The sequence below is a fragment of the Paroedura picta genome, chromosome 3 (assembly GCF_049243985.1).
Source record: "Paroedura picta isolate Pp20150507F chromosome 3, Ppicta_v3.0, whole genome shotgun sequence".
NCBI classification, from domain to species: domain Eukaryota; kingdom Metazoa; phylum Chordata; class Lepidosauria; order Squamata; family Gekkonidae; genus Paroedura; species Paroedura picta.
Genome location: NC_135371.1, coordinates 105,506,401 through 105,640,941, shown reverse-complemented (window position 1 = coordinate 105,640,941; position 134,541 = coordinate 105,506,401). Strand labels below are relative to the sequence as shown.

The following is a 134,541-nucleotide window of genomic DNA, read 5'->3' as shown; positions in this document are numbered from 1 at the left end:
TAGTAAATTTATAGAAATTGTTATAATACATAACCATTAGATGGCAGTATTATACCAGACTGTAAATCTAAGGCCATGTGGGCCACCCTCTTAGATACCATATATGGTCTACTTACAGGCCAATTGGTGAAGACCTGTTTTTCCTGTTCTTTCAAGTAAGCATGACTCAACCGACAAAGCTTCTAAACTGCTCCAATCTTACCTCTTACAAAAGTGTCCATAAAAGAAAAGTAGACATGCTTTAATGTGTTTCTCAGCTATAATGCATTTGCATACCACAATCTGCTGAAGAGCAAATGACAGAAATATTTTCTATCTGCAAAGAACTGAAGGATATCTCAGCTGTTCCTGAAAACTCGATTTAGGGGAGCTTTCAGTACTGTGTGTATGTATTTTGCAGAACTGTTGGTGCCAGCGTTACACTGAGGGCTCAAGCAGAAAAGGCTGAAAGGATACCATCATTTTCAAGGATAGCTTAGTGAGAGTTCTTGGCAAAGAGCAATTCTGAATCACCTGAGGCAAAAGAACAGGGCAGGGTGGAGACTGGTGAAGGAGAAATAAAGAGGGTATTATGGTATGCAGATATTAACGCTGCATAATTCTGCACATGCAATTTAGAGAGGCCAGATGTAGGATATAACAGGAATAAATCAAAAGAGTACCGGATCTACCAAAGAATGCCACAAAACTCTGCCTTCATTCTGACCCAATTTATCAATAAGGAAAGACTTCAAGGATCTCAAAGTAGCAGGCAATTTGAGGTACCAAATAAAGCAAGGTAGTTCTTAAGGTAAAATAAAACATTCTTTTATCTAAGCCTCTTTGATTCAGCTAGATACAAATGAAAATGCCATAATATAACTTGGAGGGGGGGGGGGAATGTACATGCTTGCATTTTCCAAATGAATAAAATATATTATTGCAACTGTGTTTGCAAAGGCAGAGGATTGCATGAGTTAGCTTCAAGCAACTTAGAAACCAATAGAGATCACAAACCCGCTCATGAAATATGTTTGTGATGCATTTTGGACAATTTGTGATTAATGAAGTCAAGCATGAACTTTATAAGAACTTTCAAGCTGTTACTGAAAGTTCCTGATGGTTGGTAATCAGAGTCATTCTTATCTCTTCTAGCTATTCTCTGGAATTCAGCATTCAATTGGGTGTATCTTTTTCTTTTTCCCTTGCCTTTCACTTCCCTTTTCTCCTCAGCTATTTGTAAAGCTTCCTCAGACAGCCATTTTGCTTTCTTGCATTTATTTTTCTTTGGGATGGTTTTAGTTGCTACCTCTTGTACAATGTTGCGAACCTCCATCCATAGTTCTTCAGGCACTCTGTCTATCTATTTCCTTAAATCAACTTGTCACCTCTACTGTATATTCGTCAGGGATATAATTTAGTTCATACCTGAGTGGCCTAGTGCTTTTCCCTACTTTCTTCAATTTAAGCCAGGATTTTGCAACAAGAAGCTGAAGATCTGAACCACAATCGGCTCCTGGTCTTGTTTTTACTGACTGTATAGAACTTCTCCATCTTTAGCTGCAGAGCACATAGTAAATCTAATTTCTGTGTTGACCGTCTGGTGATGTCCATGTGTAGAGTCGTCTCTTGGGTTGTTGGAAAAGAGTGTTTGCTATGACCATTGTATTCTATTGACAAAATTCTACCAGCCTGTGCCCTGCTTCATTTTGTACTCCAAGGCCAAACTTGCCTGTTATCCCGGTTATCTTTTGGCTTCCTACTTTAGCATTCCAATTCCCCATCATTTTTTGGTGTTGCTTCTAGAAGGTGTTGTAGGGCTTCATAGAACTGGTCAACTTCATCCTGTTCAGCAGCAATGGTTGGGGGCATAGACCTGGATTACTGTGATGTTGAATGATTTGTCTTGGATTCAAACTTAGATCATTCTGTCATTTTGGGAATGGTATCCCAATATGTAGAGATTCGGCCTGAGGGCGTTGGCAAACCACGCTCTCTGAGGCTGCACCTCTGCATCTAACCTAGACCAATCAGGATACTACAGCACAGCAATTGCCTCATATGTTAAAAGGATTACTTGAAGCCTATCAGTTTGCTCCACGCTACCTCACAGGATTACTTGAAGCCTATCAGTTTGCTCCACGCTACCTTGCGGGATTATTTGAAATGATTTACGTGTATGTATAAATAAAGGATTCCCCTCTGTTCGAGAGGTCTTTCGCAGGAAATCCTTCTCCGTGTCATTCTTCCTCATTGCTTCCCGACAAGTGGTGAGCCCGACGTGATTCCAGACCCTGTGCTCACTGCGACCAGAAAAAGAGTCTTCGTGCACGATCAGCTACGGCTCCCTGGTGAGTATGGGGGAATCATTGTCTAAGGAACAGGTAAAGCATGCTGACAAATTGCAACAGGCAGTGAGACAGTGCACAGGAGAGGCGATTTCGGTGAAGGACCTCCGGGAACTGATACAAGAAGTATCTTGCCAGTGCCCGTGGTACCCTTTAGCGGGGACCAGAAGACTAGGAGACTGGGAAAAAATAGGGAGGGAGTTAAAGGCAGAGCCCCATGCTCTCATGCTGATCTTATTGACATGGCAGAAAGTACACAAAGCGCTGGAAGTCATGAACCCAGAAGCTGGAAATCTGCTATTGAAAGATATTGCACCTTCAGCCCTTCCCTATCCCACTCTCTTACCAGTGGCCGTTACACCGACCGCTCCCAAACCTGTCGCCTCGCAGCCATTAAGGACTGGGGGCTACTCCCAGATCGTTAACGCGATTCGAGCTGCCCGTCAGGCCGGTCAGCTCGATCTCTCTGAGGACTGGGAGGGAGGAACCACGCGTGGGGAACCACGTGGGGAAGGGGAAAAGAGGCAGATCCCGTTAACGTGGGAAGCCATTCCCTATTCAATTCTGCATGAGTTGAACAAGGCTATAAAGGAAAATGGTTTACAATCCTCTTATTTTCAAGGAATGATAGAGGGGATCACTAATGTTAGGCAGAAAGTCTCTGAATTCTTTCTTGATTTCATCAAGCACCTTACAGAGGCACAGATTAATAATCAGGAAGCCCAAGCTGAATTGCTCAAGAAATTAGCTAAAGAAAACTGTATTTCAGAAAATAGATGCATTATTCAGGGTTTGGGCCGTGATCCAGATATTGCAAGCATGATAAAATCTCGCTGGGATTTTGGCATAGGTGACTACCAAGCTTCTTTTGACTCAGGGTAAAGCCCTCAGGAATATTGTTCATTCTCCAGATGCTTGCAACAATCTTTATCAGAGATCACTAATTCTTAGTAACTGACCTTATTAAAATTTCTGTTCCTCTTACAAAGTATGCATTTTCTCTAATTTTTCAGCTTTCTTCTCTTCTACAACATGCTTTGGAAAGATTTTGTGGAACAGGCTTTTTTCCATCTCTCTACAGATTTATATGGTCTTGTTCTTATAAGCAAGCATTTTTAGAAGCGATATGCATTAAACCACAATCTGCATTAGTATTTTAGGGTACTTGCTCGAGCACCCTCACCATCTGAGGTTAGATGGGTGGCAGCCTGAGAAAGGATCTTTTCAGTTGTGACACTAAAATGATGGTATTCCATTCACAAAGAGATTTGCTTGTTTTTCTCAATCACTGCACATGCCAGTGGATTAGAACTGAACTGTTGTATTTGGCTTTGCATTAATGACCTCTTTTCTTATTTCTGTGTTTTACTCAGTTGTTTTCAATTGGCTTATATAATGTATCAAATAATGTTTTCATAGTTTTGATGATTAGCCACCTAAAGAAATTTTAAAATTTAAAATTTGGCTGTAATTGATAGAGCCTCCAGCTGCAGTAGCAAGAGTGCTGTTTAGCGATTTGGAATCAGGCTCTTTTTCCAGTTCCTACGCTAGGAGCTTAGTTAGAAACTTATCTTGCTTTCTTACCTATCACCCACTAATCTACACAACTAAAAGGTTTTCCATAGCACAGGAACGATCCTTTGTTTACAGCCCAGGAAGAACTTTAGCTTTTGTTTCCTGACCCCCCCCCCCTGCTTCAAGGAAGAAGGGGGGGAGTGGAGTTCTGTCTTAAAATTTTTGGTCAGCAGTTAGGAAGTATGCTCACTGAAACGCTGCTATGCCTCAATAGAGCTTTATCAGTCAGAGCTGTCTAGCTGCGTAATATTTATAGGTCAGGGAAATGCCTGGCTACGATGGAGGTAGAAATTTTTATATAAGACAAAATCCTTTTGTCTTTATTTTATGTTTTGCTACCTTTTGGGTAAAAACAAGGCACAGAACCTCTTTGGGGAATGTGTCCACAGTTTTTTATTACATTATCAATTTTTTAATGTGTAATTAGCAGTTAGAATATTTTCTTTTGGTCAAATTTTTTGGGTTGTCTATTTAAAGGAGGACCTACATTTTGTTTTTGACTCAGGCTACCTGATTTATATCAGACAGGCCTAATCTTTCACAGGTCAATTGTTTGTTTGGTCAGGGGAATGTGTGGAGATTAGCTCTCTCTTGGAGCTCTAGCCATTCCAGCCCTCAACAGATGAGATGACTCACGGAGTCCTTTCTGTTCTTTGAATTTGATTGGTCACATGTTTGAGTGCTTTGAAAGCTCTAAGCCTCCAGGTTTCCTTCCAAATGAGTATTTGCTCTATCTTGTTTCTAACGTTTTCAGTTGTCATTTTCTTTGAAAAGGGTTATTACTGATGTCCCAAGAGACGGTGTTTACCGATGGATCTCCCTCACCAGGAGTCTTAACCTGGCAACAACCAGATGGTATATGGTACAGTAAGTTTACAGGTCCGCAGATAATCAGCCACCGGTTGGAACTGGCAGCAGCAGTGTTGGCCCTGGACTTTCTGAGTCTCAACCATTTGAATTAGTTTGAATTCTGATGGTTTGTATCTCTGTAATCTTTTATCTGTAATTGAATATTCATATTTGTCTCCAGTATGTGATGAACAACTATTAAGTGTGTTTTTAGCTGTACAAAAATCACTGCGACAGTGAACAGCTCTAATGTGTGTAGCTCATGTGAGAAGCCATCAGCCTTTTCCTGGTTTTCTCACTAAAGGAAATGCTTGAGCTGATTCTCTTGTTTCATTTGTTGTTCAGTTTCCAATTGAGAGTCATGCCTTGCATCATCAAAATGCAAAGGCATTAGCCAAGGAATTCCACCTTCCTTTGGCAGAAGTATAAGCTAATGTCCACTATGCGCTAATCAGGCGTCTCACCCCTCCATTGGTGTGAACCCCCGTGGATTTGGAGCTAACCAAATTTGGCAGATGGATGTCACTCTTTTTCCACCCTTTTCCCCTTGGAAGCATCTCCATGTAGTCATTGATACCTACTCTGGGTACATCTTTGCTACCATGCAAAAAGGAGAAAAAGAAAAACACTTCCATGCACATTTACTCCGAGCATTTTCAGTCATGGGTGTTCTAGGCACCCTAAAAACAGAGAATGCGCCTTCATATTGCTCCACAGCTTTTGCTCAATTTTGTGTGCAATGGAACATCAAACATGTCTTTGGAATTCCCTATAACTCCACGGGTCAAGCTATTGTAGAGCGTGCCAATGGGACCCTGAAACGCATGCTCGACAAACTAAAACAAAAAGGGGGAATTGGGATTTCCCTTTTAGACAAGGAATCCCTGCTTTCAAGTACTTTGTTTACTCTAAATCATCTTAATCTTATTTCTTTTAATTCTCAATTTTTAGCTAGGACTCAGCGTCATTTCCAGACCGACGTCCCTCTTCCTCGGCCCCAGGATCAATACCGTCGTTTACCAGACCCGAGGTGGTACGGGCCAGTCCCATTGATTACCTGGGGCTGGGGCTACGCAGCAGTTGCCCTTCCCTCTGGGTGGGTTCCTGCTTGTTGTGTCCGCCCTGCACTTAATGGTTGGCATCAGGGGTTAAGCAACCCAATTCCTCAGTTCAACCTGCAGCTGCAGGAGATGGAGCCCGTGGTCAAGAGAAAACGGGGAGGGAAGACATCCAAACCCCCCAGTGACTTGGGGGGCAATAAAGGGCCTGTCTGATCAAGCCGAGCAGCAACTCAAGGACCAAGGACTTCCAGAAACTCTGGAAAACTTTCTTGCTGCTGTTATAACAGCCTTACATTTTAATTCTGTTGTTATTTGGTTATGTTGTATGTGCGGGTTTTTACCAAGTGGGGTTGCCACTCCGCATTATATGTCTGCGCCTAATCACTGGGTCCACCATGCTGCTTATATGTTTCAATTTCATGGGAAAAATGTGTCTTTAATCTATGAATCCCGTCTGTCGGTAGCTTCTATGTCATTTATCTCCACTCCCTTTAATTCACCTGAGATGGTGCTGGCTGAATTACAAAATGTAGACAAATCAAAGTTATTTGCAGGGAACTTTTCACAAGTTAAGCGCTTTCAACAATTTCGATATCAGCGCACAATGCCAGGTCTCTGTTTTTGTTGTCATGCAAAAAATTCGGCATTTCATAATCGGACACCCAAAAATCACAGTGATAAAATATGGGTAATGTGTTGCCAATCCCATGAAACTTTTCAGCGCCGAAACATGTATCGGGCTTATCATTGCCTTAAAACAAAAAAGGGGGAGATGTAGAGATTCGGCCTGAGGGCGTTGGCAAACCACGCTCTCTGAGGCTGCACCTCTGCATCTAACCTAGACCAATCAGGATACTACAGCACAGCAATTGCCTCATATGTTAAAAGGATTACTTGAAGCCTATCAGTTTGCTCCACGCTACCTCACAGGATTACTTGAAGCCTATCAGTTTGCTCCACGCTACCTTGCGGGATTATTTGAAATGATTTACGTGTATGTATAAATAAAGGATTCCCCTCTGTTCGAGAGGTCTTTCGCAGGAAATCCTTCTCCGTGTCATTCTTCCTCATTGCTTCCCGACACCAATACTGCTTTTCCTACTCTTTTATTGATTATGAAGGCTACTCCATTTCTTTCTGAGAGATTCTTGCCCACAGTAGTATACCTGATGGTCATCTGAATTAAATTCACCCATTCCTGTCCATTTGAGTTCACTGATTCCTAAAATGTCGATGTTTAGTCTTGTCATCTCTTGTTTGACCACGTCCAGCTTGCCTTGATTCATGGATCTGACATTCCAGGTTCCTATGGAATAAAAGTCTTTATAGCATCGGACTGTCTTTTCACCTCCAGTTCCATTCACAACTGAGCGTCCTTTCGGCTTTGGCCCAGTCGCTTCATTCATTCTGGTGCTACTCGTACTAGCCGTCTGCTCATCCCCAGTAGCATACTGGATATGCTACTGGAGATGAGCAGACGGCTAGTACGAGTAGCACCAGTATAGCATATCCCCAGTAGTATATTGGATACCTTCCGACCTGAGGGGCTCATCTTCTGGCGACATATCATTTTGCCATAGAGTTTTCATGACAAAGATACTGGAGTGGTTTGCCATTTCCTTCTCCAGTGGATCACCTTTTGTCAGAGTTCTCAGCTATGACCCGTCCCGTCTTGGGTTGCCCTGCACGGTATTGCTCATAGCTTCACTGAGCTACGCAACCCCCTTTGCCACAACAAGGCAGCAATCCTTGAAGGAGCAGTACTGCTTAAGTATTTATTTTATAAGCTTCCTCTTAAGCTTTGTAAGAATTGGGATTAAACTAGAATTATAGACAAGCCTTTCCTTGTTGATCTCTTCCATCTGTTCCCCCTTCCTTTTTCCTCCCAAAATGTGCATCAACAGTGTGTGTGTGTGTGCACATGTGTTTGTGAAACATTCCCAAGGGTACTGTCTGTGCTTTTCCCCTCTTCGTTTCCCATTCTGCAAATTTTATCAAATTTGAATGCCTGACTTAGTGCTGCCTTTGTTTTATAATAATTTTAGAAGGCGGCTGCTATTACTTTCTGTACTATCCAGAACAGTCTGCGTACATGTGTAAAGTACTTCCATATACTGGGCAGGGAGGTAATGCCAGTACAGAAAGTTCCGTGTCCCTTTGGGGAAGATTTTTTTTTTTAGGAAGAACAGGAACTACAATAGAACAATCTCAGGAAAAGGTAGAAAAAAGTCCATGGTCATACTGAAGACTCCACGTAGTCTTTTGGATCCCTGGTCTTTCTTGAGAAGTCAGGAGTGGCTTATCATAAGCTCCCATCCTATCCAGGCACTAATGATGTCCTTGCCTGCTTAGCTTCAACAGTACTACAGTGATCCCAGGAGTGGTTTAAGGATTTGCAGGGCCCATAGCCTGCAAATGGATAAACTAGCCCTGAGTGATCCCACGCTATTTATACAAAAGAACACCACAGGCATTGCAGGAATACAACTTGTGTATTAGAACTTGCTTACATGCAAGTACTTCGGCACTATCATGTTGAAATTGAAGCATAAGGGGGAAATTCTGAGAAGAAGGCATTTGGTAGAGAAAAACCCTCCCTGCAGATTGTATCCACTGCCCCTGCTCACCATAAGGACTTGAGAGGTGCTCTCACTAAAATTGTAGGAGCTAGTAATAAAATAGCACATGAAACATTGAGATAGCCAGCATCAATGGCTTTTCTTAAAATGTGTCTGTCTCTGTTTGAACCAGCAACTGCTGGGTGGGAGATATATTTTTAAACTTATACCCATAATAATTCAGAATTCTTTCAGTGATGCACAGATAATATAGCAACAGAAGCATAAAAAGGTAAAGGTAAAGGTAAAGGTATTCCCTGTGCAAGCACCGAGTCACAGGGCGTTTTCATGGCAGACTCAATATGGGGTGGTTTGCCAGTGCCTTCCCCAGTCATTACCGTTTACCCCCCAGCAAACTGGGTACTCATTTTACCGACCTCAGACGGATGGAAGGCTGAGTCAACCTTGAGCCGGCTGCTGGGATTGAACTCCTAGCCTCATGGGCAGAACTTTCAGACTGCATGTCTGCTGCCTTACCACTCTGCGCCACAAGAGGCTCTACAGAACAGAAGCATATACCCATAAATTTTGGAATGTTACTGGAAAGCAGTGCTGATTAGGCTACGTTCATTTGCCAGTATGCTGAGCTCATTCATTCTGAATGAAATGGGAACCATGGGGTCTGCTATTTTAGACTTGATTCTCATCAGTAGGGAAGAACTGGTAAATGAGGTGGAAGTAGTGGGCTCACTTGGTAGTAGTGACCATGTGCTTTTGGAATTTTCAATTGTGGAAAAGAAAAAACATTACATAGTCGAACATCTAGACTGGACTTCAGGAAAATAGATTTTAACAAACTTAAAGGTATGTTGGGTAGAGTCCTATGGTCAGAAAGACTTAAACAGGAGGGAGTCCAAAAGGGCTGGGAGTTTCTTAAAAGTGAAATACTGAAGGCTCAATCACAAACAATTCCCTTGAGAAGGAAAGATGGAAGGAGCCAAAGGAAGCCAAGTTGGCTCCATAAGCAGTTGTCAAATGATTTGAGGAATAAAAAAGAGTCATTTAGGAAATGGAAGGAAGGCCTTATTACCAAGGATGAGTATAAAAAAATAACCAATGATTGTAGGTAGAGTGTTAAAAAAACTAAAGCTCAATATGAGCTTAGGCTAGCAAGAAGTGCTAAACATAGCAAAAAAGTAAACTTTATTTCTATTTCAAGTAAGAAAAAGAGTAGGGACTCTGTAGAACCACTGTGAGGAAGACAAGAAAGTGAAGTTATAACAGATGATGATGATGGAGGGCTGAGCTGCTTAACTCCTGTTTCTCTAAATAAAACAGTAAGCCCTTCTGGGGCGGGATGAGGAAGGGTCCGGATTGGACCCTTCCTCAGGACAGACAATCAGGCTTTGCGCCTGCCAATTGGTCCCTCTGATTCCCAGCCCCAGCAACTGCGAGCCGCACGCAGCGCGGCTCGCAGTTGCCCCCGGCCTGATGTGGCGAGAGGCGCGAAGCGCCTGACGCGGTGAGAGGCGTGAAGCGCCTCTTGCCGCGTCAGGCCGCTGCCCGAGGGAGCCCATAAGGACAATCTTGGCAAAGATTTTAATGTTGGACCTCTTTTGACAGGATGAAATAGCTGGGGGAGGGAGAAGAGCAACTCTAGCATTGGTCTGAGGGCCATTGTGGGGTAACAGCTAAAGAACTTCAGCCTCTAACCTGGAGAGCTAGGTTTGATTCCCCACATGCAGGCGGCTGGGTGACCTTGGGACAGTCCCAGTTCTCTCAGAGCTCTCTCAGCCACACCTCCCTCACAGGGTGTCTGTTATGGGGAGGGAAAGGGAAGGTGACTGTAAACTGCTTTGAGACACGTGAGGCCTCCTGGGTGACTCTGGGCCATTTCCAGTTCTGTCAGAGCTCTCTCTCTCTCTCAGAGCTGTTTACCCAAAGCAGGGTACAAACACACACTCAGCAAACATTCCAAACCACAACTTCTTCACACCCATCTCTCTACTTCCGTGCCCTCATTTGCCACCATACCACCATAACCCCCCACAAGCCCCTCCCACAACACACACATTCAACCCCATGCCCTTACAGCCAAGTTTTAGCACCCATTGTATTCTTCAATACAACAGGCTTTGCCCCTAGTCTCATATATTTGGTATGTTTCTTAGGGCTCCACCAGATGTGAATTTGACCTATCTGGATTAAAGCCTTTGCTTTAAATTTTTTTCTTGCGTATTCATTCAAAGTATTGTTTACACTATTGTTTACTGTGTATTATACTAGCCACATCTTGCTTCACTCAGCAGATGTTTCCTGCATTTTTATGCTTGTGTCACAAGGGAAAGAAAAGAGGAAGGAAAAGCAGACAGAGTGAAGGGCAGGTGCTTGGCTTAATCAGAAGGAGCATTCAAATGAGAGGAAAAAGAGGAAGTGACAAGGAACTGTAAGTAGTTGCTTAGAAAAAGAAGCTAGATCATTATGCTATTTGATTGGGATATTTAGTGAACTAATGAAATAAACATGTTTACCATCCACTAAATGACAGATGCCTTACTATGAAATGTGCCAATAAAATGCTACCTTACAGCTCAATCCACAAGCCAGCATTTGACCCATTTATTTTAATAGTGTGTGTTGTAAATGAGAGGCAAATGAACAAGATAAGCTGTGACTGTTATGGTGATGGAAGAGTACACTGGTGTCTGTGTGATGAACGTAAAGTAGGATAGGGTATGCAAGTCCCCAGATGGGACCTGGAGATCCTCCAGTTTTACAGCTCATCTCCAGGCGACAAACATCAGTTCCCCTGCAGAAATAGACACTTTGAAGGGTGGATTCTACAACATTATAGTATACTGAAGTCCCCCCTGAACCAAATCCCACCCAGGTCCATTCCCAGGTCCATTCCAAAGACTCTAGGTATTTTCCAAACCAGAGCTGGCTGCCCTACGGTAGAAAAGGTGTTCTCTGCACAGAGAGCACTATTTACAACTGAAAGAGAAATTGTACTAGCTGCTTGAAGTTGTTGACACCTCTTTACTGGACAGCCCATGTTCTGGTGGACTAGGGCCCCAGGACCTGACACGCAGATTGGGTATAGTTCCCCTGAGTCCACATAGGGAGGAATCTGAAAAAGGGAGCTATCCCTTTGGGGCTTGTATTGTGTGTGTGTGTGTGTGTTGGCAATGATGGATAATGAAGGGAATGATGCTAAAGATATTTGCAGGTGTGACGAGGGAGGGATCCATGCAACCAGTAAAGACCCATATATGCCATGGATTGTAGGTACCTAGTTAGTAGCTTTTCCTTTGCTAGATGTTCACAGAGCTTGTCTTTTAGCTACCCTGAATTTGTGCCTTGTAAAACAATTTTGTCTAACACTTCCTTGCCCACCCACCTTGCCAATCAGTAGGCTGAAGTAATACATGCAATACACCTCTGTAGTCTTGGCTCAGGGTGACACTACAAAGGGGGAGCTGATTTTTACCCAGGGTGGAGAAAAGGAAACATAGCCCAAGCTCCTTGACTGGGTTGTGAATTGGCTGGGGAAGTTGGGGGGGGGGGGATGTATCCACACACTGGCAGGGCAGGTGAGTAGCTGTGTCCATCTGGAGCAGCAGAACAAAGTTTGAGTCCTGTGGCACCTTTAAGATCAACCAAATTTTATTCTGAGTATAATCTTTCATGTACACACACACTTCATCAGATACAGTGAAACAAAATTTCTTCAACAGTTACATATAGAGAGGGCAGTAATTTAACACACAGTTCAGTGAAGATGTTTAACAGATTCCAGGACCAAACAGAAATAACAAGCTGCATTTATAGTTACCATTTGTTTGAGTTAAATTCAAGGTGGTGGTGGTGGGGACCATTGTGAAGAAAAAATATGTCAAGATTGGAGGTTAACAAGCCAATTTATTCTTAATTGTGGAATGCTGAGAACGATCAACTGACCTTTATATTATAAATTTATTTATTGCATATTAGTCCAGGAAATTCTGTTTCACTGTATCCGAAGAAGTATGCATGCTCATGAAAGTGTATACCTTGAATAAAACTTCATTAGTCTTAAAGGACTCCTGCTTTTTTCCGCTGACAGGGCAGAAAAACAGTCCTGCCACAGGGTGGCACCATCCTGCCACAACATGTATAAGTTTTAAAGGGAATTTTAGCTCAAATCCAGACAGTTCATATGAATAAATTATTGGTTAAAACATCAACAGATAAATAGAAAGTGATATAGCAATCTATTTATTCTATACCTCTCTACAAGTTTAACTCAGAAACAGGTGTCAGATCTCTTTTTCGGTATGTTCTTGATAAGGGCTGCATCAACACAGGGATGATCCCACATTGTTGACTCCTTGCCCCTGTGACTACAGACACATTTGCAGTGGCAACATAATGCCAACTCTAAAAAATTGTCAAAATAGGGAAAGTATGTAAATAAAGCAGCATACATAAAATACAATAACATGTCACCTCAGCATTCTTTGGAGAAAGGCTGGCTTCTATAAGGATACTCATTGGACACTGGAAGTTCTCATATGGACCAGGGTATGCTTTAGAAACATAAGAGGCCTCAAAGAATTTTATTTGGCCTTCTGGTCCATCAAATCAATTAAGGTCCTTGGTGTCCTACATAGTTAACATATTATATCACTGTATATAAAGAAGTCAATTGTATATTTAACATAGCTGTTCTTGTATTTTATGTATGCTGCTTTATTTATCCCTGACCACTGATAAAGGCAGGGATGTCGAAACATGTCTGGCCAATGGCGGCATTAGCATGAATGTATATTTGGATTTTAATGAAGCCATATTTCAGGTCTTGGGCTTTTAATAAATATTAATATTTTATTTTACAGCATGTTTTATCCTACAGAGGCTTGAACATACTTTCCCTATTTTGACCCTTTTGGGGGGTGGGTTACTGACCTGAGTCAGGATATTTTCTCTTTTTTGTTGTGGCAACATAATGATCATTTCCACATGGAAGAATAAAACATGAGTGGCTTCCTGCCTGCAAATGCAGGATGGTAAATTTTTTGTTTGCAGCTCTCATCACAGGCAGACTCCTTCCGTGTTTCCCCGTAACGAGGCTGCAAGGGAAAACAAGCTGAACTTCTCACTCCACTCCTTGGATTACCAGTCACAGCAAGCCACCAATCACAACACAGCAGTTATCTCGTGGACTGAAACATTCTCTCCCCCCCCAGCTCCCCAATTCTTTTTAAAGGCACTTCTGTATTGCTATGTGGTAATGCCATAACAGAGATGCATTTTAAATAAAAATCAACACTGCTGTGTTGCTATGGAGAAATACTGGAATGACACAGGATTCCTATTCTTTGGGACTTTATTTCTGTATGGGTGGATTTCTGAGACACTGAACATGATCCCTGGAGCCCAAAAAGATATTTTGTGCTATGGTTGGCCTAAAAACAAGGCACTCAGACTCCTGTATGTCCAATCACACCCCCCCCCCTCTTTCCCCAGCTCATTTCCCACTTCCAGAAAACAGAAACGGGGCTGTTTTTGCGTGTCTGATCAGAAAAAGACCATGGACACTTTAAAGATCATTTTATTTTACCTTTGACAATATAGGTTTGCGGTCACACTGCAACGCAGACCGTGCCATTAAAAAACAAAAATTACTCTGAGCAGGAAATGGAGAGGGGAGGGTGGGTGTGAGGGCAGGGCAAAGTTGCCAATACTATTGTGCATTTCCCCTTCCATACGGTCTTATCCCTGGATGCTCACCAATGAGACGTGCAATTTAGGGATGTAAATCCCAAAATCATGAGTTAAAAATGGCCTAAATTCGACTCAGCTACCAGATAGTCTCAGGATGCAGGCAACATCATGTGCAGGGGGCTGTAAAACCCGCCAACATTTGAAGGCTGTCCAGGAACAGATTCCTTGTGCAGAAATGGTCAATGTCTACGGTGAGAGGCTCTCCAGTTTTTATTTCCCATTTCCTCATGCCTGCTACCTCCCCTTGCCCCACTTCAGGAAAACATTTTTGCAGGTTTTTAAAAAATTGGGTAACAGGTTCATAGCTAAGTTTGAGTCCAGCGACACCTTTTAAGATCAACAAAGTTTCATTCAAGGCATAAGCTTTTGGATACGAATAAAATTTTGAAAGCTTTAATAAAATATTGTTGGCCAAGGTAACACTGGGCCCAAACTTTGTTATGCAGTTTCAGACTTACATGGCTACCCACATTTTTTTTTAAGTCAGCTCAAAGCCAACTGATGGGGAGGCAGGTTGATGGAACTGAGTAAAAATGGGAGGCAAAATGATACTACACTGTACTGGTATTTGCACCCTTTTATCCACATGCAGGCTAACCCACTCTGACTCTGATATTTCTAGAAATACTGGAGAAAAGTCAGGGAAACCACAAATGGTAACAATGGGAGAATAGGGAGATAATGTTGTATGGATGCACCAAAAACTATTCCTAAATGTTGAGAAAATTGTGTGGAAGCAGCGAAGGAAGGATTTCAAATATTGTGCTGGAAAGAAAGAAAGAAAGAAAGAAAGAAAGAAAGAAAGAAAGAAAGAAAGAAAGAAAGAAAGAAAGAAAGAAAGAAAGAAAGAAAGAAAGAAAGAAAGAAAGAAAGAAAGAAAGAAAGAAAGAAAGCAAGCTATAAATATAGGCTGAAGGAAAGAAAGCTAGAAAGAGAGATAGGTAGAAGAAGAGAAAGATAGACATAAAGAGAAGGAGAGAAAGATAGAGAAAAGGAGAGCGAAACAGAAGGAGACAGGGAGATCAAGAAACAGAGAGATGAAAGAAGAGGATAGAGGCGGCAGAGGGATGTGTTCGCCCCTACTCCCTGCCCCCCCAAGAGTACTGTCGCCTCCACGCGCCCCCTCCAGTGCCGCGCCAAGGGCCCCATGGAGCCGTTGGCAGGGCTGGAGGCAGTGAGAAGAGGTGGTTCCTCCCTCCATCCCCCTCGAGGAATGGTGGCTCTGGCCACTGCCTCCAGCGCCTTGCTATGCCACTGGGGTTTGACTGCTGGGGGAAGGGAGGCTGGGAAGGGATGCGGCAAGCCCCACTGGAGGCAGGAGACAGTCCCTGCACACCGTTTCCATTGTGACTGCTGCAGAGCGGCCGCTGCCCCCACTTTGGCAGCGCAGGTCTCTGCAGATGGCAAGGGCCACCGCAGATGGCAGGGAGTCCTGGGAGGTAGCCACTGGGTGAGCCGGTGGCACCGTCACTATCGGGCTGCTGCCTTGGCAGTGCAGGCCACTGTGGAGGGGAGCAGACCTGACTAAAGATATAAATTTAAATTCCCCCAACTGGAGTAACCGCTTTGAGGCTCTGGAGTAACGATAGGGTCACTAGTAACCCTGGTTGAGAATGATTGATATAAGGGGACTTTCATACTTAGTTTGTAGTCTGCATGCATGCTCAATGAACAATGTGCATGCTCAGTTACTAATAGAGCATGCATCTTGCCCTTTTTGTGTTCTTGCGGTCCACAAGCTGCATAAATACAAAGATCCCTAACAATCACAGTGTGTAGGTCTCCTAACTGGGCAGGATTGTGCAGGCCCTGGAACTGCAGGGTCCACTGCTACTAGGATAAACTGCTTATTCTCTTGGCACTTAACAGGATATAGCTCACTTTTCCCCTCCCCTAAGAATTAATGACTGACATAAACCAGTTTATTCTTCTTCAATCAGCTGTTCCTAAATTTGTCAGGCTTCTGAAAGGCAGGAGGACTAAGGATAAAATATATCCAGGAGCCTGGGAAGCCATGGAGGGAAACAGGTAAAGTGTCACTAGCAGCTCACCTGTTCTAATCAAGTATCTTCTGAATGTGGAGAATATAGCACAGCAAACCTTGGGGGGCTGTAGTGTCCATAAGCATCCTGGAAGGAAGTATTTGTATTTCAGACGGAGGAGTTTGCTCCCAGTGGAGTTTGCTTGTTTTAGTACTGCACCATAAAGGTTGTTTAAATCTGGAATCTAAGGCCATTTTCATGCATGACACGCTAAAGCACTCTGAGTTTTTAACTGTCGGTTGTTAATGCAGGATAGACTAATCAAGTTTTACATTGCCACCATTAAGCAAAAAGTAAATTTTAAGTCACAAGCGGCAATATACATTTCAGTTTAACTAACCTTAAAACCAAAGGTCTAGCAATGAATTCATCTTGCTGTGAACACAAAGCAAGTAGGCAGTTTAGGTTCTAACACTACAACTTTCATTGGCGTGTGCCCCATTAAATATTCAATAGTAATTTTATAAAACTCATATCCTGCCTTTTCTATCTACTGATGCCGCATAAAGTTGCCAATTACTAAATTAGGCACTAGACCACTAAGGTCAGTGTTGATCCAAGTGTGTAGCCGTGTTGGCCTGAAGTAGCACAACAAAATCAGAGTCCAATAGCACCTTTAAGACCAAGAATTCAGGGTGTGAGCTTTTGAGTGCACGCATTCTTACTCAGACAGTGTTGTCTACACAGAGAGGCAGCTCTCCAAGCTGACTTCTTTCACTTCCGGATGTCACACCTGGGGATCGCCTGCAAATATTGTTCATCTCCAAAGAGGTCAGTTCCCTTTGAGAAAATGGCTGCTTTGAAAAGTAGACTCCATAGCATTATATGCCACTGAGGTTTCTCCCCGCCCCAAATACTAGCTACTCCCAGCTCCACCTCTGAAGTCTCCAGGTATTTCCCAACCTATAGCTGGCAACCCTACTTGATCCTTAACTGGAGATGCCAGGGATTGGAATCTAAAACCTTCTGTATGTCCATCAAAGGCTCTTCCATTGACCCACAACCCCTTCCCCTGCATTACTATCAGACTGCAATCACCCCTCAGCTTCCCGCACTTTACAACTTGCGCATGATTTCAGCCTCAGGAGCAGCTTGAGCAACTGCGCCAAGTTGCTCAAACCGCTCTTGGGAGGATGGGGGCGGAAACCATTTTGGATTACTTCAAGAACTTCGAACCCATGCCAGAAATTATCTACAGTAAGACTTTGGGGGGGGGGGGAGGGGAATGGGACTTTCTTCCAAGTCCGCTCGCCTGGGCTTTATTAGTTTCTTAAAATTGGCAAACTTCGAAATGAAAAACTGCAACTTTCTTATTTTTGTCCCCGTCACGCTGCTTCGTTGGGGGTTTTGGCTTCGCGCATGTCTGTCTCTCTCCTCGGTCCCCGTGCAAACGTTGCGTTGCGTTTGCACAACGAAGAACAAACCACGCAAGAGTTCTCCGTGCCGAAGGGCGGGACTAGCGCTCGAAGTGTTCCCAGAACAAACGCCTCAGCAAAAAAAAAAAGAGAGAAGAAAAAGGTCGCGGCTTCTTTTTGCGCACGCGCGTGTTTTGAACCGGCCTCGCCCAGCCAGGGCGTAAAGATCACGCGCACTTCCTGCTTGTCCTCTTTTCCTCCCTCCGGGAAAGCACATGCGCAGTGAGGCGCTCTCCTTCTCCCAGCGCCTCTGGTTTCCCAGAATCCTGTGCGCGGTGAAGAAGCGTCGGTCGCGGGCTGGAGGCATTTTGTGTCCTCGATATCAGCAGCGAAAGAGAGCGAGAGATAGACAAGATGGCGGCGGCGGCCGAGTGAAGCGCTAGCTCGCGGTGGCGGCTAGACCCGCTCGGACTGCTCGTTCCCGGCCCGGCGCAGAGGGCTAAACCTCCCCCCAGACTTCAAGAGGCGCGCTGGCAGCCGGGAAGGCGCCTAGGACGTCCGCTGTAGAGAAGGGCCTGGGGCGAGCGGAGCTGCGGGGGACGGAGTCCTTCCCCTTCTGTCCTTCCTCCCTCCCTCCCTTCCCTCCTTCCTCCCCTCTCCCCCCCTCTGATTCCTGATCGTGGCAAAGCAGGAGCTCCCCGAGGGGGGAAACTCGGTCGGAGTGTGAATACCCCCCTCCCCCCGCTCCCTTCCATCCCTCGCTAGCCATGGCGAGCAGCAGTGGCTCCAAGGCCGAGTTCATCGTCGGGGGCAAATACAAGCTAGTGCGGAAGATCGGCTCGGGCTCCTTCGGGGACATATACCTGGCCATCAATATCACCAACGGGGAGGTAAGGGCTGGCCGGCGCCCGGGCCCTTCTCCTTCCGCTTGACCAGCCTCGCGGCTTCAGGGCGGAGATCTGGACAGAAACCGAGGGGGTCTCCTTGGGCTCCCACGTCTCTGCTTCTGAAAACAGCTCCTCTTTCAAAGGCACCGCTATTGCGGCCTCGGCCACAGACTCGCCCCAATTTCGTCGGAGTTTGGGAAACGATCACTGTGCCCGCGTTTTGCCACTTATTCTCTCTTCCTGTCTAGTTTAGGTATCTTGGTTTTAGGACTCCAAGGTGGTTGTGGTTGTTGGTTGTGGTGTGTATAGTAAGAAATTCACGGAAGATAGATAATCACCAGTACTTCTCCGAGGTGGACTCCTGCTACTAAAAGCTCAGGATATTTTTTTCCCTTGCTCGTGACTTTGCAGTGATGAGACTGCAGGACTTGATTAAGTCTTTGGAAAATATGAATGCTTTGTAATTTTAAAAATCTTGTGTCTTGCGAAGTTAGAAAACATTGTAGCTGAACAAAGTTGTAAGTTCTAAATAAGACTTCTGGTTACTGAGGGTCAGGAGAGAAAAGTCTATAGTCCTCATGGTTTTTTTGGGGGGGATCCCTTATCGGGCTCTTTTTCTCTCTTAATGTTTTAAAGGAGAAGGAAAGCTTCTAAGCATTCTTTGACAGAATATGTTCACATTAATAGACTTTTTTCTCCCCAGTGGATATTTATGTGGAGGTTACCACTGTGTGGCAAGTTGACAGTCTGCCATTTCAGAGGATTTTCTCTTGTAGAAGTTTTGCCTGTAATATTTCCTGGAGCAGAGATGGGGTCCTCTTAGTCAAGCAGATCTCTCACCCGTGTCTCCTCTGCACTGCAGGAAGTGGCTGTGAAGTTGGAGTCACAGAAGGCCAGGCATCCCCAGCTGCTATATGAAAGCAAACTGTACAAGATTCTGCAAGGGGGAGTTGGCATCCCTCACATACGGTAAGAATTATAGCTCATAGGAAGCAGAATCCTTCTCTCGCTTTCCAGAGGGTTGATGTGTGTGTGTGGGTGCGTGCAGTACAGGAAGTATGGTGTATGTTACCTTGGAAGTCTTAAGAGTTATAATAAGCCGCTTCTAAAAAACGAGCATGAAAGATCCTTCTCCAGCTGATTGTTCCCCCTACCCACCACAACTCGACTCTTAATTCTTGTTTATATTGCAGTCATTGAATCTGAGTTGCTGGCTACTAAGAAGCGAGGACTGAGATGTGCCAATGGAAATGGCTGCTCTCTTTTGTGTTTTTGTTCCAACATGTCTGTCTCCTCTCCTTAGAAAATGGCGGATGTTAGTACTTAAACCTTGATCATAATCCGGTGGAAAGTGTAATATATTTATCTGCTATTTCACTATCCATTTCCAGAATAAATATTACATTAGAAAGATTTGGGCTTCTGAGAACTGGGGAGAGGGCTTGGATGAAGCCTCTTTCTGTAACTAACAATACATGCGTCACTGGATACTTGGTAATAGTACACTGCCATGTAACAGTTTATTTGCTGTTTGCTTATTGGGAACAATGATTTTCTAGAATTCTTAGTATGGGGGTATAATTGAGAAATGGGTGATCTGTTTTTTGTGTGGGGTTAATGAGTGGGCTGGAGGTTGAGACTTAGAATTAACCTGTGTTCTTAGGATGAATATAATAGGCAGTTTGCTTAAACTTTGTGCGTTGTCTTGCTTCAGGGATTCTCTCAAGAATATCTTACTACTGCTCAATTTTACATGCAGTGCTACAAAGTATTTTGACCAAATCTTCATGGGTTTGGTTTCTGCTTTTTACTAATGCTAAATAATAGTTGGAGATATATGGATAGGAGCTTTGATGGGCTTTGATAGCAAGCCATTCTAAACTTCTCCATATATTTAGGAGTGTAGCATCTTGTAGTATTTTCCAAGACCAAGGATAACAAACTTATTTAAGATACTTCATTTGGTTATTCTGTTTAAATTCTATGCTAAACAGTTAAGCAGCGTTCATGCCTTAGTAGTGAGTAACATCTGCTGTTCAAATGTCATAAAACATGTATACTTCAAGGTTGCATGGTGTCTAAAATACCTTACAAAATCAATATAAGGCTATATGAAGCATCATGCTTTGCTGCCCTCCCTCTCCCAGTTTTAATTACATTGTGCAGCTGTAGGGATAAAATGGCATTAATTACAAAACAAATTTTCTGTTGTTGGGTTTTCATCCATTTTCAGATTAATAATATCAGACATGCTGTTCAGACCTGTGCTCTGTCTGATGCAGAGTGGAAGGCATCTTTGTTTCTAAAGATCTTTTAAAGACTCCTGTTTTCAAACAAGTTTGTTATTTGGCAAAGTGGTGATCTGTATATGGCATTTATATTATTCAATATAATCAATGTGCCTTTTGTGAGACTGCTCTTGAATGTGGACATTTATTTATTTATGGTTGGATTTATACCCCGCTACTTCTCCAATGACTTGTGGTGGCACACAACTAAAACATTGAAAAGCTAATAAAATCTCAATGTGAAAACCCCAACAACCCTAAAAGTATTATTATCATTATCATTATAATTATATTTATACCCCGCCTCCCCCCGAAGGCTCGAGGCGGCTTACATAACCCCGTCCCCTAAAACCATAAAATAACAATAAGATCCGATAATTTACAATAATGGCAACAACGATGGCTTAATCTGCTCATTTGGTCTCCGCATCCTCCTACAGGAGGGGGGTGACACTCTCTACCACCAGTTTGTGAGGGGGGGGGCTGATCTTCTTTCCGCCCGGCCTCACTTATAAGCCTGGCGGAAGAGCTCCGTCTTACAGGCCCTGCGGAATGCTGGTAATTCTTGCAGGGCCCTCAGCTCTTCCGGGAGCTCATTCCACCAGGTTGGGGCCGGGACCGAAAAGGCCCTGGCCCTGGTCAAGGCCAGGCGGGCTTCCTTGGGGCCGGGAATGACCAATAGGTTAGCCCCCGCAGAGCGTAAAGCCCTGCGGGGGATATAGGAATGTCATAAAAGCCCTGCAGTCTAACTTCCAAGCAGACCAACCATGGTGGGAAACAATTATGTACATGCCCTAGCTTGAGGGGGGGGGGCACTTTGATCTTACTCTGGCCTCAACCCAGGACCTGGTGGAAGAGCTGTTTTACAGGCCCTGCAGAACTGTGACAGTTCCATCAGTCATCAGTTCTGTTGAGAGCTCATTCCAACAGGTTGGGCCAGGACCAAAAAAGCCTGGCCCTCGTTTAGGCCAGGCGGACATCCCTGGGGCCAGGAACCACCAACAGATTAGTACCAGCAGAGCGAAAGGCCCTGTGGGTGGCACCCAGTTCCAAGCTGTGGATGGCCTTAAAGGTCAAAACCTTGAACCTGATCTGGGCCAAGATTGCAATCAATGCACAGGCTGGATATGGGTTCTCCATGGTGACCTGGTGAAGACTTTAGCAGCTGTATTTTATTTATTTATTTATTTTTGAATTCATATACTGCTGCTCTCAATTGTCGGCAGTTTACAATAAAATACAATACAACTCCTAAAAAATCCCTTAACACACTAAAACAGATTATGAAAGATGGTGGTACAATAGAGTTCTCACTCCCACCTCCTGTCTAACTTGCGCCCAAAAGTTCAGAAATCTGGTAACCAATGAAGATGATGCAATACTGGCTGAATATGGACCCTCCAAGGTGACCTAGTGAGGACTCTCACATCCGCATTCTATACCAGCTGTAATTTCTGGGTCAAAGCCAAGATTAGGCCCACATAGAGAGAGTTACAGAAGTCCAACCTGTAAGTGACAGTTGCATGGATCACTGTGGCCAGGTGTTCAGAAGACAGATAGGGTGCTATTAGCCATGCTTGGCATAGGTGGAAAAAACGCCTTCTGGGCTACCCTTGTGACCTGAGCCTCTTTAGAAAGGGAGGCATCAAAGATCACTCCCCAATTTCTGGCAGTCTGTGCAGGTGTTAATCACATCCCGTCCAGGCATGGGAGGTGCACTTTCTGATCCTGCCCTCGTCTTCCCAGCCACAGGACCTCTGTCTTGGAGGGGTTCCAGATGGCTCTGCCTGATCCACCCTGCCACTGCTTCCAAACAACCAGCAGATGTATTCAGGGGGGAGTCCAGATGGCTGTCCTTTAGGAGATAGAACTGGGTGCCATCCACATATTGGTGACAACCCAGCCCGTAACTCCGGACCAGCTGAGCTAGAGGGTGCATATAGATATTAAACAATATGGGGGAGTGGATCCCCCTTATGTTGTGGCACCCCACAAGGGAGCCCAAAAGCATCCAACAACTCATCCCCCAAAGCAATCCTCTGTGTCTGGTTCCGGATAAAGGACGCCAGCCATTGCAGCACAGTCCCCCTGATTCCTATTCCAGCGAGGCGGTGGCCAATAGCTCATGGTTGACCACGTCAGATGCGGCCAACAGAGCTAAAAGCACAAGGATGGCCAACCCACCTCAATCCTGGGCCTTCATAGATAAGGAGGCATCCAGAGTCACCCCCAAATTCCTCGCTGAGGCTGAGATGTTAGGCTGAACCTCTGATAAGATGTGTAGTGCGCTTCCTGTCCTTCCACCTTCTTGCCCAGCCACAGGACCTTCGTTTGGAGAGGTTGAGCCACAGCTTCCAAATATCTGGCAAATATATTGGGGCGGGGGAGTTCAGGCGGCTGTCCATGAAGAGATAGAGCTGGGTGTCATCTGCATATTGGTGACAACTCAGCCCATAGCTCTGGACCAGCTGTGCCATATGTTTAACATAAAGATGTTAAACAGCATGGTGGAGAGGACCGCACCCTGTGGGACACACAAAGGAGTCGATTTTCTTGTTTGAATATTGTGTACATCACACTTTCCAGTTTATAAGTGTGCACACACACACACATCCAAAATAATGGGTGGAGCTAAAAAGTGTTTTCAGAAATTCTTTTTAATCTGGCCAGTTAAATATTGTGCATAACACACAGTTGGTGCCAGTGAAATTAATTTGATTGGATTTGGGAGTAGTGGTGAAATATGCTTGGATGTGAGGGCGATTTTTCATTTAGTGGAGGGTTATAGGTTTGGTTGTGCTGCTCTGCCTCAAAAGTAATTAATTGCCTTTTTTATTGCACACAACCATGAACATTTATGTTGTGAATGCTGATGATTAACATGGAAATTCTAAAAAGAAGAACATTAAAGCCAGCATAATGTAGTGGGTAGAGTGTTAAACTAGAATCTGTGGGTCTCAGGTTCAGATCTCTATTCTACCATGGAAGCTTTATGAATGATTTGGGCCCAATCATAAGGTGGTTGTTGTGGTAAATTGGTGGGTAGGAGAATGATAAAAGCCACTTTGAAATCTCCATTGGGGATAAAACGCCTGCTATACTTTTCTACACTTTTAGAGTGTACCAAACTTAGTTAAAAGTGCTAAGTAGTATTTGGCATAATATCTTAATTGACAAGCCACAGCTTGCATTTGGTTGATAAGTCAGAATCCAAACCCATGTTTGGAGTGGTTTACAAACTAATATTTGTACTATCTATGATTTAAAATGTCTGAATTGACAAATTATAAATACAGTTATTACCAGTGACAAAGTGGAGTGATTCAAAGCTAGGTGTTGAGAAGATGGCAAGACTGCTTTTCTTCTTATGTTGAAAAACTCAATGGCTTGAATTTTAGAGTTATTTTCATTTATTATGCTGCCTTTCTGGGAACACACCAGAGACAGCGTACAAAATAAAATATTAATTAAATTCCAGTATTTAAAAAAAACTCATCCCAGCAGAAAAATAGATCACAGGCAGCTTAAAATAATAGTAATATTAGAAAATAAATCATTTGGTTAAAATCCTGGCTGAACAGAAACATTTTAGCCTGTTGCCTATATAAGACAATAACATAGGAGCCAGGCAAGGCTAAAGGGAAGGGCATTCCACAAGTGGTTGCCACTACTGAAAAAGCTCTGTTTCTGGTTGCTACCTGCCTCACCTCTGAAGTTGGAGGCACAGATAAAAGGGCTTGTGAGACAGATCTTAACTGGTGGGCTGGACAATATGAGAGAAAGTAATCTTTCAAGTACGGTGGCTCCAAGCCATTTAGGGCTTTAAAGGTCAGAAAGAATCAGCTTCTTGAATTTTGGCTAGAAATAAATGGGCAGCAGCTGTAGATCTTCATGCACATGATATGATCCCTGCATCTCCTCCCTATCAAGAGCCGGCATTTTGGAAAGGTTGACATTTCTGTGTAAAGCTCAGTGCAGTAATCTAATGTGGATGAAATGTTGCTGTGAGATCTTAAAAATTGTTGCTATTGAAACATCTTCAGTATAACTGAGAACGATGCATAAAATGTACTACAGAACTTTGGTGATTTTTTAGTAATGCCCACAGATAGCAATACATTAAATTCAGAATGCTTACCTGTGGCTAAATTATGGTTTGTGGTACTCTTGAAGATAATTTACTGATTATGGTATGGCTGGAAACTTGATGTTTTTTTTGTTGCTGCTCATTATTCATTATCAGTTCTTGCTTAGAGAAACTGAACTGCTGAATTCTGTCCAGTCTTTAAGCTGTAGGATGGAACAACTTTTAAAAAATATATATACATTGCTTTTCAAACAGTGGGGTGGGTAGAAAATGGGGGGAGAAAGTTTCAAGAGAATCAGTATAAATCAGGAGTCTAGTCACACCCTGAAAGAATAACTTTTGTTCCTGTTTCTTAGCTGTTAGTCAGAACTTCATCAAATGCATGGGTGAAATGATTCATGAAAGTTTATGCTGGGCTAAATTTTGTTACACTGGAAGGTCCCACAAAGCTTTATACTGTTAAGCTACTGTCTTGTTTTATATTCTGCTGAAACTAATATTATACAAGCTTTGGATCTTGCCTATCTGTCCTCATAAGCCAGTGTTTTCCAACCTTTTGACCAACCCCTCCCAGCCATCCTCCCCACACAAACCCTGGATCACTTTCCTTCCCAACACTCACAGTTTTAGGCAGAAAAACAGAACCTCCCAATAGCGCTGCAGGAAAGAAACATTCTCCAAAGAGCATAAATATTAACAAGCAGGCATGACAAGGACTGTGGGCAGGGGAGAGACAAGAGGCAGTTTAAGTTGGGAATAAGTATACAGGCTCTACCTCCTCTGAGCCAGGAAAATTGTCAGTGAACTAAACTGCTCATGCTTGAGGTGAAGGGGGAATGAGGGAAATGGCCAGTTCCCAAGCCTAGCTAAGGCAGCAGGAGTTATGCCAGGGAGCCCTTCCAACACCCCCCCTCTTCCGAGGACCTCTGGGATCCATGGACCCCTGGTTGGGAAATGCTGTCATATGGGCTACCAAGGTAACAAATTAAAAACATACATACTATCATATTAGCATTAAAATAAACAAAAGTGCATAATTTAAACAAAGCTAGAGCTAAAATATGCATACAGAAGCATAAAAACAATAATTGAACATTTGGCTGGAAGGAGGGATCACTGAGGAAATGCCAAACAGTCTGATCTGTTTGTAGAAGGGGCAGGCAAGTCAATCAGGATACCATTCTAGAGTTATGAATGTCCTTTCCTAGGTTGCTACCCACCAAATCTCAAATCTCATTTTATGTAAACCACTCAGATCTGTATGTTAGGACGGTATAAAAATCTTAATAAATACAATAAAAGGCTTAGACATCCAAAGTAAGGCCTGAGAACATGGCTGTAGTCATTAGATAGGTTCATAAGGGAATAGATTGGTCTCAAAACAAATAGGGATTTAAAGGTCAATAGCAGCACCTTGAGTTGTGACTGGAAACAAACTGGGAATCAGTTTTTGATGGACCAAACCTCTAGTGGTATGATCTCTTGACACGTTACAGTCAATATTCTGGCTGCAGCATTCAGACCAATTGAAGTCCCATGGAGAGTTTACTGTGGTAATCTAATCCAGATGTAATTAGAGTATGTGGTTACAGGTTGACTCAGGCAGCCATCTGGGATTATTGTCTGAGAATATATGTTTATCATATTGAACTTTAAAAATATGATTGAGGCAAAATTTTGCTCAAATACAGAGAATCTCCTAGCTATACAATTAGGTACTCATATTAGCTGCATGTGTTTTTGTTGTAAGTAAAAATTGCTCAGTTGTTTTTCTGAATACTGGCTTTGAGGCCGGTCATGCACTGAAATCAGAATGAAAACGGTGTTGTAATTTGATTCTAGATAACATACATTATTGTTGTCACATTTATGTCACAAGTTATGCCATCCTTTCTAGCATGTACCGAAACTTGTTGCTGTAGTACAAGCCAAGATCCCAAGTGCCATACAGTGAAGTCTGTGTGCATGAACAGAATTCTGCTTTTCTTCAGAAAAGTTACAGATCCTTTAGCTTGATTGGTTGTTTCTGAAAATAACTCATGGTTTCTAACACAACTGTAGATCAAGGCAGTTGGTGCTTTTAGGATTTCTGTGGGAGTAGTATACAAATAAGGTCATACATATAATACAGATGATACACAGAAGGTATAATTTGGATCATAATCTGAATATTTGCTAGCATGTTGCTTCAATAATATTAATTTAAGAATTACAGTTTTTAGAGAGGTCTTTTTCAACTTACTGAAGATCTAAAGCTAGGTTTAATAAATCCTGGGTGCCATGGCATGTAGAAATTTCAATGTGGTGTCTAGACTTTTCAGCAACCATTTTTGGTAAGTGCCTCTTGGTAATTCTTATCTGAATTTTTGGTAAGTGCCTCTTGGTAGAATCTTATCTGAATGAGGGATATAGGTTAGCCTTTTGTTGTGATGACAGGCAGGGCTACCCTATATTTATTTGTGCATTAAAAGTTTATGTTATAGTGTAACAAATGACAAATTAAAGTGTTTTGTGGTGATAATAAGTTCTTAAAATATGCCTGGCTTCTTAGTTTTCAAGCTGGCTCATAAAATCAAATAAAGTTTGTCAAGACCTACTCTAAAGCTTCTTTATAATTATGGAAATTCTGTTATTGTAACCTTGATTTGCAATACTTGGTTTATAAACCTCATTGACTAATGTATGATAAAATGTGATGTGCATATTTTTGATTATTTTATTTATTTATATGTGAATTTATATCCAGCCAGTCCTGGTAACTGGTTTGTGATGGGTAACAATTGATAAAACCCTGTAACAATAAAATTCCATTAAAATACCAATAAAACTTTCCAAAACACTTACTTAAACACATGGCAGTAAAAATCTCAGCCTCCCCATGCTGATACACTTGCTCCTGGGGTAGCAGGGGGCTATGTCACATCCTAAGGGGGTTAGTCCATTAGATTAGTGATCCCCATTGTCATGAGTTAAAATTTCCATGAAAATAAAGTTCCTTATGTTCATTGTTGTGGCGTGTCTGTATCTTATTTTGAAGGGATGTTTAAACATTACCATAGCGATCAGAGAGCGTCAGGGCAGTGGTTGAGAGTAGAGAAGTAAACTACCCCCCCCCCCCCACCGGGCCTCAGTAAAATTGTCAAGCATTGAGTGGTCCCCGGTGAAAAAAAAGGTTTGGGACCCACTGCATTAGATCTTCCTTCACTGGCCTCAACCATATACCCGGCAGAAGAGCTCCGCCTTATAGGCCCTACAGAAAACTGACAATTCCCGCAGGGCCCACAGGAGCCGGGTAGGGGCCAGGATCGAAAGGCCCTGGTTGAGGCCAGGTGAGCTTTCCTGGCGCTGGGAACAACCAACAGGTTGGTACACGCAGAATGCAAGGGGCTGTGGGGGCATAGGGCAATAGGTGGTCCCTCAGATATGTTGGTCCCAGACTGCGAACAGCCTTGAAGGTCAAAACCTTGGACCGGATCCGCGCTGCAACTGGCAGCCAATGCAGCTGCTTCAGCAGAGGCTGGATATGAGCCTTCCAAGATGTTCCTGTGAGAACTCTACCAGCTGCATTTTGTACCAGTTGCAGTTTCCGGGTCAGGGACAAGGGCAGTCCCACATAGAGTGTTACAGAAGTCTAGCCAGGAGGTGACCGTCGCATAGATCACCATAGCTAGATGCTATGATTAGAACTTACTAACGGGGAAACGTGTAATCTCTCACTAGAATTGAAATCTCAATTGGCTTTTTTATTTGTTTAAAACATTTCTATGCCACATTTCTAGAGCCTCTTGTGGCGCAGAGTGGTAAGGCAGCCGTCTGAAAGCTTTGCCCATGAGGTTGGGAGTTCAATCCCAGCAGCCGGCTCAAGGTTGACTCAGCCTTCCATCCTTCCGAGGTCGGTAAAATGAGTACCCAGCTTGCTGGGGGGTAAACGGTCATGACTGGGGAAGGCACTGGCAAACCACCCCGTATTGAGTCTGCCATGAAAACGCTGGAGGGCGTCACCCCAAGTGTCAGATATGACTCGGTGCTTGCACAGGGGATACCTTTACCTTTTTATGCCACATTTCTATCCAATTTATGGCTTGTGGCTGTTAGCTTGATTGTTAAAAATGGTGTCCGTAATTTCTCTTCCTATAACTAAAATATAGGTTAACCTTAGCTAAAGATAACAGCAGAGGGATCTGTCCATGTGACTAGACTTTTAAGTGATGTGTTATATTTTTATCTGTTCCTAGTACAGTTCAGAATGGGGTAGAGTTCTGTACTGTCTGATGGACAGACATTTGTCATTTCATGCAGTGAATTCTGTGTTCATGTAAAAAGCAGGATTCTTATTTAAATTTTCTGTTCACCACTGTGTGCCATAGAGTTTTAAGATAGATAGGTGATTATTGTAACGTTAAACAGAAAATATTCTGAATTTGGAGACAATCATTTAAAAAGCCAGGCTTCATTGCCAAGGTCCGACTTTCAGGTGTATTGATGACCAGGTATCTGGATTTTTCCCACTCCTACTTAGATGTAAAATACATAGGGAAGTGTGGGTTAAGGGATCAAATATGTGTGCTGCTTGCCCATTTAGAGGTTGGGAACTGGCTTCAGGGAGGGGAATATTTTGCTACCAGTCTTTAAACCCAAGGGGCTTGGGCAGTGCATTTATGCTTCACACACTCCTCTTGGCCAAGCAGAAATATTTGGAAAATTCAAAAACCATCATTCCCCCCCCTTTTTTTTTTTTAAAAGAGAAAGTTGGCATCTGAAATGATACCTCTTAAGTCCTTATGGGAGTGAAGGGGAGAGCAAAGATAATGGAAATGCTCCTCTGTGCTCTGAATGATAGCTTGATTTTGGTTTCTGTGGGTGAGTTGGGTTTTGGGGGTGCTTTGGGATTTACTGTTTCTTTCTCCTAGTGTTTCTTTGCTTATCTGAGGGGCATCATTGTTTGCCTTTTCTTCTTGGGGTTGTGTTTCTTTTAAAAGTTGATTTTTACAGTTCTTTCTTTCAGTGTTCATTTTTACAATTCTTTATTTCAGTGTTTTATTCTGGGGGGGGTCACTGCAGTTATAATTAGAGTTGTCCATTCTCCCAGTTTGGTAGCTGTTGTACTTGTTGTAGTAGGTTGACAACTTTGGGTACTGTTGTTCTGCTCTGGTTTGCTGGCCTGGGGGCACTGTTTAGTTTTCGTGCCACAGCTGTTCTCACAGAGCAGTTCTGTCAGAGCTCTCTCAGGGTGTCTGGCATTGAGAGGAAGGGAAGACAATTGTAAGCCGCCTTGAGACTCCTTTGGTTAGTGAAAAGTGGGGTACAAAAACCAGCAGCTATTCATCCTCTTGACTTTCTGTATTTGTTGCGGGGGTGGGGGGGAGGCTGGATGGTGATAATGGAGCATTTCCCGCCCTCAGCTTATATGCTAATCAATAAGTTTGCCCAGATTTTGTGGTGAAATTAGGTGTCTTGGGTTATATGTGGGTCGGTTTATATGCGAGTATATACTAATTTATATTTGGGTGTTGGAAAGCAAAAGGGGAAAGTAAGCATGTCAGTGAAGGCATATTTGACATAGGAGTGCAGCTGACAACTACTTAGTTCCTTACCATTTGTTCAAATTATTACGGTACATTCATGGAAGGCAATATAGGTGAACATAACAATACCATGGCAGCTGCTGGAGAGTACCAAAGGTGAGCCGGTGGCAGAGTGGCAGGGTAGCCCCTGAGGCAGCAGCCAGGGAGGAGGAGGAGGAGCTGTGACTCAGTACTGACTGATCAACGGACCGGTATTGGTCCCCGGACCGGGGGTTGGGGGCCACTGTTCTATTTGACAACCCTTCCAAGTATTTGAAGATGATTATCATATTCCCCTCTTAGTCATCTTCCCTCCAGGGTAAACTGACAAGCTCCCTCAACCTTTCCTCATTCAACTTGGTCTCCAAACCCCTCACCATCTTAATAGCCATCCACTGCAGTGGTCCCCAACCTGCGGCCCGCGGCCCGATGCCGGGCCGCGAAGGCCATGGCGCCGGGCCGCGGCTCCCTCTCCCCCCCCCCCCGCAGTAAAAAACTTCCCAGGCCGCAAGCTTGCGGCCCGGGAAGCTTCTTACTGCGTGAGGGCGGGGAGAGGGAATTGGGGCCGCGCCCGCTCCAAGTGAGGTTTTACCAGAGCAGAGTAAGGTGGTAAGATTACTTCATGTAATCGGGACACTATATTTCTTTTTATACAGCCTAATCCGTTCGCCTTTTTAGCCACTGAGTCACACTGCTGACTCATGTTCAGTGTCTTGTCTACTAAGACCTTTTTCACATGTACTACTGCCAAAACACGTCTTGCCCATCCTATAGTGATCTATTTGATTTTTCTTACCTAAATGAAGAACATTTATCACTATTAAAATTCATTTTATTCATTTTAGCCCAATTTTCTAGGTTATCAGGATCATCTTATATTCTGATTCTGTCTTCTGGTGTGTTTGCTACCCCTCCCAGTTTGTCACCTGCAAATTTAAGAAGTACATCCTCCATTACTTCATCTAAATCTAAATCATTTATAAATATGTTGAACAACACAGGGCCCAGGATAGATTCCTGAGGCACTGGTCAGTCCCCTCCAAGAAGATGAGGAACCATTTACAAGCACCCTTTGGTTGTGATCTGTCAACCAATCCATCTAACAGTAATAGGATCCATACCTCATTTTACCAACTTGTCAATAAGAATAGCACGTGGAACCTTATCAAAAGCAAGGTAGTAACTTTTGACCATGGTGGAGCCCCAGAAATAAATGCTCATGCTTCAGGGATTCCTAGAATTGATGTCAGATGGCCACACCTCCTTGCCAGGCCCCCAGAAGTAACATGTCACTTGAAGTGACATCACTACTGATGCTAACAGGCCTCCGTGTGTATGTTTTCCTCCTGTTTGGTTTTCTAACTGGAGTGCTCTTTTTGTTGAGCATCCACACAGTGTTGTCATCTAATTGTTCTTTCCACGTCTTCAGTGCACTCTTTCCCAAAATTGCCTTTTCCAAAGCTTTATTTAGAGCACAATCCAATAGTGTTACCAGGCTGTCATGGTGGAAATGTGCACATATTCTTGCCACAAGACCTAGCCACATGATGCCATTTTTAAAAATGTAGTAGTGTAGCAGCATTACAGCAACAGAAGCATAGATGCAGCTAAATGGTGCAGCAGTTAGGGAGGTAAAATGGCTGGAAATTTTGAAATTATGGGAAAATATTGCAACTACATGCAATTTTTACTGTCCTTTCAAACCAAAACTAGTTTTACTGCTTTAACAGCATAATAATTTTAATTTTGTAACCTGCCCTTCCCAGTCGGCTCAGCACAGGTAACAACAGAATTCATTATACATAACTTAGCATTGTTGTAGGAGTGCAGACTTCTAACTGGCGAGCCAGGTTTGATTTCAACTTCTGACTGGCGAGCCAGGTTTGATTTCGAACTCCCCTGCGTGAAACCAGCTGGGTGACCTTGGGCTTGCCACAACACTGATAAAGCTGTTCCGATGGAGCAGTAATATCAAGGCTTTCTCAGCCTCACCTACCCCACAGGTTGTCTATTGTGGGGAGAGGAAAGGGAAGGCTACTGTGAGCCGCTTTGAGACTCCTTTGGGGAGAGAAAGGTGGCATATAAAAACCAACTCTTCTTCTGTTAGATGTTTATGGAGTTCAAAAGTTACAAATGCCTTAGTTTTGCACAAACAACATTGTAAATATATACAATATTTAAGAGAACTGCAAATTGATGTACCTCTTAGCGCATGTACTTCTATTTTTGCTATCTAGTTACAGCTGAGTTCTCAATTAAACTTACAATTTTTCTATATGCCCATTGCATTACCACCTTGCCTTCAAATGTCATTCACTCATTCAAAAAGAAAAGAAACCAGGAATTTTTTCAGTATTTCCTCAAAACTTTCAATTTTTTATCAAAAATTTGGAGGGGGGAATGAATGCAGGGGGCAGTTCCCCGGAAATTTATTCTGCGTTCTTTTCCAGTCCTTCACATTGCTAGTGCAGTATCTCAAACTTAGTCAATTTTTATGTCTTGAGATACTGCTGTATGTACCATATCCTTTCAGCTAACAAATACGTTGTCAGTACTGCTATACAGTTGAAGGCAATTTTGCTTATACTGCCCGTACTAATACTATGCAGTGATCATGATCATTCTTCGATAAAACATGTTAAACTCTGTTGCTCACTGCAAAATCAAATTACTCAAGCAGGAACACATAACTTTTTTGAGTGTGTAGGCATCTTCAGAATTATTACATTTGGTGAGTACAGCTACAAGATGGCTCCTAAGGAGATGGAGGTGAGATGGCAGCCACTGTCAAACCAGTGTTTTTAAAAATATGCATGGCCTGTCCAATGGCCAGTCAGAAGGGCAACAACCTTACTTTGCCCTGCCCATTTTCTTTAAACACTTGATGGTTACTATTGTGCTCAGTTGCACCATTCTGGGCTAAACCATCTGTCCGCATTCTGCTTTTTTAAATGTCAAGTTCCAGTCTGGTAGTACTCTAGCCTGGTTCACATTCGAAACTTCCTTATCTAAAGAACACAAATTACGTTTGGGGAACATATGCATGCATAATTCTGACTCGTGAATTTAGCAAACACTGCTTATGCTTATTGCAAAATGCTACATACAATGAATTCCTTGGTGGAAGTAGGGCTGCTTACCATCATACAATGAGTCACTGCTAAATGATTTTAATTCTGGCAGTTAGAACAGAAAAATTCACAAAAATTGTTGGTTGGCATCAAGTAATCTGGTACAGTTCACTTGTGCTGGGTAGGTTTCTAAATCTCTGAAAGACTTCTCCTTGGTGGCAACTATTTGGTTTATGCAGTTGTTCATTTCCTGTGTTCAGTTCCTTTAATTATATCTTTCTTCCAGTCTCCCTGGCCCTAGTTTTTGCATGTCTGATCTTCTCGTTACTTTGTAATCTGAAATTTGGATTTTGTGCTCTACCGGAATCTTGATTAGCTTTGTATACCTGGTAGTGGCTTCTCAAATTGGGGCAATGGCCCAAATGCAATGAAATGTTTATTTCTATTGATCTTGTGGATTGTGTGATCAATTGAGTCCCTTCTACATCAAAGGAAGATAAAAAACTGATTGTATCAAAGATCAGTGTGACTTCTAAGTCATGACTTTAACAGATAGGTAGCCATATCATAATAATAATAATATATTATAAAATGTGCAGGGTACTTCTCCCCCTGGATCGGAGGACATCTGCAAGAATGGGGTTTCCTTTCAGCTTCTCAGGGAGGCAGGGGTTAATTAAAGCATCCTCTCTCACTTCCTGTGCTGTGCTGCATCTCATTCCCCAGTCTTTCCCCTGCCTCGAGAGGGAGAGCAGTGTAGCTAGTGCTTTCTGCTACTTTTCTTGCCTTTTTCTCAAAGACCTGTGATTGTATTACTTACCATGCCTCTCCTCAACCCCCCACTTCCCTCCTTACCTTTTCAATCATTTTTTTTTTGCCCTTTGGTACCACAGAGGGGAGGGAAAAGAGCACAGGGAGTAGGAAGAATGAGCGCCCATTTAGGCACATATTAAGCCACAGTGGCCATTTTGGATCATTGGAAGTCACAGTGGAGCACTGATCAACCATATGGCTTCCTACAAGGAACTGAAGGCAATGCTAGGGGGTCCCAGAATGAGAGGCAGTGCGCCCAGTGAGCACCACCCCATGCAGGGCCGCTCTGACTGAAGCAAAGAAAGCTGGCAAAAAATTAGCTGACCCAGCTCCATATATAGCCAGCTGGGTGACCTTGAGCTCTTCACAGTCCTGATAGTGCTGTACTGACCAAGCAGTCCTTTCAGAAGCTCTCTTAGCCTCACCTACCTTATAGATTGTCTATTTTGGGAAGAGGAAGAGAAGGCAATTGTAAGCTATTTTGAGATTCCTTTTGTCAATGAAAAGCAAAGCATAAAATCCAACTCCTCTTCTGGAAAGCAAAAGTGGACCAGAAATTATAACTCGTTGTTATTTATTTTGTTGTTTTCTTGAGGGATTTGATAAAAACCAAGGTACTGGATATCATATGTGTCTTTGTATTTTTAATAAGGACCAACTGTTACAATATTGAGTGTTTTTAAGAACCTGCAAAATTCATTGGATGAATAAAAATATTGTAAGATAAAAAACAGACTTGACAAGTATTTTGTGAGAGATTAACAAAATGAAATGATCAGTTTGAAAAAATGCTAATAGCTTCTGCTTCCTTCCAGGTGGTATGGACAAGAGAAAGATTACAATGTTCTAGTCATGGATCTGCTTGGACCCAGTCTTGAAGATCTGTTCAACTTTTGCTCTCGCAGATTCACTATGAAAACAGTACTTATGTTAGCAGACCAGGTATGTGCATTTGTAACAGCTGGGAAATTATAGTGCTTGAAAGTGCTCTTTGTATAATTCTTCCAGGTAGGTCAGACTGCACAACTTTGTTTCATGTACTCTAGTGAATATTCGACCCACCCGGGATGGGGGTGGGAGTGATAATAGCTGTGTATAGTACACAAGCAGCATTATAGAAAATGGTGATTGACACAGCCCTTCCAGCAGTTATATTTTTAACCTTATTTGTAGACTTGTCCAATATATTAATGAGAAGAGGAAAGCTATACGTGCTAAGGATAGGCAGTGTCTATATACATTCCTTAATCTAATTCCAGATTGCTGTTCTCCCTCTAGTGGGTTATGACATCTTCTGGGTGATTTCCACTGTTCTGTCAGGGAGGTAGGACTTAACAAAGTTCTTCTACCTGACATTTCAGGTGGGAGTCGCCCAAAGATCAGTTTGTTTTCTGCCTCAGTGAGGAGAGCAGCGTGTAGGCAATGCTGCAGACCTTCTCAGTTTAAAGCACCTCTATTAAGCCTCTAGTGCTCTACTTTTTCTTCTCTTTATATATTTCTAATCTGTTTCTATTCTGCATCTAAGCAGAAGGCAGCAAAGGTGGAGGGGAGCATAGCCGAAAGGAGAGAACTCCTGGCAGAATAATTGGCGGCTATTTTAGGGACTGCTTTTCAGCTTCCCAAGAGAAAATTGAGCGAGATGTTGCTATTCTCCTTTCGGAAAGGAAATTAGAGGCTCCCATCATGGGAAGTGGCAAAGGTGGCAGGTGCATCCTCAAGGTGTGTCCCTTCCCCAACCAACAATCAGGCTTCCCCATGAAGTAAACGCTGCAAATTGGGTAAAGATGAAAGGGAAGCGGCATCTTCAAGCATGGAGGCACACAGTGGCCATTTTGAAGAGATCAGCATGCTACGGATCAGAGCTCAACCAAGATCTGCTTGCAATAGAGAAGTCCAGGCAAACTTCGGAGAGTACAGTAAGAGCCTCTAGGCCATCTAAAATTTCTCCAGTTTTACTTAATTGTATTAAAGAGGTTTTCTGGCAGCTATCCCTAGAGAAGAATAGCAGGAGAAGGAAGGGATAGGACTGTCATGGGGGGGGGCAGTCATTCCCCTTCCCCCTTGTACAGAAGCAGGCATGATTCTGAAGAGGAACCAAGAGCATCTTGGAGAACTAAAGCCGAACAGAACAGACCATATTGTAGCCCCACAAAGTCTTCTGTCTATTCTGATGATGAGTCATCTAAGGGAGAAGCAGAATTTCTCTCAGTTGAAGAGATGAAGTTACCTGAACAATCAAAACGATGTTTTAACCCAGATGATTATCAGTATCTGTTAGATAAATGCTTGTCAGCTTTAGATTTAAAACCAAAGCTGGAGACAAAAGCTTCTGAAAAGCAAGATTCTAGTAGGCCAGAGGGAATCAAGGAATTCTTCCCACCTGATAACACAATGCCAAAACATTTCCATTGCCTCCTTATTTTGAAAAGCAATATAAAGCTGAATGGATGAAAGCTATCGCAAATAAGCCATTTCCTACATCAGCCAGAAAAATGTATTCTACTAGATTATGCTGAAGAAGTTTTGAAGTTGCCAGTGTTGATGGGCCTGTGATTGGATTACAAATTTATGGCTTACTGTCAGAAGAAGGGGAGTGGGCTGTAACTGATCACATGGACAGGAAGGCAGATTTTGTCTTACGGAAAACATTTGAAGCAGTGGCAATGGCGGCCAGAGCCACGTCTATTTCTTCTGTGGTAGCTAGAGCAGTGATTATTGGATGCGCAAAATTTCACAGTTAGCTCCAGAACAAGATAAAGGAATGGCAGAAGGTAGTGGTCCCCAACCTTTTTATCACCGGGGACCACTCAACGCTTGATAATTTTACAGAGGCCCACTGCCCTAACGCTCTCTGACTCTGGTCGCTATGGTAATGTTTAAACATCCCTTCAAAATAAGATACAGACACGCCACAACAATGAACATAAGGAACATTTTATTTAACTCATGACAATGACAAATCAATGGGAACCCTGAGCTTGTTTCTCTGCAACGAGATAGTCCCATGTGTGCCTGCCGGATTGTGGATGAAGTAAAGGGCCGGGGGGGGGGGGGAGGCGTCCTTCGCGGCCCACCTCCAGTTAGTCAACGGAGGCCAACAGGTTGGGGATCGTTAGTCTAGAGTATTAAAAGCTTTAGCTTTTTAGGCAGATTACATCATTAGATGCAGCAGAGCCAGTTTGGTGTAGTGGTTAGGAGTGCGGACTTCTAATCTGGCATGCCGGGTTCGATTCTGCGCTCCCCCACATGCAACCAGCTGGGTGACCTTGGGCTCGCCACGGCACTGATAAAGCTGTTCTGACCGGGCAGTGATATCAGGGCTCTCTCAGCCTCACCCACCTCACAGGGTGTCTGTTGTGGGGAGAGGAATGGGAAGGCGACTGTAAGCCGCTTTGAGCCTCCTTCGGGTAGGGAAAAGCGGCATATAAGAACCAACTCTTCTTCTTCTTCTTCTTCTATTTGTTATTTATTTATTACATTTGGATACCGTTCTCCCCAAAGTGGTTCACATAGAACGTAAACAGAATAATACACCAGACTCAGTGATTATAATGAATGAAAGGTAACTAATAACAGTAAACAGAAAATAACTTTCTAACATCATGAACAATCTTTAAATCAAGAGCCTTAGCTACAAGCACAGCAGCAAGGAGAGAATTATGGCTAAAGGCCTGGCAGGCAGACATGAAGGCAAAGGCAATTGAGATAGCATATCCATTCTTAGAAGGAAAACTGTTTGGAGAAACACTAGAAACAATTATTGTGGAAACAAGACAAAAAGAAGGTGATGCCAGATTTCTGAGAAGAACAGATGGAAGCCTCACAGATGGTGCTAACAGAGTCCAGTAGCACCTCTAAGACCAACAAAGAAAGATTTATTCAAGGCGTGAGCTTTCGAGTGCAAGCACTCTTCCTCAGATTATGAACTGACCATCATGTACTGTAGTGAATATTCGACCCACCCGGGGTGGGGGTGGGAGAGATGACAGTGTCATGATGGTCAGTTCATAGTCTGAGGAAGAGTGCTTGCTCTCGAATGCTCACGACTTGAAAAAATCTTTCTTTGTTGGTGTTAAAGGTGCTACAGTTTTATTGTGCTACTTCAGACCACACGGTTACTCATTTGAATCTATCCTTATGGTGCTAACACTTCTTCAAGCAAACAGCATACCCTGCCAAGATTCCAGCAAGATAATAGAAGACATTTCTTATCACAACAGACAGTCCTTTCATGAGGGATAGAGGACAGAAATTATTCTCTGGAAACAACAGAAGAGGCAGGCAACCAGTCCAAAGCATGACTGGCACTGGTGGGAGGTTGGCTAACCTTGTTCAAAGGCAAATGGGAGGATCTACAGGTTGATCAGTGGTCCAAAGAAGTGGTGCAGCAAGATTATTAAACTCCCACCAGGAAGATTCGTCATGTCATAGAATCATAGAGTTGGAAGGGGCCATTCAGGCCATCTAGTCCAACCCCCTGCTCTACGCAGGATCAGCCCTAAGCATCCTAAAGCATCCAAGAAAACTGTGTATCCAACCTTTGCTTGAAGACTGCCAGTGTCTCTAAAGGCAAAGTAAAAAGAAAAAAGGGAAGCAACAAAGGTGGCAATACATCATGTGATTCAAAATAAAGCTATATCCCTCCAGGTTTAGGATTAAGTACTAATCCGCTAAACCGCTATATTTAGTGCCCCCCAGACTGAGGGACCGAACCTACTGAGGGATTGTCAATTTATTGTTGAAATGCTGTTCTAATTGTTCCAGTTGATATGTTGTTGTTATTGTTATACTGTTATATTGATTTTGATAGTGTTCTATATGAATGTTCAAAAATGTTTTATGTAAGCCGCCCAGAGCCGTAAGGAGGGGTGATATACAAATATAAATAAATCTTCCATCTACCATCCTCGGCCACATGTATCAACTGTTGCCAACTACTAGAAATTTTGGAGTGAATTTCTATAAATTTGTACCACCATTTTATCAGTATTATTGTTATAAATATTGTTAGTCCTTTAGGGGAACTTTTAACTTGGAATGTTTTATTGTTGGGATATTGTTTTTATGATTTGCTGTGAACCACCACGAGCCAGCAAATGCTGAGAACATCATTATGGAAATATAATTAATTAATAATAAATAACTCATTGGGTAGAACAAAAACAGGGATCTTACTCCATTATATTTCTAGTCCTCACACCAAAAAGGGACTGGAAAGCAGTTCTAGATGTAAAGTTTTTAAACAGGTTCATAAAGATCAAACATTTTCAAATGGAAAAGCTAAGATCGATTACAGAGACTGTACAAGCAAACATTTTTACATTCCTGGATTTAAAGGAAGCATATCTGCATGTATCCTTAATACCAAGCTACAGAAGATACCTAAGATTTGGTGTAAAAAATGTGCATTATCATTACAAGGCGCTTCTGTTTGGTTTAGCCACAGCTCCAAGGTCATTCTTAAAACTAGTACAAGTGCCAGTAGCAGTGCTCAGGTGTATGGGTATTCATGTATATCCATGTTTGGATGACTTGTTAATAAGGTCGCAGACAGTAGAGGGGGCCAATGAACACACAAGAGAAACAAAGATTTTCCAGGAATTCATATTCGTGATCAATGTGCCCAAGAGTTCCTTGGTACCAAGCCAAGTAACAGAACATCTAGGAGTGATCATCGATACAGTAAAGATGAAACTGTTTATGAAACCAAAGAAACAGCACTAGATAAGGGGCAAGAAATCAAAAGACATACGCAAGTATTAGAGCTGGCAGGTATGATGGGCCTGTTGACCTCTAGCCTGGACACAATGAATCTAGGCCAGGCTCCACTCCATAGTACTACAAACCTTTTTGAGGCCTTTTCAATATCAGATACTGAACAAGTCCATGAGAAAAGTAGTAGTCACATTGGAAGTAAAAAAGAAGCCTCAGATGGTGGACAGGGCAGTCGAATCTGAACAAAGGGAAATAGTTTGCGGTACAAAACTAGCTTCAGATATTCACCAACGCACGTCTCTGTGGTTGGGGAACAACACTACCAGACACATTGGGACTACAACTTTGAAAGCCAGAAGAGACAAAACTGACCATAAATGTTCTGGAGATGAGGGCAGTTCATCTGGCTTTGCTGCAGTTTTGGACAGCGCTATACAGGAAACATCTGTTGGTCAGGACTGACAGTGAAGCGGTGAAGGCCAAGCCAAGCTACAAGCGCCCTAGCTGGCCCCGGAATACCTAGCCACAGTGGTCCATGCGATGGTCACCTCTAGACTGGACTTTTGTAACTCGCTCTACGCAGGCCTGCCCTTAGCCCTGACCCGGAAACTACAGCTGGTTCAAAATGCAGCGGCCAGGATCCTCACAGCAACATCGTGGAGGTCTCACATCCTGCCTATTCTCCACCAACTGCAATGGTTGCCAGTTGAATTCCGGATCAGACTAAAGGTTCTGGTAATTACCTTCAAGGCCATACGCGGTCAGGGCCCAGTGTACCTAAGGGATCGCCTCCCTGCCTATGCCCCCAAAAGAGCTCTGCACTCTACCGCCTGGTTTCGACCAGGGCCAGAGCATTCTCTGTTCTGGCCCCCACCTGGTGGAATGAGCTCCTGGAGGTGATCAAGGCCCTGACGGAGCTTAAACAGTTCCTCAGGGCCTGCAAAAAGGAGTTCTTCCACCAGGCATTTGGTTGACCCCAGACATAATCAACAGCGATTGAAGGGCCCCTGCGCCCCCCTGCCCCCCCTCAGAATTCCACCAATGCTCTGGATCTGTTTGCACTGTTGTATTGTTATATGGTTACAACTATTAGTATTATTATTGTAAGGTATTCACTTGTTTATAGACTGTTTTATGTATTGTTCTTTGTTCCTATGTAAACCACCCTGAGCCTCTGGGGAGGGCGGTATATAAATATAATAAATAAATAAATAAATAAAATATCTTAACAAGCAGAGCGGTTCAAAATCATCAAGAATCCACAGTAGATGCCAAAGGTGGACAGAGAAGAACCTGAACTCAATGAGAGTAGAACACATAAGAAAAATAGACAACAAAAGAGCAAATTGGCTGAGTTGCAATTGAAGAAGGAAGTGTTCTACTGGATAACGGAAAGAGATCTCTTCGTGTCTCAGGAGAACAGACAAATATGATGATATCGTGTCCAGATATTAATATCCAGAGGTGGAGGTAGTAGACGCACTGATGGCAGAGTGGCCAGAAGTGCTGCTGTATGCATTTCCTCCACTGCCAGTGTTACCAAAGGTCCTAAAGAGAATAATACAGCTAACAGCAGAAGTGATCCTCATTGGACCTTTCTGGTGAAGAAGGCCATGGTTTTCGACACTGATAAGGTTATTGATTCAACTACTAATGCAGTTACCATGATGTCCACACCTGCTCATTCAAAGGCCAGTGTGGCATCAGGATCCAAAATGGCTAAATTAACCACCTGGAGATTGAGTGACATCAATTGCAGGTGCAAGGATGCAGTACAGAGGTGGTGAATACTATCCTGGCATCATGAAAGTCAACAAATACAATATATAACTGCATCTGTTACATGGTGCAGGAGGAAGAAAGTCCATTATATGTCACTACACATTAGAGAAGTATTGGAATTCCTGCAAGATGGAGTCAAAAGGAAGTTAATGGCAGCCATGTTAAGAAGACAGGTGGCAGCTCTGACATCTGGGATTCTAAAAATTCAAGGAAAGACCTTGTCAGCCTTCGGACAAAGGGTGTTTACACCATGTAACTCAAGATTATAGAACAATGATCTTACCCAGAAATGGGACACAGCTTGGGGAGGTCCCAGAAGATGGCCTTGCCCCCTAGAGGGAGAATGATCTTTGAATACTTACTTGCTAAGGATCCGTCTCTTCTAGGGGGGGAAAGAGGACATTTTCATCCATCCCACATCATTGTGAAAAACAAAACAAAACTGCAGGGTGGAGTAAGAGGAGACTGGTCAGCACCACAACTGCCAAAGGCCTTGGGATACACATGGAGTGCGGGAGCTGGTCAAGCTAGCTTGTGGAGCACAAGAGGTGGCTGAGCCAACACTGCCCGAGGTCTCTAGATGCTTGTTGGAGTAAGGTTGTACACTTCGGCGTCCAAAATGGCTGTTCCAGGCTGAAGCAGCCAGTGCCCACGGCATGAGGGGCGGGAGGGGTGGCGCTGGCGCAGCAGTCTGCACACACACGCAGGCGTGGAGAGGGTGGAGGAAGTCTGGGTGGGGGTGGGAGAAAAGATGGAGGGACCAGGGAGGAGGTCAATCAAAAGAGAAGTAAGGGGGCAAGGGCAGGGGGAAATGGGGAGGAGGAGTTCGTGTGTGTTTTTGTGGGGATGGGTGTCTCAGAAGGGGAGGGGAGAACAAGGAGCCCCAGAGCAGGTATGTGTTCCAGGGTCAGGCTGTCACTGATTTATTTGTCATGAGTTACTGCTAAACTTTGCTTAAATATGTCTGAATATTGCTGGTATTCAACTCTTAAGTCTTGACCATTTTCTTCTTTTTTTACAGATGATCAGTAGAATTGAATATGTGCATACAAAGAATTTTATACACAGAGACATTAAACCAGATAACTTCCTAATGGGTATTGGGCGTCACTGTAATAAGGTTAGTCTAAAAAATTTTTGCATGAAGGAATTAAAAGGTAGTGCCTCTGAGAATGACATCTTATGGAAATGCTGTGCAGCTTGAGTTAATTGCTTGATATTGCTAAACATAATTATTTGCCAAGAATTGGGGATTTTTGTCATTCTGCTAAATGCAGAGATTTACAGTCTCAACTTTTGTCCATCTTAGTTATGGCACTTAAGGATCCAAATAATGATTGGATAACTAACTTCCGATTGAGAATCCAAGTTCACGCACTTCAATTGCCTATTCTAAGTCAGTGAATTGCAGTACCACTGCTTACCATACAGTGCCATTTCCTTTGCGAATTACATTTAAGCCAGTATGGTTAAATCTCAGTTACTAGTTTCCAAAATCTTAAAATTGGCTGTCACCAATCTATTATGCAACCACTGGCCCCTAATAGTATAACTTGCATAACTGTTGATGTAACGGCTTTCTGCACTTCCATAGGCTTATGGAAGTTCAGAGTGCAGTTGGTTGTAGATTAACACTCACAGACCTAAACTGTTAACATTTTCATGGACTTTTAAGTGTGGGCCGAATAAGCTGATTCATTAATTTCAGTGGAGATGCATGTTCCTTTTGAAATTTTGTTGGAAAATATTTTTGAATAGCTTGTGGGAGTAATATTTGCTAAACTCTACATGGAGCTCGGGCAGACAGGCAGCATTGGCAATGCAAGTAAGCATGCTATAAAATAGAGATTCACAAAGTTGAAGACAAATGTATGTTATTATACTTTTATTGGGAACAAGATTCCCACATGGAGTCTTCCTAGGCCATTTGAATGTTTATTCTTTAGATACTGCTAGCTATAAAATGTTTACCTTTGTTTGCCTGTATGAATGCCAACTTGGGGCCATTACTTTTAGAACAAAAAGAAAAACTATTGAATTCTGGTTAAAGCAGTTCAGCATATTAGTTTAGATGAACCTTTTGGAGAGGTGTTGGGGGTATAGGAAAAACTTGCAGCCATGAAATTAAAAGGTGAAACATTTTTCTACAGACTTATTTCTGTTAACTTTCATTTATCTCTAAATTTCATGCTCTAATATTCTGTTTCCATCATGCAAATAAATTCTTTTGACTTTCCAGCAAGAGCTGGAAGTGGAATTAGGAAAATTAAATCAATTTTATTTTCCAGTTTCTCTTCTTTTGTAAGTGGGGGCCGGGGGGGGGACTTTCTCCATACTCCTTAAAGTCACACTGAAATACAGTGCCTTGTTTTTCTTAAGTAGCCTGGAAGATGCTATTGTGCTTTATTTGGTGGAAGATGCAAACTGTGGATTCTGTGTTTCACTTCCAGGAAGCTATTTAGGATCAGTGCCAAATACTTAAGTAATGGGCACCTGCTTTCACCTTAACATATCAAATATTGCTGGACATAGGAGTATAAAACCCTTGGTTTAATCTAAGCAGAATTTAAACAAATTTTGCTTCAGGTCTATGTAAACAGCTGCCCCTCTTTAGAAAAGTCTGCTTTTAGATATAGTTTGCAGGTTTTTTCCTATAGCAGAAGTACAATTTTATTTTTTTTGTATTTCCCATACATTGTTTTGTCATTGCAGTTATAAAAAGTTTGGATGTATGGTAATCTTGTTCCGGTAACTTTTAAATTCTCAACTAATTTAACATGTAGTGATATCAAATTGGAATGCTGAATTTTTCAAATAAATTCTTAATATTTTGTTTTGCAGTGACACTACTCCTTAGTATAAGATGATACTTGAGCTTTGCTAGAATAAGCCCTGCATGCTTATGAAAGTGAACTTAAGGTGACTAAATGCCTTCTACCTCTTCCTTACTGAAGATTAACTTCCTATGTGTCTTTTGGGGGAAGGGCAGTTTTTGGAGCCAGGGGATACTTCCATACATGAAGTCCAAATTTATTTTTTATTGAAGCCAAAAGTTGCCATTGCTATCCCTGTTAAAGGCAGTGTCATTGTGAAGTGGCTCATGCTCAAAATTTACTTTGCCACATCTTCCAAATTTTTTTCTTCTAATCTTATCTCTTCTGGAAACTGTAGTGCTTGGTGGAAGAAGAATGGCATTTGGCTACCCTATTCTTTCTCTAACGCCTTGGTGTTGCCTGTCTGCGCCAGCCATTGTTGCAATGTAAGCAATACTGTTTGATGCACTGCCACCCTCTATTGTTTGTTCAGTGTTTAGAATCTCCAGTGGGGAAGAGGAAAAGAAGCATGACTGTTAGTACTTCTCAGGACCCATCTTTCTCAGGATTAAACCAGGTCTGAAACTGTCTCCTATTCCAACCTCAATCCCAAACTCATATGCTTTTTTGTTTTGTTTCAAGAAACATATAGACTTGCAAAAAGCACCTTATGTTGGCATTATTCAGACATACTTGGCAAACATGTAACATTACTAAGACCTTTTTCCTTGCGGCGTTTGTTTGAACTGTAAAGTTCTTTTTCGATCCATTGACATGTGAACTAAGTTAGCTTAACTGTCTAAATGTTTTATGTGGTGTTCTAGAGGAATAGCCTATGTTCTACTATTTAATAAAAAGGTAGAAGCAGGATATGCAGCGCAGGATTATATGTGCCTGCTAAGTATGCATGCTCTGCCTTTGGATGTAGGAGATCTTGGTGTGATCATTCACCCTGTTCCTTCACAGTACAATGTTTGGGGGGAAAATGCCTTTCAGGTAGGGATTCGGCAGTCGTGACCCACTCTACTTTCTCGTGTGTTAGTAGTTTGATGCTTTATCTGAATGTATAATAGGGACTAGATAAGAACATTGTTTGTGTATTTTTTCCATTGGTGCACTTAAAATAAACTATTGCGCATAGATCAGAGAATTGAGCTACAATGTAGTTATAAAGAACTTTCTGTTCTGAAGTTTCACTGTATACTAGCTGTACAAGATAAGTATTCTGCAACATTTTCATTTGTTGAAATGTGAACTTTATCTCTTTCTCTGGAAAGCTTCATAAAACTTCTTTTAGATTAACATGAGCATCTGATTCAAATCTAAGAAATATGTCCTAATACCTATATCCAGTTTGTGAGGTATCATTGTAAACACAGTACTGTGCTGCCTGAAATGCCACTTTTTTTACCTTTGCATTACTATCTCCTGAAAAAGGGAAAAGGAGGAGTTAATCCTCAAAGGCACACTGGTGCTTATAAGTACTAATGTATTTTTTGTGGCTGAACCAGGGTTTGTTGTGGGAGAGCAGGGCTTCCCAAACTCTGTATCGTGATAGCCCCTCAGCAGTATTGCAGCATGGGGATTTCTAAAATGGCAGCCACTGATATTACTGACTCCAGGTTTTCTCCCATTACATCTCAGTTTAAACTTACTTCCACGTGGGTTGGAGTTGTAAGCTTGCTCAAGCAGGGCTGATCCTGGATTGGATCCCACCCCCCTTTAAGACCCTTCATTTTGCTTTTCTCCATTTGGTGAGGGAGAACTAAATGGAGGTTTTAAATGGCTGCTGGACATTTAAAATTCACAGCTGATGGGAAGAGCCATAAAGCTGTGAGGCAATTTCAGTGTTCTGTTTTGCTTCTCCCCCTAAATGGAGGGAAGTGAAAGGGACCCCTGAAATGGCTCCCAGTCATTTAAAACGCACAGCTGATGGGCTTGGGTTTACTTGAATGCACATACCTACTTGGGAGCAATAATTAGTGGATTAACATCTGTAGAAACTTGTGCTGAAAAGGACACTTCTTTACATGCATACCAAAGGTGGTATGCCTTTAACTGTTTTGTATAATAGATCACCTTGGTTCAGATCAAGATCTTGTGCTTTCTGTTGCATTTATTAGTATGGGCATACAAAAAAATTGGTTTTTGTTTGTTTTTTTTGTTCAGATCTGTTGGAAAATCCTGGATCCCAATACCGACATGATAATTTAAATCAGTTTTTAAAAGAAAGCCAATGGGGCTGGCTTGACTTCTTCTGCAGTGCAGTTTAAATTGTGCTGCAGGAGAAGGGGCTCCAGAATCTGCATGCAGTGTAGGGATTTCTTCCCACCACGCACAGATCTGGCTAGGCCCGCTCATCTCGATCATCCCCAGCCAAGGCAGTGCAGAGCTGTTAACTCCCAATGTCCCTGCTGATTGATGTAGCTGAATATCCCTGAATAAAAGTTGAACATTTCAGCTTTTATTTGGGCTCAGCTATATCGATACCCAATCAGATTATCTGACCTGCAATCATCCCAAAGTATTTTTTGTGGAGGAGGGGGTTGGGTCAGATGAGTTGAATGCACACTGGTGAGAATAGAGTACAAGGTGTCAGTAGCAAAACTTTTAATTATAGAACTTTCCATTATGATAATTTTAGAAACATATGAGAGGAATCCTCATTCATTAGAAATGTTAACTAGTTTAGCATAACTAGTGAATGGTCTCTGTATTTTTCTTGATTAGGTTTGAATTTTCATAATTATACTGTGTTTCCTACATTTCATGGCCTCAACCATTTTTGATTTTATGTCCCGTTCTTAAAATAGCAGCTTGGTGTTTATCTATTCATTGCATCTTTAAAAAAGCAGTCCACAGTCTGTGAAAGTTTAGACAGGTATCTGATTGTGTTAATCTATGAATTGCCACAAAACTTGTTATTGAAATTATTCATTACTCTCCAAATACATTGTACTTCCAAAATATTGTGAAACCTAGAGGAATTAATAGGGAACTAAATATCATATTTCAATTTATGCCAGTAAAGTGAACATTTGGCATTCATTTTTTGAGATTAGGTTGAGATTACAAGGTGTAGTATTTTTGAATTCGACTGTTCTGTGTTTTTGTTTTTTTCTTTCAGTCCCCCAACTGTAATGGTTAGGTAACTTCAATTACTACCAGATATGCTTCAATTAGAGCCTCTTGTGGCGTAGAGTGGTAAGGCAGCAGACATGCAGTCTGAAAGCTCTGCCCATGAGGCTGGGAGTTCAATCCCAGCAGCCGGCTCAAGGTTTGACTTGGCCTTCCATCCTTCTGAGGTCGGTAAAATGAGTACCCAGCTTGCTTGCTGGGGGATAAACGGTAATGACTTGGGAAGGCACTGGCAAACCACCCCATATTGAGTCTGCCATGAAAACTCTAGAGGGCATCACCCCAAGGGTCAGACATGACCCGGTGCTTGCACAGGGGATACCTTTACCTTTACTTATGCTTCAATTACAACCAGATCACTTAATCTTCTGTAAATTCTGCCCTCATTCTTGGATCTGTTGAAGCTTCTTTGTGGGAGCCATAGACATCCAGTAAATTGATAAGTGGCTTGAAAATGGCAACAATTTCACATCTGTTTTTTTCAAAGTTTATGTAATTCCTATATCCTAATTAACTGTAATGTTCCCTACTGAGTTTTAGGAGGGGTAGATTTTTACTTTATTGATTTGGGAGTGTAGATTCCTAATAATGGGCAAGTGTAGTCAGAATAACTGGCACTTTTTTAGAGTTAGACATATGTTTAACTGACTCATTTGTCAGCCTATTCTGATGTTCTCTGTAGTAGCTAAGCTCAGTGAAAGTTGTCTCTGATCACATGAGCTGAACTAGGTGCATTCCATGGTAGCATAATGGAAATTTTCAAATTATTAGCAGTCTGTGTTAAGCTATACTTTGCTGGATCTTATCACAGCAATAATACAATAGCACCAATGTAGCATGCTGAAAAAGTTGACTGGATACAATTATTGCTAACATATGCAAATAGCAAAATTATATAAAAACTATATAAACTATATTAAAACTACATAAAAATTCTCCTATTTTGCTAACATGCATAAATAGGAAGCGGTTTAAAATTATAAATATGTTCAAGATTAAATAGCATTGTTTAAAACATCCTACTGGGGGAAATTTGATACAACCGTTCTTCAGATTAAATTCTGATTTTGCTTTGAATATGAATGAATGTAAAATTCAAATATATGGGTATAGTTTCCAACCTGATTGTCTGGAGATTTTGATCCGTTTCATTTTTTTCCCTTTAAGTTATTCCTTATTGACTTTGGTTTGGCCAAAAAATATCGAGACAACAGGACAAGGCAACACATACCATATAGAGAAGATAAAAATCTCACTGGTACAGCCAGATACGCCAGCATCAATGCACATCTTGGCATTGAACAAAGGTGAGTGTCCAAGTCCATTTCTTTACTGATATTGAAAAGTATAAACATTTGGGATTCCTCTTTATCATATACATAGTATATATCACTGTGGCTAAAATTATTCAGTCTGAATACACGTGTGAAAATACTTTATATTCTACAGTATACACCAGAGAGATCACTGCCTAATATAGATTCCTGTACCATCTTTATGCTACATACTTCTTACATGTCATTTTGACCTCAAATCTTAAATAATTATACTCATTCATAATGTGAATTTTCTAGTTTTTTCCCCCTCAGGCCATCACATTTTTAATTCAAAGTCACCTTAGTGCAATAGTCTATTGTTGACTTGTCCTTTGAAATTGTATGCTAACAGATTTTTTTTGGACAGGAAGAACATGTACTTTTCCTTCAGAGGTGGAGGACATTTTGTGTGGGTGTTCCCACCATTAGCTCAGGGAGGCAGGAACAAAGCTTCTGCAACTTGCTATTTTCTTATGAGGGACAATCCCCAAGCCAAGTCTCTTCCTACCTCTAAAGTTTTGCTCTATTCTAAATTTTCCCTACTATCTCTTTAGCCTTTTATTCTCCTTAATATCTCCCTCTCATTCTTACCTCAATGTCTTGCCTCCTGAGAGCACAGAGAATTGAGAGACAGCAAGCTGTTTAGAATGGCTCCCTGTGTTACAGTTTACGTCACTTGAACAGATCTTTTCATGAGGTGCTATTCAGCATCCCCCCCCCTTCCCTTTCAACTAATGGCAAAGCGCCTGGACGATTTCTTTTTGGAAGATGAGGTGTCCCCCATGTTTGGGGACTGCAAAGAGTCTACGGTCCTGGCCAGCTCATTTCTGCATAGGGTTGCACTGGCTGTGGCAGGTGGCTCCGAGGAGATGCTGGATCACAGCAGCACTCAAGAATCAGGTGGGAAATGTGCTGGAAGGCAGGAACCACCATTTTGCTTTTCCTCAGTCTCAGGCTTGTGCTTTCATCCAGCCCCAGCTGAGATTGCTATTCATACTGTGCACCAGCCCCAACTGGCTTACTTGGGGCACATAAGTGGATTTGGACCAAATTAGTTCCCATTGGAGTGGGCCAATTTTATTAAAACTAAACTATGAGGGAAGAGATGTCTGCCATGATCCGGATGTCTGCCATGATGTCTGCCGTGATCTAGAGGGCGTCACCCCAAGGGTCAGACATGACCCGGTGCTTGCACAGGGGATATCTTTATCTTTACCTATGCTTCAATTACAACCCAATCCATTCCATTGAATTTTCTCAGAATGAAGACCTTATTTTTAGTGGCAATCACTTCAGTGTGCCATGTTTCTAAAAGTTTGTACATTGCACAAGGATAAGGTTGTCCTGAAGACAGATCCATCTTTTTGTCCGACCTTCTATGCTAAACTGGAGATTAATCTACCCTCCTTTTGTCCTAATCTGATTCACCCAAAAGAAAGAGAATGGCACATACTCGATGTGCGGAGATGTCTTAAAGCATTCCTAATCAGGACAGAATCCCTGAGGAAACCAGTCATTTTTCATTGCGGTTTATCCTTCCAGACTGGGTCAATGTTTATCTAAAGTGACCAATCAATCAATCAATATTTATTCACGGTCATTCAGACCAAAACCCAAATACATGCAGTTAAAACCAAGACAATCCAAAAAGCAGGAAAACTGCCAATACTATAAAAATGTTAAAAGTCTGACATCATAGTCAGTATTTAAAACATACTTTAAGTTACCAGTTAAAAAAAAATGGCTTTGTACTTATAAGGTTGGATCATAAATAATTTTTTGATCCATATACCGAGTACGCAATTTCATGGCGGCGGTGCAAAATTTAGCTGTGCAGAGAGTTGTTTGCTTATCTGCGTCTTGAAGCAGTACCTTGATTTTCTCCTTTGTGGAAGATCTCAGGTAAGTGTTCAGAATTGGCTGGATAAAGGTGCGTCTGATAGTGTCATAAATGGGGCAGAACAGAAACACATGTTCATCTGACTCTATCCATCCGCTGGCACAGGGACAGAGTCTCTGAGCAAGGGGTTTCTTTTGGTAGCGCCCCTCCAGCACGGCAGTGGGTAGAGTTGAGCATCTTGCTTGGGCGAAGGCCCTTCTATGGGTGATAAGTTCTAGGTCTGACAGGTATGGAGCTGGAACAAGCGTGTATCGGATCCTATCTGGACACAGAAATTCTGGTGTTTTGGCTAGATCCCTTTGCCGGCTGATGTCCTTGACCCTTTGTTTAATTATGGATTTAGCTTGATCTTGCTGTATGAAGGCTAGCTGTTGTTCCATAAAGCCAAGCTGTGATAATTTGCATTTCACAGTTTTTAGCCAAATTGGCTGAAAGTTGTCTCTTAAGATCAAGGCAGACAATCGCTTTGGGTCATTCTAAAGTGACCATTGGTTGGTACCTTAGGAAATGCATTATAGATACATACAGCAGAAACACTTAACACTGTTTATTGCATACATCTTCCCCATGAAGATAAGATGCTGGTCTTCAAATGGACTGTAACTTCTTATTCTTGGATTGAAATAATTAGTTAAATATATATCCAACTCCCACACATTTAATTACTAGAAGTTGAGAGTGTCAGTCTAGGTTGTCTTTCTGTTGAATAAAAACATCCCTGATTGGATGTCTAGTCCAGCATTCTGTTTTCCACAGTGGGCAGTCCGCTGGCTCAGAAGGCCTACAAGTAAGAAAAGATGTAAAATTTATATCCCACAGCCACCAGAACATGCCTCTGAACATGAAAGTTCCAGCCAGACAGTCATTGTACTTTATAGCAATTGAATCTTTCAGGAATTTGTTCAATTCCCTTTTAAATCCATCTCCACTAAAGACTATCACCACACCTTCTGGCATTGAATGTCACATAAATCTAAAAAAGCTTTTTTCAGCTCTTTTGAGAAATGGGAGTTGCAAGTTAATTATATGAGGTGGATGCTGAAACATATTTATCTGCCTGTACCCCCTATTCAGAGGATTCTCAGCAACCCCATGGAAACAGCTCCCACATCCAGTCCCCCCCCCCACACACACACAGTTATGGACCCATCCTGGTAAAGACAGAAGCCCCTCCAAGAAAGCTATCTCCGGATAGTTTGAGGTAGGCTGAGAAAAAAGGAGTATCTCAGGATATCAGCTGGCAGAAATCCAATAATCAAACTAGCTGGGTGAAGAGGCAGGAGTAGGGCACATGCCTGAAGACATACAGGTTTGGTGTCAGTGAGGGAGAAGTTTGCCCCTTGAGGTCGGTGCCAGATTATAAAGCTTCTATTCTTTAGGTATCCGGGTAAACCTATTTTGTTGTTGTAATGATTATATGGTTCTGCAATTTTGACCCAAACTGCTTGTACTCTTACTGTGTACTGAAACCCAAATCTTCAGCTAATTATTTTAGCTTTTACATTTTAGGTCAGCACTTAACAAATCCCAGATCACTGTGGCACTTATTTTTGACAGTGATTTTATTTAAGGTTTGTCTGCAGTTCTCAGTGGAAGTATGAAAAGTTGACTCCACTCAGTTTTTTTCTGATGAAAAAATAGAAATAGTCCCTTTTAACCAGTCCCTTTCGATCATGGGGGCTCCATGGACAAAAGCCATGTGGAATGAGGGCTTTAATGTCAGAAATTTGTCAAAACTGAGTGAAAACCCTGGATGGATCCAATCCAACATTCATCATATAGCATTTAAATGTTTTGTGGTATGACATAAATGTGTTTAAATGTCTTATAATTGCTTGTTTATATATGTTTAACCTTTATTGTTTTCAGTAATGATAGATGAATTCATTTCTTAACTAGCTGTTGTCTTTACTGGCTCCAATATTCAATTACATTGACTTTTTAAAAATTATTGTAACATTTAAAAAAATTAATGTAAAAATTAATGTAACATTTTTTTAAAACATGTAATGTAATGTTACAATGATGACAGCCATGCTTATGCTTCTATTTCAAGTCCTCAAACAAATGTGGATATAATGTTTTAACTATTAAATTACCATTTCCTTCACAGTCGTCGTGATGATATGGAGTCACTAGGATACGTATTGATGTACTTTAACAGAACCAGTTTGCCATGGCAAGGATTAAAGGTATGCCACAACCTTTTCTTTAGAGTTTTGGAAGACATTTTTAAAGAGTTGTGAAATATTTAGCAAAAAAGTTGATGAGAAGCCAGTCTTGTGGCTTGAGTGTCACCACAATCCTTAGTCACAAGGGAGGCACTTTATTTAAATACAAATAAATAGATAGTGAGCTGATATCCTGTGGCCATTCCACAGAGCATTCCACACTCCTCACTATGGCTCAGTCGGCATAGAGAGAACAATCCTGGCAGCATCAGTCGTGGCTATAATTCATTTTAACTGGCAGTTGGTTTTATAATTACCGTTTTTATTGGTTGTATATGTTATATGGGAGGTGATGGTACCAATTTACTGTGCTCTGGTTTGAACACCACATATGAAGAGGGATGTAGACAAAATGGAGTGTGTCCAGAGGAGGGCAACAAAGATGGTGAGGGGTTTGGAGACCAAGACGTAGGAGGAAAGGTTAGGGGAGCTTGGTCTGTTTAGCCTGGAGAGGAGACGACTGAGAGGGGATCTGATAACCATCTTCAGAAAGCTCGCAACAAAATCACAAAAACATCCTGTTGCATGCTTATGAGGGCGTATGAGATGGCAGTGAATGTGACAAAACATGAGTTTTTTGCCATGGAAATTGCGTCCACGAGCTCTTGCCCGGTGCAATTGTTTTGGGTAGTTCAATCTCTTACCACCCTCAGGGAGGGGCACCAAAATTCAAGGAAATTGGATCTTAGCTGTGAGGCATTAGTGATTTTTTTTTCGCGGATAAAGTCTTGTCGCTCCATCGGGACCTTCCATAGTTGATACAGATAAGGAACTGAAGGCCCATTGTTCGCCTTTGAAGGTGACATTTGATGGCTTCAGTTAGCTCTCGTTAACCAAAGTGGACATGTTGCTGGGCTTAGTAAGGGTAGCCACTTACCCTCTTGATCCATGTCAATCTTGGCAGCTCAGAGAGGGCAGCTAGAACCAATGGGAAGAAATTAATTCCATCTTAACATCCAGAAGAAGTTCCTGACAGTTAGAGCGGTTTCTCAGTGGAGCAGGCTTCCTCAGGAGGTGGTGGGTTCTCCATCTTTGGAAATGTTTAAACAGAGGCTGGATAGCCTTCTGACAGTGAGGATGATTCTGTGAAGATTCAAGGCAGTGGAAGGTTACAGTGGATGAGCGATAGGGTTGTGAGTGTCCTGCATTGTGCGGGGAGTTGGATTAGATAACCCATGAGGTCTCTTCCAACTCTATGATTCACCAGTCAAGGAGCAGTGTGCCAGTGACAGCCTCATGATGAGCCACCAAAGCAACAGCCACCTGCTTTTGGGGCCATGGTGCGCTAACATCATGCTGCCGCTGTCCACATGCAGATCACCAGTTGATGGAAGAGAAAGCAACTGACCTTTTTATGCCAAAGAGGCCAGTGTCATGAGTTATCTGAATCTTTCACTGTAAGCTCATTCAGTACAGACAATGTGATTGGATGGTGGAGTGAGGCACAGGCAGGGATCAATCTCCCCCCCCCCCCCCCCATTTAAATAATTTGAGTTTGTATGTTAGTAAAAGAAGTCAGGTATACCATACAAGCTACTGAGTTTGTTAATACTTCATATCCTATATTTAGCATATCTAACATGATTGATTTGCAGCACAACTGCCTGGACAGCTATAGACATACTATATTTACATACTAGCAAGAAAGCCCATTGCAAGCCAGAATGCAATGGGCACTAGGACCCAGGGGACACCGGGAGGTGCAGATCTCTCTGTGTGTCTCTCTCTCCCTCTCGCTACCTGTCTCAGTGCGCCTGGCAGCAGGACGCATAGCAGGTAATTAGGGCTGGTTTGTAGGAGGGAAGAAGGGCTGGTGTGCAGTTTGGGGCAGCTCTCTGTCTGTCTCTCTCTCCCTCCATCACAGCAGGGACGTCTCTCTCTCTGTGTGTCTCTGTCAGCAGCTTGTGGCAGCTTTTTCTGCTTCTCTCTCTGCCTCCCTCGCAGCAGGAGTGATAGGAGGGAATGAGGGCTCGTGTTCAGTCTGCCAGGGGTCTGTGTGTCTTTCTCTGACTCTGCCGTGGCTGAGAGGAACGTGGCTAGCGTCCAGGGAGGGCGGGAGGGAGAGTGGGAGCTGGCTAGCGTCCAGGGAGAGAGGGCGGGAGCTATTCCAACTCGGACACGTTCCACCCCCCAGGCTGTTTCACAAATATATAGAGGATCCATGGATAAGGATGTAGAATAGAAATTTTTCCATGGGAAAATACAGCATCTGCTTCACTCAACAAAGGAGCCCTCATCTTTTGCCAGGCAAGGAGAATAGATACCAAGGCAGCAACACAGGAACCCACACAGTACACTATCTTGTCACACTCTGCTACCTTGCTGTGCAAAAGCACTGCTGTGGCAATTGTGAGGCATGGCTTTGATTGCTAGGAAGTTGATGCTGGCTAGATATCCCCTTTTGCTTAGATAGAGTGTCAGCAAGACAGTTGGCAGAGGCCAGACTGGAACTTGCACCTCCTGCACTTGAGAGTATTCATGCCTGCCTGCTACTCTTCCTTCCCTTCTATGACTTGCATGGTTTATCAGATGCCAGCAGTGATGTGGGGTAATGTCCAGCCTGGAAACCCTTTACCTCCCTTCCAAGAACATACCTGTGTTCCCTCCCTGAAAGCACTCCCTTTGCTCCTTCCCAAGGTGAAGTGCTTGATTGAAATGTGGAATGAGCAGTTTGTTGGGAACTTAGCCTGGTCTTCAAAACTTAAATCACACAGAGCTTTTGAGCACTATACACACTTACTCAATAGCATCAGATGAACTGGTCAGATTAATGTAGTTCCTGATAACCAGTAGCTGCAGGCAACTCTGGAGCCACCTCCTGTGAGAAATGTGAAGCAGACGCACTGTGTCTTGAGGGGGATAGGAAAAGATGCCTGAGGTTGAGCTTGGCAGAACCTTGGGGTGCACTTCCATCTCTTTCTCTTGCGCCTCCAGCCTGCTGGACTGTGGAGGAACCAGAACAGGGGATAGCCTTTCCTCTGCAAGCCTCTTGCCATGTTCCATGGCAAATCTTCCCCAAAAGGGAAACTCTGAGACTTAGGGAAAACTTTAGTAGCTTATTGATGAAGCTACAAATGGCTACATAGAACCGGGGGGAGGGAGTTTGAAAGTCTCAACCAACACCTGGAAGAAGAGCTCCGTTTTGCAGGCCCTGCGGAACCTCAAGAGCTCTGACAAGGCCCGCATAAAAGTAAGGGTCTGGCTGATCTAGACTCCATTGCTCAGAGAGCTTTGGAGTTTTGTTATTGTTTGGGCTGGTGGGGGAGACAAGGGTTTCTTCCTTCTGCTTTGGTTCTTTTGAGCTTGATTAAAACTTGGTTAAGATTTACTGTTGATCCTTTTGGGGGCCTCATGGGTGTGAGGGGTTTCACTGTTTTTTTATTTGAATTCTCTGTCTCCTTCACTATCCTTTACCATGGTGCTTGTGTTTCCCATTCTTTTTCTCTCTTTTTTTTTGGTTTGGTGTGCGTGGGGTGTGTGAGTTAGGTCCTTCTTGCTTTGTCTTCTATCTTAAATCCTTTTTCCAACCAGTCACCCCCCCCCCCATATTTCTTCCCAATAATTCTAGAAGGTTGGGGGGGAGGGGTTTGATTTTCACTGTTCAAGTGTGTGATTCTAATTTCAAAGATTGAGTACAACACTTAAATGATGCATAATAGGATTCTAGTAGTAAGAGTTTGTTTTAGGAATTGTTTAACTTTTAAATACTTCTAATTAGATTTCAGCATAGGGCTCTAGTTCCTTTCTAACTAGGACAGTGCTAGGAGGATATTAAACAAGACAAGGTCATATATGTCTTCAAAACAGTGAGCTAATAGCCTATATTTTTAAAAGCAGTGTCCGGCAGTCTGAGCTTCAGAGAAGGCAGGTGCTTTTAGACAAATTTCCCTTCAGGTTGTCCTTTAGTTTTTCAGCTTTCAAGAAAGTTCTGCATTTCCATAAAGAACATGAGGTTTGTTCCAATATAATCTAGTCATAAGAGGTTTAATAAAGAGCCTTAAACTTTTTAAAAGGTTGGTTATTCCATCTCAAGGATACTTTCTTAAAGAAGAGTTGTTTCTTAATGACACTTTTCTCTACACAAAGGAGTCTCAGAGCGCCTTACAGTCACCTTCCCTTTCCTCTCCCCACAACAGGACACCCTGTGAGGCTGAGAGAGCCCTGATAGAATTGTTTGGTCAGAACAGCTTTACCAGTGCTGTGGCGAACCAAAGGTTACCCAGCTGGCTGCATGTGGAGTTGCATGGAATCAAACCCAGCTTGCCAGATTAGAAGTCCGCGCTTCTAATCACTACACCAAGCTGGCCCTTACCATAGTCAGGTCTCAGTATAGGAAGTTATTAGGCTACACAATGCTTTCTTAATTGAGGAAGCTGCTGAGGCACCCCCTGCAGAGGTCCTTATAGGAGCTGGCAACTGCTGCTCAGGCAGGCCCTCCTCCAGCTATTGTTGCTGAGGCTCAAGAGGAGGAGGAAGAGCTGCCCAAACTGTCTTTTGAGCTGAGCTTTCTGACTGAGAGTGTTCCAGTTCTGGACTTCATCCCAGTGTCACCCAGAGGTGTTATGTCACCTCTGGCTTATGCTATGGTGGCTTGACCAATGTTCCATTAACTCTTCAGACAGCCAACTAGCTCTCAAGTCCTCATTCCCTGATTCTCAGGCCCTTGGGTCATCTGCTCCTATTGCACTTTGGTTGTTCTTTCCTGCCTCTAGTGTCCAGCTGTAAGCTGTGCATATTCTTTGAAGATAAGGGGATGCATCATGAAAGATTACAGATTGTGGGAACAAAGGGCATGGGGGGGGGGTTGAGCTTGGCAAAATGTTCTTGGATATTAGACCTATATAAGAACTGCCCTATTGTATTTTACATCCCTATCCACTTCAGCCCACTGAATCAATTGCATTGGAGGCCTGGAGGTTTTTTTTAGTCCTACTGCCATCTTGTTCTCTTGTTTTTATTGTTCGTCTGTATTTTTATTGGGGTATTATTTGGCGATTTTATTGCTATAAGATTTTTATGTAATTATGTTTTTATTTATGTTGTGAACTGCCGCAAACCAGTTCGCTGAGAGCGGTGGTCTAGAAATCAAATTATAAATAAATAAATAAATAAAATTTGCAAGTTGCAAACCTGTAATGCGGTGCCATTTGTGAATGTATGCAATATAATGGACTTTCAGAAGAATGCCCTGTATTCTTAATTGCTTTTACAAGCAAAAATGTGAGAAGTCACGTGATTAAGGCATTAGTTGCCATAAATAGCTCTCATATTCAGAGGTCAATACTGGATTGAATTCTGATCCATGTTCAGTAAGTTTTGGAACCTGAAAATTTTAGAGATGTCTACCCTTCTGATATTTATAACCATCCTTATGTTGCTTACATTATGATTCACATTTCTCATAGGCCGCAACAAAGAAGCAGAAGTATGAAAAGATTAGTGAAAAGAAGATGTCCACTCCTGTTGAAGTTTTGTGTAAGGTAAGTTCATAAAACCTTGTTTTTAGAATGTATGCTTCAGCTTTTCACCTTCCCAGTCCACTCCTCTGTACCAATTAAATCAAATAGCCTTCTTTCACTCAGGATTGTCCATTCAACAACACTCAGATCTTTTCCTCCGGATCAGCCTGTGATTGGAGTGTCAGGCTCCTTTACTAGCCATATTCAGGAAGGCTTATAAGACACTTTTATTCCAAAGGGCATTTTGTGCACTGTTTTAGCTGTGCTTTTACCTGTGCCTCAATTTTAGCTTGTTATTGGTCACTTACGATTGTGTTCTGGCATAATTTGCTGTTAGCCACCTTGAATCTGAAGGAGATGAGATGGGGATACATATTTCTTACATTACTGAAGAAATGATTACAAGAAGCTATTGAATTTTTTTTCGTTGTAATTTTTTTCTGTTCCATTTATTTAAAAAACAGTAATATTGCTGTTTTCTAAAACTGACTCCCTGAAGTCCTGCAAATTATCGTTTGACAAATTTTGTTTACAGGGATTTCCTGCAGAATTTGCAATGTATCTGAACTACTGTCGTGGACTGCGCTTTGAAGAAGCTCCTGATTACATGTATCTGAGGCAATTGTTTCGTATTCTTTTCAGGTTAGTTTTTCAGAAGGCCAGACCAAGATCTTAAAACTTGATTGGTCAGATTTTAATTATCAGTAATAGTTTAGAGCAGGTTTTCTCACCCAAGGTTTGGTGAAACGCTGGGGTTTCTTGACAGGTGTGGAAGGGTTTCCCTTATGAGGGGATGTTTATTAATGTTTTATAAGTTTTTAAAGTTTGTTAAACATTTATCAGATCAGATGATATGACCATATATGGTCATGTTGACCCACCTACTCCTCTCCCAAAATGGCGAATGATAGGCCTGGAAGGCGTGGGAAAGAGAGGAACCCCAGTTGGGCATATACACAGCTATGCTTTCCAACCATATTCTGCACAATCGCACCTCTTCTGGGATTTCTCAAAGCCTGAAGAATGTATTGTGGGTTTCTCAACAGTAAAAAGGTTGAGAAAGGAAAAATGGTAGGAAAATGTTTTGTTTAAGATGAAACCTGAATATCAGGAAAGCTTCTCTTATGCTGGTTTGGGCAACTGAAGAATTCACACTTGCATTCTGTTAATCTGTGTGTAGATCGCTGTTCCTCCAGGCTCTGATAGGATTTAAGCACATAATACAACATTCAGGATTTCCAGACATTAATTTCTATTAGATATTTACAAAAGGAAAATGGTCAATGCTCACAAAATGTGTTAAGAGAAAAACAAATCTATTGTCTCATAGTTCACTTCAAAAGGCTTGGTTTCCAAGATGGGAAAGCCAATCAACATTTGGAAATAGATGGCTACAGTAAAATTAAGTTCATACTGTAGAAGGTGGTTTTTATATGCCACTGTTCTCTACGAGCAGGAGTCTTGAAATGGCTTATAATCCCATTCCCTTTCCTCTCCCCATAACAGACACCCTGTGAGGCTGAGAGAACCCTGATATTACTGCTCAGTCAGAACAGCTCTATCAGGGTGGTGATGAGCCCAAGGTCACCCAGCTTGGCTGCATGTTTTTATTTATTTTTATTTATTTAGATTTTCATACTGCCCTCCCAAACGGCTCTGGGTGGTTTACATAAAATATCATAGGGTAATTAAATAGAATATCATAACATATATAACAGTCATAACATATCAACCATAACAATATTGCAACAGGACCACTTTAACAGAACCACTTAGGTAGGTCAGATTATTTCAGTCATGGAAAGGTGTGTCTGAGGGGGTACCAGTGGATGTTGTTGGGTTATTTGGCCTCAAGCAAATGCCTAGTGGAGGAGCTTCCTTTTGCCGGCCCTGTGAAATTGTAGGAGTTTGGGCAGGGCCCTGATCTCTTCAGGAAGCTCTTTCCACTGGGGGGGGGGGGGGGCAGCACAGAGAAGGCTCTGGCCCTTGTTGAGATCCGATGTGCTTTTTTGAAGTCAGGGATCACCAGCCAGTTGGAGGTTGGCAGAGCATAGGGCTCTTTTGGGGGTATAGGCAGAGAGACAGTCACTTAAGGACACTGGGTCCAGACTGTGTATGGCCTTGAATGCAAGTAGCATTAAGCCTAATCCGGAATCCAATTGGGAGCCAACTGAGTTGTTGGAGTACAGGCTGGATGTGGGATCTCCATGGTGTATTAGTGAGAATCCCATTCTGCACCAGTTGTAGCTTCTGAATCAAAGATAAGGGTAGGCCTGCTTAGAGCGATTTGCAGAAGTCGATTCTAGAGGTAACCGTCGCATGGATCACTGTGACTAGGTGTTCTGGGGCCACATAGGGCACTAGTAGCTTGGCGTGGTGGAGGTGGTGAAATGCAAGCCACGCTACCTTTGTGACCTGGGCTGCCATTGTAAGGGAAGCACCCAGGATCACATGCAGGTTCCTGGCGGATTGAATCACTAGGCGCTGCACACCTTCCAGGGCAGGCAGACACTCTTCTTTACATCGTCTCTTCCTACTCAGCCATAGGACATCCGTCTTTGCAAGGTTGAGCTTTAGACAACTCCATTTAAGCCATTTCGTCACTGCTTCCACTGTTTATGGAAGAGACTCAGGGCAGTCTTCCATCAGAAGGAGGTGCTGGGTGTCATCTGCATATTTTTTTTTAATAATTTTATTATTTATTATTATATAAAGCATTTACAGAAAGTAAAAGAGAAAAAGCGACCAGCTGATATGGTTTGCCGTCCTCGTTTAACATACATATTCAGTTCCCATCACATATTAATCCTAATCTAGAAGTTTTTACCATCTTTCTTAATGAAATAATTGTTAATACATATGAGAGTATAATCTGTTATAAGAGTATATTCTATTATTATCTTAGGTGATATAAAGTCAGTCCCCTTCATATATTGGCCCTGACCTAAGAGTTACTGCTGCTGTCTTGTTAATACATATGAAATATAGTTTACCATCCTCTTTTAGCATACATATTAGCATACATATTCAGTTCCCATCACATATTGATCCTGATCTAGAAGTTATTACCATCTTTCTTAGCAGAGTAATTGTTGATATATATGAGAGTATAATCTATTATAAGAATATATTCTATTATTGTCTTAGGTAATATAAAGTCAGTTCCCTTCATATATTGGCCTTGACCTAAGAGTTACTGCTGCTGTCTTTCCCATAGGAAACCAAGAGAGTGCTCCACTGTTCATCACATTCTTCAGGTGGTCGCAGAAAATGAAATTGTATTCTTTTCCATAATGTCGCCTGATGGTTCCTGCATAGAGTATTTCTGGTTGCCTTTCTGTCAGGACCAAAGAAGTCTCTTGCTTGATTCTTGCTTGCAGTCGCCTTTAAGTAGGCTCTGTATACTTTGTCAGTACGGATCTCTTCCTCTAGTCGCACAGAGATATCTCCTGATAGCTTCCTGCGTGCTGTCGCCTTTGAATAGACTCTGTTTATTTTGTTGATCCAAATCACTTCCTGCTCTAAATAGACTTCCAGGTTTTTGGTCCTTTCCTTCCTTAAATCTGTTTTCCCAAGTTCTTGCAAGGTGCTTTTGATTTTAACGTCCCTAGCTCTCTCCCCCTCCTGTTGATTAACTTCCGGACATTGAATTCTCGTTTGATGTATTGTTGGCTGAGTTGTGTTTTCATCAGCTGTTTTTTTCAAACCGTCGGTTCTGTCTAAAAGCTCTTTCTTAGTCTTTTGGATTTCCTTTTCCACCTTGTTGACTGCTTTCAGTATCTTTGAGTTCCCTTCGCATAACAAATGGAAAAGCTGTGCCTTAGTTAATTTTTCCATAGTTCTAGGCAGTCACAGATTATAAACAGAAAGTCTCGTGAAATCTCGCGGGAGCTCGAGCGATCCAAAATTATCAGTTTGTCGATCTCCGTATCAAGTCAGCGTCCCCAACTGAACTCTCTCCAACAAATCTTTAAAGTCTCTCTTTTCTTTAAGATCTCTCTTTGTTTGATTAATGAGAGTATTTAGCTGGGAGCCTCCCACTCAACGAAAGGATTCACTTGTAAATTGGTTGAGGAGGGGGGGAAGAGCTTGTGGGGGAAAAAAAAGGAAAAACCAGAAAACTCAGTCTTTACTGTTGCAGACTCCGGCTCCTGTCAGTCTGGTAATAGATGATCTGGGAAGAATGTAGGGTCAGCTGGTCGTTTCAAGCTTAGAAAGTTATTTACGACAAGGGCGCCATTATGACCTTGAGCACATGCCGCGGCGATCCGGAGAACTCAGTCTCCACGGATCTGTAGGACGCTCAGGATGCCATTCCTGGGGCGACCGGTGAGCAAGATTTGCGTATCTGCTCAGGTCTGCCAGGTGCATTTGCTCCTGACCCTCAGCATGGCTTAAGAGTCTGGCACAAGCCCGGCTAGTACGGCGCCATCTTCAGTCGTCTCCAGCCTGTCGGTGTCATCTGCATATTGATAGCAACCCAGCCCAAACATCCGCACTAAGCTAAGCAAGAGGGCACATGATGATATTAAATAGGATAGGAGAGAGGATGACTCCTTGTGGGACCACATGTGAGCTGATGATGATTAGATCCTCTCTCTCCTATTGCTACCCTCTGTCTTCAAACCCGGAGGAAGGAGATCATACATTTGAGGGCTGTCCCCCATATCCAGGTGTCAGCGAGGCAGTGAGCTAAGAGCTCATGATTGACTGTGTCAAATGCTGCTGACAGGTAACAGCAGCACTGACCCGCCTCTATCCAGCAGGCAGCAGAGGTAATCCATCAGGGTGACTAGCACTGTCTCTACCCCATGGCCAGGCCGGAAGCTCAACTGAAATGGGTCAAGGGCTGAAGTTTCCTCAAGGAACGCTGCTGTTTGGTTCACAGCATGCTGCTATTTGGTCCAACTTCCCCAGAAATGCTACATGTGAGATGGGGTTGTAGTTGTTGGGCTTCTGTGGATCCTATAATGGGTTTTTGAGCAACAGGCGCACCACTGCCTCTTTTAGTTCTTCTGGGAATTCTCCCATTGAAAGGGAGAGACTGATTATTTCCTGTAGGGGTTCCCTATTCTTAAATCTGTGGTTTTTCAGAGCTACAGTGGACATGGATCAAATGGGCAAGTGGTTGGCCTTGTTGCCGCTAGAATCCTGACGACTTTGGTTGGTGAGAGTCATCTGAAGTAATCTGAAGTCATCAGTGTTCTTTCCAAAGACAGCCAAGGGGCCTCTAGTTTGCATTCTGTGTCCAAAGGTGGAGGGAGGTCATGGCAGAGAGTCGAGGTTTTGTCTGAAAAGTGACTTGCAAATGCCTCACAACCTCCAATTGGCTAGTATTTTGGTGTCCTTCATTGAGTTTGGTGAGGGATCTGTAAACCGCTCTTGCAGAGTAGTAGAAAAAAAGCGCTAAGGGGTGGGTGGGAGGAGAAATGGGCGGAGCCCCCAACTGTCCCCCCCCCCCCCCAACGTTGCCCACATTTCCCCATGGCAGCCATTTCCTCCCTGGCTGTTGCAATAGAAGGTGGCCCAGCTGGCCCCAGCCTCTGGCTAGAGCTGCCCTCGGCCCAGGCAATGGTGCACCTTTCTGCTGGCCCCAGGGCTGCAGCAAGCCTGCCACTGGGCCCGGCAGAAGCCCGCAGGAACCTCCGCGGCCTCTTGGAGGCTCCTGCCGGGCCCTGGGGCAGCCTTGCCACATCCTGCACGCAGCAAGGCTGCCCCTGGGCCTACCAGAAGGCCGTGGGAAGCTCCACAGCCGCCTGGAGAATTCTGGTGGGCCCTAGGACAGACTAGACTCGCCGGGCCTGTCCCTGGGCCCTCCAGAAGCCCGCAGGAGCCTGCGATGCTGCCTGATGGCCCGGCCTTCTGCGCGGGCCACAGACAGCCTCGCAGGCCCTGCCCCTGCCCCTGCCCCTGCAGAAGCCTCCTCATGACTGTGGTGAGGACACACACCACACCGTGCCATAAGGTAAGCTCCTGGGGGGGGGCCTCCTCTGTCCTTTCCCCTTGCCCCTTTCAAGGCCCATTTTTATAAATGGGCTTTGAAACTAGTCATTAATAATTGTTCTGGGTGTGAGTGCCCAGACACGATTCAAGTCAAATAAAAGTTGTGTTTCACTGACTTCACCACCATCTCATAGGCTCTTAACTGCATTCTATAAGATGTTCTCAATTCTTTGTTGAGAGTCTTTCTCCAAATTTGCTCTAAGTCATCTTAGTTCCCGCTTTTTTCTGTGGAACTCCTTGGTATACAAGGAGCCCCACTTTAGATGGGGGCGGAGAGGGTTTGTCTCCTCAATGGCATTCAACATTCTGTCAACCCAGTCACTGACCAGTCCATTTAGAGATGTGCCCGGAGGCATTGGGTCCCGTAGAGCATTCAGGAATCTAATTGAATCCATGAATTTCCACAGGCGAGTTGAAATTTGCTCAGTGCCCCACTGAGGAGGAGGTGGCAACCTTAGCCAAGTCTTCAGGGTATAGTGGTCCAACCATGGCATGGTAGTAGCTTGATCAGATCTAGGCTCAACCCTGTGCTGAAATGAGGTCCAGGGTGTGACCTGCCTGGTGGGTAGGACCAACAACAACTTGCGAGTGCTCTAATGTTGCCATGACTGACAATAGAACCAGCCCATTGCCAGAGGGCGGCACTTCACATGTACATTAAAGTCTTTCAGAATTAATAGTCCGTAATATCCAGGTGGTGGCCGCCTCTAGCAGGGCGGGCAGGGCATCTGGAGGTGCATTGGGCACACAGTATACCAGTCAGATGGCTACGCACTCGGTTCTGCCCTACCCAAGGCAAACATATTCAATTCCCGGAATTGTCGGTGCATGGAGAGCCCTGTGGGGGAATGGGGAATCAAAACTGGCTCACCAGATTAGAAGCCACTGGTTTTAATCACTATACCACGCTGGCTCCTTCATTGTTTTCAGAAACAAAATTATTCTCAATTCTGAAGTATGGCAAGCTGTCATAGGAGTACTAGAAGAAGAATAGGCATTCAGTATATGAACTTCTGTGGTATCCTGACAGTATATTAATCTGGGTTGAATCGGAAGTATTTACCATTCATACCAAGTTCATCCTGGTTTGTCTTTATAAACTATATTAACAGTTGAGACAGGTTGGGTTAACTGTAGAGGAAGCTCTCCTAGACAAATGTTGGTTCAGGGGTGGATTAAGGCAGTAGAAAATGGCTGGCATTCCAAAGTCCTCATTTGGTGGTAACTTTTGCAGCCTCCTAAAAAACCTATATTATGCAGGGATGCAGCTGGTGTGGAGAGATAGGAAAGCATTGGTGCTCCCACCCATTCTTATGTGGAAGGTTGTTTTCATGGCATACAGTACCATGGCCAGTGCTTTTGCAATTGTTAATAGCTGCCAAATAGTTTTCAGACTTGTACCAAACAGCTTTTAATTAATAATCCATGGCACTACATTTTTTTCTATTTATTTTATATATTATTATAATATTTTTATACCACCCTCCCATATGGTTCAGGGCAGTTTACATATCACATTGTGAGGTATTACATGAAATGACCTAAGCATAGAACGTAGTTAAAATAACATCAACAATAATAATTTTCAAAGCATTTTAAGTTAACTATTTAAGTTAAAAAAAGAAGCATGTAGCGTATCACAACCAGTCAAGTACAGTGAAGCAGTGAATATTTCACTTTGTTTTCCCTTTCCCAGGACTTTGAATCACCAATACGACTACACGTTTGACTGGACAATGTTAAAGCAGAAAGCAGCACAGCAGGCAGCCTCTTCCAGTGGGCAGGGGCAGCAAGCCCAAACCCCCACAGGCAAGCAAACTGACAAATCCAAGAGTAACATGAAAGGTTAGTAGCCAAGAACCAAGTGACGTTACAGTCCAAAAATATTAAACACTAATTTGGATAATGTCGTGAACTTAAGTGTTAGATCGAGGAGGTCATTAAAAACATACATTTGGCTGTTCAGTATAAAAAAGAAAATGGACGTCCTTGGAAAATTTGTCTACTAACTTTAAACCAAGTGTCCTTGTTTTTCATATCATTTCTTTTGGGGATGTTGGGTCATTTTAACCACTGCATCTTTTGCTCCCGCATTAACCCTTCTTCAAAATAAACTGGCTTGGTGTTGGGAACATGACAAACAGTATGATCCAAAATCCTAGACCTAACACTTTCAGGGGAAAGTCTGTTGACTTGTCTAGGGCCAGGTTATGGAGGCTTTGGTATGGGTTTCTTTGCTTTTGCTATCCAAAGTGAAGATGGAAAGTTAGGCATGTTCTTATTTGGAATTCTGCCTAAAGCACTTGTGTGGTGGAATTTTTATTCCTTAGCACAGACAGTGTCCGTTTTCCATCTTCAATTACCAATCTGTGAATGAGTTCTCCACGGTGAATTTATGGGATTTATGTTTATATGGAATATGGAATATTTAATTTCAGTGATGGATTATGAAATCTGGATTTAATAGAATTTGTTAATGCCTCTTAAAGTTGAATCCATGACCTGATGCGTTGTGTTTATGGATGTTTTTCTGTACAAGGAACCAGATGACTTTATGTATTGTGTTTTTCACCTTTGGGGACCATTGCTGTTAGTTTGGTTATTTATCCGTTGGGAAGTATATCCATGTTTGTTCATTTCATGGTGCTTAGAGAAATCAGGGAGTTGTACAGTCTGAGCTGGTAGGAGCTTTGCTACCAGTGAATTGAGATTAGAGATGGGAGAATATAAATACTGCAGCTGTGGTGACTGGAATAAACGGAGGCTGAGGCCTGGCTATGGGTGGTGGCTCAGCAAGACCCACGAGCCATGCTTTGGCATTTGCAGTAGGAATGTGAATGTGGAGTGCCTGTTCTAGATAATCAGAAAAAATTCTATTGACAATATAGAATGTAAGAAAAGGGGTATTTTTTGTAAATGCATTCCAGGAGTTCACAGAGGAATGTAATGTTATGGACTTCCAGAGACTTCTCTGTTTAGGGAATAAATCTGAACAAGGAGACAAAGTCTGGAGATGAATGTAAAAAGGAAGGAACACATAGTAGGAGCGTGTGAAACTGTTGGAGCAGCATTTTCAAGAAGTCTTGACGTCTTTCTGAACATAGTCTTCGTTCCTTCAGTAAAAGGGAAAACCTGTAATGGCAGTAGGCTATAAAGGACATCCATTTTGGAAATATTATAATGGAGTTTCTTGACCTGTGGATAAGACAGGTTTGTGCGCAAAAATATGAATAGTATGAAAGAAATGCAAGGCAGATTGAATGAAGTAACATCATGAGAAGTAAGAAGCTGTTTTGAGCTTGAAGATGACAAAAGGAACGTGTTGGAACGTGCAGGATCTTCAGGTTAGTAAACTTTCTTATTACATACTTTCTTTAAAAGACTGCCTGTTTACCTTCTGATCTATTTTTTTAGTTCTTGATGTGACTGATTTACAGCTGAAATAGACAGATTGTCCCCTTTAAAGTAGTTCTGAGTGTCAATGGATGCAGTGAGTAATATTAAATGAGCAGGATGGCAATAGTAATTAGCTGCATTGACTTGTTTTGTTTAGGGGAATCCATCCAGAACATGCAAAATTCTGAAGACTATCTGCCCTCAAGATCGCCATCATTTTCTGTAGTTTTGAAGTTACCTACCAATGATAGTATTGAAGTTACAGCATGTACTTTATATAGTCCATGTATGTCACCTATACAAAAAAAGAAAACAAAATCCATCTGGAAACAACCACAGATAGGTTTGTGAAAAAGACCAGCAGCTTACAAAAGGAGGCAGTTAATGAAAAAATAGCTCAATTTGTTTATGCAGCAAACTCCATGGTTCAGTCATTATGATCAAGGTACAGTTCAGCCAGCAGCAGAGAAAGCCGGCAAATTGCTGAATTAAAGTGCATGAGGGAATGTAAAAAGATTAGGGGATGTAATTCTTAACTAGACTCTTGATGAGTGGAGCAGTGTCCACAGGGATAGCAGAAGGGAATTTTGTCATTGCAAAAATAAAAAAATCACCAAGTGTACCCACAGCAACATAGCAGTAAAAAACTATAACTTTGGGAAAATTCAAATACATAGAAAACAGCTTAATCACGGGCATACAAAATGAGAAGTTTAGAAGAGTCCCAAACTCAAAACATAGGATTGCAGTACTCACTTTCCACACCTCTTAGCTGAAGACTGCAGTGCTTCAGAAATAAAGGCTATTGCTGAAATTGTGAAACACTTCCACAACCACAACTTTGCAGCAGCTATGGTACCAAGCAAACTTCTGCAAGAATTATGGTAAAACTCAGTAATGGATTGTTTTGAGCACTATACCAAGAAATAGCCTAGTCTGCCACAGCTGGAGTTCTCAACTGGCCTTAAGAGAAATGTCAAACATCTGATGAGTAGCCTGAAGTCTCTCTGCAGCCTCTTGGACAAATGCAGAGGAAGGCTGGTCTATTGTAGATACTGTTGGGATTTGGGAGGAATTGAGCAAGATCTTGAAAAGAAAAACATGCAATGAAAATTCAATTACAAGTATATTTTTTAAAAGTCCATGTTTCATCTCCCATTCACTTTCTTGCAAATATTCTCCAAGCTGGTAGCAGGACCAAACCTGTACTGCTGAAGAAGAGAATTTGCTTATGTCATGGGTATCCAGCAATAATCACTCTACAATAAACTTCAGACATGAAGGCTGAACTATTCAAAGAATACTACTGTTGATTTGAAGGAAATGACACTAGTGAACTAGTGGAAATTACTTAAGCACGTGGATTCAGAAACTGTTAAAAGTAGTAATTCCACTTCTAAGAGCAGTAGCTTTTTATACTGTCATAGAAAGAATATTTTCTTCCTTTAGGCTCATTCCTTCCGAACCAAGAGAAACTGTATGGGACCTGAAAAAAATAGGAAAGCTCATTTTTTTCTGGATTATGAACAAACAGAAAAATGAAGGGAAACAGTACTGTTAAGCTGCTTGTGTTGACCAGGCTTTGTGGGTCAATTTAGTGTGTGTTTGTTTTAAAAGAGACTTCTTTTCCCAACAGTTAACAAAAATGTGATTTTAAGAAACTTGTTTAAGTAAATTCAAAAGTACATGTGCCGTTTTGTTAATGTTATATATCCAGAATATGTAATGTTGTTTTAGTTACATAAAACTATTTAAATATTGGTATGTCTGTGGTTATTGTTATTTCTTCTAATATAGCATATCAAAATAATCCTCCCATTGCTGAAATTGAAGTGTTGAACTAGAGCGAGTTCCCCTCCTGTGATTTCATAATTACTTGCTTTGGTAGATAAGCAAGAATCTATTTTTTGATAGTGCTGTAAATTTTACTTTAAAAGTTTCAAAATAAACTATGTTAAAGTGTGCACCCTCTAAAAATGAAACCTGCAGCAGTCTCTGAGTTGTTGATATGTGTTAGTGTTAATAACAGTTGGCAAGAATGTTTATGCAGAAAACTGTGCTTAAATTGGCTCTTCCTGAATAATGATAAATGAAATATACCCAGCCTGCTAAAGTTGTCCAGATTCCTGATACAAAGTAGGAAAATGATGAAAAGAAACAGATATCCCAACTGAATTACAGAATGAGGAACTGGCACAAATATTAGTGGCCAGTCATTGCTGAAACCCTGTATTCTATTTTTTGTTCTCCAGTGGCATGACCTCTGCAAGTTCTGCTCAGTCCACAAATTAGAAATATTTCATCTTGTTAGATAAACAACATGGATTAATACTTGTCCTCTTGCAAAAATTTCCACTCTGTCCAGGACCTGCAACTCCTACAAAAATATGAGCATTTAGTTTACACAAAAATGGGCCGGATTAGTATGTTTATATGAGTTCAAGAGGGGCACACTTCTGCTCACTTTGCTTCAAATGCCAGTGTCTTCACCTTGCAAGTCTGCAATAGCTGCCAATATCCTCCTATGCTATGGATACAAAAGGGCTGCCAGCATCTTCTGCTAAACTGCAGTAGTTCCTTACGTGTGTTATCTGTGCTTATGCTGACTATGCAGTGGTATTGGGGGGGGGGGGGGGATTTAACCTCCCTTTATATTTTGAATTTTTCTGCAAACTTGAGAATCCTTACAAAGTTTGCAAGAAAATCTGTCTTAGTGTTGTTATGGCCCCGATCCAGATTTATGTATCCACAGATGGTAGTTACATATAGCTGTTGGTATTTTCATATTTTATGTAGCTAAAGAGGGCTTTCTGTTCATAAAATCATCCATTTAGCCACTATGAATTTTAAAGTTAAATATTTAAAGTCTTTGAGTTAATAAGAATAAGCTTTCACATTTGTACCTTACTGTTTTTTCCCTGTAACATACGCTTATAGCTGCTCTGTAATTTATAGCAGACTAGATTTAAAGCCTGTTGCATCTGTAAATACAACAGGTGCTAGCATCCCCTTTCCTCGCTTCCCCTCCCTGGACAGCCCACCTGCCAGCACGCCCCTGCACCCCAAAAAAGACCTGCCACAGCCTCTCTGAGCCTCGATGGGCCTTTAAAAAAATATCTTTTAAAAAATTTTCTATAAGAGTGTACAGAAAGGAAGAAAATAGATATACATTCAGTACAATATATCCCCATCCTTATACCTAGTTCAGTTTTTCATTTTCATTCCATAGTTCCATTTATAAAAAAACAATCAAGCTTCATTTAACAAGATAGTCCAGATAAAAGCTCCATTGCTCCTGAAAAATCTTCCTTTGGTTTTTTATTAACTATAGTCCCGACGCCCGCCCGGCCTCCTGGACTGGCCAGCCCACTGTAAGACACGGGAGGCCGCAGCACCACCGACCACACCCAGCTGCCATTTTCCCGCGACCCTACCTTTCCCCCCCACTAGCGCCCATTTTATTTGCTGGTAAAATGGGCGTTAAATCTAGTATCCTTATATTTTAAGCAAGTTATCCTCTTCTGTTGAGATCTTGTGAAGTAAGCTTCAACTGGGGATTTCAAAAATGAAGGTGAGGGAGAAAGTCTGTCTTTATGACTGCGCCAAATATTCAGCAAACCGGATGACCATAGATTAAGTTTTAATTTTTTCATCTGCTTCTACTATTATGTAACCCTTCTCCCAGGCCAGCCTTTTCCAAGATTAAGTCTCTGTTCATTGGTTCCAATACCCAATCTGCCTATACAACAAGTGTAGCAGCATGTAAATAAAGCTTTAAATTGGGTACGGCTTGACCACCTCTTTTCCTTTTATCCTGTAGGACTTTAAATGCAATCCTGGGTCTCTTGTAGCTCCAGATGAACTTGTTTAATTCTGATTGCCATCTTTATAATGTCTTATCTTTAACTGGTAAAGGTAGTATTTGAAATAGAAAATTAAGCTTGGGTAGAATGTTTGTTTGTTTATTTATTATATATTTATATGCTGCCCTCCCCAGAGGCTCAGGCCGGTTTGATTGTGGCAGTATGTGCCGACCAAGAGAGTTTCAGCCTATCCCACCGTACCAAGTCTTGTTGAAACTCGTTCCACAAATTTCCGTAATTATTTGCCACCAAGGCTGAAAGGTCGTCACCTATATGTAATCCAAGATATTTTACTGTCCTCGGGTTAACTTAACAGCCAGTATCATCTCTAACACATTGTGTATCTGAATCCTATGTCCCAATCAAAATTATTTTAGTCTTTGCTCTATTGACCTTGCCCAGATATAGGCCAAAATCTTTCAGTACATCAAACAATATTGGTGCGGATGTCGGGGTTAGTTAAAATGCAAACATCATCATCAGCATAGCCTTTCAATTTAAATTCTTCTCCAACCTTTAAACCAGAAAGTTTATCTTCAGCACGTATCTTGGCTGGTAGCATTTCCAATACTGAATTAAATAACAATGGTGACAAGGGATATCCTTGTCTAGTACCATTCTTAATTTGAATCATATCTTTAGTCAGCATACCATTTATCAAAATTCTAGCTGCTTGGCTGAGTATATGTTTAATCAAACTCAAAAAAAGTTGAACAAAGTCTAGCATTAAAAAAAAGTGTATATTGTTTCTCATATATCTCTTTGGCATAAAACCAGTCTGATCCGGTTATACCATGTCACCAATACATCTTTTCAGTCTTTCAGTTTAGATCTTAGCAAAAATTTTATAATCCACATTTAGTATTGAGATGGGTATGTAGGAGTGTGGTAAAGATAGCTCATAGCCTTCCTTGGGGATAAAAGTTATAGATGCCTGTTGCCAAGGGTCCGGCCATTTCTTTTCTTGGTGATGAATCACATCACGTATAATCTGGAGCAATATAGGTGTGATCACATGTGTTAATTTCTTGTAATACAACGATGTAAGTCCATCGAGTCCAGGCACCTTGTGCAATTTCATAGCTGCTATAGCATCATTTATCTCCTACGTGGTAACCCTTTGGTTCTAAATGTTGCAGTGTTGTTCTGAGAATTTGTTTGTGGACATGTTTTTGCAAAAGGAGGAACATTCTGCCGAGTACTCCTCTCCAACCTGATCAATATTTTGAAAAAATTGACAAAACAGCTCTGAATATCAGATTCTGTAACATACTCCTTACCATCATGTTTCAAGTTGCTGTTGGATTTCTTTTGCGAGCTTTTCTGTAACTTAATGGCCAGCCATCTTCCTGGCTTATCTGCCCACTCAAAATTTTTCCGTTTTAAATAGTCAAGTTTTTTCCTCATCTATTCCATTTCAGCACTATCTTGTTGAATCCTCAATAGTTTAATTTGTTTGGGTGAGTAAATTTTGAATTCAGGATAATTCCTTGTCTCTTTTCTTCCTGGCCACAGTATTGCGTAGAAGAATGCCTCTCATATACGCCGTACTTGTGTCCCAGACCATGGATAATGGCACATCAGGTGTTATATTTGCAAGAATTTTTGAAGGCCAGTTTCACAATTTTTGAGCTTTTCTTGATCTTCATAAATATAGTCATTCATTCTCCTTCTCATACCTACCCTTCGGTGGAACATTTCCACCAATAGAGGATTGTGATCGGTGAAGGTATTAGATAAAATTTCTGTGAAAGAACGCTTGCATAATTTTATGGTTGGGGTAACCACAACATGAGGTTGGGGTAACCACAACATGAGGAACTGTATTTAAAGGGCCGGGGAGGGGCATTAGGAAGGTTGAGAAACTAACATGGGTTTCTTGGAGGCAAATTATATCTGCTCTAAACTTTGAGTTGGTTGAAAATTTTTGAGCGTTTGCAAGTCACATTCAGTCCATTAACATTTATGGACAGAATCTTTAATGACTTAATGGTGCTGGGAGGTTCCTTTTGCCCCTTTCTGGTGATATCTCAGTTCCTGACCAGCTGCTCCTTGTTGTGGAACTTCTTGTAGTTGAGCCAAGACAGAGCCTTTAGACAAGGATTCTGCCAGTTCTTATGCTTGTTGAAGAGTTTTAGTAATTTTCCTTCATGATGGCAAGATTATATCCAAGGCAAAGATAATCTTCCAGAGATATCTTATATTTTGACCAGTTAGAATTTGATGTAGAAAGTGGAATTGTGCTCTCTTCCGTAAGATATCAACAGGTAAGTCTTGAAGTACTGAACTACTTGGCCGTCACGCTGCAAAGGGTCAGAATGATTTTTCTCCAGCAAGGCTCTCTTAACAAGATTATTGTCGAAGCTAACCACTATATCTCTTGGTTGATTCATATGTGCTGTTGCTTTGGAGTAAACTCTGTAAACCTTATCAATACAGATGTCCTCATCCGGTATATAATTTTAAAGAGATGTAATAAGTTCTTGTCGCAGATCTTGTTTTTCCATAGTTTTTTGGGGGGTCTTTTATCCTCACATTTCTAGTCCTAACTTCAGTTTCCAGGGCCTCAAACTTCTCTTCTGCTATAGATTTCCAATCCTGCTGCTATAGATTTCCAATCCTGCAGATCTAATTCTATTCATTCGATTTCATTCTTTTGTTCTCTCAGCTGTTTGGTGTTGTCTTCTACCACCTCTTTCAACCCATCAATCCTCTCTGACAACTCTTTCCTGCAGTCTTGAATTTCTTTCCGGATTTTGCTGACCTGCTGCTTATGCAATCGTTCAGCAAATGTCTTTAATTTTTACTTTGCTCGTCTAGAAGGCGTTATAGATGCCTGTTATTGGTGTCATAGAATCTGTGTCATATCCAGGGTTTCCTCTTCAGACTCCGGTTTCCAACTCTATTTCTTTATCTTTATATTTAATCTTTTTGGTTCTTCTCAGAGTTGCCATGTCCTTTCGCTTCCAGAAGGGAATTAAATCCTCAGTTTCTTTTTCTGTGATGTAGTCAATTTAGGCAGAGTTCTTGGTTTTCCTTACATCAACCTACAATTGTTTTATCAGGGCTCTTATACCAGTCAGAATAGCAGTTCGTCAAACAATAAAAAAAGCTTATCAAACTCTAAGCCACTCATAAATGCTAATACAATCAATCCATTTTCTATTTTAACAGGATGCTTAATGACAGAACAGTTGATAAAAAAAATTACTTATATAATAACTATTGCGCTAACTATTGTACTAATACTAGCCTTAGAATTAGCTACGTAAAAGCCGATCCAAAAAATAAAGAAAATAGAAAAACTAATAAAAGTGGGCATTTTTGAGGAACCCTGTACTCCCCCCCTGCCCCAAAAAGGCCTACCGCAAAGTGTCCAAGCTTCAGTGGGGGGGAGGCATGGAGTTTTCTCCAGGACTTCCCCCATGCCCAAAATGGCCCCCTGGAACTCGGAGAGGCCACAACAGGCCTTTTCGGGGCAGGGGGGGAGTGCTGGCGGGAACTCTGTTTCTCTTCCCTCCCCCCAGCAGCATTCCCCCCCCCTACTCCAAAAAGCCCTGCTGCAGCCCCTCCAAGCCTCAGTGGGCCTTTTTGGGGCAAGGAACTCCTGCCCCTCAGACAGCCCCACCGACCACCTCTCCTGGCGGCAATCAGGGGCACTGGTGGCAAGTGTGCCAGACTGCCCCTCGCCAGGTTTTTATTTTGAGGCAAAATCCTCAGTAAGTTTTCTTGTCTTTGTAAAAAATGTTATAAAATAAATATAGAGTTGAGAAAATGACATTAAACCCACAGTTCTACAGCAAATCTGTGTACTTAGAATCGATCACTTACTTTCTTAGGTGCATAGTCTCAAGAAGTTCAATGAATAGAAGTATGTTTTGACTACAATAGATCTGCACGAGCAAAGTGTGAGGAGAGAGGGCGAGCAGTAAAACTGAAAGTGTGTTTTGAGAATATGTGACAAGTCTTGGGATCTTTGTGTGTATAAATTTATATTTTCTGGAGGAGGAAACTTATAATGGCTGCAGGCTGTAAAAAAGATTACTTTCAAATATTTTAATGAAGTTCTTCCATCTACGAATAAGGCAAACATTCGTGCAAAATGCAAACATTGCAACAAAGAAATGCAAGGTCTAGTGGCCCAAATGAAAGAACATTATGAGAAATGCTGTGATGAAGACATCAAAAGGAACATTTTTGCAAGCATGTTTCTTAATAAGCTATCGAAGTGAACAGAGAAAACAGCGTCATGGGACACTGCAACACCATGTCCAGCTGAAAAACTGGGAGTGACTTCGACATACTGTGTGTGGCTTTAAGGTTGGTAAAAAGTTTGATTTCATAATATTTCTTAACTGCCTTAAATTTATTATTCTTACTAGATGTAGCTGTTACTTTGATGTAGTTCTTATCTTTATAAAGCTTTCGTTGTATTCATATTTGGCTAAGGGCTAAGTGGGCAGAGAGTGGGCGAGGCCGGTCCAGCGCCTTCCGATTGGCCCCTCACCAGAACAGATAGCAGTTCTAGCCAATTGGGTGAGGGCACAATCTAGGCCCTCACTAGCACAGGCCAGAAAGGCTTCTAGGCCCTCACCAGGACAGGCCAGAAAGCCATGGGAAGCGGCAGGACACCATGAGTAAAGAAGAAGGCCTTCCCCTCAGGACTAGAAGCACACCCGGGGCCCCAAAGAGGCCCAGGGTATGCTTCTAGGCCCAAGCAGAAGGTCGCACTGACGCCAGGGGGAGAGGGGGGGAAGCAGGCCTAGAAGCGCACTGTGGGGGGGGGGGGGGGAAGCTTTCAAAGCCCGTTCTCACAAACAGGCTTTGAATCTAGTGAAGAAATAAAAAGGTAATAAGCAAATATTCATTTTTAAAAGCAGTACTGAGTGGGAAGCAGATGAGTAATAATGCAAAATAAGCCAAAATGGTATAAATAGCATAATAACTGCATTGACTTTTTTGTTCAGGGGAATCCATCATCAGCATAAAGGATTCGGGAAATTGTTCACCTTCAAGATCACCATCCTCCTACAGTTTCAGAGTTATCTGTTCAGGGTAATATTTCAGTCACCTCATATACATCGAATATCCACCGTATATCAGCTAAAAGAAAGAAAAAATCCACCTATCCAGAAACCACCAAAGATAAGTTTTTGTCATGCATCTACCATTTAATCCGGGAGCTCTGATTCTTAAGGTTTGATTTATTCCTCTTTTGTTACAGGATCCACCCCCAGTAGATATAAGCTCTCTCCCCACCTTTGTTCCCTGTCCTTGCCAATTCCTCTTCTCTGTGTAACTCCTGAAGATAGTTGCTCTGATGCTATCCTCCTAATAAAGATTATGCTGCTTAACAACTATGTGGACTCGACGTGGCTTTGTCTTACAAGGAGATTTATCTGCGGACTGCCTTCTTAGGATTCCTGACAGTTTGGCAAAGACGATTCTCTCCCCGTTAACCTCTTTCTACCTGTAAGCCTCGTGAGCATGGCAGCGGCTGCAGGAGGGGCTCGGGAGAATATTCTCTTCTCATGACGGAAGGCCATGGTTTCCTGTGGGGCATAGACTCGCTGTGCAAAGTGGCTTTGCAGTGTGCACAGTACTTGGACTCTGAGACTGCTCCAAATGAAATCCTCCCCGACAAGCAAACTCGGGAGACTGGAATGCGAGTGTTTGTATTCGAATGCTGGGTCAGCTGAAACCTCTCCTGACACTCAAAGAATCAGGTGAGCTGGAGATTGGAGCTTTTCATCCAGACCAGAGGCAGCTGAGTGCCACACGATTGCAGTTTGATCGCCCTCTGGATAGATGGTTCAATGCAATAGACGTGGACCCCATGTGGAGACCACCAGGTGAGTGTCGCCGGTTGATGTTGAATCTTGAAATTACAGCACTCCAGACTAGACCCTGGAAAATAGGGGAATGAACCTTGACACGGGTTCAGGTGGAAGACAGAACTGTCCTCCTTGACCCATCTGCTACAGTGACAACTGCCACATCCCAACTCCCACAGCCCAAGAAGGCCCAGTGATTATGGTGGCTGTTGAACAATATCAGTAAGTGGTTAAATGGAATCAGGAACTTGAGGAGAAGTTAAATTTACTCAGTGCAATTATTGAGGAATTATACTCTCTTCAACAGGACAGTCTCCTCCCCCTGCTCTACCCCAAGATGAAAGGCTGAGAGCAAATATGCACAGTACACCTGCGGTAGGAGAAGTGGTAGGAAGGTCTAGGGGCTTGGCACAAGGAGGCATCGGGAGTGGCGGCCAAATGACCCTCCACAAGCGGGAGGCAGTGGGCCTTGGCAGGAGGGGCCAATCTCCATCCACTGAGGGGTCCACTATCCCCACAAACAAATTATTGGAGCTTCCTCCTATCCAAGTCACCAATATCCCCCACCCCCAGTGGTTTTGGTTCACACATGGACCCCCAAGGAAGTGGACTCCAAAAAAACACTGTGCCGCTACTCATTGCTTCCTGCCTGAGAAGGGAACCATTTCTTGCCCAGCAGAACCACATGTAGTAGACCATGGCCAGATATAACAGGAGCCCTTGCTCCTCCCCCCCTATATCGGCTCAGGAGGGGTCAAATATAAATGACTAGTGGGGCAGGTGCCCCAGTACCCACTGGGATCCACCCCAGAGAGGCATTCGATCCCTCCCCCACCGCTGAGGTACGTCAATTTGTGGGCATCGGACTATGTCTCATTGCTTATTACCCACAAAACTGTGCTAGCCCCTGCTGTGTTACACACAGGCCCAATCAAGGACCCCTAGGAGTACAGTATTTGTTGTGGGGCCCCTCGCTACATCCCCACCAGCCATCCGATGCCCAGGCCCAACCCGTGGGCCATGCCACCCGTGCCTGCCTTCATGCTACCCCCATATATGTACCTCCTGGTGCAAGTTTCATGCCAAGTTTGACAGTTCTTCTGACAAAATATCATACTATCATATTTTCTAGTACAAGCAACAGGTTCCTACAGTACTGGGGGTATTCCTATCCCACTGAAGCTGACGCGGAGCGTACGATGGGGGCAAACCTGGAGAGAGTAACGGGGGGAACTGTGGGGGCCAGAGCTAATGAGTGTTCTTCAATTCTGTCAGAGGTTCCTGGCCTCATTTGGGGAGCAGGAAGCTTGGGCAGAACTTGACCAATTGCATCAGAGAGGCGTCCCCTTGCCCAATACATCAATGAGCTCTGCACCTTGTTGGGTAGGTTGCAGGGTCTTAATGAGTACTTCTGGATCCAATTCTTTAAGAGGAGCCTGGATGCCAGTATTATAGGTGTCTTGAGCCAGGGGAATCCAATGGATCTCGGTGTTTCCTGGCCACTGGCTAGGTGGAGCTGAACTTACACAAACTAAGGACTTGGAAGCAACAGCAGCAAACGGTCACATACTCTGGGAGTTCCTCAGTAAAACAGCTGCCTCCACGCACCCCAGGGGTTGAGAGGTTTCCCTGATGAGAAATGCAGAGGACCTGCTAGGAGTGGTGCCCCTCAGCAGGTTGTTCTAGAAGGAACTACGGCGCCTCTGTGTTGCATGTATACCCCATGCTACTCCAGGCACCCTTGACCAATGAGGGTAATGGAATGCAATTGGACTTTCAGGTGTGCTTGGACTGCGGCTGCAGCATCAGCCTCATCAAACCTTCACTGGTAAGCGGCTGAGGCTGGCAATGGAAAATTAGCAATTCCCCATTGTGATGGAGCAAGTGGATGAGATGCCCGTGGGGGGGGGCAATTACTCATGTTACTACCCCCATTTTGATTATAATCTGCCTTCATACTAAATGGATTTCAATGATTATATCACCTGTGGCTGGGTTTTCTGTTTTACTGGGAATGGATGGGTTCATGACCCACGATCCCGAATTCCTGTGGGACAAAGGTGCCATTCGCTTTGCCCACCCTGCCTGTAAGCCCCACTTCAGGCACTGTAACAAGTCCAGCATGGCTGAAGCCAAACTAGTTTTAATGGTTAAGGATCAGAACTGTTTCCTGCAAGGTGAGGGCTATTGGGGAGGGTATGGCCATCCCAAAAAATGGGGACATGCCTAAATGTTACTGAGATCTTGCCTTCGCTTTTGTGGAGGATGAGTGCGACCAGCACCCCACCACCACCGACACTAAGACTGTACCACTGAACTGAGGCTGGGGGCAGTCCTGATGAAAGCTAAGCTATGCAAATGAGTTCTGCCGAGGTAGAATTAACTGATTTATTATTGACAATAACCTCACCCGTAGTTTAGACTCGCCACCTGTTCCATGGCGCTGCCCGGACTCCAAAAAGAAAGACTACACTCTCTGTCTCTGCACGGACTATTGGGCAATCAACACTGTCTCGAGAACAAATGTGTACCCCCTCATCAAGGACATGTTTGGTCAGTTGGGAGGAGAGAAAATGTTTGCCAAGTTGGACTCGAGGGAGGCATATTTCAGGGTACGAATTGCCCCGGGGGATGAATGGAAGACAGCCTTCAACACACCGATGGGGCAGTTTGAGTACTTCGTCATACCATTCAGTTTTGGCGGTACACCCAGTATGTTGATGAACGTAATTAATGAAGTGTTACATGATTTCTTGTATAAGGGGGATAGTTTATCTTGATAACGTGATATGGAGCATCATTCCCTTTGTTAGGGAGGTCCTCCGTTAGCGTCTGGGTAACATTGTGCAAGTGTGAATTCCACAAGAGTAGTTTTGACTACCTGGGGTATTGTGTCTGCCGAAGGCATTCACATGGTCCCCACAAAGGTCCAAGATGTTCTAGATCAGGCCCCTCCCTGTACTCTAGTCTTTCCTTGGTTTCACCAATTTCTACATGGATTTCATACCCTGATTCTCTCAAGTGCCCCTGCCTCTGACTGACTTGTTGGAAACCCGAGGGAAAGGGCCCAGAAGCTGGGGTGCCACCTGACCTGGTCTGAGTCTTGTCAGAACGCGTTTGATGAACTTAAGCGTCTGTTCACTGCTGGCTTACCCAGACCTTAAATGCCCCTTTATTGTGCAAGTAAACGCTTCCGAGTCATCAGTGAGCAGGGTTTAGTTACAAAAGGGGGAGGACGGGAAACTACATCCTTGCGCTTACCTCTCCAGAAGTTTTTTTGCCACTGAACGTAACTATGCAATTTGGGGAAAGGAGGCAGCAGCAGTGAAAAGGTACTAACTGCTTGAAGATGTTTCTTAGAAGGGTCTACTGAGCCTTTCCAAGTCTGGACTGATCACAAGAACTGAGAAGCACTACAAAAACCGCACAAACTGAATGCTAAGCAGATTCGATGGGCCAAATTCTTTTCTCGTTTTGACTTTACATTAAGTCACATCCCGAGAAGTTCGAACTTCCTGGCGGATGCTCTGTTTCATCTTTCTCAACATGATTGTAAAAAGGAAGTACAGGTAGACAGTTTTTAGCTCCCACCAGATGGATCTCATAGCACAATCTTGTAGTCAGACAATTAGCTAGGTCCGCCCCCCATGACAGATCTTAAAGGGATGGGCCAAAATGCATTTCAGAGAGCTTTGGAAAAAGATGTGGAACTGTCTTATCTGAAAGGGTCATTAACTGACCACAATGGTCTTTGGTACCAGGGAAGGCAAATCTATGTCCCCGCCTATTTGAGGGGGGAGATTTTGGCGGCATGCCACGATAGCAAGGTTGTGGGGGATTTTTGGTTTATGAAGACATTGGGAGTGGTGCGCATGCAATTTGGGGGTCCTGCCTATGTCGGGATGTGGAGGACTATATCAGGGTGTCACGTGTGTATGATCACCAAGGGGCTAGTGGGAAAACCCCCTGGTTTGTTGAAACCCCTGGAAACCTCCTAAAGGCCTTGGGAAATCATCTCTCTGGATTTTATCACAGATTTTATGCCTAGCACATGCAAGACCATGATATAGGTTGTGGTAGACATATTTTTGAAATAAGCCCATTGAGTTACATGCACATTAGTCCTGACAGCCCAGTGGTTCACAGAACTGTTTGTACAGCATGTTTTAAGACTCTACTCCTTCCCAAACAAAATAATTAGTGACTGTGAAAGTCAGTTTGTTGCAAAATTCTGGAGGGCCCTCCTTAGACTGGTGGGTAGATCAGGCCCTCAGCTCACCCTGCCACAAATGGGCAAATGGAAAGGGTGAATCAGATACTGGAGCAGTATCTGTGCTCTTTCATTAACTATCACCAGCATGACTTGATCTCTTTGTTGCTTCTAGCTTAATATGCTTTTAACAATGACCCCATCAAAGTGGTTTATGGTTATGTCACCCATCTGTTCTCCTCTCTCCTGGTGATCTGGCCAAGACGCCCCCAGGGGTAGAGGAATGGGCAGCGTAAGTCCAGGATGCTTTGGGGAGGTGTTTGAATCTCTGAAAAGGCCTGCTATAAGAGGTGGGTGGACAAGGGCTATGCTCCAGGGCCAGACTACAATGCAGGAGTCATGCTGTTATGTGGGGTTGTTTAAAATCTTGGAAATGGTAAACAAGGTGGCAGATAAGGTGGAATTGCCCCCCCCCTCCTTTTGTAAAGGAGGGCTTTACGCTCAGCGGGGGGAAAATCTCCTGATCGTTCCTGGCCCTAGAGAAGTGCGCCTGGCCTCGACCAGGGCGAGGGCCTTTTCGGTCCTGGCCCCTACCTGGTGGAACGAGCTCCCGGGTGAGCTGCGGGCCCTGCAGGATTTACCAGCTTTCCGCAGGGCCTGCAAGATGGAGCTCTTCCGCCAGGTTTTTGGTTGAGGCCAGGGTCAGCGAATGAGTGCCAACATCCCCCCCCCAGACCTAGCATCTCCTCCCCACCCTCCCTGCCCCTCTGATAGCAGGGGTGGGAATAATAAGTTCCACTATGTTGGGGTTGTTTTAAAGTCTTTTAATGGGTATTTTAATGGGTATAGGACTGCTGTGACCCGCCACGAGCCTACGGGGAGTGGCGGGATATAAATCCAATTAATAATAATAATAATAATAATAATAATAATAATAAAGTACATTTGGTATTTCACATTAGCCTCTTGAAGCTGGCCCCAGCCCCAGATAAATGGCATCCTTCCACTGCTTCTCCCTGCCCCCCCCCAGTGATGGTGGGTGAAGATACACATTATGAATTGTCTGACATGTTAGATTCTAGGTTCCCCTGGTGCCGCTTGCAATGTTATGTAGCTTGGAAGTCAACGAATGAATGGATAGATGAATGAATGGATAGACGCTGAGGATGTCACCGCTCCCAAATTGGTTAATAGGTTTCATGCTATGTATCCCAACAAACCCAAACCTAGTTGAAATGGGGGAGGTTTCTCTTAAAGGTAGCAAAATGTCATGGATCTCCCATTTAACCTGGGAGCTCTGATCTTAAGGTTTGATTTATTCCTCTTTCCCTGCCTGGCTATTTGTCCCTTGTGTCCTCTTGTTGCATTCAGGAATTCATTTGAAGCTGCCCCGCTTACCTATCATCCTTGGAAGTGTGAAGTTTCCCAGCTTCAGCTGGATTGATGTTTGAAAGTATAGACTTTTAGTCTCTGGTTTTAGTTCTCTGTTAGATCAAAGGGGGAAATGTATGGGAACTGGCTTTTTCTATGTTTTGTTGCAGGATCCACCCCCAGTAGATATAAGCTCTGCCCCCCTTTTGTTTCCCATCTTTGCCAATTCCTCTGCTCTGTGTTAACTCCTGAAGATACTTGCTCTGCTGCTATCCTCCCAATAAAGACTATGCTGCTTCATGACTATGTGGAGTCGCCATGGCTTTCTCTTACAAGATTTATCTGTGGACTGCCTTCCTAGGATTTCTGACAGTTTGTGGAAAAAACCTGCAGATAAGAAAAATATTTAATCGATGAAAAAATTGTCCATTCTGTTTATGCAAAAAGTACTTTTTTCCATTTGATAGAAAACTCACACTTCATCATTAATATGATTCAATCATCGAGACCAGGGAATGGTCACCCAGATAAAGCACATGTTACAGGGAAACTGCTGGATGAAGTATATGACAGGGAAATGGAGCAATGTGTACAATGTGTCTAGAGGGTAAAATTGTTAACCTATGTTGTGATGAGTGGAGTAATGCCCACAACAATCTTGTTGTATGTCCTCATATTGCAGAAGATGAGAATGTCTTCCTTGCAGAAACAATTGAAATGCACACATAGCAGAAGGCTTAAAATAAGTAGCAGCAAAACTATAATAAATTGTGAACAAAACTTCAAACATCTAGGACAGTTTGGTCACAGACAATAGTGCAAATGTATCCAAGATGAGAAGCAATCTATAGAAGAGCATGCAGAGAGTACAAAGCTAATATAATTGCAGTGCTCATTTGATGCACCTCATAGTGAAAGACCTCAGTGTTCCAGAAATAAAGACTAATGTCATAGAAATTGGTATTTTGTAACAATCATTTTCAGCAGCAGCTCTAAAATGAATGGGTGGAACCAAACTAATATTCCTAACAAAATGTTAGATAGAACTTTGTAGTCAACTGTTTTGAGCGGTATATCAAGAATGAGCATAATTTTACGATAGTTGGTGAACAAAATTGAATGAAAATAGATGGCACTTTCATGGCCAAAATCCTTAACATTTGACTTCAGGAAAATGTTGCACATATGCTGAGCATTTTAAAACCCATTTGTGAAACTTAAAACAAAATACAGAAAAATATCTGTTTTGTTGCTAATGGTGTTGAAATTTGGAAGGAGCTGAGTAACCACTACTATAAGAATTTACAGAAGTACTCAATAACAGAATTAAATTACAAGCATTCAAAAAAAAAACATGGTACAAGCACTGTCTCCAGCTCATTTTCTTGCAAATATTGTCAGTATTCATTATCAGGGCTTAACCTTAGGTACCAAAGAAATATGACATGCATGTTCAGTAATTGACCTGTAATGCCAGCTGTAATAAACTTCAGAGCTAAGGGAGAACCATTCAAGAAACCTATGTTTGCCAATGAGCTTTTAAAGAAAGTCACATCAGTGAACTAATAGAAGTTGCTTATTAAGCACTAGTCGACTGTTAATTTAACAGCATTAAAGTCCTTTGCTGGCATAGAAATAATATTTTCTTTCATTGGACTCATTCTATATTGAGACATTGTCTGGGATCTGGTAAAGCAGGAAAGTTTTTTTCTTTTCCAGATTATGAGCAAACAAGAAAATGAAGACGAGTGAGCTACAGAAGACATTATATTTTAAGTTTTTCAAGTCAAAAAGTTTTTCAAGTCATGGTAGTTTTTTAAAAGCAATTTTGTTTAACAACATCAGTTAACAAATTTGGACATTTAGACAAATACAAGAATACTTATAATGTTACTATTTTAGTTAAATAAAACTACTTAAATTGTTATTAAAGCTATGATGATTTTTTTTCCTTCCAATAAAGTATGGCAGAGAAGTAGTCCAAGTATGAATGACTGACCAATTAAACTGTAGATATGTAAAATTATTGCAAGATGAACTGTATATTTCTAGCAGTACACTGTAGACCTGATAAGTTCGGAAGTTGGGTTCCACAGTTTTATATTGCATTTACTTGAATTTGTGTTCTGTTGAAATCAGTATCGGCAGAGCAGCCTTGTTTGTGCTGAGGGCCAGGGGTGCACCAGACTGAAAGTCACTGAGAATGCTTACCTTGAACTTCTTCCTACCCTCATTTGGCACACTTTTGAGCTGAGCTAGGCTTGGGAGGCACTGATCTCTGCCAAGCTTGGGGGCTGAATCCAGCCCAGCCATGGAACTGAAGCTGCTTCATACCAGTCAGGTATGCTTCAGTTCCATGGCTCGGAACAGCGACAAGGGAAAAGAGCCCAGCTGGCCTCCAGGATGCCCTGTGCTGTCACTTCCACCAGTCGGAGAGTGGAGAAAGTGGGCAAGGAGAGGATCAAATGATGATGAACTCCCCTGGGCTTGGCTAAAGCAGTGGCTGTTGATCTAAGGGAAGCTACTTTCAATACTTTGCCTCCTCGCCTTGGTCTTCTCGATGCACAGGGATGCTGGGAGAATTCTGCAGCTGAGCCACGGAAGCAGACTGCAGAAGAAAGCTGTCTACTCCCGGCTGCTCAAACTGTAATCTGAAAAGTTATAAAGATTATACCAGCAAGAATTGAGTCTCTGTGTAGATAACCATGATTTAAATCTAGTCTTACTGACTAGTGATTTAAGTTGTGATTTAATTTGATTTGATTTAAATCCACCCTGATTTTAATATTCAGGATAATTTATCATTTTAGCAGCTAAAACGTTTGCAAACCTGAAAATACATACAAGTGAGGCCATCTTTCTTAGATAGTTAATCCCATTTTACTGAACAAGGGAACACACTGTGGTGAGTATTTTACTAAATGAATTACCATATATAAAGGTTAAGGTAAAGGTATCCCCTGTGCAAGCACCGAGTCATGTCTGACCCTTGGGGTGACGCCCTCTAGCGTTTTCTTGGCAGACTCAATACGGGGTGGTTTGCCAGTCCCTTCCCCAGTCATTACCGTTTACCTGGGTCCTCATTTTACCGACCTCGGAAGGATGGAAGGCTGAGTCAACCTTGAGCCAGCTGCTGGGATTGAACTCCCAGCCTCATGGACAGATAGCTTCAGACAGCATTTCTGCTGCCTTGCCACGCTGCGCCACAAGAGGCTCTTATCCTCGAGCATAAGCCAACCCAAATTTTAGCCAAGGCACCTAATTTTACAACAATAACACTTGTGTATAAGCCATTGGGGGGGGGGGGTCAGCATTAAAAAGCCAGGGTATAAATAACCTGATCATTTTGTTATCTATAAAAATAGACATTCCCATTTGACTAGTGCTTTCAAACCATTTTACTACGCATAGAAAACAACTACTAAGTAGTTATAGCTGGGGAATGGTGCTTTCAAAATGCCAGTGCACACCTAGGATTGTGTCTTTCAGACCCAATTATATCTTAACTTGGAGCACTTCTGTGCACAATTGGAGGGGGAAGAGGCTGGTTTACATTGTATAACAATTTGAGTTGAGTTTGACAAGAGGTTATGGAAACATGGCTAGCCTGGCTTTCCAAACAGAAGGCCTTTTTGTCTGTGGGGACTCTAATATCCTAGATACATGATTATAGCTACACTGTTTGTTAACCCTTTTTAGGTCCTGTGTGATGACACATTCTGTGTGATTTGGAAGTGCTAGCAAACATCCTAAATACGTGATACTCTTAAAACTTGTTAGGAGTTATTAAATGCAATATCCTATGTTTAAAATAGATCTCACAAGCCTGGAAAGGGAGAAAATATATCCTATCTGAGCAGCTTAACACTGTATTAGATTGCTCAAGTCATTTTGAGATCCTCAGCCAAAATATAGGTGCACAGATTCCATTTTAGATAGGAGATATACATTGTGAGAATATCGGATGCCACAGGAGTAAAGTAAAGGAACTTGAGATTCTGAAGAGTTTTGGGGGGTTATAAAGGGTGAGATGCTGTGTGTAAGTTAATAGCTTTACATTTGTAAAGCAACTGTTAGAGGTAACACATTGGATTCTGCTGTCATACATTCTAATTTCACTTCATCCATATTCCTGAATGGAAGAAGTAGTCCATAAATTCATCTATAAGCAATGCTGGTAAATGAATCTGAGCATAGGGTAGGGTGTATTTTAAATATATAAATATTGGAAACCTTGCCATTGGCTGTAAACTTGGTACAATTTGCTGTTGTTTTTTTCACTGCATAGTAGTTTCTCCCGTTTTCCATATTGCCAGCAACTTTTTAAATGAAAATCTTGCCAAATTAGATTAATGAGGAATCAATGTCTATAATACCAGCCTGCCTGTTTATGTTTAAAGTGTGTCATGTCTCCGGCTTTGCTTGTAGATTTATTTTTTATTATTTATTTGATTTCTATACAGCCTTTCCATATGGCTCAGGGCTGTGTACATACAACATGGGGGGATACATGGAACAAATTAATATATAATATAAACAAATACAACAACGACAGTAATCTAAATAACACAATTTCATTGATCTTAAACAGTATAACAGGAACAGAACTTAGCTAAGGCCCTTAGAGAGGACAGACTGGTTCAGGCCATGGAGAGGATGTCTGAGGGGGGACCTGTTGCCCGTCTCAGCAACTGAAACGGAACCCCTGACCATTTTGCCACCAAGATGCTTTTCAGATCTATGTTCTAGAGTAGCTCATTTCTGGTATCACATGTCATTTCTACATGATTAGGTGCTTTGGGCTGATCCTGCGTTGAGCAGGGGATTGGACTAGATGGCCTGTTTGGCCCCTTCCATCTCTATGATTCTATGATTCACATCTGTAAAACCACATGGATGTATTGTTTCATATAGTTTGCCATCTGTATCCTTCTAGAAAACCACTTTAAAAAATACCTTAAATATAAGACTGTTCATTAAAATTTTAACAGTTTCTTTGTGATACCTCAGGATCTGGCCCAAGGACGTTCTTGGCCATATTTGACTTGCAAACTTTAAGCATGAAAATTCCACAGCATTCAGAATATGGAGGTTATCAAACATGGTCATACTGAAATAGCCTTGTTATTCCTTCTGTGAATCTTTTCAATGAAAAAAAATATAATAACTATCCCTGTGCTTTCACTTTGAAAATACAAATCCAATGGACCTATAGATATTGAAAGTTTTTTCAAAGCTTGAAATCTGACATCTGAGCTCCATAGTGACTGCTTTTGGGGGTTTTGTTTGGCTGTACCCTTTGTCTTCAACATGACTGGCTTTGTGCCTATTCTGAAGAAGTAAACTGCACTGCATGCCAATATGCACAAAGCCTTAGGTATCTACCAGTATAATTCCAAGTTAGTGTGAGTCTCTGCAGAACTGAGGGCTGTTCCGCATTCGTCCAAAATAGCACAATGGTTACTAATTGAAATCGCTACAGTTTTGCCGTTATGCACAACGTTGTTGACAATCTGCAACACTCCTGAAACCGATCCGCAAAAAGCGCTTCGTTGTAGCACTTTCAGGGAAATCCCAAAAAGTGGATTCACCCTCCAGAAAGCGCTACACTCCTGCAACCATCTGCAACACTAGCGGGAAAGTTCTGTGCGTTACCATTGTTGCGGAGAGCCAGTTTGGTGTAGTGGTTAGGAGTGCGGACTTCTAATCTGGCGAGCCAGGTTCGATTCTGCACTCCCCCACATGCATCCAGCTGGGTGACCTTGGGCTCGCCACGGCACTGATAAAATTGTTCTGACCGAGCAGTGATATCAGGGCTCTTTCAGCCTCACCCACCCCACAGGGTGTCTGTTGTGGGGAGAGGAATGTGAAGGCGACTGTAAGCCGCTTTGAGCCTCCTTCGGGTAGGGAAAAGCGGCATATAAGAACTAACTCTTCTTCTTCTTCTTTCTGCAAAGTCCGGCCCCCTAGCTCTCTCCTCTGATCTTCCGGTGAAGCGATCACCATTTTTTTTTCTCCAAGCGAGCGGAGATCAACGCACTGGCAAGCCTTCGTTTACCCAGTGAGGCTTCCCTGGCTGCAGTACCTCTGTTTAAAGTCACCAAGCACAAGCAATACAGAGGCCCGTTTGCTGGTTTATTTTCCCTTTATTTTTCACAATGTTTTTGGCCGAAAATCGCGCCCGTGAGGGGGGGATTTTTTTTTTCACTTGGGGGGAGCGTGGCAATGATGAAACGGCAGCTCAAACACCACCTGCTAGCTGAATGGGTCTCTCTGTTGCAACGAATCAATGCATATTCGTTGCAACGGGTGTTTTTTTTTTTTTTTTTAAACCTTCCTTAAAGGGAAAGGGGTTATTTGGGAGCATGATAACGGCTGCCCATTGGCTGCTTGACGGCCAGGGGCGGGACACAGCTCGGCAATAGCGCTTCATGGCTAGCGATTTTTGCAGAGACCAGAACCCTGTGGGAAACGATAGAAACGCAACTGGATTCCACTACAAAGGCAGGTATGCATAACGACGAATTCCACTATTTAAAATGGTGATTTTTCATTCCGCAAACAATTTGCAACATTGATCCCGGTGCCCTGAGTCTTGCACCTAGCACTGGCTCTCATTCTGTGCCCCAACAAGCATAATCATTCAGTCTTTATACTGTAGAGTAAATGCTTTTCTTCAAATGTGAGTGGTATAGTTGCTGTTGTCAAGAATAGCTTTTGCCTTTATTATTTTTGGTTTCAGATTAGGGCAGAATTCAAGTTTTGTCTTACGTATAATCAACACATTTAGGGTAATTTCATTAAACCATTTACAAACATGTTTGTGAAATTTAAGTAGACTATTATTTTTCATATAGCTTAATTAGTCATGAGTAATGCTAATAGTTTTAACACTAGCAGTGGAGAGTACTACTTTTTAAAAAGAAATCTGCCTTGAATCTTTGAGAAAGGCAGGGTGTAAATGATGTGGATATAATCGTAGCTATGTAAATGAATGTTTTGCGTGTTCTGCCAGAAGTCTGTTCGAAGAGGATAGTGGAGGCATACCCAAAATAATGGAGGTATAAATGGAAGTCATCTAACCTGTTTTGAAGGGAATTGTTGAGTACTTTTGTTGTGCCACTGTTGTTCTAGTTTTGAAGCCTGTTAACTAGTACTGTTAGTTACCACTACTAGTACTCAGCTTGTAGTACAAGCACTTATAATTTGTATCTGCTTATGCATCACAAAGCCAAACAATGATTAAAAGGTAAAGGTATCCCCTGTGCAAGCACCGGGTCATGTCTGACCCTTGGAGTGACGCCCTCTAGCATTTTCATGGCAGACTCAGTATGGGGTGGTTTGCCAGTGCCTTCCCCAGTCATTACCATTTACCCCTCCAGCAAGCTGGGTACTCATTTTACCGACCTCGGAAGGATGGAAGGCTGAGTCAACCTTGAGCCAGCTGCTGGAATCGAACTCCCAGCCTCATGGGCAGAGCTTTCAGACTGCATGTCTGCTGCCTTACCACTCTACGCCACAAGAGGCTGTTAAACAATGATTACTTCTTCTCAAATGTTCTGTTCTGTGCTCCCCTCTGAACTTATGCTTAGTACCAATCTGAATGTTCCCAGTTTTTAGACAGTAGTTTAGCAGTACTTACGAGGACAACCTGTTGCTACAATGTTTGAATGTGTATACATTGAGACCTGTGTGATTTAGTAGTTAAGCAAGCAGAACCAAGTTAACCATAACTATAATGTGCATTAGTTTTAAACAGATTAATTTGATTCCTGAATGCGTTCTGATATCTGAAGTAGAAACGGCAGGTGATAAGTCTGAATGAATTCAGTTAGTTTCCTACACAGCAAAATAGTTGACAGTTTTTCCTCATGCAATAATTTATAATGACAAGCATTTTGAATTACACGTTCTTGAAGAGATGAAAGGAAATTGAACATTTGTTAGGCTTTCAGGGCACATACAGCGAAATGGATCAGATCTAGAATGTTCTGCCCCCATGGGAGGGCGGTATACAAATGTAATCCATGGTTCCTCTATAAATTTGTGAAATAGCCAGGGGGTAGAACGTGTCTGGCTGTCCGAGTTAGAATAGGGCCAATCAGGATGCAGCCAGCACCCTGATTGGCCCTGCCCCTGCAGCTCCCGCCCTCCGTCCCCTGCCTCTTTGCTCTCAGACTCGCCTCAGTGCTTGGAGCCAGCAGCAGGTAAGGGGAGAGGGCCCTGGGCAAATGGTCATGGTGGAGGGCCTGCTAATGAGGGCCTCTTTCTCTGCAAGGCAGGGCCTGCTAACTGCCCGCTAAAGAGCTGGCCAGCCCCTACCGACCCCACTTGATCCAGCTGCAGCCCAAAGCCACCTTATGCTGCCTGGCTGGGGGCCAGGGGAGGGGACCCTTTCAAGGCACTTTCTTAGAAGCGGGCTTTGAAGCTAGTAAATAAATAAACATATGAAAAGGTTACATTGTTGCTCCAGGGATTGTAGGCCTAGAGGAAAATTGTCAGCTCCACTCACTAAGAATGTGAGTGAAAATAATTCTGCTTGCACAAAGATCTTTGGATGTAAACTAAAGTAAAAGCTGCACACTTGCATACATTTTAAACAGTTAAAAGTCCCTCTTGTGTCCAGGCACCTGCCATGTGCTTTTTATTTATTTATTTAGATTTTTATGCCACTCTAATGTACGGCCTCTGGGCGTTTTACATCAAACATGAGGTAACATCACAACACCTATAAAAATCATAACATATATAAAATATACATCAACTAGGATATTTCAACCGAACATTGTTCAAGAGGATAGCAACTTTAACAGAACCCTTCGGTAGGTCATATTTAGTCATGTAAGGGGGGTGTCATGGGGGACCAGCAGATGGTGTTGGGTCAGTCGGTCTCAAGCAAATGCCTGGCGGAGGAGCTTTCTTTTGAAGGCCCTGCAAAATTGTGGGAGCCCTAGTGTTGCCATTGCTGACACCAGATCCAGCCCATTTCAGAGGGTGGCAGTTCTCCCATAAGTCAGTTGGACATCCTGGTGGTGTTTCTCACCTCTCTTTGAGGGAGGCAGGTCCCCCCTCTCAAGTTTTTTTCACACTTTTTGGCGGTGGCCATCTTAGATGCCTCGTGGCTGGGGCTCAATGGCAGAGTGGAGCAAGTACGGTGGAGGGGGGGAAGAAGGGGGGAGTTCTATGATCCCTGAAGGGATGAGTGTGCCCAGGGACAATAGGGAAAAAGAAGCTGCTACTGCTACCGTTCCAGAGGGCATGATCATTTTAATGCGTTATTCCTGCTTGATTATAGAAGACTCACCCTTGGGTTATCTAATGAATTGTATCTAGGGTATTTGTACCCTGGTTCTTATTTGAATCGTTTGGGGGTTCTTTGGTTTGGGTTTGTTGGTTCCGGTTTGGTTAGGTGTTTGGTTCCAGAGGGTTGGCCCCCATTGTCTACTGCCACATCTCAGGGCTACCCAGCTGCTGCTTTCTTATTGCATAGTGTGACTTATGCATTGTTGTTCTGGTTCTTGTTCTGGTGGGGGGGGTTGTTAAGGTTCAATTTCATTCTAGAGTTTGGATAGATAGATGTGGTGTTGTGTTGTGCTGATTGGGCTGTTGGGATAATTGTTAGATTAGGCTAATTAGTTAATTGGTGGTTGGGTTGATTGCGGTGTTGGGATGATAATTAGATTGGGATAATTAATTAATTGTTAGTAGGGTTGTGTTGATTAGGTTGTTGGGATGATCATTAGCTTAGGATAATTAATTGGTAGTTAATTATTGAATTTGAGCAGTTAATTCTTCTTTCTCCTTTCTCCCCTCATTCCCTTCTTCCTTTTCCCCGTTATTGAGTGGGTTCTTGTTCTTTCCTCCTTCCTCCCTCCGTTTTCCTTCCCCCTTACTCCGTTTTATTAATTGGACTTAGTTAGAAAGTGGGTAAAGCCATGCAGGATTTTTTTTTCCCTAGCAGAGTTTCTATTTGGCCAGTTCTGGATGATCCAGATCATGGCCTTCCCTGGTTGTCAAATAAATGGGTTTTGATCTGACCAAGCGATTGTTCTATAAAACAAGTTGCTATCATAGAAAAACTGAGCCAACAAAACACACGTTTTGAACTGTATTGTGGTTTGGTTTTTATGTTGGTTTTGTAGCCAGTTCTGTGGCAAGAGGAAGCAACAGAACTATCAGGATATTCTGTTTCAAAATGCACTCCAGAACACTGCAAATTGCACTGTTTCCAACAGCTGTGAACAGAATAAGCAGCATCTTAGAAGCCATTGCAGAGATTGGTGGCTTACAAGCCAGGGAGTATGTCTGAATTTGAATTTTGTTGTACTTACTAAAAATTATTATTAAGTACTGAAGAAATTCCTCAGGGAAGTTTCACAAGGCATTTCCACAAATTTAGATTATTATCATTGATATCAAATTTGATAAAGTAAATCTTGGTTGGGTATACAATTTAATATTGGATGTATCCACACAGTTGAACAACACTGTTCTAATTCATAATTGTTGTGCATAACAACTTTCCTTAAAGAACTTAGTTAGATAAGGAGTAATGCTACTTTTATATGTCCATCAGCAGTCTATAACCAGTTTTCTGACAGTGTTTACACATACAGTGGAAGTCACCAAGTCAGCAGATGAATATTGCACAGGTTTTGTTTTTTAAGCTTTCTTGTTATTCGGGGTTATGTGGCTTTTATGTGGTAAGGGTTTTAATGGGTTTTATATCTCGTGTAACCCACCTCGAGTCGTTCAAGAGAGTCGCACTAAAAATTGAATAAAATAAATAAGTACATTGATTTGTTATTGAAGTAGACTTCAGTATTCCTTAACAGATGACTTAACAGTATTCCTTAACAGCATTTTACTGACACCGTTCAATTGTTATGACTAGTCTAAATTATACATCTCTTTCCATATACATGATTCAGCAGTGGACTGATTTTTAAAAAAATAAACCTTTTTCTGCTATAGGCAGCCATACTTTGGTATCATTATTTTTATAATTATGATGACAAATACCAACTGGTTAGACACATCTCTTAACCCTGTAATGCAATGTCATGTCTTGAGTCCCTTTCTTAACCTGGATTTTCAGTTTTATGACCAGAAATGATATCTGGGGAAATGTATATATTATCCCATTTCAAGTGCAGAGGAATAATTCTACCATATTTAGCATTTTCCTTATGTAGCTAACAAACCTTTAAGTCATGTAACTGTATGAATTACATATTGTCTTGCCATGCATAAATTAGGCTTACAAAATTTAATTAGAAAATTTTTGATTGAGTTTAGTTTTCATAAAATACACTTTGAGACTATTTTATGGGCATTGTGTTTCAATGAACTTTTAAAGTGCAATATCAAAATTTAAACGTAGGTGACTGTAAGGTAATCAATTAATTTTTAATTAGTTGGCAACATTCACATGAATATTACACATGTCACTTTGTTTAATCAAGATTAATAACGTATTATTAAGGCTGGTTGCAGTTTATTTTTCCTTGGATTCTTGCATGCCTTTCTCTGTTTTAAGAAATGGGCTTTTAAACTTTGTGTATGGTTACTATGATAATGTAAAATTTAGCACCCACCATGCCTGGAAAGAAGTTTAATGATTTTTTGAATGTAATAGCCTTTTCCTTACTGAAGGCTATAACCATTTATACAAAACCTCCCACTTAATTGGGTGTTTCTCCAATTACAAATATAAAATGTCTTTGTTTGCTTTCCAGGTTTTTGAACATGAAGAAGAGAACAGATGAAGCAGAGCAGAATGGAGCAGGATGCATCACTCCCCAAATCCTAGGAATTTTAGTTCATAAAACATGCCAGAGGTTGTGGGAAACCATCTACTTGATGTAAAGAACCTAATTTCAGTATAAACTGGCTCTGGATAGCGCTGTTGATGCTGCACCTTGAGTTGTAGCAACTGTAATTGTGAATATTACTGAGATAGTGAAATATGGTGTCCAGTTTTCTATTACATTTTTTCAAGTGGAAAAGTTAACTGAATGGTTGACACACCAGTGGTCGAAAAGAATTGTGCATATGCCAATTTTTGTAACCTTTTTACTTTGAACTACACTCCTAACAAGATATTGTTTTGGAAGAATGGCATGAACAGTCTTCAGCAACAGTTGTGATAATTGTAAATGCTCACAATTGTGCACTTTCTGGGTATTCCTCTCTGGTTTGAAAGTTGTACACTTAAAACATTCTTAAAATTGCTCATGTCTGTGTGACATAAAGAGCCAGCTGACATGGTAGTAACCAAAGATTCCAGTTTTTAAGCGTATGAAAGACTCTGCCTGCTTACCTGTGCTAGAAATAACAGCATCTAAAGTGAAGACTTAAGAGAAACTTAGTGACTACTAGATTATCTTTAGGACTCTGCATTAACTCTATAATGTTCTTGGTATAAAAGAAGAAACAACATATTTGTCACAAATTTAGTTAACATCTTACAACTGAAACTGTATGTAAGTTGCTTAGATAAATGTAATCATTGTAAACATCTATATGATCTGGGATTTTGTTTTTATTTTGAAACGGGAGCTTTTTTGTTTACAAGTTCATTAAAGACAACTGTTTCTGTAAGGAAATGAAGATTTTTTTAATTTGCCTTGATGATTTGCTATCTAAATTAGACACCAACCTTTTTAAAAATAGGCAACTGCAAGGCCATTTGTTGAAGCAAAAGTCCTATTTCTTAATCATTTTAGATCTAGTGTTGTAATTCTTCCTCACTTTTGTTTTTAAATAAATTTTGTATTTTTTTTTCTTGATGGGGAAGGGCACTCTTGCATTTTTATAATCTGTTGCATTGACACCCAGCCCTCTGTAATGAGAGACTGAATAAAAATAAAGGCATCTTTTCAGACCCATCACAGCTGCTCACAAGCCTTGCCCTTGTCTTGTATTGGCAGGACTGATCTGCAGAATTTGCTTTGCAGATTTAAAATGGAAGTGTGTGGAGGGTTTTAAAAGGAGACAATTTTCTTTCAAGTTTTTGTGAAGTGGGTATGACCAGATTTACTCATGTTCTTGGGCAGTGTGCAACATACACATTGGTTACTGCCTTAGGCTATCCTCACTCTAGTCCAGCTGAAAGATATTCTTACGGCTGGTGATTCGTCTAACAGTGTAATTTATTCCTTTATAGCATGTCAGAATAAATTTTAAAAGCTGTCTGAAAATGCTGCCAGATGCCTATTGTGTACATGATGTTTTTGACTTTAAGACCTCTTCTATGCATACACTACAGGTTTTAGTTGCAACGCATATTTTACTATGGGGCATTGGAAGTCTTGATTAGCTATCTTCCACTAAGTGGATAATCAAATCTATTACAGAATGTTGATACCTGCAATGGGAGCTTGAGATTAGAATGTACCAATAAAAAAATTATAGGCAATCGTGTGTTTGAATTAGCTCGGTCGGGGTCCTTTCATTCTTCAAAACGAAACAAGTTGCATATTTCCTGACTTCCAGTCTTTCTGTCTACTTTAGGAGTTTCTTGACAGCCATGGGAGGGTTTCCTGAATGGGTGGGAATTAGTTTTTAATATTTTTTAATTGTTAAACGTGTCTGGTGATATGACGATATATGGTCACATTGATCACTGCCATTCCCAGAAATGGCCAATGATGGGCCTGGAAGGGGAGGGGCTTGGGTGAGCCTATATGCAGCCATACTTCCCAGCCATATTCTGCATGATCACACTACTGGGGTTTCTTGAAGAATGTTTCAGGTGTTTCTCAATGGTAAAGTTCAGAAAGGCTGAATTACTTTGTTGTTTTTCTTTCTTTTGTAACTGAACAAAAATGCTATGGTCCTGGAAGGATGATTATACTTTGTCAATCATTAGTAGCCTATTGTATTGGTTCTAATTGCTACTCAGTCATGCTATGACAGAATAGCTGACTGGGTTTTGGCCTAAGAAAATATTGTCATTATACATACATCTTTCTTACTTTCTAACAGCCCACCTTTTCATTTTTATGAGCAAAATTCCTACTTTACAGCAGTATGCTCCATCTTCACATTAATTTATTTAGATTTATATACAGCCCTCCCTTGCGGCTCAGGGTGGTTTACAGAGAATGTAAATTGTGTAATTGTATCATTAAGAATGCGGCAACGTAACGTAAACAGTAATTGAACATAAGTAACAAACGTTTATTCACAGTAACCTTATGGCTGCATCCTTATTGAGTGAGTGTATCTGGATGGGAGGGAGCTCTGGGAGCCCAATAGGTTTTGTCATTGGCCTTCACTAAATACCTGGCAGAAAAGCTCCATTTGTATGGGGTAGTAGCTGGGTAGCTCTGACAGGGCCCAGATCTCTTCTGGGAGCTAATTCCACTCAGTGGGAGCCAGGATAGAGAACAACCTGGCCCTGGTGCTTCTTTGGGGTCAGGGATCGTTAGCCGGTTGGTGTTGGCCGAACGTAATGCTGTTTGGGTGGCATGGGCAGAAAGACTGTCTCTCAGATACATTGGACCCAAACGGCATATCAGGACCTTCAGCTTAACCCGACTTCACCTGGTAACCATTGCAGCTGCTGGAGTACGGGCCAGATGTGGGTCTTCCAAAGTGTTCCCGTGAGAACCCTAGCTGCTGCGTTCTGGACCAGTTGTTTCCACATCAAGGATAAGGGTAGGCCCGCATAGAGTAAGTTGCAGAAGTCCAGTCTAGAGGTGACTTTATGACTAAGATGGAGCACACTATCCAGGTGGGAAATGGATCTCATTAGTACCATCTTGATTTTATAAGCAACATGTTGGTAAAGTACTGGTCAGACAAATCTTCAAATTAAGCCATTAAACTAGATTTGCCACTTAATGGAAGAAGTCTTCCATGAAATACTGCATAGTGTTAATTCAGGCTAAACCCACAGAAACCAATAGGATTAGAGTGGGATAACTGCATAGTTAGTCACCTTACGTTATTTATCTGAAATGAAGTGTTGGTTCCCTCAACATGTGCTATCAAGGAATAGGGGTGTGTATTTTAAATTCACATGCAAGTTATAGTTATGTAAAGTAACAAAACTTTTAAGTTTATAATCTTTAGGAGGGGATTGTCTTGCATTCCTGATCATCTTTTTGGGTAAGTACAGCAATTGTCTCTGACTGCAAATGCATAGGAATATAAGAAGCATTCCCACTATGAGAGACATGGAAATGCTAAGATGGTACCTGCTATCTACACTTCTAGAATACTAAAATGTCCAGTTGGTACATTTCAGTGGATCAAGCAAATTAATCTGGCTAAAAATAACAATTGTGTTAAGATTGCTGCTTTTTCCAAGCAAGCTGAACAATAAAATATACAAATAAGGCAGTTTTGCTACAGAAAGTAAATGATGGTCATCTAACTGGAATAAAGAGAGCAGTGGTTTGTTACAAAGGCCAGCAAGTAGTAGACTTTAAATGAAGCACTGCAAATGTAGACTGAGGTTTTGATTGTATCTTAAATTCACTTCTAATTGTTGAAGAAAGAAGAACACGTTTCAAGATTCCTGCTTTCTTTTTGCTTAGATTTTTATTAGGGTCTTTAGGATTAGGATGTTGAGATCAAAGTTCTTAATGCTTTTTGGACTCTAAGCAGATGCAATATGCTACATAGCTAACATACTTAAATTCATTCACTGTAAAAAGCAAAGTCCGTTAATTTTCTGCCTTTAATATTGGTTTTACTGCATTTTATTAAACTTGCTTTGTATACAAGCAATACAATACTATAATTACTATTTTTGATAAAATGCAATCAAAATCGGTGTTAAGGAGTTTGGGCAGTCTTTGGAACATCTGTGGGGGAAGTATCAGTTGCCTCATGTCATACCTCATCTGCTTCCATTCTCTTGTGCATCTATTTTCTGAACTGGCTGTTTTGTTAGTTCTATACATCCTCACTTTGCCCTGTCAAATGGAATTACTGTATCTTTAGTATTTATGTCTGTTTAAATTGACTGTACAGTAAGTCACATGTTTTCTAGAGTAGAATAGTAGATGAATTTACAGTTGTCTCAGTCATTTATGAGACATAGCATGCTACTGTACTAAACGTCATTTTATATGGGGTGTTGAGACACCCTAATCTACCAGCAAAAGGGTAGGATTAGGGCTGATAAAATTATTGACTTGGTTAGTCTGGCCTGTTAGAATTGTGGTATCAGTCTGCATCAAAAAGCTGTATTATTTAAACATTGTTCTCCCTAGGGCTTTTGAATTAAATCTCTAGTCTCTAGTTTAAATAAGAACTGCTCTTAGAGAGCATAAGTATTCAGCATCCCAGAGCTTGCTTTTCAGTGGCTGCATAGTAGCCTTTTGAAATTAAGAAGCTTTGCTCCCCCAGCAGATTATGCTTCAAACCACATTTTACACAGAGCTCTATCTTTAACTATTTTGAAGCTGTACTTCCTTCTGGTAACTGAAGTTGACTCTTCCAGAGGGGTAAACACCCCTACGTAGATCTATTAAGGATTTCGACTGGTTCAACCTATCTTCATCCGTGTTAAGCAGCAGTAGAGGAAGTCATCCTCATTTCCAAGGGAGTTCTGTTTCAGCTATGTTAAAGAATCATAAAAGAATGAATAGAACTCTACAAATTAAATATAGGGGGGGAAGCTTTCTAAGGACTGAGGGAATGCATTGTTAATAGTTCAGTTTTCATTAGAATAAAAGACTAGGGTCAAGTAATGTTCAGACTGAAGTTAATGTAGAACTGGTGAGTCTAAAATTACTGACTCGGTTTCATAGGCTTTTGCAGATAACCAGGGTTTTGTGTAATATTTGTCTTAAATATATTGACTGGGAGAATAAGTTTCATCTATATCATCAATTTCTGACCACAACTATTTGTCACTACTTTAACCCTTAATCAGAAAGCTGTAGAATCTCAATCTGTATAAGCAAAGCAGTAATATTTTTAATTTCCCTTCACCATAAAGTTAAATGGGGTTGTAACAAATTGTACTTTTACAAGCTTAGAAGTAGGCATGTGCATTCCCCAAAAGATTCGGACCATTTCAGGTTCAGAGTAACCAAATTTGGACCATTAAAGGGTCATCCGAATTAGCTGATTTGGATCCAGCTTCAGCCAAATAAATTTGGCCGTCTCCAAAGCAATTTGGTCATTAAAATCAATGGTTCCATTTTCAGGTCTCTGCCATCTCCTTGGCCTGGGGGGAGGGAGTTAGGGGCTCCTGATTTTCATAGTAAGTTCAGGAACCTCTTCTCTGCCCCCCCCCCCAAGTTTAAAAAAGATTGGACTAGAGGATCCAATTCTAGGGGCTTCCAAAGAGGGTGCCCCCATCCTAGTGCCATTATATCCTATAATAAGAAAAAATAGACTCTCTGTTGTGATCTTGAATTCTCACCATAGTACAGCGGTCCCCAAACCCCGGTCCGGAGGCCAGTACCGGGACGCGGCTCCTCCTCCTCCCCAGCTGCTGTCTGGGGGGCTGCCCTGCCACTGCTGCCAGCTCTCCTTTGGTGCTTTCCAGTGGCTGCCATGGCTGGGGCTCCCCCGCGGCGTGTCACTGCGTAGATGCTGTAGGCAGCACCCTCCAGCAGACGGCGGGAAGTCAGGGGCGCCGGCGGGAAAGCAAGTGGAGCAGGGGCTCAGGCGGCAGTGACATCCCTCGGCAAAAGACTACCCCTCCCCGGGCCTCAGTAAAATTGTCAAGCGTTGACCGGTCCCCGGTGATAAAAAGGTTGGGGACCACAGCCATAGTACAGTGGTCCCCAACCTGCGGCTCCCTCTCCCCGCCCCCCCCCACAGTAAAAAAGTTCCCAGGCCGCAAGCTTCTTACTGCGGGAGGGCGGGGAGAGGGAATCAGGGCGTGGCCGTGCGGGCACAGCCCGATGCGCAGGCATGGTCCGATGCCCTGCCGGTCCCCAGCCTCAGAAAGGTTGGGGACCACTGCCATAGTACATAGTGGGTCATTACTTCCAATGGTGAGAATTTATGATCAGAGCAGAGAGTCTTTTTTTCTTGTCATAGTATATAAAGGAGGTAGGATGGGGGTAGGATGTCCCTAGAATTGGACTCGCCTGGTCCAGTCTTCAAACTTGGGGGGGGGGGGAGTCAAGAGAAGAGGCTCCTGAAGCGAAACTGAAAGTTTGAACCCCTAGCTCAAACACCCACACCTCCAGGCCACAGAGATGGCAGAAACCTGAAAATTGCCAAAGTAGGGAGGGGACTCTCACTCTCAGGTCTAGCATGTAGATGCCACCTTCCAGACAGGAGATAATGGGGGGTAGGGTGGGGAGCAGTTCATCTTCACACAGAGCAGTTCTCATTCCCATCACTGCTGCCAGAGTTGCAGGGGACAGCTGTGGCTGACTGCTGAAGCATGCATGGGTGCCAGCCTCTAGGTGAGAACTGGAGACCCACTGAAGTCCACACAGAGCTTCCATGAGTTCCCCAGGAGAGTAGGGGGTGCCTGTTAAGGGGGGGATCTTGCAGCATCACTAGTAGTATAGGAATACCTGTCTCCAGGGGAGACCTGGGAGACCACCAAACACCATATCACAGAGAGCGGGTTGGGGGATGCCTGCTACTTTCAAGGTGGGGAGAATCAGCAGGCGGAACAAATCCATGCAAAAAGATAATCCATTAGCCCCAGGCAAGCCTCAAAAAGCATGGGGGAATAGTGTCACATGGAAACCCTCAGCAGGATCAGCATGTGCACCAGCCCTGATTTCCCCCAGTGGAGGAGCTCATGGCGGCCTAAGTGCTGAATCCAAGTGTCCCATCATCACAGGCTCTCCATTCTGACCTCCCCCCCCCCAAAACAAAAAAGAACAGTCTTGCAATATGCTAAATTTGCTTGCTCAAGAGGAAGACTGGTTTTATACCCTGCTTTTAACTACCCAAAGGAGTCTCAAAATGGCTTACAATCACCTTTCCCTGCCTCTCCTCACGCCAGACACCCTGGTGGGGATTTGAAAGTTATGACAGATTACTCTGTGAGAATAACTCTGACAAGAGTTGGACCCAGCTGTACACATTGAACACTAATGTAGGGAATCAAACCCAGCTCTACAGATCACAGACCACTACCTTTAACCACTCCACCAAGTGCTTATCATTCAACCCCTGTCTTCACCCCTGGCTCCTATACATAGGAACTCCTGGGCACCCCCGGAGAACTGATGGTTTCTTCTTGTGTTTTACATGAGTTCTAAGGCTTGTGGATTTAGGAGAGATTTTCCCATTTGGGGGTGACTTTTGATAACTGAGGGGCCTAGATTTGATCTCTAGGGCCCTCTGGCACTCTGCCTGCAGTGAGATGTTTCCAGATAGTGGTGGGCATTTGGGGGTGGGTAAGCCAATCAAAACGGGCAATGATGGCCTTGCTGCTTTTCTCTATAGAATTTTAAGCCTGGGAAGAGCGTTTTTTTGGGAAGCCAAAAGCCAGTTAGTTGATCTTTAGAAAGGCCAACTGCTGAACTCTTTCGGGTGCCAGGCAGAAAAAGTTGATTCTTATATGCTGCTTTTCTCGACCCGAAGGAGGCTCAAAGCAGCTTACAGTCTTCCCGTTCCTCTCCCCACAACAGACACCCTGTGGGGTGGGTGAGGCTGAGAGAGCCCTGATATTCCTGCTTGGTCCGAACAGCTTTATCAGTGCCGTGGTGAGCCCAAGGTCACCCAGCTGGCTTCATGTGGGGGAGTGCAGAATCGAACCCGGCTCACCAGATTAGAAGTCCGTACTCCTAACCACTACACCAAACTGGCTGTCACACCAAACTGGCAGGAGCGATGCATGGAGACAAAGTCACCCACATGAGAAAATGCCCGCATGCTCTAGATGCTTGTCGGAGAGCATGAAAGGAAGACCTGGGTCATGCGGGAGAGGAGAGGGCCAGCTTGACCACCTCCTGCTTGGCTCAGTATCTTGCAGGAAAGCTGCTCTGGTGCTCCCGGAGGTAATCCCTCACCATCGCAGGTGCACTGTCGTCCCTCGAATCCCGACCTCCTGAAAGGGCTGGCCATGGGCAGGTGGGAGAAAAGCCATGGACATGCTTGGCTTCTCCACCCCACCTCGGCTGCTTGGGACATTCAGCATACAAGCCTCTGAATGAGCAGCACATGGCATTCTGAGAAGCTCTGCGATGCTGCCTTTGATGCACAGATCACACATGGCTGCAACCCTGTATGATCCTGACTTGCAGAGGGGCCCAAAGCATGCCACAAAACCTCTTTGGAGCCTTCATGCCATTGTGCACATGGCTGGAAATATCTGCACTTCCGAGGCCTGGGTCAACAAAGAGGGCCATTACCTCATGGGCATTTTGGACCATGGGGAAGACCAGACCCAAATGCACTATGTCAGACGAGAGTATTTCTGTGAAGGTCTTGAAGGGCCCAAGAACCTCCACAGTCTGGGAATGGATTTCCCACTCCAGGTCAGTGATCCATGTCCCAGCCTCAAAAATCTCTGCCTCTTGGACCAGGGCATCAAGGGCTCTCCTCTGCTCCACCAAGCATGCAAACATGGCACAGGTGGAGTTCTAGTGCATGCTGAGAACCCCGATGAGACAGTGCTCTGGCACGCCCATCGGGACCTGCTTCTCCCACAGCTGATATAAGTCCATTGAGCTTTGATTGAAGTGAGCCACGATCTTCCGGCACTTCATGGTGAGAAGCCAGTACCCTTATATCTTTGCAGACAAGGTGACTTCCCATGTGGAACCCACCCCAAGGGCATCCTTAACCACCAGGTGGAGAAGGTGGGCTGCAGAGGAGATGTGCTTCAGGCCCAAGTCCTTGACCGCCTTTTTCATGCTTAGGGCACCATCTGTCACCAGGAATCTCTTGGTGACCTCAATCCCCCCACCTAGCCAGCCCTCCAACAACCTCAAGATGGTGCGCCTGATGTATGCTGTGTGCCACACATTAAAGGGTGCAGTGTGCAGTAAGGCATGGAAATAGACAGCCTGGCAGTCCTCACCCTGACAAAAGTTGCCCCACCCAGGACCTCCTGGATACCCGACCAATGCACAGTCAGCGAGATGTACATGGTGTGTGCATGACATGCCTTCCGTATGTCTGACGTGCAGCGCATGGTCTCAGAAGCTCAGAACATCTCTGCCTGCTCAAGGGGCCGGGCTGCTCTATAAACAGAGGGCAACACTGACCTGCTAATCATGCAACTAGGAGACATATAGCAGGTTATGCAATGGCAGAGACTGTGAAACGTCTCAGCCAGGGAAAAAGGGCATCCAGCCAGGTCACAATGGTAGCCACAGGAGGTGCTGTCTGATCAGCAGGCTCCCCAACACTGCCAGAACCTGCCCCCGTCTGCACCTGTGAAGGGAGTGCCCCAGCAGCCACCTCAATAAAGAGACCCTTGCAGGCACTCTTTATTGCACCACTCCAGCCAAATATCAGAGTGGTGGAAAGTGGTACCAAGGCAGGCCTGTTCACAGGTGGAGGGAAGGCCACAGCCATCCCCCTCCCCCCCCTCAACCCCTCTAGTCTTCCTCATGGCCTTATCCCCAGGGCCCCTTGTACTTTCATGCTTGCCACTCATAGCTAACCCTTATCTTATACATATTTTATGCCAATAAAAGGTTACTGACTGACTGACTGACTGACTGACAACCCTTGACCAAACTCTGACTTAAGATACAGGGAATTTAGAGGCCCTGAATTAACTCCACTGATACCTGTGTCTAAAAGAACCCCAAAAACTTGTTATGACACCTCCCCCACCAGTTATTTTTTCCTTGTTTTGAAAAGCCTAATCTGACAAGACTTCTAAGGAGATTTTAGCTCCTCTCTGTCTTCTGTTGGGAGTTTTAAAGAACAAGAGAAACCTGATGCTAAACCTGACTAGCTTTAAATGACCCTAGCTAACCGTGAGCAGGAAACAAGTTCAACCTTTTTAGAAAGTTAGAGTAAGGTTTCAAAAAAACTAGCTATGACACCCGACTAACAAGTTTAGTAGGAAGGCTGCAGAGATGCACAGTAGACCCCCACCTCTGCCACTAAGAACCCAAGAAACTGGTGGGCTTGGAGTCCTGAAGAAGAAATAGAAAAGAAGAAGAGTTGGTTCTTATATGCCGCTTTTCTCTACCCAAAGGAGCCTCAAAGCAGCTTACGTTCACCTTCCATTCCCTTTCCCCACAAAAGACACCCTGTCTGAGAGAGCCCTGATATCACTGCTCGATCAGAACAGCTTTATCAGTGCCCTGGCGAGCCCAAGGTCACCCAGCTGGCTGCATGTGGGGGAGGAGCGGGGAATCAAACCCGGCTGGCCAGATTAGAAGTCCGTACTCCTAAGAAGAGCTGCTATTTGCCTTTTCACTTATAATACCAAACCTGAGCTCTCTAATTAGGGAAAGAATTGAAGGTCTATCCTATAATTTTAGTAGAACATTAAGATATTTCCTGAAATAGTCTTTTTTAGAGCTCATTTAGAGGGCAAAACCTAATTGGGCACGCCAAGCAGTGACCCCCAGGCCACAACTGCAGCAAACCGGAGCAGAGCAGCGGGCCACCCACCCAGGGAACAACAGCCACCAAAGTGAGCAACTCCCACCCCCACCACAGCAGTGAGAAGGATTAAAGCTTAAAAGTGTAAACAACGACAGCAACCCAAGAAGAAGAACCCAACAAACAGTGCTGCCCTCAGGGCCCAACAACTCTCAGTCAGCGGCAGCAAACCTCCAGACCAGAGCAGAGGAAAAAGAAGAAATTAACAACAGGAAAAAAACCTGAATCTCAAGCACCCCAAAACATCCCCACCCACAGAAGTCCAAAGAACAGTTAGGTTTAAAAATAAGAAGTGAAGTCAAGTCAAGTATAATTGAAAGTGAGAAGATGAAGAAACATGAGCAAGCAAGAGGGGAAAAGTCTCAAAAGTAGTCCCTTAGGCAAATCATTCAATATCTCCTCCAGGGATGAAGATCCTCCAAGGTTCAGCGCAGCACCAGCCATCCAGGCCCAGCAGACTCAAAGAATTCCCTCTACCAGAGCAGCAGGTCAGTGAGGCAGCAGCCAGCAAGAGTCAGGTAAGACCCCCTAGCTTTATACCTCTTCGCCATGCACAGACGATTTTCAAAAACGAAAAACCTTCTGTGATTGGCCAACAAGTGTTTTCCTCCCCAAACCTGCCTCTCCATAGGCTAACCTCCCCCTGCCTCCTCCTCCCTCACTTACGTTGCCTTACTTTGCAGCAAGCAAGCTTAGCATGATGCAAGACCACATCATTGCAGTACATTTGCAGATGCAAAATGCATTGCAATAATTAGCTGGGCTCCTCTGGGAAGCCCAGCCATTGGTCTGCCTCCCTCCCCCATCCCCTTTGCCCTGGAGGAGCCCCAGCAAAGGCAGAAAACACAGATCGGGACAGCTAAGGCAGTTCCCGCCTGTTTCCCTTTAAAGTTTAAATGGCCACCTGAAGCAGGCGGCTGCACTTCAGCTCTGTTTCCCTGTGGGGATTTCTGCTTTGGACCATATTTGGCTGATTTATCTCCGAAGAAGAAGCCCTGCTTTGGAGATTTTTGGCCCAAAGCAGTCTGAAGTGCACATCCTATGTAAGCAGAGAAAGGACTGTGAAGGTTAATTCTGTTTTGTTTTGTACTACAAACACAAAAAAATAATGTTTTAAAATCTGTGTAAATAGTACTAGTCGGTAATACTTTTTTCAGAAAGATATTGGAGGACTGGATGCCAAATAGAAGAAAATGTAGTACAGTTGTTTGGGGTTATTAAGTTCTAACATATTATCAGTCAACTCAACCACTACAAAATGGTCTGATTTTTTAATACTACAATTCTAAAGTGGGTTGGATTTAGATTTTTCCATAATAATGTCACCACCGTCAACTGAGCAACGGCAATAAGTAAAGCTCTTGTTGCGGAAGGAAGAACGCTTTTGCTTTCACCAGTAACTTTGGAAGCCACTTGCTTTGATAGGTGGAGCCTCTAGAAGTGTTCAGTATGCAAAACACTTTGTATCCCCACAGAAAAAGACCTGTCCTTTTACTGTCCTTTTTTTGCAAAAGCAGACAGACATCTCCTGAACCCATTCACACAGCAACTTTACCTTCCTTATATACCTGAGCTTTGCTGGCTAGCAGAGCACCTAGAATGGCCAAAATGAAGGATAAGAACAAGAGGGGGCTGACAGAAGGAACCATGGAGACCAAAACAAACACTGTTGTTATTGACTTTTTTGCAAGAAAGGGACAGGATGAACAGAAGTAGATGGTGCCTCTTGAGGCAGGAAGAACAGTGTGGGTCTGAGGGAAAATGCCCTGAGGGTGATAGCAGCAGACAAGCAGGTTGGAGTGCTACACAGATAGAGGTCGGGGGCCACATGAGACCCTTAGGCCTCAGGGTGCGGACTCCTGGGTTAAAGCTTTGACTCCGTATAAAGCAGCTTCATATGTGTTCAAATACTGCTACAGATTGCAGTAGGACTAATCAGTGATGTAATTTCTGAAGGATTTAAGCTTTTTTGAAAATATAGTTTAATCCTCAGTCTTGTAGCATTCATGATACTGAAGTGGGAGTGTTCTGTTTCCTCATCTCATCCCATGGCTTCAAAAAATGGAAGAGTAATGGTGTCTCTGAAAAGGGAAGGAAAGGGTCGTTTATAAAATACTCTGTTTGGATTGAAATTAAAATCTTCATTTTTCAAGAATCTGCTTTAAAATTGGCTTCTGGAGGGGAAAATGAAGAGGAGGGAAATGGGCTGAAGCCTGGAACTTCTCTTATTACTGCACACCTAAATGATGGGAATTGCTGCATCTGACTAGTGTGGAACTTCCCTAAATAACCTTAAAGAAGGTAAAAGAGGAGCAGTTGGCTTTTTCCTCTGCCCTAAAGACTCTCAAAGCAGCTTACAATGGCCTTCTCTTCCTCTTCCCACAACAAACACCCTGTGAGGTATGTGGGTCTGAGAGCACTGACAAAATTGTGACAAGCTCAAGGTGACCCAGTGTCAGAGTGCTATGCTTCAGCCATTTGCTTTAGATGTGGATAGTAGTTTGTTCGATGTGTAAATCAAGCAGGTTTATTATGCCCACTTTCCTTTCCTTTCCTTTCCTTTCGTTTCAGACCTCCCCCTCCCCCCACATATACACACACACACACACATCCATCGCCTCTACCTCCAAAATGCAATACCTCGCCTTGGGCACCTGGTTATCAGGACTGTTTGGAGACTTTGAGGATACAACCGACTGGTACATGAGCCCCAAAGTTCCAGGACTTTGACCTGTTCATGCAAGCTTTACGGGGGCACTTTGAGAACCTGCTACAAGCTGACCTGATCCAGGAGCAACTGTGTAGTTTGCGCCAGGGGTCAAAGACAGTCTCCCAGTGTGCACTCAAGTACCATAATCTTGCAGCCAAGGTCTATGACTGGAATAAAGTGACTAAGATCCAACTTTTTCCAAGAAGATCTGCGCCCCAAGCTCCTGCACCAATGTATGGGGCAGGCGGATCCCACTTTTCATGGACTGGGTGCAGATGGCTGGGGAGGTGGAAACCCAGTTCCAGGTGGTCAAGACTGCAGAGGCCCACAACACCAATGATGCTGCTGAGAGGCATGCTGGGGAAAGCCCCACTGTTTTACTGCTGTGGAAGCAGCTGAATAGTCCCAATGCCAGGAACAAGATTTGTGCATAGGATGTGGGGGAACTGGCCATTTCCTGGTCCAAATGCCTTTCTAATAAGGGGGCAAAGCCCACTCCAGGGTGTACCTCAACCAGTGTGAAGATGCAGATGGTGACCAGCATGAAGACCCCACATAAGCCAGTTGGGGAGCTGGCCCATCCCCCCTCTCCTTGTGCCACTGACTTTGCCATACCTGGAGAAAATAGGATTATGGATACAAGGGGTGCTAGATTGTAGCTACACTTGGATTGTAGTAAATCCTGAGGTAGCCCACAAGTTGGGGGGTAGGGCTGGAAGAGCTTTGGGACATCATCACTTTGCCCAGATGGATAGGGAGTTTTCCCACAGTGGAGCCACCCACCGCATGCTCCCCTCTATTTGGATATTGAAGATCTGAGAAGTGCTGCAGCCAGCGGTGGCCCCAGAGGTGGCTTTTCCATTTGTCTTGGGAATTTACTGATTGTTGCACCATGCTCCTGATGTGCTCTGGAGAGCTCTTGTAATGACTTTCAAAGACCCAGACTGCCTGGGGCACAGGTGCCGGGGAAAGGCAAGAACTGATGGTCCCCTATGCTCATGACCAGGGTGGGGTTGTGTATGGATGTGTTGAATGTCCTGACCAAGGAATACAGGAAGCTAAGACTGTGACAAGCTTCCCTCCCACCTGTGCAATCAAGCTATGCCATGAGTCTGAGGGAAATGGAAGACTTGAGTAAATTCTTAGACAAAAATCTAACTGCGTGTTTCTCCATGCTATCTCCAGCATGGTGGCACCAGTGCTGTTTGCCAAAAAGAAGAATGGCACCCTACAGTCATGTACTGCCTATCGGGGACTCAATGCCATCACCACCTCAAACACTTACCGGCTGCCGCTCATTAAAGACTTGCTTGGTCAGCTGGGTTCAAGAAAGATCATTACCAAATTAGACCTGAGGGAGACTTACTATACAGTGACGAGCAACGAGAGGCAGGAGTATTTAATGACGTTTAATAACCGCTGGAGCAGTTTGAGCACCTCTACATGTTGTTTGGGCTCAGTGGAATGCCTGGTGTTGTTATGAATCTCATAAATGAGGTGCTGCATGATCTGCTCCACAAACAGGTCTTGGTTTAACTTGGTGACATCGTAATTCCCAAGACCAGGGGGACGTGTCGGTTTGATGCAGGAGGTTCTCAAACGGTTACAGGACAATCACCTCTGTGCCAAACTGTAAATGCAAATTCCACAAGAAATATTTGGACTTTCTGGGGTACTGGGTGTCACTGCTGGGGCTGGGGATGGACTTGACAATGGTGCTCCACCCTACAATAGGTTGGGCTCCATCCCACACTAGGCAGTAGCTGCAAGGTTTCTTGGGCTTTGCAAACTTGGCTAATTTTGCCTAGATGTCTCTACCTCTCACAAACTTACTGAAAATGAAAGGGGGTGGGGAGGTGAACAAGAAACCTGAGGCCCACCTGCAATGGATTGCAGTGTGCTAGCATGCTTTCCATGAACTAAAGTACTTGTTCACCTCAGAGCCCATTCTCGCCAGGCTCACTCAGCTGAGCCATTTCTGGTACAAGTTCACATGGCAGTGGGGGCAGTCCTCATACAGTTGGGGAAGGACAGCCACTCACACCATAGAATCATAGAGTTGGAAGGGACCTCCTGGGTCATCTAGTCCCCCTGCGCTATTCAGGACACTCACAACCCTATCGCTCATCCACTGTAACCTGCCACCCCCTTGAGGCTTCACAGAATCAGCCTCTCCATCAGACACTATACAGCCTCTGTTTAAAAGATTTCCAACGATGGAGAACCCAGAACTTCCCGAGGAAGCCTATTCCATTGAGGAACTGCTCTAACTGTCAGGAACTTCTTCCTGATATTTAGACAGAATTTCTTTAGAATTAATTTCATCCCATTGCTTCTGGTCCCTCCCTCCAGGTCAAGAAAGAACAACTCTGCCCCATGGTCCCCAGCCTTTTTATCACCGGGGACTGGTCAACGCTTGACAATTTTACTGAGGCCTGGGAGGGGAGTAGTCTTTTGTCAAGGGACATCGATGATGAGGCCTGAGCCCTTGCTCCGCTTGTTTTCCTGCCGGCGCCCCTGACTTCCTGTCGCCCGCTGGGGGGGGTGCTGCCAGCAGCAGCTGCGCAGTGCCACACCGAGGGGGAGCCCCAGCCATGGTGGCCGCTGGAGAGCACCAAAGGTGAGCTGGCAACAGAGTAGCAGGGCAGCCCCTGAGGCAGCATTTGGGGAGGAGGACAAGTAGCCATGGCCTGGTACCAACTGATCCATGGACCGGTCCCGGTTCTCAGACCTGGGGTTGGGGACCGCTGCTCTATATGGCAGCCTTTTAAATACTTGAAGATGATTATCAGATCCTCTCCATCATCTCCTCTCCAGGCTAAACAGACCAAACCCCCTCAACCTTTCCTCATATGTTTTGGTCTCAAAACCCCTCACCTAAATGCGGAACTTTACTTTTGTCCCTACTGAATTTCATTTTATTCATTTTAGCCCACTTCTCAAGCCCATCAAGATCATCCTATCAAGCACCCCTGTGCCTATCTTTCTGGAATGTTTAGCAAGTCTGAGCAGAATTGGGCAATTTGGGAAAGGAAGGTGGCCGCCATAAAGATGACCCTCAGTGCCGGCTGGCATTGGTTGGAGGATCCCCCTTCCTGTTCAAAGCATCTCTGTTGGCAGCAACCATCCTGCAAATTGGGTCTGAAATTTGTTGAGTTGTTGACAATCACCCGAGTGATTAATGATGTCACTGTGGATCTATCACTTCTTAAAACTCTTAAGAATGTTCATCCTGTCATTCATTGCAGCAGGTTCCACCATGCCTCCACCATGTGGTTCCTGATGCCCCCATTCCTGTCTGCGTAGATGAACACACCCACTATGTAGTAAAAAAGATACTGCACCAGGGGAAACTCCAATGCCTTGTTGATTGGAAAGAATTTCCCATGAAGAGAGGGAGTGGGTGGATGCTGTTCATGTTCGGACCCCCAAATTGGTTCGGGACTTTCACTCTGCTTAGCCTCAGTAACTCTGCCCAATGTCATGGGCTGTGGGGAGGGGGTGATTTTTGGGGCAGTAGGATGTTAGAATGCTATCCTTTTGCCATTAGATCTGTTTGCCTTACATGTGGATAGTAGTTTGTTCAATGTATAAATCAAGCAGGTTTATTGTGCGCTGTTTCCTTTTGTTTCCTTTTGCTTTCACACCTTCCCTTCCATCTCCTCTACCTCCAGAATGTAACACCTTGGCCTTGGACACCTGGTTATCAGGACTGTGTGAAGTCTATGAAGGTTCCCGCGTTACAAAAGTTCCCATGGGAAGAGGTGTAGGTGATGGGGTTATATGCTCTGTTTTGCTTTCTGTACCCCAGTTCTGACAAGGTACTTGTCAGGTTAACTTGCTTGCTTGAATTAACTCAGTCTTGTGCTCCAAGTCAAAGCTTTGTGTTTTGAGAAACCAAAGAAACTTGACACCTAGCTGGCTTCATGTGGAACAGTGGGAAATCAGATCCAGTTCTCTAGATAGGAATTTGCTGCTCTTAACACTATACCATGCTGGCACTCCCTGTCTTGGCACTACATTGACCTCTTCCCTGAAAATCACAGTGGCTTTATACAGGGTGGCCAGCATTACTGAGAATGTGATTTCTGAATCATTTTATACCCTCAGAAACAGGCAGCACCAATTATGTTCAAAGGCTCCAGAGGCAATCTTGGGGGCAAAATACCGGGGCTTTTTGCACGGCTTCAAAATCGCACAATGGTTGCCAATTGGAAACGCTATTGATTTGCCATAACGCACGACGTCGTAGACAATCTGCAACACTCCTGAAACCGATCAGCAAAAAGCGCTTCGTTGTAGCGCTTTCAGGGGAATCCCAAAAAGTGGATTCACCCTCCGGAAAGCGCTACACTCTTGCAAACAATCTGCAACACTAGCGATAAAGACCTGTGCGTTAACATTGTTGCGGTTTCTTCAAAGTCCCTCCTCCTGAGCCTGTCCTCCAAACTTCCGGCGAAGCGATCGCCATTTTTTTTTCTCTGAGCGAGCGGGGATAAACGCACCAGCGAGCCTCTTTCTGTTTAGAGGCTTCCCTGGCTTCAGTCCTTCACCTTTAGTCACTAAGCACAAACCACATAAAAGCCCGTTTGCTGAAATAAAGTCCCTTTATTTTTTACACATTAATTCAGCCGAAAATCGGGCCCGTGAGAGGGGGGGGGATTTTTTTTTTATCACTCGAGGCTGCGTGGCAACGATCATACGATCAAACGACAGCTCACATTAGGCAGCTGGATGGGTCTCTCCGTTGCAACGAATCTACACAGATTCGTTACAATGGGTCTGTTTTTTTAAAAAAAAAAACCTTTCTTAAAGGGAAAGGGGCTGTTTGGGAGCATGCTAACGGCTGCCCATTGGCTGCTTGACGGCCAGGGGCAGGACGAGCTTGGAAATAGCGCTTCCTTTTCTGCCGAGACCGGAAGCTGTGGGAAACGCTACAAAACGCAACTGGATTCCACTACAAAGGCAGGTATGCATAACGACGTATTCCACTATTTTAAATGGTGATTTTTCGTTCAGTGACCAATTTGCAACAAAGATCCCGGTGCGTAAAGCCCCACCATCTTGGATGCAACTTTTCTGCAGCTCATCCCAAATGCTGTTAGTCAGTTTACTCATAGCCCATGTGCCTTCTACAATAGAACTCTCAGCAGGCCAGCAACTAGATTTTAAGGGCTCCTGCTATTCCTAAGCATTTTATCCCCCACATACCGAAGAACAGTTTGATCTGGCTTTTAACAGACAGGATGCAGACACGAAATACAGGATTTACAACATTTTACAACTTTTTACAACTTTAGGAAGCATGATATGCAACTGTATTTTTGGCTAAAGTTCACACACACTCTGTTTTTTTTTTTTGAGGGGGTGTCCTTTGGGGGGATTTCCCTGGTTATTTACCTTTCTTTTTGGCCTCTATTCACCCTTTCTTTTTGGGGCTAAGGGAAGAGGGTTAGTTTACAGGAAAGAAAGAATTGTTTTACGGTATTGTATATCATATAATATCTAATCTAATCATATATATGACTAGATCATATATATATATATATATGATTAGATATACAGTATTTATATATACAGTAAACATCAAGTAAAATACATCCAGTATTAACAATATAGGGTTGCCAACTCCAGGATAGGAAATTCCTGGAGATTTGGAGGTGAAGCCCAGGAGGGGTTTGGTTTTTGTTTATTTGGTACCATTGAGTTGCAGCTGACTTACAGCCATCCCACTGGCTTTTTGGCATAGAAGTTCTAGACTTCCTTATTGATCACCTACCCAAATATTTACCAGGTTTGATTGGGCTAGCCTGGCTATCCAGGTTAATAGGGTCTAACCCACTCTCCAAAGCAGCTGTTTCCTCAGGGGTACTCACCTCTGTAGTCTGGGGATCAGTTTGGCTGCACTAATTATATTGTCCAATATATAATATTTGATTTTAAATTAATTAATACTCATGCCTTAAAATACTTCCTATTTGAGTTCTTAAACTGCTTTCCTGAAGCTCAGAAGCTGGATTGGAGCAACCTTGTTCACCTACTAACTGCAGGCAATTTGAATTGGTAAGTCAGTGTAGTCCTTAAGATGTGTGTTCCTTATCTTCTCTATTGATTAGTCTACATTTATGTGAATAATAACAAGAATATCACCAGGTTGTGGTTCTAGCAGCTGTAATGAGAACAGATTTTTAGCATCACGTTAAATTAGTCTCTGTTTTTCCAATCAATTGCACCAGGGAGACCATGCAGAGTTTCTTTGTGAGCAGAGTGTGTTTGCCAAGGTCACATGAGCGAGCTGCCTGGCTCATATTTCAAAGTAGGATTCTGGCTTTCAGCAGCATTAAAAAAAAGTCTGCTCTTGCTTCTGCTACTTCCTTGTGTGTTGGCAAGGATGGGGTGGTGAATTCAGTTACAGAAAATACAGGACAGGATAAAGGCATTAATGGGCTCCTGGGTGATCTTGCCACTTTATCAAAGGGGGGGGGGAAAGGAAATGGTTATCAGCAACTGAGCAACTTGAAGAAATGGAGCACAGGATCCTTTTGTGGTTGCTGGGAAACTGGTCAACAGCAAGAAACAACTCTCAGGGGGGGGGGAGATTGTATTGCGCTTTTCCTGCAGTTGGTGCACAGCTGTTTCACATTCCTGGGTTCATTCTAATTGCTTTGGGAAGGGGGGGGGGATGAAGTTTCTGATCATTGTTCTTCTCTTCCCACTTTTGAAAGTGTGTGTTGCAGCCAGCTATCATTCCTGTCAGCAGAGCAAGGGCACAGGGAGAGGGAGAATCCCTGATGAGTTCTCTCAAGCGACACAAGGAGGTGGCTTGAAGTGAACTTGGGGACATTGTGCTGGTCTTGTGCGCTAATACAATTCTAGCTGGGGTAAACGGTAGCATTAGGTTCAGTATTTCAATGGATACCTGAAGCACATAAAGAGGCAGTAATTCCACTGGGGTAGCCACATTAGTCTATTGCAGCAAAAATAAACACCAGGCAGCATTTAAAATATTGATACTTCTCCAAACTGAATTTTTGTGAACCAGAGCCACCTAGTTCAGATGCAATAGTGTTGCAAAATTTGTAAGGGTGAGGGATAAAACATCTTGTCTTGCGCCTTTAATTTTTCTTTTCTGGCATCAAGTCACAGCTCCCTTGCAGCAATCCCCCGGAGTTTTCACCCATTATCTGTCTCTTTGTCAAGACCCTGGTATTCCTTGGTGGTTTCCCTGCTTGTCTTCTGTGATCTGACAAGATCAGGCTAGCCTGGGCTTTCCTTTAATTTCTTAGGCCAAGTGAATCCACCCTCTCCTATTCTGGACTGGAAACATATGACATTGCAGTGGAGGCTATCATTCCAGTTAGAAGCTGGCAGACACAGTCTTTTGGCAGCAGCCCATGGAAATGACTTGAGGAAGCTAACACTTCCCTGATCCAGTGACACTTGGAATGAATTTGCAGGGCTCCTTTTCATGTTACACCTGTCAGTGTTTCCTTAGTGGTCAGGACATAGTTTCCCAACAAAGAATGCACAGTCACTTGGGAATCGGTCCTTGAAAGGGAAAATGTGGGTTAATGGGAAGAAACACTACATTCAGCCACGCCAGCTCCTTCCAAGAAAGAGTTGTGGATGTTCTATATATCCATCTGTTCCTGGAAAGGTTAATGACACCAACTGTTGACAATTAAAGATGGTTGAAACACACTTGACTGTCTAGGACTGAAGTTTTATTTGCTTCAGCCCTAATTTCTGGGATGCCTGGGAAGTATGTTCATGTTTCAGAAGAAGAAGAAGAAGAAGAAGAAGAAGAAGAAGAAGAAGAAGCTTAAAACATTTTTATAGAGCAGGAATAAAGAGGTACACATCAATGCTCTTATGATACTTTGTTTCAGTGAGGGTGTTTCATCAATACTCAGTGGAAGTGCTCCCATTGAACATAAATCTTCAGTGCTTGGCTAAAATTCCTTGTTTCTGATATTCAGAGTTGACTAGAAGTGTTGTGTTTTGTTTTTTTAAAAAGGAACCAAATGTTCAAAATAACATTTCCCTCATCTGTAATACCCATCACGGATGCTTTAGGCTGATCCTGCATTGAGGTTGGACTAGATGGCCTACATGGTCCCTTCCAATTCTATGGTTTTATGATCCTGGCCCAAGGTATGTGAGAACATTGCTGTTTGCTTTCTGAAGTGACAATGCTCCAGTGAAGTTCCAATTTTGTTTGTAATCAGCTTCTTGCTAATTGTTTCCCCTAAGTCAGGCATTTCTTTCAGGGTGTGGATTCAGGTTTGCTATCTTAAAATGCAGAATATATGCTGCCACTCATAAACACGACAAATAAATGTGAGGTGATATGCAAAGGCAAAGTGGGGGGGGGCACACCCAGAGATGTGGGATAGGAGGCCGTTTGAGGGAGATTGTAAACCTCTCCCTTACAACGCAGAGATCACTGAAAGCTGAAAGAGGCAGTGGTATGTCCTCTTCTGAAAAAAAAACATTGTTGGACCCACAGGATCCCACCAAGTACTGCCCAGTCATGCATCTTGCGTTTCTGGGAAAGGTAATGGAGTGGGCCACAGCAGACCAGATCCTGGCATTCTTGGAGGAGACTTCCACCTTAGATCCATACCAGTCTGGCTTCTGTCCTGGCCACAGGGTGGAAACCATGCTGGTTGCACTAATAGATGATATCCAGCACCAGCTGGACCGGGGCGGTTCAGCCATGCTTGTTCTTTTACAACCATGCTTGTTGGCTGTATTTGATGTGGTTGACCACAAGTTGTTGGCCCACTGCCTTGCTGTGACTGGGATTCAGGAGACTGTCCTGGAATGGCTGGTCTCCTTTCCCCAGAATTGGACACAGAGGATTGCTGTGGGGGAAGAGTTGTCGGACTCCTTTGCACTCCGGTGTGGGGTGCTGCAGGGGGCGACACTCTCCCCCTACTTTTTAACATCTTCATGCACCCTCTAGCCCAGCTGGTCCAGGGCTTTGGGCTGGGTTGTCACCAATATGTGGATGACACCCAGCTCTACCTTCTACCCAGATACATTTGTTTGGAAGCAGTGACTGGATGGCTCAGGCAGAGTCGCCTGAAACTCAACCCTCCAAGACAGAGGTCCTGTGGCTGGGTAGGAAGGGACAGGATCAGGCAGCATGCCTCCCATGCCTAGATGGGGTGCAATTAACACCTGCACAGGTGCACAGCTGTTTCACATTCCTGGGTCATTCTAATTGCTTTGGGAAGGGGGGATGAAGTTTCTGACCATTGTTCTTCTCTTCCCACTTTTGAAAGTGTGTATTGCAGCCAGCTATCTTTCCTGTCAGCAGAGCAAGGGCACAGGGAGAGGGAGAATCCCTGATGAGTTCTCTCAAGCGACACAAGGAGGTGGCTTGAAGTGAACTTGGGGGCTTTGTGCTGGTCTTGTGCGCTAATAAAATTCTAGCTGGGGTAAACGGTAGCATTAGGTTCAGTATTTCAATGGATACCTGAAGCACATAAAGAGGCAGTAATTCCACTGGGGTAGCCACATTAGTCTATTGCAGCAAAAATAAACACCAGGCAGCATTTAAAATATTGATACTTCTCCAGCCTGAATTTTTGTGGACTAGAGCCACCTAGTTCAGATGCAACAGTGTTGCAAAATGTGTAAGATAAGCCATTGCCTCGGTGGTTGGATCATCTAAAACCCTGTTATCTGTCAACATGTTGGTAGAATGGGCAGCTTTGGAAGGGATGAATGAATTCCAACTAACTGAGATTCTTCGTTCCCTCCAAGAAAAGTTTACCTTCTTTAGAAAAGTTTCTTTATTAAAGCAAAGCAAGCAGCTACACGTTAAGCATAGCTAGAACTAGCATACAGAGTACAAGTGGGCACACATAGGGTTCAAGGGGGTGCCCCCCTTCCTGGGAACATAGAACAGACACTATGTCAAGGAAGTCACAACACATCTTGATAACAACTATGGGTGAGAAAGTAATGGGAAGAAGGGAGACCTATCAGACATCAGAGGGAGGAGGGAGATGAGGAATGTTAGGGCATCTGGTATGCTTGGACAACTACAAAGGGAATTTGTCCTTGGGTGTCAGCTAGATTTGGGAGTGGCAAAGCATTAAATCAGAACAGAACCGTCCACTAAATCATGGCAGAAATACATGGGGGTTTCTTACTTCAGCACTTGTGTTAAGAAGACTCACTTGGCTGCGCTCTACACTTCTCCCTCCTGACACCCAATAGGTATGCTACTGTTTGCCTCATCTACAGACAATTCCTTATCACAAATCAAGAACAGACAAATGGCTTGTTCATTTGGTATCACTGCAGGTGTTACCATTCCGTACTGATCTCAACAAGTGTACAGATTTCATCAGTCACAGTCCCCATATTCTCAACACCAGCAAACATGGATGCTACAGTACCCTGCTCAGTGACCTTTGAGGAATCTATGTCACAGGGAAGATGCAGGTTCAATAATTGGGTTAGAAATATGGGTTTATAACATGTCTCTCCTAAGGAGCCATAGCAGCTGTTGAAGACTCCTTTCTGACTAGAATCAGTCATAGAGGGAAGTACAAAAAGCCAAGCTGACAATGGCTAAATTTATATAATGTTTATTAAAGATGTGCCAGAGTCTTAAACATTATAGAACTTTTAGCCAACATCAGCTTGGCTTTTTGTGCTTCTCTTTGTGTCATTTGGCTGATGGGTCACTTCTTGACTGATTGTAGAATCAGTCATAGACCAGCTGCTGATTGCTTTTAGGGACAAGTTGGCTCTTTTTGCTGTGATAGGTGGGTTTTATCCATTGTTCGTTTAGGATATAGGTTAGGATTTTGGCAATTGCCACCCCTACAGCATAAGCCCTGGACAATTCCATGCCTGACTTGGAACAAGAGCTGGCGTCTGTTATTCAGAAAGGTGCAATAGAAATAGTTCCAGATTTGGACCGCATCATGCACCCAAAATCATGCTCTTTGGTCATGTATTTTCAAATGGTGTGCTTAATATTTAATATTGAGATCCAGTATTTTGTAGTAGTTAGGAAGTCTGACCACTGTCCAGGATAGATTCAAATGAGTAGCCATGTTGGTCTGAAGTAGCACAATAAAAATGTTTTGTTATCTATTCCCTGTCATGTAAGAAGATCATAGTCTGACGAAGGGTGCTTGCACTCAAAAGCTCATGCCTTGAATAAATCTTTGTTGGTCTTAAAGGTGCCACTGGACTCTGATTTCACTGTCCATGAGTCCTAGATATTGGTCCCACTCCATGTAAGCTGCCAAGCTCTTGCAGTATGGAAAAGCTGAGAGATTGTACCAAGATAATCCTGAGTCTAAATTGACTTTTAGGAGAAAAGGCTGAACCAGTTTTCAAAATGTTCCCCCTGATTAGAACTGTGCAGCGAGTCTCTCTATTTGTTCATTGTACATTTTTAAATAATTTATAAGTATGTGGCATCTTTTCTTGCATCTTATGAGAGTCAGTCTGCTCTTGCTTAGTCATCTAAGAAGATTTGTGATCGTAGAAATCAGGTTCCTTATTAGGTACATTGAAACAGCAATGAAGACTGCTTTGCTTGAACTGAGAACGGGCTCTCGGTTCAGGTACTAAATTGCTTTCAGGTCATCAACCCTCACTCCCCCCACAAGGTAAAGCTTTACCTTGAGGTGCAGATGGTTGACATGGCAACAGTGGGGGCTGGCCGCTTAGCCAAAGGTGGTAAGGATGGCCCAGTTGCCGGGCTGCCTCGAGGGGACGTGAATTCCAAAGGTGTGGAATGCCGGGGTCCTCGTGAAGGAGCGAAGAGACTGACTAGGGAACGTGAGCTATGGGTGAGATTCCCAGGACTGAATAGCTGCCGATTTACTTTAGACAAAAGGGGCTGGATCAATACAACGAACATAGCCACATAGTATCCATCGTATAGGCAAGGAATCAAATCAAAATCAAATCACATTAAACATGGCAAACACCACAAGGTTTTGTCATTCTCCCCATTCAGGTGGTGAAACCTAATGACTGAAAAGGGTCATTATCTCTTTCCATTACTGAATCTCTTCTGTTGCTCCCTTGAATATGCTAGTGGAAAAAGAAAGGGCTTTCATCCATTGTGACACCACCGTTGCTCCAGGTTATAATTCAGAAGCACAAGGAGGCTTTGTTTCTTTTTCCTTTGCTGTAGGTGAGCCCTCCTCAGGAAAAAAATAGTGGTTTAGAGATACTGTGCATTTGATCAGACTGCTTGGGCTGCCATTTACTAATGCAGCCTTGAAAATCCGAGCCAGGCAAACGGGCCAAAGCAAGATACATTCCCTTCCCCCAAATGACAAGATGCTGATATGCATGGTCTGTTCTTCAACATAGCAATGCCAAAATCTTTTACTCCCTCCCTATGCCGCAGTCTGTCCTTCAGCTCTATTGTCCTTCCTGCTACTCCCACTGCAGCCTGCCAATTTATTCCTTTCCTTGTAAACAAGTGCTTGTAGCGAGAAGAGAAGGCTAAATGCTAGGGAAATTTCTGCTGAGTTCTGGATATGCTGGCCTTGCAAGCTGTAGACTGCTTCCAAGTGGCTGTAATCTTTCACTGGCACAGAAATAAATAAATCATTGTAGCATTTGCACATTAGGAGCAGCAGATTAAGATTCCTCATTTAACAAGATCTGAAGAAACTCTAGAGAAATGAGCCATTTACATGCAGGCAGTTTCCAAATTTATGGACCATCTAGTCTAATGCTTCCCAGCCTGTGAGGCCCTTGTCTAAAAGTGAAGCCTGTAGAAGTAGATCCTGAGCTTTTGCAGTTTTATTGATTTGTACACACGCTGTTGTTTTTTTAAGTGGGTCAGCATGTCAAGCATGCCAGTAATGGTGTGAACCACTGATCTAGAAAAATATTGGGCTTAAAGGAGTGAAGGCTCCCAGGGCAGAGAATTGAAGGCCTTCCCTTGGTGTTGTCTCCTAGCACTGGTATTCAGAGGTCTACTAGCCCTGATCTAGATGGCTCAGACTAGCCTGAAGCCATGCAGTGTCAGCCCTGGTTAGTATTTGGAACCACCAAGGAAGTCTAGGGTTGCAGCACAGTGGTAGGCAATGTTAAACCACTTCTGTTTGTCTCTTGTCTTGAAACCCCTAGACCGTTTACACACTGGGAACATCACTGTCTCAGCTCCTGCACAGGATCACAAATGGGGGGCATATGAGGTGCACCAGGCCAAATGCTCCCCCGTGTGGGTGCAGGAAGAGGTGGGGCAACCTGTCACAACTAAAACTCCAGCATGCATCCCAGCATGAAACCTCCAGTGCGTAAACAGTCCTACTGGTTCTCCATAAGTGACCAGACAGTACTTTCCACTATGACTGGTTCTGAAAGTGGAGATTCCTTTTGCTAGCCATGGCTTCTAGCCATTAATGGACCTGTTCTCCAAGAATATGCCTGATCTCTTTAAAGCCTTAAATACTAGTGGACCCTGAATTCCACAAATTAATTCAGTAAAAAAAATCTTCCTTTTGTCAGTTCTAAATCCTGAAGCTCCATTGGCTATTACTCCACTGGATGTTACCCTTTTGCTCCAAATTTTTTAACCTTTCTTCATATTAAAGGTACTCCAACCCCCTTCATCATTTTGTTTACCCCATTCTGCAGATTTCCAGGTAGGCAATATTTTTGAGGTACATCAACCAACTGTACACAGTATTCTAAATGTGGCTACTACACCATATATTTCCACAAAGCTATTGTTATAATATTGGTCATTTTATTTTGCTTTTAATAATTCCCAGTATGGAGACTGTTACATTCTTCATGTTTCTTGGAGTCAGATTAGTGTCTTTATATGCTCCATCTTTCTTGGACACTAGAGATATACCTTCAGCTGCTCCTACTACTACATGGTACCTACCACTGGTATACTACCACTATCATATTTCCAATAGCCATGTATGTCTGTGAAAGTTGGATGAGGAAAAAATAGGACAAGAGAAGAATTGATTAATTTGAACTCTGGTGTCAGAGAAGGCTTCTGTGGGTGCCATGGATAGCAAAAGTCACAAACAAGGAAATACTACAGCACAGAAAGTCTGATATATCATTGGTAGACAAAATTGTGAAACTCCGACTCACTTACTTTGGCCATATCATGTGATCTAGCTCAATGGAGAAAGCAATTATGCTAGGATTGGTTGGTGGAAAAAGGACACCAAGCTGGATGTGATCAGAATGGACACCAACCAGAAAATTGCATAGCTGAGGGAGGTGGTGCGGAATCAGGGATTGTGGTGGCAGCTTTGCCATGGGATCGCGAAGACTCAAACACAACTGAATGGCTGGCAACAACAACAACCACCACTGCCTATTGGCACTGAGATTTTAGGTTAACCTGTAATGTGTGGCAGTGGTAGAAAAGGCGAACTCCATGCTTGGAATTACAAGGAGACTGAAAAAAAAAAACAGCCAATATCATAATACCCCTGTATAGATCTATGGTCAGATCTAGGCATTGTATCTCTAAGGATATTGCAGACTGGGAAAAAATGCAGGAGGGGGCAACCAAGAGAACTAAGGAGCTGGAGCATCTTATGAAGAAAGACTAAATAGTCAGGGGCTTTGAAAGAGGATTAGGCAGATTAATCAGTGGCTACTAGTTCTTACGTAGGTAGGTAACAATTACTGACTGAAACTTTGCCCTCCTAGCCTGCCAATTGGTTGCCATTAATGTACCTTCTTGTTATCAGATGCGAGCCGCAGGTGTCTGCCTTGCATTGTGCATAATGTGAAGCTGAGCAGTTGGCAGAGAGAAACCCAGAAATGGTGCATACCATTGGTGAGGAGGTCTGTATACTCCTTCCTCTACCTATCAGGTTACTGACTAGACCTTCTGCCTCTACCTAACAATTTGCTCCTTAGACTTTGATGAATTCCAGCCAGCTTTCTCTAGAACTTGTACTTTTCTCTCACGTGCATTTGGATAGGATTTTGCAGAAACTATCAACAATAGCATGTCATGGTTTTTCTAATTTCTTAAAAGAGCCAGCCAATTGATCAATCATTGCATAGAGCCAGCCAACAGGTTGATCCACTTGTTTCTAGAATATCACATTTCTGAAGAGGGTTGTGAATGTTTTCATTGCTATGGAACCAAAAAATACAATTGCTAATGGTAGTCTGTGCCTAGCAGTCTCTGGGTGTGTTGCTCACAGCAAATCTAGAACCTGTTCAGGTGTTTCAAGATTAGTTTTTAAAACACTTACTGTACAGGAAGGCTTGCCAGAAGATGGATGGGCGCTAATGTTAATATTTAATCATGTTTACCCCTTAGTCAGCATACAAATGCTTATGACTTTCACAGCATGAGCAAACGTAGATTGAAGACAACACCCAAGTTGAGTCGTATGTCACATATGGGACAGTAGGCCACCTCAGCTGCAGTAACTGGAGTACATCTGGGCAAAGCCGTGGCAAATGACTTGTCATATCCAGCTGTGTTGACAATTGCCAGTATTTTATTTAATTTATTGACATTCTGTATAGTCAGTCTTTCTCACGAGCCAGCTGGGTATAGTGATTAAGAGTGGCAGCCTCTAATCTGGAGAGCTTGGTTTGATTCCCCACACCTCCTCTACATGCTACCAGTTGAGTGACCTTGGGCCAGTCACAATCTTCTCAGAGCTCTCTGTGCCCCCATCTCCTCACTGTTGTGGGGAGAGGAAGGGAAGGCCACTGTAAGCCACTTTGGGTCTCCTTTGGGTAATGAAAAGCAGGATATTAAAAAAAAAACCAGCTCTTCTTCTTTGGGACTCAAGGCAGATGACATAGTGTAAGTAAAATATAATCAACAGTGGTTTTCACTTTGCTGCTGGAGGACTGGTAAAAAGCATGCTCTGTGCTAGAGAGGAAAGGGTTTGTCCTCTCTACCACCCTTCTCTGCATCTGGGCAGCTGCCAGGAGGAAAGCAAACTGGCCACACAGAAGAGAGTAAAACCACCTCCATGATGTTGCCACCCACAGTGAGGGCAAGGGCAGTAGTGGTAGTTTCATACCAGCTTGCTTGCATCTTCTTTCTCTGGGTGAGATAGAGATTACTAAGCTGTTGTGCAGAGGAGGAAATGGGAAGGGAAAGAGGGAAGCCCTGCCTTTCACTCAAGATTCTCAAGGACTGGCTAATGTTCAGCAGTGGTGGAGAGAGTACAAGACAAAAGCATGTCTCTCCATCCTCCTAAGATTGGGAACAAGGCATGTGCACAAATGATGTCACATTGTTTGGTTGTTCCCTATGGCCGGCAAGCTGCTGCTAGTGAAGAAGAAAGAAGAGCTGTTTTTTTGTACCATGCTTTTTAATACCTGAAGGAGTCCCAGAGCACCAACAACCATCTTCCCTTCCTCTCCCCACTGAGGTAGGTGGTGTTGAGAGACCTCTGAGAGCTCTGTGAGAACAGCCCTAAGATAAATGTGACTAGCCGAAAGTCACCCAGCTGGCTGCATGTGGAAGAGTGGGAAAGCAAACATGGTTCTCCAGATTAGTGGCTACCTCTCTTAACCACTATACCATGCTGGCTCTGATCGAGGCAGAGAACTAGACCAGGGTAGAGAACTATTAAGATGTAGTGATATCACGTTTCTTTTACTAGATCCTCATTGGAATGCTACTGTGAGTAAAAGTTTGTATCCCACACCATCCATGGTGCCGTTTGAAGCTGCTTACGATGCTGGCTTACAATAATAAATCCACAAAAGCAAAACTGAATGAATGATAAACTATAAAAGCAGTAAGAAAAAGCAGCACAAAAGAGCATAGAAACTCTTATGAACAATTGATATAAAAACATGCTGGCTTAGATCCTAGACCTCTGTTCCAAGCGTGCTGCTGTCTGGGTACTATGGAGGCCATGCTCAGATGCTGCACTAGGCCCTTTGAAAGACACTGCTCCAGCACAAGTGCCCAGCTAGCAGCAGGGGAAGCAAGCTCCACAGGGAAGGACTGCCTCTGCAATGTTCAGACAGATGTGCATGTGGAACACAGGTATAGGATCCGTGCCACTATCGTTAAAAGGCACTAAAATAGTAAAATCATCAACTCACAACAATTAGAAGTCAGATGGAATTTTAAATGAATTGTCAAAGGCTTTCATGGCTGGAGTCAACTGGTGGTGGTAAATTTAGCAGATGTAAGACATGTATCCTATACAGGCAGATTTACATATTCTCTGCATCTTTCAATATGAAGTGTATGGGTAGAAAAGAGAGTGTAGTTTTTCATTATTAAAGAAAAGGCTTTCTGTGCATGCCTAGGAGTACATTTCTTCTAGAACGTAGTCAGTGCTGGAGGGAGGAAAACTTGGCTTAAGACCTCAAAAAATCAGGGCACAAACTGAGTAATTAGAAGAGGTAAATTGAAGAGTGGTAGCCTATAATATGGAGCAGCAAACCCCCAAAAGAACTTTACGGCACACTAAAAAATAACAAATGTATTGTAATTTCAGCTTTTGTGCTTAGAATCGATTTTTATCAGATGCATGGAATCAAGGAAGCAGAAGCAGCCCAGGAGAAGAGGTGAAGAGAGCTGGAGCTAGTTGGATTTCAGATCCTGGGGACTAGGATTACTTCCTACGGTTGGGGCAAAGGCAGGAAGATATAGAGGAGCCTTAGCTCACCTGCCTCCCTTCCCTGCAGGATAAAATGAACTTTTCCTATCTCCCCAGTTTCCCTTCCCTTTTAAGCATGATCATGTTGCTGTGTGCTTGCCTTTTGTTTTGGGTTGATAGTAATGTTTTTAAAGGCTATTTCCCCCCATTTAGTACTTTTTGAGAGGTTGATGTCTCACTTTATTCAGTGGGGCTTATTCTTAGGTAATATGCCTCCCCTGCATTAAATTGAGGGTGTGCCTCAGTGTTCTGGTTAGGCCCTTGGCTAGAGAGTCTTTTTGACTCTGCTCGTTCATGATCTTTTGCTGTTGGAGGGGAAAGGGTTGCACCATATCCTATTGCAATTATTATTCTGTTCACAGTAACAGAAAGCCAGGTGATTTGTCTTCTTGTGATATTTGTTTTAGATATTTGTGCACCTCTGAGAGTTTCCCTCCCTCCCTTTTCTCCAGTCTTTCACAAGGGTGCTTTGCTGCAAAAATTTGGAAAATACTGCAGGAAAGCTTGGATGATTGTCGTGCTGCATGAGAGGGGCAGCTCAGATTTTTCTGATTCTGCTCATAAAGCAGCAATTTTCTCTGCCCTTGCAGTGGCCCTGTTGGTGTAGTGGCTAAGAGCACTGGGCTCTAGTCCAAAGAACCAGGTTTGATTCCCCACTCCTCCTCCTCCTCCACCTGCAGCTTCCTTGGGCCACTCACAGTTCTCTCAGAGCTCTTTCAGCCCCACCTACCTCACAGGGTGCCTATTGTTGGGAGAAGAAGATTAGGCAATTGTAAGCCGCTTTGAGATTCCTTTTGGTAGTGAAAAGAGGGGTAAAAATCCCAGTTCTTCATGAGGCCACTCCCCACAGGAACACCTGTACTGGCGCACCCCAAAAGACCTATTGACAGAGGCTTGATCCAATTTTGACATCAAAGTGGGGGGCCTTGACACATTCACATGGGACACATTCCCATGGGAATAGCCAACCTGTTGGAATGCTTTAAAGAGTGCATTTGTGGAAGGACAGTTTGTCCTCAGACAACAAAAGCAGCTTCCTACTCAGGAATAATACAGTGTCCACAGAGGGACAGAATTATACAGTTTCCCTGTTGCTGTTTTGGAAAAAAATATTTTATTTCTGGCATCACTTGCACCCTTGTCTGCCTATTCGTTGATCCAGAATGTTAGCCATTTTAAAAAAGACATTCCCATCCCTGGGAACAAGAGAGAGGGAGGCGGGGCGAGGTCGGGTCAAGGCAGGCACCTTAGCACGTTTGAGTCTCTGCTGGTTGCTTTCCCTTAGCTAGCACTAAATAGGTTGGTGAATCCAATGTATGCGATTCCCAAACTCACACTTTAAAATGGAGGATGTAGTGAGCCGGTTACTGCTACAGGTAAGCATTTAACTACATTTAACGGGTGTGGACATCCCAAGTCACACTGCTGAGTCACTACTAAAACCCCCAGATCGTTTTCATACATACTACTGCCAAGAGATGTCTTGCCCATCCTATAGTGATGCACATGATTTTTCCTACCTAAATGAAGAACTTTATATTTATCACTACTGAAAATAATTTTATTCATTTTAGCCCAGTTTTCTAGTCTGTCAAGATCAACTTGTATTCTGATTCTTTTGCTGTTTGCTTGCTGCCCCTCCCAGTTTATTATCATCTGCAAATTTAATAAGCACCCCCTTCATTCCTTCATCCAAATCATTTATAAATAAGTTGAAATAAGGGCCCAGGACAGATACCTAAGACACTCCACTCATCACTCCTCTCCAAGAAGTTGACAAACCAACAGGCAAAATATATTATGTAACTAGCTTCAAAGCCTTGAAAGGGCCCCCTCCCCTGGCCCCTGGCCAGGCAGCTTAAGGTGGCTTTGGGCCGCAGTTTGCAGCTGGATCAAGTGGGGTGGGTGGGGGCTGGCCAGCTCATTAGCAGGACCTGGACAGAGCTCCTTAGCAGTCAGTCAACAGGCCGGGAGGCCCTCGTTAGCAGACCCTCCACCACAACCCTTTGCCCAGGGCCCTCTCCCCTTACCTGCTGCTGGCTCCAGGCACTGAGGCGCATCTGAGAGCAAAGAGGCTAGAGTCCAGGGACAGAGGGCAGGAGCTGCAGGGGCAGGGCCAATCAGGGTGCAGCCAGCATTGCTGGCTGCATCCTAATTGCCCTATTCCAACTTGGACAGCCGGACACATTCCACCCTCCAGGCTGTTTCACAAATATATATAGAGGAACCATGGATAAGGATATGTGTGAAAGCATCCATATTGTTCCCCCTTCACGGATCGCTGCCTTACCGTGGCAAGGGGGCTTGCGTAGCTCAGTGAAGCTATGAGCTATGCCGTGCAGGGCCACCCAAGATGGACAGATCATAACAGAGAGCTCTGACAAAAGGTGATCCACTGGAGAAGGAAATGGCAAACCACTCCAGTAACTTTGCCATGAAAACCCAATGGACAGTTCTAAAAGGCAAAACGATATGATTCCAGAAGATGAGCCCCTCAGGTCGGAAGGTGTCCAATATGCTACTGGGGATGAGCAGATGGCTAGTACTAGTAGCTCCAGAATGAATGAAGCGACTGGGCCAAAGCCAAAAGGATGCTCAGTTGTGGATGGAACTGGAGGTGAAAAGACAGTCCAATGCTGTAAAGATTCTTATTCCATAGGAATCTGGAATGTCAGATCCATGAATCAAGGCAAGCTGGACGTGATCAAACAAGAGATGACAAGACTAAACATTGACATTTTAGGAATCAGTGAACTCAAATGGACAGGCATGGGTGAATTTAATTCAGATGACCATCAGGTATACTACTGTGGGCAAGAATCTCTCAGAAAGAAATGGAGTAGCCTTCGTAATCAATTAAAGGTTAGGAAAAGCAGTATTGGGATACAATTCCCAAAATTACAGAATGATCTAAGTTTGAATCCAAGACAAACCATTCAACATCACAGTAATCCAGGTCTATGCCCCAACCACTGCTGCTGAACAGGATGCAGTTGACCAGTTCTGTGAAGCCCTACAACACCTTCTATAAGCAACGCCAAAAATGATGGGGAATTGGAATGCTAAAGTAGGAAGCCAAAAGATAACCAGGACAACAGGCAAGTTTGGCCTTGGAGTACAAAATGAAGCAGGGCACGGGCTGGTAGAATTTTGTCAAGAGAATACATGGTCATAGCAAACACTCTTTTCCAACAACCCAAGAGACGAGTCTACACATGGACATTACCAGACGGTCAACACAGAAATCAGATTGACGATGTGCTCTGCAGCCAAAGATTGCTGCAGAGAAAGGAGTTCGGCAAGGCTGTATACTGTCGCATTGCCTATTTAACTTGTATGTGGAGCACATCATGAGAAAGGCGGGATTAGAGGAGTCACAAATTGGGATCAAGATTGCAGGGAGAAATATCAACAACCTCAGATATGCAGATGATACCACTCTAACGGCAGAAAGTGAAGGGGAACTAAAGAGCCTGTTGATGCGGGTGAAGGAGGAGAGAGCAAAAGTTGGCTTGAAACTCAACATCAAGAAAACAAAGATCATGGCATCCAGCAAGAAAACAAAGATCATGGCATCATGCAAGGCGAACAAACCGGTCAGTCCTAGAGGACTGCCTGCTTCTTAGAAGGCCAGATCCTGAAGATGAAACTCAAATACTTCTCCCTGGAGAAGAGCCTAATGCTGGGAGCGATCGAGGGCAAAAGAAGAAGGGGACGACAGAAAATGAGGTGGCTGGATGGAGTCACTGAAGCAGTAGGTGCAAACTTAAATGGACTCCGGGGAATGGTAGAGGACAGGAAGGCCTGGAGGATCATTGTCCATGGGGTCGCGATGGGTCAGACACGACTTCGCACCTAACAACAACAACAACACTGCAGAGGTGGGTGAATCAGATCCAAAAATATCAGAGGAATTTCAAAACTGTCCGAGAGATGAAGCAAGGAAATATGCTTTCATCAGACACCAGCCAAAACTTATGGAAGTGAGACCCACTAAAATATTCTTCAGGAAGCCTGGGCCTCATTTCTTCACCAGTACCTAAAAACCAATCAATGTGCATTAGCAGAAAACACTCAACTGAGCACCAGGGCTGGCTGAGGCTCCGACTGCATGTGTGCCTGCCTGCAATTAAACCTGACTTTGCTCTCTTGGGGTTGGATCCAGCAGTCTGCTGACACGATAATGGAAGATTGAGCAAAGATCACAGATTGCCTCCATTTCTCCTCACCCCAGCAGCCATCTCCAGCTTCAGGGCTGCCATCCTTCTAGTAGGGCCTGGAGATCTCCTGGAAGTACCACTAATCTCCAGACGAGAAATCAGTTCCCCTGAAGAAAATGGCTCCTTTGAAGGGTGGGCTCTATGGCATTATTCCCCATTTAGGACCCTCCCCTCCCCAAATCTCACCCTACCCATTTCACCTCATCCCCAATATTCAGGAATTTCCCAATCTGGAGTCTCTGTCCCTATTTTCATCCCAGAAGAATCAATTCCTAGGGCAGGGGGAACCCCCAACTGAGCGATAACCTTGCAAGTTGCAGTGAGGAGGGGAAAGAAGGCACCATCACCCTTCCTGCCTCTTCCACCAGTGGGCCTGTGTTGATGGAGGAGGCAAGAAAGAAGGATTCTGCCCCCCTCCCTTCCATTGACCCACATGGCTATTTTCCCATATATGTCCCAGGACTCCAGGAATCAATCAGAAACAAAATCCGACCTATTGGGGTCTGGTCTGTAGGTGACTTCCACATCACTCATTACTTCAACTTTTCCTTGAATGCCTACAGAGTTTAATGGGTTGTAGAATATACGCAGTTCCTTTCCTGTATGGCATTCTGGGGCCGGTCACAACTAAGCAGCAATGAACTGGGTATAAATACTTGGATGCCTGCTTCTTCTTTCAGTGGTTTTTTGGCAGTCATGGAGACTATTCTCTGAGATCTGACTTTACTTCAGTATTGGGGTACTATGCAACGTGAACAAATCAGTATACCATAAACTTAAGGGAGACACTTTTCTCTACCTTGAGGTGTCTCAGAGTGGCTTCCCTCCCCTTCTTCTCCCCACAACAGACACCCTGTGAGGTAGGTGAGGCTGAGAGAGCTCTGAGAGAACTGTAGGTGGCCCAAGATCACCCAGCTGGCTGCATGTGGAGGAGGAGTGGGGAATCAAACCTGGTTCTCCAGATTAGAGACCACCACTCTTAATCCCTACACTATACACTTAACCACTATACCATGCTGGCTCTCTTAAGGCACATCTTCATAAGGTATTATGGGAAACAGATGTTATCTTATGTGTTTTGCACTAGTAACAAGAACTTCATGCATTTGTCTGCCATCTGTGTTAGCACCAATGCATAGTATTCATAAGTTGCTCCACTGCCCCATACAGTGGCTCTGTCTTTCTCACCCACAGCTACACTACACAGACCTGCGTTCTTTCCAGACTTTGGTATAAAAACATTTTGTTCCCTCAGTCACATGAACAAAGACCAGTGCAGACAGAGATGGATATCTGCCACAGAGTCCCTGGGATACGTAACGTTCTGCACCTTCCTCTCCGAAAGCCCATTGTTTGGAGCTTGTTTCACGGGGCATAGCCATAGGCAATACTGCTTAATGCTGAAACTGCTAGTTCTATTTATGGAGACAAGCTGCATAGAAAGCACAATAGAGGCCATGTGGAGGCAATGACATGGAGGAGACACAAGTGGAGAAAAACTGATACCAGATAAAAGCAACTGAATTAAACACGTAAGATTTGTTCCTGAAACATTCCCTCCCTTATATTAGGCATATCTCAGTGTGGATAACAGGGCAGAAACGTCATGGTGCAAATTCACAAGCTAATTAGACATTATCAGGTATGCAAGGGTGCTGTTTGATTATAGTTCTGGGTGGTGTTGAACTCTGCTTCAGAGGGCAGAATGAAGCTTGTCTACATTGTTGGATCCACACTTGACTGTGGAGTTACAGATCCCCTCTTCAGTACGTAGTATCTTTAACCAGATTTGACTGGTTCACTAGCCACAGCCTTTCTCTAAGAGAGGTGAAACTGGCCACAGTTATCTATGCTCTGAGTACATCAAGGCTGGACTACCACAATATGATCCACAGGAGACTGCCTTAGAAGACTGCTCAGAAAGTTGAGCTGCTTCAGAATACAGCACCAAATATGAGGGATCCTAGTGTTTCCATAGAAGGATAGCCTTCTGGACCTTCCCAGTTGCTGCTACTGATACAGTAAAGTGACAATAGAGTTTTCCAAATTTGCTGGCATATTGAGTGTAGCACTTTTACTGCATCATCTTTTAAGATTTTGAATTGTTCAACTGGAATGCTGTCACCACCACTAGCTTTCTTGTTGCTCAGACTTCCTAAGGCCCATTTGACTTCACATTCCAGGATATCTGGCTCCAGGTCAGTAACTACCCCATTGTGGTTATCAGGAATGTTAAGGTCACTCTTGTATAGTTCTTCTGTATAATTTTGCCACCTTTGTTTAATCTCTTCTGCTTCTGTAAGGTCCCTACTATTTTGGTCCCTTATCATACCCATCTTTGCATGAAACGTTCTCTTCATATCTCCAATTTGCTTGAAAAGATCTCTGGTCCTCCCCATTCTATTGTTTTCTTCTATTTGTTTGCACTGTTAATTTAAGAAAGCATTTTTATCTCTTATAGCTTTTCTCTGGAATTCTGCATTCAATTGGGTGTATCTTTCTCTTTCTCCCTTGCCTTTCATTTACCTTCACTCCTTAGCTATTTGTATATCTTCCTCAGACAGCCATTTTGCTTTCTTGCATTTCCTTTTCTTTGGGATGGTCTTAGTTGCTACCTCTTGTACAATGTTGCGAACCTCTGTCCATAGTTCTTCAGGCACTCTGTCTATCAGATCTAATTCCTTAAATCTATTTGTCACCTCTACTGTATATTCGTCGGGGATATGATTTAGTTCATACCTGAGTGGCCTAGTGCTTTCCCCTACTTTCTTCAATTTAAGCCTAAATTTTGCAACAAGAAGCTGATGATCTGAACCTGGTCTTGTTTTTACTGGCTGTATAGAACTTCTCCAACTTTGGCTGCAGAGCACACAGTCAATCTGATTTCTGTGTTGACCGTCTGGTAATGTCCATGTGTAGAGTCGTCTCTTGGGGTGTTGGAAAAGAGTGTTTGCTATGACCATTGTATTCTCTTGACAAAATTCTACCAGCCTGTGCCCCGCTTCATTTTGTACTCCAAGGCCAAACTTGCCTGTAATCCCGGTTATCTTTTGGCTTCCTACTTTGGCATTCCAATCCCCCATGATGATAAGGACATCATTTTTGGCGTTGCTTCTAGAAGGTGTTGTAGGGCTTCATAGAACTGGTCAACTTCATCCTCTTCAGCAGCAGTGGTTGGGGCATAGACCTGGATTACTGTGCTGTTGAATGGTTTGCCTTGGATTCGAACTGAGATCATTCTGTCATTTTGGGGATTGTATCCCAAGACTGCTTTTCCTACTCTCTTATTGATTATGAAGGCTACTCCATTTCTTCTGCGAGATTCTTGTCCACAGTAGTATACCTGATGGTCATCTGAATAAAATTCACCCATTCCTGTCCATTTTAGTTCACTGATTCCTGAAATGTCGATGTTCAATCTTGTCATCTCTTGTTTAACCACGTCCAGCTTGCCTTGATTCATGGATCTGATGTTCCAGGTTCCTATGGAATAAAAATCTTTACAGCATCGAACTGTCTTTTCACCTCCAGTTACTTCCACAACTGAGCGTCCTTTCGGCTTTGGCCCAGTTGCTTCATTCATTCTGGCGCTACTCGTACTAGCCGTCTGCTCATCCCCAGTAGCATATTGGACACCTTCCGACCTGAGGGGCTCATCTTCCGGCGTCATATCGTTTTGCCTTTTGAACTTGTCCATTGGGTTTTCATGGCAAAGATACTGGAGTGGTTTGCCATTTCCTTCTCCAGTGGATGACCTTTTGTCAGAGCTCTCTGTTATGATCTGTCCATCTTGGGTGGCCCTGCACGGCATAGCTCATAGCTTCACTGAGCTACGCAAGCCCCCTTGCCACAGCAAGGCAGCGATCCTTGAAGGGGTTAGTGATCCTTGAAGGGGTCCTCTGCAGTAAGCTGCAGCAAAAACCTTTCGGGGAGGAGGGGAGCTAATAATTAAGTCAGCAGCAGATTGAGATTTTGTTGGGTTGATCTTTAGGGCCTAGTGGCATCATGTGATCATGGGACATTCTGGCTGCCAATAGCATCTAAGTTGTTATTGCTACTGAATACAAACAGAACAGTGAGCATGGGACCTCCACCCTGTAGGTCCCCCTCTGGGTCTGTCTCTGACTTTGCTTTTGAGGCTGGCCTTCTTGATTCCATCTGGATATCAGATGTTGGAAGTCAAAATCTG

The 134,541-nt window shown here is 43.2% G+C and overlaps 1 protein-coding gene across 5 annotated transcripts; it reads left to right on the top strand.

The window, feature by feature from the left end:
- Positions 1-17,795: 17,795 nt before the first annotated feature.
- Positions 17,796-96,476, top strand: CSNK1A1 (casein kinase 1 alpha 1). Of its 5 annotated transcripts, none has more exons than XM_077327088.1 (11): positions 17,796-18,423; positions 19,283-19,389; positions 35,059-35,185; positions 42,762-42,860; positions 45,047-45,130; positions 48,859-48,998; positions 53,021-53,099; positions 58,544-58,618; positions 59,133-59,239; positions 66,297-66,445; positions 84,994-85,087. In XM_077327088.1, exons 1-11 carry the CDS (start codon positions 18,301-18,303, stop codon positions 85,014-85,016), a joined length of 1,113 nt encoding a protein of 370 aa, XP_077183203.1. In that variant the 5' UTR covers positions 17,796-18,300; the 3' UTR covers positions 85,017-85,087. The 5 variants fall into 5 exon arrangements, with proteins under 5 accessions (XP_077183203.1, XP_077183206.1, XP_077183205.1 ...); XM_077327091.1 differs by lacking the exon at positions 84,994-85,087 and adding an exon at positions 95,013-96,476 and having other exon boundaries at positions 17,797-18,423; positions 66,297-66,409; XM_077327089.1 differs by lacking the exon at positions 84,994-85,087 and adding an exon at positions 95,013-96,476 and having other exon boundaries at positions 17,799-18,423.
- The last annotated feature ends 38,065 nt before the right edge of the window (positions 96,477-134,541 follow it).

Bases quoted from the DNA above. Each gene is read 5' to 3' on its own strand.
- CSNK1A1 (XM_077327088.1), top strand. From the start codon at position 18,301: ATGGCGAGCAGCAGTGGCTCCAAGGCCGAGTTCATCGTCGGGGGCAAA. The intron at 58,619-59,132 runs GTAAGTTCATAA...TTTTGTTTACAG, and splicing joins CTGTTGAAGTTTTGTGTAAG to GGATTTCCTGCAGAATTTGC. The intron at 66,446-84,993 runs GTTAGTAGCCAA...TTTCTTTTCCAG, and splicing joins ATCCAAGAGTAACATGAAAG to ATTATGAGCAAACAAGAAAA.